Source organism: Lissotriton vulgaris, chromosome 11 (assembly GCF_964263255.1).
Source record: "Lissotriton vulgaris chromosome 11, aLisVul1.2, whole genome shotgun sequence".
Taxonomy (NCBI): Eukaryota; Metazoa; Chordata; class Amphibia; order Caudata; family Salamandridae; genus Lissotriton; species Lissotriton vulgaris.
This window is the reverse complement of record NC_141699.1, coordinates 111,124,062-111,268,240: the sequence shown is the minus strand read 5'-3', so window position 1 is coordinate 111,268,240 and position 144,179 is coordinate 111,124,062. Positions and strand designations below refer to the sequence as shown.

The 144,179-nt window shown below is 47.1% G+C and overlaps 1 protein-coding gene across 1 annotated transcript; it reads left to right on the top strand.

Annotated features, from left to right (window-relative positions):
* The first annotated feature begins 58,713 nt into the window (after nucleotides 1-58,713).
* Nucleotides 58,714-110,484, top strand: DRG1 (developmentally regulated GTP binding protein 1). Its single transcript, XM_086942828.1, has 9 exons — nucleotides 58,714-58,867; nucleotides 60,325-60,448; nucleotides 75,117-75,292; nucleotides 83,610-83,679; nucleotides 86,825-86,994; nucleotides 97,013-97,143; nucleotides 100,859-101,026; nucleotides 106,787-106,909; nucleotides 109,741-110,484. Exons 1-9 carry the CDS (start codon nucleotides 58,826-58,828, stop codon nucleotides 109,838-109,840), a joined length of 1,104 nt encoding a protein of 367 aa, XP_086798954.1. The 5' UTR covers nucleotides 58,714-58,825; the 3' UTR covers nucleotides 109,841-110,484.
* The last annotated feature ends 33,695 nt before the right edge of the window (nucleotides 110,485-144,179 follow it).

Here is a 144,179-nt window from a genome sequence, read left to right as displayed (position 1 = left end):
GAAGCTACACTGGCTCCCGGTGAGGAGTAGAGTCGAGTACAAGGCCCTCTGCACTTGTCACAGGATCTTGAATGGCAGGGCACCTCGACCACTGCGGAGACTGATTGAAGCCTACGAACCTGCTCGAGCGCTCAGATCCGCGGGTGGGGGACTGTTGAGGATCCCCAAGGTGAAGAAAGCTCGCATGGGAGGTAGATCCTTTAGGTATTTAGCGGCAAACTACTGGAACAAACTCCCAGTGGATTTGCGCCTGGAACCTGAAGAAACGAGGTTTCGAGCGAAATTAAAAACCCACCTCTATGTTAGATAATGGCCTGCCTGGTAGCTGTTTTTCCCTGTTTGCCGCCTCTCCCACTTTTCAGCGCGGGGACACGCCGGTGCGCGTAACTCAGCGCTTTATAAATGCCCCTATTATTATTATTATAAGTAAGGTGTGTATAACTGTATAGTTGAGGAAATGGAGGTGTGATTGATTTTTTGCATGACTGACTAGGTGTGTGAGTAACTCCATGGATGAGTGACAGTCTGTGAGTGTCTGTTTACACTGATTGTATCTAAGGTTATATTAGAATCTGAAGAGGTTCATCGTATTATCACATGAATTATATCATCAGTGATGTGATGAGTAATGTCAAATGAGATGTCATCAGTGATGTCATCGGTGATGTCATCAGTGATGTCATTTGAGATGTCATCTGTGATGTCATCAGTGATGTCACTGACCATGTCATGAATGATGTAATATGTGACATCATCAGCAGTGGATTGCGGGTGCGCGATATATAGTTAGTGCAACTAACTATATATGCGAATTTCAATGGTTTTGTGTGAGTAAAATAAGGTTTTGTAAATGCTAATCCCTAACTATATATGGTCTATAACCTATGGTTTTTCAGTGAATTTTCAAGGTTTTGTAAATGCTAATTCCTAACTATATATGGTCTATAACCTATGGTTTTTTCAGTGAATTTCAATGGTTTTTTAATAGCAAATATCAAAAGCAGAGGAGATGGTGTGCACTTCTCCGATGAGGGGAATAGAATATTCCTCCTGAATTTAAAACTGTGCATTGGAACCTACTTGTAGGTACCTAAATTAGCCACAGAACCCAATAGCTCTTTTCAGAGCTACCCTACCTCTGATCATTCAAAACGTTTATCTTTTTCTAACTTTTTTCACTATTTTTCATCAAAGTACGCTTCCCGGTTCGCTTACCGGTGCGCGTACCGGGCGCTCCCCCACAAAATTTTTCAATTTTTTTTTGCCTATATGAGCGTCCTTGCCCCCCTCAGAAAACCTAGAGGGTCACAAAGTGTCTACCGTGCCCCCTTCTACCCATTCCGAACATTGTTTCCCCTCCATCTTGTGTCTCAATTCTACCGATACACAAAATGGAGGACTCCCGTAACGCTGCCGGTTCGCGTACCGGTGCGCGCACCGGTGAGCGCTCGCTAAAAAAAGGTGGGAAAGTAATTTACAGAAAAACCACTGGAGACACTTTCATCAAATATAGAATAGGCCCTACTACATAGCAGTCCCTACCATTTACCCAAATTTGATGGAATTCCATTGAGAAAATTATGCTGTTGGACTGACTAAATATCCTGAGGTAAATTACATGACAGAAACACATATGAAGTGTTAGAATTGACAACCAATTAAAATGTTACTTTCATTTTCTACTATTATTTCATGACATTTGATTGGTTATGTACCTGAATATATATAAAGAAAGAGAGAGAAACACAGCCATTTTGACTACTACTTCCTGAAGTACATTTCAAGAGCATTTTGACTGTGAACTTTAACTTCTTTTTCAAAGGTAAGATATAATTTTAAAAATTTGAAAGGAGAACTATGTTATGCACTTTAAATTAAATAAGGAAAACGTTTTCAGATAGTTACATACTGTCCCTCTATAAGAGTTAGTCATTGAGAAAGACTTAATTATTTAAATTATTGATTGAGTTAGGCTTCTGTGGTATAATTATGAATTTACTTAGGCTTCATCACAGGCACTTTTTAATAGTTTTACTTCCTGCCTGAAACCATGCACTGCCCAAAGATTACTTCACTGTTAAAAACTCACAAGCACCTGTGTGAACTTAAACCCAACAGTGCCCTATCTCCACTGATATTTTTTTATGCAATTTACAGCAAGAAAATGGAAGCACAACAGAAAGAAAATAATATTTCCTTTCAAATTAAGATTGAAAACAATCCAAAGGAAGAAAATGAAGAAATTGACTTTTTGGATGACACATTAGACGAAGAATTAATTAAATGTGCTGAAGAATGTGAATGTGAATCTTGGAATGAAAAGGAGGACATTCCTGATGATTTAATGCTACAAATTCTCTTAGATTATGAAAAATCAGAACAATAAATTTAAATTTTAAAAGTTAAAATTGTTTGAGACATTATTCTTTTTAATATGAAAATTATTTAATAGTACCCAAAAAGATAAAATATAAACTGATACTTAAAATATACTGTGCAACTTTTTTGTGTTACATAGTAAGTTTGCTCATAGTTACTTCCTTTCTCCCACTATATTATCTCCAATGTGTATACATCTCTTTATCATCTCCTGCCTCCATGCTCTTTCTGCTTTCCTCACAGACTATGCTATGAATTCCATATACCACAATAACTTCTGAAACAACATGCAAGATATCTCTAAAGAAAATGGTGTATATTTATTTTTAGACTCTGCATTGGTACCTACATGTTGGTACTTAAATAAAAAATTTTTTTTTAAAAATACAACAAAAAGAACAATCAATAAACATACAATATTTGAACATTCTTTCATTCTTTTTTCCGTATATTACGCTCCCCGGACCGCTTCCCAGTGCGCGTACCGGGCGCTCCCCCCCCCCCCCGAGAAAAAAAACGATAATAAAATTATTATTTTTTGCCCCGCGGGGCCCTTTTAAAGCTCCCTCATCAAACCTAAGGGGTCAGGGAGGATGTACTCTGCCCCCTTATGCTCATTTCCCACTTTGTTTTTTCCACCTCTTGTGTCTCGATCCTACCGAGACACAAGATGGCGGCCACTCCGGACTGTTTAGAATGTTGACAGTCACCAGGGAGCCAATCCGCTTCTCCTTGCGAAGTTCCGTTACGCGTCAGGTACTCGAACCGGGGCGCTAACCGGGACGCTGTCACAGATATATCTGTTTTTTCAAATGTTAATTTCTCAAAATCCACTGGAGCACATATATTGAGACATAGCAAAGGCACGTCGGGCAAACCAAATCTACAATTTTGCCAAGTTTCGTATAAATCCATTCAGCCGTTCGAGCTAAAAGTGATTCCAACCGCCCTATGGAAAAATGAATGGGAAAAACGCGTTTTGGGACCCCCCTTTTTTCTCGCCCACCCCTAGATGAAACCCCCCCAAATTTTCAGGGGCTGCTCAGAAACAAAATGTGCCATTTTCCTGAAAATTTTGGCCAATTCCGTCCACAAACGCCAAAGTTATTCGACATAGAATTTTCAGAAATCCCATAGGAAAAAAATCCTAACTATATATACCTACTGGCGACCGCCAGTAGGTAATATAGATATAGGTATACTATATTTCCAGACATGTGGTGTCAGTTTGGAGGGCCAGCCAGGGGTGGCATAATACATGCTTCCGCCCCTGGTAGGCCTTGGATGCACCTATGCCCTGTGTCCCTATGGTACACTATACAGGGGCTCACAAAGGCGACCCAATACCCAATCTGGTAGGTACCTAAAGTACATGGGAACAGTTTAGAGAGAGAACAGCTAGGCTGTGGTCCTGATTAGCAGGGCCACAGCCAGACTAAAGTCGAAAAACCAGAGAATCACAGCAAAAAGTGGGGGTAACCATAGGAAGCAGACCCTACTCTCCTACACCCCCCCCCCCCCACCCCCCAACGCAGGGACATTAAACTAACCTTGACCAGTTGAGTCTTTGTGTTCTAAGTGGAAATATCTGGAGAGTTCATCTGCATTGGCATGGTTACTCCCAGTTCTATGTTCCACTGTAAAGTCCATCCCCTGTAGGGAAATTGACCACCTGAGCAGCCTTCATCTGTTTTAGCCACAAGAGGGGCTTATGGTCTGTCTGAACTTTGAAGTGAGTACCAAACAAGTATGGCCTCAGCTTCTTCAGTGCCCAAACCACAGAAAGGCCTCCCTCTCAATAGCTGACCAACGTTTCTCTCTAGGGGTCAGACTTCTGCTAATTAAAGCTACTGGCTGGTATTGACCATCTTTATTCAATTGTGATAGCACAGCCCCTACCCCAACTCAGAAGCATCTGTTTGAACAATGAATTATTTGGAGTAGTCTGGACTTTGCAGAATTGGTGCAGTGCACATGGCCTGCTTCAGGTCACCAAATGCCTTTTGACAGCTGACTGTCCACTGAACTTACCTAGGCATTTTCTTGGAAGTTAAGTCATTAAGCGATGTCACAATGGAACCACACCCCTTGACAAATTTCCTGTAGTACCCAGTCAGGCCCAAGAAAGCTCTGACCTGAGTCTGGGTGGTTGGAACAGTCCAGTCCATTATGGTCTAAATTTTGCTCTGCAATGGTTGAACCTGGCCTCCACCCACAAGGTGGCCAAGGTATACAACCCAACGCTGCCCTACCTGGCACTTGGTAGCCTTGATAGTTAGGCCTGCCTTTTGCAGGGCCTCCAAAACATTTTTCAGGTGGATCAGGTGATCTTCCCAGGTGGAGCTAAAGACAGCAATATCATCTAGATAAGCTGCACTGTAGTTATCCAGGCCTGAGAGGACTTGTTTCACCAACCTTTGAAATGTGGCAGATGCATTTTTCAGACCAAAGGGCATTACCATAAATTGATAATATCCAGTAGAGGTTGAAAATGCTGTCTTTGACTTTGCATCCTCAGCTAGTCTGATCTGCCAGTAGCCGGCTGTCAGGTCAAATGTGCTCAGAAATTTGGCAGATGCCAACCTGTCTATGAGCTCATCTGCCCTGGGTATTGGATGGGTATCTGTCCTAGTGACAGCATTTAGACCTCTGTAGTCCACAAAAAACCTCATCTCTCTCTCTTACCATCTTGGGTGTGAGGTTTAGGCACAAGGACTACTGGACTGGCCCAAGGGCTCTCTGAGGGTTCAATGACTCCCAATTCCAACATTTTCTGGACATCTGTCCCGAAAAAGTCCCTGACATGATCAGGTTGCCTGTAAATCTTACTTTTAACAGGCAGGATGTCCCCAGTGTCCACTTCATGAGTGCACCAAGTAGTTTGACTTGGAGTCAGTGAAAACATATGTCTGTAGGTATGCAGAACCTGTCTGCAGTCATTTTGCTGTTGATCAGTGAGGCTGCCTGCCAAGGCTACACCATCAACTGAACCATCATCGGGGTTCTGAGAGATCAGGTCTGGGAGAGGGTCACTCGCTTCCTCCTGTCTTTCATCAGTAGCTATGAGCAAGCCCATGTCTGCCCTGTCAACATATGGTTTCAGTCTGTTGACTTGAAGCACCCTGTGGGGGCTCCTGGGAGTTCCAAGATCAACCAAATAGGTGACTTCTCCCTTCTGTTCAACAATAGTGTGGGGTCCACTCCACTTGTCCTGGAGAGCTGCCGGGGCCACAGGCTCCAACAGCCACACTTTCCGTCCTGGCTGGTAAACAGTCAGTACAGCCTTTTGGTCATGCCAGGCCTTTTTCAATTCCTGGCTAGCCTCAAGGTTTTTGGATGCCTTTTTCATTTACTCTGCCATCCGGAAGCGGAGACCAAGTACATAGTCCACAATGCCTTGCTTTGGGAGTTTGAGAGGTAACTTCCATCCTTCCTTCACCAGATAAAGAGGTCCTCTTACAGGATGCCCAAACAAAAGTTCAAAAGGGCTGTAGCCAACCCCCTTTTGTGGAACCTCTCTGTAGACAAATAAAAGGCAGGGCAGCAGGATGTCCCATCTCCTCCTGAGCTTTTCAGGGAGACCCTGAATCATGCCCTTTAAGGTCTTGTTGAATCTTTCAACTAGACTATTGCATTGTGGGTGATAGGGTGTGGTGAACTTATAGTTCACTCCACATTCCTTCCACATTGCAGTAAGATAACTAGACATGAAGCATGCCCCTCTGTCTGATACAACCTCCTTAGGGAAACCCACTCTTGAGAAAACTCCCAAAAGGGCTCTTACCACAACAGGTGCTGTAGTGGTCCTAAGGGGAATAACGTCTGGGTATCTGGGGGCATGATCCACTACCACCAGAATAAACCTGTGCCCAGAGGTTGTTTGGGTATCCATTGGTCCAACAATGTCAATCCCTACTCATTCAAAGGGAACCCCCCACCACAGGTAGTGGTATAAGGGGGGCCTTTGTAGTGCCACCTGATTTGCCACCGGCTTGGCAGGTGACACAGGAGCGACAAAACTCCTTGGTGTCTTCTGACATGTGGGGCCAGTGAAAGTGAGGGACAAGCCTGTCACAAGTCTTGTTCTGGCCAAGATGTCCTGCAAGGGGAATATCATGGGCTAGTGTCAATAGGAAGCCCCTGAATGCCAAAGGTATGACCAACCTCCTGGAAGCTCCCGACTTGGGGTCTCTAGCCTCTGAATACAGGAGCCCTTCATCCCAGTAAACCTTATGGGTTCTACTAGCATTCCCTGCAGCCTCAGCAGCAGCTTGCGGTCTGAGGGGTTCAAGAGAAGGGCAGGCCAACTGCGCCTGCCTCAGATCTGCCCTGGAAGGTCCCCCTGTCCCAAGAAACTCAACCTGATCAGGCTCAAGCTCTTCTAGGACAGTTCCTTCTTCAGGCTCACAATCAGCTTCCTCAGAAGGCTGATCCTCTTCCTGAGGCAAGGGGGAAAGCACTGCCTTAACCCTACAGCTTCTCCTCCTGGTAGGCAACTGGTCAATTATTCCAGAATCCAGTGCCTGTTCAGTGTTGCAATTTTTGACCTGTGACCTAGTCACAGCAAGCACATGTGCTGAGATGCCTAACATTTCTGCATGTGTCCTATATTCCACTTCAGACCAGGCTGAGGTCTCTAGGTCATTGCCAAGCAAACATTCTACAGGGAGGTCTGAGCTAACAACAACCTTCTTAAGGCAGTTACCCCTCCCCAGGAGAAATTAACAACTGCCTTACTGTGTGTGGTAGTGACATTGCTAGCATTAGTCACTAGGTAATTCTCACCTAGTATGATCCGTCCAGGATCCACAAAGCTGGGCGTCACCATTGTGACACTAGCACATGTGTCTATGTAGGCCTGTGCCACTTTGTCATCAATTAAAGGAGTTTGTCTGTACTTGCCCAAGCTATTGGGACTCACAGTAGAGGACATAGCTATGTCCCCATCACAGATCAAAACAGCTTGAGTTGGTATTCTGACTAGGCCATAATCCATCTCAGTTCACAGGGTTAACCCTACTACACCCTTCTGTTGAGAACCAACACTTGGAGCTGAACTAGGGGAACAATTGCCTTAAGGGCAATGGTGGCTGGAGCTTTCTCCTTTTTGGCACAATCACTGGTCCAGTGAGTATTTACTTTACAAATCTTGCACCAAGGTTTCTTTGGACCTTCTTTCTTTTTGGATTGTTGGGAACCCCCACCATTAGAAGCTTTTTGGGGACCTTGAGAAGACTTCTGGTCTTTTGCTTTCTCCCCACCCTTTTGGCCTTGATTCTTCTGGTCACCACCTTGGTTCTGTACCATCTGCTTCACCCTGGTTCTGACCCATTTGTCTGCCCTCTTACCCAATTCTTGTGCAGAGGTCAAATGAGAGTCAACCAGGTGTTGATGCAATAACTGGTTCTGACAATTATTAAGAACCTGTTCTCTCATTATAAGGTCATACAATCCTGTATAGTCACTTACTTTATTGCCCAGTAGCCAGCCTTCCAGAGCCTTAGTAGCACAATCTACAAAATCTGTCCAGTCCTGAGTCTGTGCCTTCTGGTTGTCTCTGAACAGCAACCTGTACTGCTCAGTGGTTAGGCCAAACCCATCTATCAGAGCACTCTTCAGGACATTGTAGTTGTCAGCATCCTCTACTCTAACAGTGAGGAGCTTGTCTCTTCCTTTGTCTGCAAAGGAGAGCCACAAACTTGCTGCCCACTGACTTTGGGGTACCTGCTGTACTTTACAGGCCCTCTCCAAAGCAGTTATCCACTTGTGGATGCCATCCCCAATCTGATAGGGAGGGACAATGTTGTTCAGGTTTCTATGATCATGAGATATTTCCCTACCACTAGGGTTGTTGCTGCCACCAGCTGGCTCTAGCCCACACAATTTCTTCTCTTTTTCAAGAGCCAGGGTCTCTTTGGCAAGGGCAATTTCTTGCCTCTTGATCCTAAGCTTGACTTCTTTCATTCTAGCTTTGTGCTCTCTTCTCTGAGGGGAAGTCATTCTCCTTTGAGCAGAGGCAGATGACCCTACTGATGAGTCAGAATGTTCAGATTCATCTGAAAGAGATCTGTGTCTTCTGTGCTCACCATTAGGCCTATGTGGAGGGATAGAGGGAGGCCTTCTTAGGCCCTCTCCACCCTCAGGTAGTCCTGTGTTTTCCAGGTTAGGTTCATCAACCTCATCCTGGTCTGCATCCTCATCTTCATCCTCCTCCTGGTGGGGAATCCCACTAGGATCCTCTTCTGATGAAGGATGGCCCCCCTCCATGCTACCATGTGCCTCTGGGTTTGATGCTTTTTCTAAGTCATCTGCCACTAAAAGATTTACCAGGTGCTGGTTAGTTGGACTCTGTCCGTGTCTTAATTTTGTGACAACACACAAGCTTCTCAAATCTTGAAAAGTGAAAGTGTCATACTTAGTTGTCTGCACATGGCTGACATCTGGCAGAGAGGCTCTACCTCCTGCCCTTAAATACATGACTAGTGTGGTGTGGTGTGTGCACCTACCTACACTACTTGTTTTCCTACTAGAACCTTTCTAGAAGTTGTAGTCACGGTGTGCTAAGCCCTTACCACCTACAACTGCTAAGTTCAGTAGAACTTATGTATTATAAGACTTGATTCATATGTACCTACAGGTACCTTGATGTGATTTTTCAAATGATATTCTCAAGAATATTCGGTAAAACAATGCAAGCTCTTATCCCATCCGCTGCACACCAATGTGAGAAGTTAGCCTGGCATATGATCTCCACTAGTTCTAGTGGGCACCTTGCACCAGTCTAATCGACCCTTATTGATGGTGGTTGTAAAGTCAACCTTATAGAAAACTATCCTAGTGGTAGCATGGACCAGCAGTCATCAGGCTAAGACTTCAGAGAGCGCATTAAGCAAGTTGTTTAACCAATTATAATCCCTTGAGTACCAAATTAAAGCACACCACACAAGGTAGATATCAAATATATATGTATTTATTATAAACACAACCCCTCTGCACTCTGTATGAGGTCAGAGGTAAAAGTACAATACAAGTTACTTATTTAGCATACGATAAGTTGCACAGTATACGTTTTGCCCTATGGACCTCACAAACCATATACTAAAATAGTGGTATAATAACCACGTCTGGAATAGAAAACAGGCCTGGGGCCTGTGGAATCGCTGGGGCTACTCTATACAACCAAAGGTTAGGAAGTAGGAGGCCCACGGGAGACGCGTGCAGTGTCTAAACACAGCCTGGGTTACTATCGACTTTCTATGGGAAACGAACAAGTTACAATTTTACAATTTAAGGATACTTCCAAACGGACTACGATGGAACCCTTTTAGACTTAGACACTAGGAGGGCCAATACCCTCGAGACTACCAAAGTACTTGTGTCTTTTGGTGTCGGGTTTCGTCGTCGATTACAATGGAGATCTGCAAAGAAGTGCTGCAGGCGACCAGAGGAAAAGTGTCCGGGTGGATCCAAGGGTGGATCGAAGATCTGAAGAACCTGAAAGCAGAAGGGACAGAGTCTGGGTCACTTGCCTGTGACTAGGATGGCGATGGAAAGCAGCCAGCCAATGTCGGGTGATTTCAGGAGAAAAGGTGAAGTTTGTCTCTTCAGCCAAGTGGTCCAGGAGGCGTCGACGGCAACTAAGAGCTGGATTCGAGTTGTCCCACGAAGGATCTAGTTGACTGCGGTGTCGGTATCCCGATTGGACCCAACAAGCCTTGGCAAACGCAATTCACGCAGGATGTCGAGATTGGCTTCGGTGCAGACCAGCAAGGTCTGTGGAATGTGGAACTTCTCCTTTGCAGGGAAATTGGAGCAAGCCTGGAGCAACCAGGAAAGCTAGATTCAAAGGAAAGTCTTTGGGGGGCTCACTAGCCCACGGGCAAGGAACCGTGAAGATGCGTCGAGCTGAAATGCAAAAGAGGGGCCCACAGGACACTCGTGGAGTGTAGTCCTCTGAGCTTCGGTGCAAATGGTGCTCGGGTCTGGGGCTTTAAACACCCCAATGCACAACTTCGAGATACCTTGTGAAGTGAGTGCAGCTTGCAAAATGCAGGATGTCCAGGAGTTCCGGTCCCACGTCTCTCGTGTCCCCCACGGGTCCCAGCTTTGCTGTGAGCGAAGGTCGGGGTCAGAGATGTCTGGAAGTCCATGTCCTGTGTTGCAGATTCTTCGGGATCCGGCGGGAGCCTCAAAAATGCACCGGCTAAGTTGCTGTTGGTGCCTGTTTGAACAGGGTGGTCACTCCTTGACGACAAGGGAGATGTCTTCCATTTTCCAGTTGAAATGGAATGTCGAAGGTCCAGGATATATGTTGCAGAGTTTTGTCCAGGGTAATCTAAAGTCCTAGGGACTGGGTTCTTATACTACGTTTAGGGGCTGGACTACATTTAAGGTCCCTCCTATGGGTGGACCTGGCAAGGGGGTGGTTACACCCCTTTCACTTTGTCCAGTTTCGTGCCAGAGCTGGGGCTGAGTGCCCCAGCAACTGGTTTGGACTGGACTATGCATGGAGCACCTCGTGTGCCCCAGGCAGTGTCTGAAAAGCATTCACTGAATGCTACCCTCCCTGCCCCAATACACTAAAGCCTGTCTGGGAAGGTGCTGGCACCTCCCTGGACAGGAAACCTATTATCCAAGCCTCCCCTGCCGGAGTTTCGTCCAGCAGCAGGAGGGCAGACTCGTGTCTTTGGCAGCAGCATCCATTTTGTGATGCTGGGGCTCTGTTTAAACTTTAACCCTGTTTAACAGTAACTACATGTCTTCTCTCTCTAGAAGAGTGGAATGCTACACCCGCTGCCAGGACTGGCGGGGGAGGGGGAGGTAGTATTCCAAAGTGTTTGACACCTTACACAACATGTTTTGATAAAGCCAAACCAAAGTTAGCATTAACCGCGAGGATTATAATGCACTTAAGAGTATATGGTATGGCTATATCATAGAACAGCTATAAGGAGATGGTTCCGAAAGCTGCAAAGGGGCTCAGCTCATGCTAGGGCACCCTCTCACATAAAACCATGCACTCTGCCTCCAGGATTGTTGTGGCCTGCCATAGGAGTGGCTTACAGGTTCTTATATATATATTTATATATATATATATATATATATATATATATATATATATATATATATATATATATATATATATATATATATATATATATATATATATATATATATATATATGAAGAAAATGTTCCTGCTCTCGTCAATGGGTGACGGGAACACCAGGTGCAGACCTCCGAACCTCGTAATAGCAGCAAAAAGGATTCTTACAAAAGCAGATCCAAAACCTCAAATAGGTGACAGAGTAGAGATTTTATTTGCATTTTAAGGACAAATGCCCATCCGTATATATATATACATATATATATATATATATATATATATATATATATATATATATATATATATATATATATATATATATATATATATATATATATATATATATATATATATATATATATATATAAGTAAGGGGTGATTACACCACCTTACCCAGGTTGCAATTGCAGACCTGTGGTGTCAGTTTGGAGGGCCAGCCAGGGGTGGCATAATACATGCTGCAGCCCCTGGTAGGCCTTGGATGCACCTATGCCCTGGGTACCTATGGTACACTATACAGGGGCTCACAAAGGTGACCCAATACCCAATCTGGTATGTACCTAAAGTACAAGGTAACAATTTAGAGAGAGAACAGCTAGGCTGTGGTCCTGATTAGCAGTGCCACAGCCAGACTAAAGTCGAAAAACCAGAGAATCACAGCAAAAAGTGGGGGTAACCATAGGAAGCAGACCCTACTCTCCTACAGTGCTTATAAGCGAACTATAACTAGACGAAACGAGCACAGCAATTTGTTCAATCGGAGCTCCATGCAATTTCAAAGTGCAAGTGCAGAAAAGAGTACATATTAGAAATTAAAGCTACACATTACTTTTTTTAGACATTACAATTTCAGGCCGTTTTTCTCTCTAAATGTACCCACTGAAAATAAATATCTACTGACACTAAAAACGATTTTCTGTATGGTACCAGTTTTTAGAATTCTAAACGCTTCAGACGAAGACCTAGGGCCAGATTTAGGTAAGTATATTTTACCGATTCATAAATACCGAATTTTACCAATTCGGTATTTATGAATCGGTAAAATAGAAGGGGGGAGATGTAGATAGAATCGGTAATTGAATTACCGATTCTTACAGAATCGGTATTTACCGAATCGGTAAATACCGATTCGGTATTGCCCATTGGATCCTATGGGCATTGCAGCCCATAGTAATCAATGGCCATTACCGAATCGGTATTTACCGATTCAGTAAATACCGAATGTTGCAAGGGTGCAGGGGGTGTCACTTTGACACCCTCTAGCACCCCGAATTCAGGCATGTGTGACATGTGGCACACAGACATGCCCTAAGGGCATGTCTGTCTGTCACATGCCATAGGTGTGCATGCACACATGTGCATGCACACCTGGAATCGGTATTTTACCACCCAATAGGATTGGGTGGTAAAATACCGATCCGGTAAGGCCTGTGGGACTCAGAAGAGTCCCACCTACATCTCAAAATTACCGAATCGGTAATAATACCGATTCGGTATTTTACCGATTCAGTAAATTTACCGAATCGGTAAAATAGGCCACCTACATCTAGAATAGCCATTTACTGGTCGGTAACGGCCGAATCGTCCGTTACCGGTCGGTAAATGTCGACCTACATCTGGCCCCTAGTTCCCAGGTTTCGACAAATGGTAGGCTCAATACTTTAAAACTTTTTGGAACATAAGCTAGCCAGGGAATAGAAGCATCCTTGTCCAACTTGATGAAATCTAAAATAATGTCTCAGTTCATGCTGGCCTCAGTATTGGCCCAAACACTGACCCAGAGTAGAAGAGCCAACTTAGCTTTATCAGATATATGCTGTAGGTTTAGCTCTGAGTGAATAATTACATTGAGAGCTAAGGGCCATAGCCAGTACGGGAATGTAGTAGGATGTGTTTCTTCTCTGCTCCGGATCCCTGTGGGCCCTTCATGCACCGCTGACGCGACGGGACCTGACTCCCTTGGCCACCCTGCTTGTCGCAGCTTCCCGAATCGATCATCCCTGGGGCTGGGTGACAGGCCAGCAAACCTGTAATGGTGGCATGGCTGAGGAAGATTGCAGGCTCTGAGGCCAAATAATGCTTTGCCAGGATGCTATTGGTCAGGGTGTGGCTCTGTTAAGAAGACCAGGCCAGGCTCGGGCTGTGCGGCGTTCCATCATCTGCACCCACCAGGCGCTGCAACGAGATGTGGGGACCTGGTGAGCCCGGAACAGCTGTGATGTCAGGGGCCCCCAGCTATGTCAGCCACCAAAGGACTCACCGGTCTGTGAACCGCACCTGGGATGAGACACCCCAGACGCTTAGGAGACCCATACCGCGACTGCTGCCAGCAGAACTCCCGCGCACAGGGAGAGATGGAGTTGGCACGAGGGGGTGATGGCCGACTAGAAGCCGGAGACAGTAGACTCCTCCTGCGGGTCCTGCAGAGTGATCCAGAGGGGGCTGCCCACTTGGGTATTCACTGAATGTCCTTCAAAAAGATCTAGATGTCATCCTTCTCCAGGAGACGCGCCTCATGAAGTAGAATAGCCACCGCATATCCCATCCGAAATATCCCCATCGCTTCAGGAGCCATGCTCCAACCAAGACATTGGGGGTGGACCATCCTGTGCAAGGCAGGAGTTTGCACCTCGGTTGTAAAGGTTGTAAAAGACATAGAAGGGCGTTTTTAAAGCAGCATGTTTTACGGGGCTCCCTTTCCCTCACCTTGCTTAACCTATATGCCCCCAATCAAGCACAGGACCTATACATTAGCAAACTCCTTCACGACCAATAGGCAGAGATGGTGGGGGATGTCATGGTGGGAGGTGACTTTAACCTTGTATGGGACCCGTGATTAGATCAGAGCACAGCATCATACCAGAGCACAGATGCAATGTCCATCCAACTCAACCACGGTTTGGTAGATTTGGGGTTAGTCGATGCTTGGCGTTACTGACCCTCGGACGTACAAGGCTACTTATTTTATTCTCACGTACCCTCTTCCTGTTTCCGCAATGACTACGTCTTCCTCACACAGTCCCTCCTCCATGACCTCGACGTAATGGCCACTACGACATCTCCATCTCAGGTCATGCACATGTTGAACATGTGAGGTCCAGTGGTTTGGGGACCCGTGGAAACCCCGTACACTGGTGCTTTCCCAGAGAACCAGTAGACACAGCGGAGATCCGGAAGGGGATTGTAGACTACTTTGATCTTAACGCCCTCCCAGACACTCTGCTCCATATACTTTCGGATGGGCTCAAGTCCACAATGAAGGTGGTGGTCTTAATTTCTCTCCATTTCTAGAGCGAGGAAGGCGAGGCTGGCAGAGACAAATCTAGAGGCCGAGATTTAAACTATAGAGAGACTAGACCAGATGACTCCCTCCAGATGCAACAAACAATAGTCCCCATACTGAGAGGACAGCTGAGAGCACACAGGACCAATAAAGTAGAGCACTCCCTTCTGGCCTTCAAACAGAGATACTACAAGGGGGGAATATGGTTGTCTCCCTACTAGAATGTAGACTACGTCACAAACAGGTTAAGGCTCATATCACTAAGATCCAGATGGGCGATGTGACCTGGGCAACTACAGAAAATCCAAATAGCAGGCCTTTCACGACTATTATCAAGCCTTGAACGCGCGAGATGTAATCCCTCAGGAGGTGATAGATAATTATCTACCAGACTGGGATCCCATCGATTACCACTATGGTGACACCCCTATTTCTGCCCCAGAGCTCCACAGAGCCCCTGTGAAATGCAAGGCCCGGACAGGCTCCCTGTTGCAGTTTACAGCGTATTACTCCCTAATCTACAGGACCATTTGTTGTCACTGTTCAACTCCTTTACTCAGAACACGGGGGGTCACACCCACATTGGTGGCTGCTGATATCTCCCTCATTCCCAAACCAGTTAAAGTCCACATGCTATGTTCCTTCTATCGCTCCATAGTTCTTCTGAACACTGACACCAATATCTTCATGAAAATCTTGGCCAATAAACTGGACCAATACCTACCCAGTCTCATAGATCATTGGAACAGTGCCAAAGAATACATTTAAAGGACAAAAGAACTACTGGAGAACCATAACAATATACTAATACAGACAATCTTCAGATTCAGCATGAGGCCTCCTTGAAGGATATATATGTCAGCAGACCACAGTGTACCATTTCCATGCATATTCTTGCTGCATCCTTTCACAGCTAACAGGTGGCACAATCATGCCTGGAACTTATGGCTACCATCCTTCACTAACAAGAGAATGCACTGCATCAGTTCCTGCCTCAGGGCAATGGTGAATGTTGGAATCTATACCGCTCATAATACCATAATGTGAGGTAAAAGCATGCGTGGTAAAGGTCATGTTAGAAATGGGGGTCTCTAATTGGCAAGGGTTTGCACCTTTGTCCAAGTAGGGACCCTTTCTTCTAGTCAAGATAAAGGAGTTACACTCCTAAAATAACCCCTGCTCACCCCATTGGTAGCTTGGCACGAGCAGTCAGGCTTATCTTAGAGGCAGTGTGTAAAGCATTTGCACATCAGAATCAGAAAATCTTTATTCGGTTATTTACACAAAACAACCATAAAAGCACAATTTGATAAAAACATCATTAAAACCAAATATCTAAAAACCACCTATCCAGAAATATAAAACACAGTTAATCTAGTGCAAGGTTTACAACAATTCTAGGCATTTAAACCTCCATACTGTTTCTAAATTTTAGGGCTAATTTTAAAAAGCTGATTACAAATAAAGTGCATTCGTGATTTAGCAGCTGTAAATAACAAAGTGCAGGTCTAACCTGGGTGAAATTCAATTTTTTGAGAAGAGGCTTAAGGTAAACCCTCCGAGGTATATCATAAAAAGGACAAATAAATAAGAAGTGCACCAAGTCCTGCGGAGACACACGGTCGCAGCCGCAGGACGGTAACACTTGGCCTTGGTGGCTACCTTTTGGAACAGCTAGCAGTAAATGGAAAAGGTCCAAACGGAACCTAATTAACAAAAAACGGTCAAAGCTCGACATTGGCCAAGACAAATAAGGTTCCAGGCTGAATGTGGATTGTAAAACAACATATTTTTGAACACTGCTTTTATTTAGTTCCGCCTCCTCACGCTGTAGATTCTGCGAAAGGGAAAAGGTATTCTTCACAAACTCTACATCAGCTACAGTAATAGAGTCAGGGGATGAGAAGAGTTCAGGGCACCCCAATGCGAGGAAGCAGTTTTTCAGGTATTTTAGCCACTGGATTTTTAACATATTATCCCATGATAAAGCTTCTCTCAAGAGCTGGTGGTTTAACGATAGATCCTTATTAAGCCAGCATTTCAACCAGCATATTAAAGGCCGTAATGCTAAGATATCACTTAAATAGGGAGAACCTAGTGCTTCGTGTACTATAAAATTGGCAGTTCCCCTGGGGACCCCCAGCAGCTGTTTCAGGAAATTATTTTCAGCTACCACCAGATCATTAACAGCTGTATGCCCCATAGCTCGCTTCCATAACAGCCTATCGCCACGCTCTTAGCCTGGTAGATTTTTAACAGCGCGGCAATTGGCTGTTTGCCCATTTTCCTCGCAAAGTTAAAAATGGCCGCATTATCCCGGGTTATCTCCCCCTTTTTCCTCTGTACGGGGGGTCCCCATTTCAGCTGATTATCGAACAGAACACCCAGGTATGAAAAGGTTTTAGTTGTAGGAATCTTCTCCCCGTTACATAAAATGAAAACGTCTTGTTATATCCTTTGCCTACATTCATTACAAAGGATTTTGAGTTGTTAATGGCAAGATCCCGGGATTTCTTAAAGCTGAAAAAGGTGTCAATCAGCGATTGGAGCCCTTTTGCAGTCCTAGCCAACAAAACGGCGGCGTCCGCATAAAGTAGGACAGGTAACCCTTTGCGCCCAACATAAGGAAAATCGGCGCCTGTATTTTAAAGATTGTTCTCCAAATTGTTAATATATAAATTAAAAAGAAACGGGGCCAAGATACAGCCCTGTCTTACACCCCGGTGTACTCCAAATTCCCTGGTTACCTTCAAGTCCTGGGAATATCGTACATTGGCCCGGGTGTCCTGGTGTAAATCCGCCAAAAAGTTAACAAGGTTCTGTTCCACCCCCATGTTTCCCATAGCCTCCCATAACTTGGCCCGGTTGACACAGTCGAAGGCTGAGGAAAGGTCCATAAAGGCCATATGAATTGTGCCCTGACGTGCCAATGTATATTTTCCCAAGACCATGTACAGGTTGAGGCACTGTGAGATGGTGGAGTGACCTGGTCTAAAGCCATACTGAATAAGGGAAATTATGTTGTTTTCATCAGCCCAGGCTGTTAACCTGTTCAAGATTACACCTCCCACTACTTTGACCACCCAGTCAATTAAAGATATTGGCCTGTAGCAGGACGTGCTGTTACTGTCCCCTTTTTTAAAAACTGGGACTATCGTGGATACCCCCCAAGACTTTGGGCATCCGTGATCAGCAACTGCGTTAAATACAGCAGAAAGAACAGGCGCCCACAATGATACCCTTGATTTAAAAAGGTCCGGGGGCAGGCCATCAGGCCCGGGTGCCTTATTCATGGATAGGCCCATAATACCCTTCTCCACCTCACAAATAGAAAAGCACAGGGGGTTATCTCCTGAATCACCTTTTTTATGTTCTGGCTGTGGCATATCGCTACTAAAATGGGAGACCCACTCTTCTTCTAATATATGGGTGCCTACAGAGGAATCGCCTGGGGATTCAAACAAAGGTTTGTTTATAACTCCCCAAAATTTTGCACTGTTTCCAAGTGTTTTGGGATCTAACAGATTTTCCCGAGTGGAAGCTTTCACTTCTGCTTTACGTATAGCCAAAGCCTTTTTATGGCTAAGGCGAGCTGCCCTAATACTTAGCGGATCCCTCGGTATGGCATTTGCACATAACCAACAGTAATACAGTGTAAGCACTACAAAAGGACACAACATCAGTTTAGAAAATTATCCAATATTTTTATATACTTAAGACAAGACCAAAAACGATAAAAATCCACAATACAAATCTTCAGTTATCAAAACAACCTTGAAAAACAATTCCTTGAAGTCGATAGCTCCCTCTGGGGCTATCACGGCGTCGTGAACAAACAAATCCAATCAGTTCCGGCTGACCGCGGCATCGCGGGCCAGTAAAGGTGTCGGGAAGAACCCCAAAACAGTATCTTTAGAAATGCAGGGCATCTGCGACCTCTCGTTGAGCTTCCCAAAGCACGGCGTCCGCACGGATCGGTTCTAGAGGTCTGTGTAGGAGTCGTCCGGCCCTTGAAGTCACATGCATTGTAGATCGAACTCCTCGTGGTTGAAGTCAGGAGCGCTGGCATCGGTAAGCGTCAGGTGCTGCTGTGCAAAGTGCAGCGGTGCGGTGTGCGATGCTCTCAGGTCATGGTGCGAGCAGCAGCTCGGTGGTGGCATCAGATGGCGTTGTCGGTGAGACCAAGGTTACGGTGCAAAGTGATACGGTGCTCATCGCGGTGCTGGCAGGTCACGGTGCAAGCAGCAACGTCGTCATTGCTGAAGCTCTGTTGTCAGCTGACAAACTGGAATCAATGGTGCCGGTCAGTAGGCCAAGGCTGCATTTCGGGATGAGGGCGGTGCGTGTATAACTTCACAAGCGGAGCCCTTGAACCATGGTACATGCAGCGGTGTTGATTTCGGCATGGAGCAGCGTCGTCGGGGATGCCAAAGCGGCGTCGTGAAGTGAAGCGATGCGGAGTGCAGTGCCCACAGATGACGGTGCGAGTAGCGGCTCAGTAGCGGCATCAGCAGGTGGCGGCGGTGAGACCAGGGTTGCAGTGCTGCATTGTGGCGGTGCCTTCAGGACAAGGAGGCGGCAGCGGCATCGTTGGCGGCGCCGGGTTGCTTTTTCTTCTGTTGCAGCACAAACACACAGTCCCCAGTGCTGAGGGCAGAAGAACTTGAAGTCTTTGCTTTTCCTGAGACTTCTTGAACAGGGGGGCAAGCTCTACCTCAAGCCCTTGGTGACAGAAGCAACCACTGCAGGCCAACACAGCAAAGCACTCAGCAAAGTGATACTACCTCCTCACAGCTTCTCCAGTTTTTCTTCTTGACAGTCTTCTTGGTCCAAAAGAGTTCTAAAATTCTGGGGTCTGGGCCTCAATATTTATACCACCAAATCCTTTGTATTCTGAAGGCAGAGAGTATCTGTACCCAGTCCCAAACCAGTTCTGTCCTCAATGGTGCAGCTTCCTGGCAGGAGGTGGAGACAGCATTGTCCAAGGCAGACGGGCCTATTCAGGTACAAGGGAAATCTCCTCCCACCACTCTAAATGCAGACTAGGCCTATTTAGGTGCTGGTGACAACTCCTCCCACTACTCTGAATGCAGCCCAGGTCTATTCAGCCCAGCCCTGACTCACTCAGGAAAGACAGGACACACATCAACCCCTCGGTGGCTGTCTGAGAAAGTGCACCTCCCCAACTCCTGTCACTCTAAAGCCAGGCAGTCAATACACATCCTAGCAGAGGCACACAGAATGGCAAAGCAAAAAAAAGACCTACTTTCTAAAAGTGGTAGTTTCCAGTACAGAATGTAAAAATCACCTTTACTAAAAGATGCATCTTTAGATTCTGAGTTCAGGCATACTAAACTTTATTTTTCTATCTAGTTCCTAGGGCTAGTTATGTTTATAAGATGTTATAAACAAACTCCCCATTCTATCCTATGGGAACAGGTAGCCTTGCATTAGTGAAAAAACAAATTAGCAGTAGTTCACTATCAGGATAGGCAACACACACACAAGGACATGTCCTACCTTTCACATACACTGCACCCTGCCCACAGGGGTACCTTGTGCCTACCATGGGGTGACTGACATGTAAGAAAAAGGAAGGTTAGGGCCTGGCCAGTGGGTACACTTGCCAAGTCGACATGGCAGTCCCAGACAGCACACAGGCTCTGCAATGGCAGGCGAGAGTTATATTTACAGGCTGTTTATGTGGGTGGCACAATCCAGTGCTGCAACCCACTAAGAATATTTGATTTACAGGCCCTGGTACACTCAGTGCACTTTACTAGGGACTGACAGGTAAATCAAATATGCCAATCATGGAAACGCCAATCCATAACACAGTTTACAAGAGGAGCACTTGCACTTTACCACTGATCAGCAGTGAGAAAAGTGCGCAGAAACACTAAGCCAGTCAAAATTGGGAGGCCAGAAAGCAAAAACTCAGGGGAAACATGCCAAAAGATGCCAAGTCTAACACATGTCCCCTCCAGTTGAAAGTAGGGAGAACTACCCAACCTCCTGGGACTTCTCTTCACTAAGGCGGAAGAACCTGGAGAGACCATCTACATTGGCGTGTTCTGTGCCAGGGCGGTGTTCCACTCTAAAGTCCATTCAATGTAGGGAGAGGAACTACCTCAGCAGTTTTGGATTATCACCCCTCATTTGCATCAACCATCTGAGGGGCCTGTGGTCTGTCTGAACCCGGAAGTGAGTCCCAAACAGGTAGGGCCTCAGTTTCCTCAGTGCACAGACCACAGCGATAGCTTCCCTTTCTATGGCACTCCACCTCTGTTCCCTGGGGAGAAGTCTCCTGCTAACGAAGACTACAGGCTGGTCTAAGCACTCTCCGTTAAGTTGTGAGAGCACCACTCCCACACCATGCTCTGAAGCATCAGTCTGCCCGACAAAGTCCTTGGGGAAGTCTGGTGCCTTGAGCACAGGCGCCGTACATATGGCAGCCTTCTGGGCATCAAAAGCTGTCTAGCAGGACTCAGTCCAGATCAACTTATTGGGCTGCTTCTTAGAAGCCAGCTCTGTTAAGGGGGCAACAATAGTGCCATAGCCCTTAACAAACCTCCTGTAGTAACAGGTGAGACCAAAAAAGGCTCTCACCTCTGTCTGGGTCTTGGGGGCCCCCAGTTAGAATGTTGTCAATCTTTGGCTGTAGAGGCACCACCTGGCCGCTTCCTACCTGGTGTCCCAAGTACACCACAGAACCGTGCCTGATCTGGTACTTACTGGCCTTGATCATGAGGCCCGCCCTCAGCAGAGCCCTCAACACTTCCCGGAGGTGCTGCAAGTGTTCTTCCCAGCTGGAACTGAACACTGCAATGTCATCCAGGTAGGCAGCACTGAAATCCTCCAGTCCAGCCAACAACTGGTTGACCAACCTCTGAAAAGTGGAAACATCATTCTCCAAGGCAGACAGGGCCTATTCAGGTGCAAAATAAATCCCTTCCCACCACTCTAAATGCAGACTGGGCCTATTCAGGTGCTAGTGACAACTCCTCCCACTACTCTGAATGCAGCCCAGGTCTATTCAGCGCAGCCTGACTCATTCAGGAAAGACAGGACACACATCAACCCCCAGTGGCTGTCTGAGAGAAGGCACTTCCCCAACTCCTGTCACTCCAAAGCCAAACAGTCAATGCACATCCTAGCAGAGGCACACAGGATGGCTAAGCAAGAAAATACATACTTTCTAGAAGTGGTATTTTGAAACACAGAATCTAAAAATCACCTTTACTAAAAGATGCATCTTTAGATTCTGAGTTCAGGCATACTAAACATCATTTTTCTACCAGGGCCAGCTATGTTTATAAGATGTTATAAACAAACTCCCCATTCGGTCCTATGGGAACAGGTAGCCTGGCAATAGTGAAAAACGAAATTGGCAGTAACTCACTATCAGGACATACCACACACACCAGGGCATGTCCTACCTTTCACATACACTGCACCCTGCCCACTGGGGTACATTGGGCCGACCCTAGGGGTGGCTGACATGTAAGAAAAGGGTACGTTATGGCCTGGCAAGTGGGTAAATTTGCCAAGTCGACATGGCAGTCCCAGACTGCACACAGGCTCTGCAATGGAAGGCCAGGGCTACATTTACAGGCTTTGTGCCAACTTGCAAGATAAATGACATTTCTTATACAGTATTTTAGCTGTACAGCAAGAAGCAGTGTCGTAAGAAAGAACAAAACAATACAATAAAAACTTCCCCACCCTCCCTCGCTCTCTCCCAACACTCTTTTGAATCTATTACTCTATTCATCACAATTCTACACAAACCTATGATTCTGCCCCAGAACAACTAGTGTCAGATAGATCAGAGAGCTGCAAAACTCACAGTTATTTATGGCATGTCAATTCCTGAAATTATTGAGACAAAAGAGAGAGATAGGGTTTCCAAAGGTTCCGATATGATGCTCCACTGTTGTTAGAGGTGAGTGTAATGTTCTCCATCCAGGGGACATAGCACAGGCGATGGAACCACCCCAGCTGAGTCGGTGTGTGTGCTGCCCCCTCGTGTAAAAAGTATATTTTGTAAGGCAGCCCCCAAGGCGGTCCTGATTTGCCAACCTTGCATGGATTTCAGGGGGTTGGTGAGCAAGTTGGGTAAACCCAATTAGATATAGGAAGGGAATCTGTGAGTTGAGTGTCTAGGTAACAATCTATGCTGTCTAATGTTTGTGTCCAGTAATCTTGGATCCGCGGAAATTCCCAGAGCAAATATACCAGGGTCCCCACCTCCCTGCAACTCCAGCAACCCGAACTGTTGGTTGGATCGATCTTGTGTAGCCGCTCTGGGGTGCGATACCACTATCTTGTAATCTTAGTGAGTGTTTCGTGAGAGCTGTATGACGGGCGGTGTGACAGGCCCTGTAGTATATATTCTCCCATTCTTTGTGTGTTAACTGTCTCCCTATTTCTTTCTCCCATCCTGTTTGGTTGATCTTGTGTGTATGTTTCGTGGGCTGAAGCTTTATTGAGATCAGACCTTTGTCAGAGCTTTTTGTTATCAACCACTACTCGTAGTCGGTAAAATGTCTCTGCTCATTAGCTTTATTGTCTGGGTTTAGGAACCAATATCGGAGTTGTAAATACTGTAAGCGTTCTGTCTCAGGGAGCTCAAAGTCTACTCGCAATTGTGTACACTGGATTCTTCCTTTGTGATCAATCATATGCCCAATAGAGCAACATTTTGTCTGAAACCATTTGGTAAATGCTCCAAGATGATTCCCAGGTGTGAAGTCCGGGTTATCAAACAGGGGTGTTAGCGGCTAGGGGAAGGATGGAAGTCCGCTGCAGATGCTGCATCAGTCCCAGACATCCATGGTTGTCTTACTGATAGGTGAGAGGTATAAGCTCTGGGGCCTATGTATTTTCTTTAGAAAAGGGATCTTCCTTAGCGAAGTTCCAGCTACTGCCCGGTCTTAGAAAAGCCAGGGTTGTTCTGATTCGTCCTTTATCCACTCAGCTAAGTATCATAGCTGGGCGGCCTGGAAATAGAGTTGGAGGCTTGGAAGGGCCAAGCACCCAGTGTTTTATGGGGAGATAACTCTGTTCTATCTGCATTTGTGACTTCTTCCTTGCCCACACAAAGCGGTGTAATTCGGTTTGTAGTTTATTAATTGTCTCTGTCGGGGGTGTTAAGGGAAGTGTTTGGAATAGGTAGAGGATTTCGGGTAGAATGGTCATTTTGATGGCTGCGATTCTCCCGAGTCATGAGATCGGGGAGCGTCCCTATCGCCCCAGTTCTTATTTAATGTGTTTGTATAAAGATCGGTAGTTGATTATGGATGTCTTATTTAGGGAGGTGCCAGGCGTATCCCCTGGTATGGCACTGCTTCTTTCGCACACTGTATGGGGAAATGCGTTGCAAGATCGGTGACCATCTCTGGGGGTAGAGCAAGGCTAAGATCTTGTGATTTATTTGGCAATATTATTCAGAAGCCTGATATTAGTCTGGATGGCTCAATCTCGGAGACAAAGGCTGGCAAAGATGTAGCCAGTTTGTCTAGTGTCGCTAGCACGTCATATAGGCTAATCTTATGTTGTTCTCCACCGAAGAAGGTGCCACACAAGAAGGTGTCCACAATCTCCGGGCTATTTCGTACTCTCTCGGTGAATGGCTCCATAAATAAGGTAAACAGTAGTGGGGACAGCGGGCATCACTGGCGGTTCTCTCTATTACCAGGAAATGGGCTGGATATGTGTCAGTTCACCCTCAGCCACGCCGAGGGGAGGTGATGGCAGTTTAATATCCAGGTGTGGAATCTCTCAGGTACCCCAAAGTGAGTTAGCACTTGTTCTAGGAAGGGCCAATTAACTCTTTCAAAGGCCTTTTTGGCGTCTATAGCTACGAGCATGTATTTGTTCGATATACGAGTAGCCTTCTCTATGATGTGTAATACCCGTTTTGTGTTCTAACTCGCAATGAAGCCCATTTAATCCGGCTATATGATGTATGGCATTTGTAGGCCCAATCTGTGGCCAGTATACTAGTGAAGAGTTTAAAGTCCACATTTAAGAGAGATATTGGGCGGTCGAGCTGCACATCTGTTTATCTTTCCCCAGTTTGGGAATGACTGATATCGTGGCAGTAAGCATCGAGGGGGGATCTTTTCGGCGGCCAAGAAGGTATTGTATAATCGTGTCAGGATGGGTGCCATTTTCGTGCGGAACATCTTATAGAAAAAGGGCAAAAAGCCATCGGGGACCTGGGGATTTGACTTGCTTTTGCCTGGAGACTGCTGCAATTATTTCCTCTATTCTAATGTCATATTCCAGTCCTTCCGCCTGATCTGCTATGAGAGATGAGGTGCGGGATCCCTTTAGATATGTGGATCTCGCTTACAGATCTAACTGTTGACTAGCGTATAAGACTGCGTAGAAATATCTAAATGATTCCGTGATTGTGGCATCCTCTGTGATGTTCGTGCCAGTGGGGTCCCGGAATGAGTGTGCCCCTGTATTTTTTTGTCTCGTCCTCAGCCTATTTGCTAACAAGTGACCTCCTTTATCCCCCCTACATAAAAGGTTTGTCTCAACAGAAGCACTGCGTATTCCACTCTGTCCTGATCTATACTTGTTGACTGCGCTCGCGCAGCTTTTATCTGTCTCCATATCCTTGAAGCCCTGTGCGTTGATGGATGCTCTCTAGTTCTTTCACTCGTGTTGTCAAGTGGTCCCTCTTCTCCTTATGCGCCTAATTATCTGCCGCTGAAATGGCAATGAATTCCCCCAGATGACTGCTTTCAGTGCCTTCCATAGTGTGGCAGTTGAGACCTCAGGGGTGCCGTTCAGTGCTAGATAGTCCATGATGGACTGCCCTATCTGTAGCACCACCTCTGGATGCAGCAATAATGTGTCACGTAGCGGGCAGGATCATGTAGGCTGTTGTGTGTGAGGGATGTTGAGTGTCAAAAGGAGGGCGAAGTGATCCAACAGAGTTGCCAGGAGCATTTCTGCATCTAATGTGAGGTTCAGGATTTCCTTCGTACCTAAGAAAAGGTCCAATGGGGCGTAAGTTTTCGTGTGCACGTGCGAGGTAGAAGTATTCAAGAGTCTGCTGGTGAAATGTCCTCCAGATGTCTTGGTGACCCATATTTCTGAGCTTCCGATGTCCCTCCCGTTATGGGTCCCCGTCTGCCCATATCTGGATGTGGACCTATCTAGGTCATTGTTGAGTACCAAGTTAAAGTCCCTGCCTATAAGGACCCGTCTATCTTGGGCCGTTAGTGCTTCTGCTAGTGCTGTTTGTAAGAATGCCTCCTGTCCTTTGTTCGAGGCATAGATAGAAGCCACCACAAAGGACAAGAACCAACAGACACTTGAATTGCGAGCAGGTGACCTTTCATCTCCACTACTTAAGCCCTCTGGAGCCTTTAAAGTTATGTGATACAAGGAGCGCCACCCCTGCTGTCTTGGTGCAAGTGGACAAGAAATATTGGTGTGGAAATATGCGTGACCGAAGTCTATGGTAATGTTGTGGTAAGAGGTGTGACTCCTGGAGAAGGCAGAGGTCTGCAGCTGTGTTTTCCAAATATGACAATACAGCTCTAAGTTTGATAGGATTGTTAAGCCCCTTGACAGTTAGGGTTATGACTTTTACCGGTCTACCCATTGAGATCATTACAAAGAGGCTGTGTGTGAGGTGTCCAGTCCCTCTCTGCGTTTCTGGTCCCCATATGTATGTGCATTTCTGAGTGTTGAAGATTAGAGTGTGAGTTCCATAAAACAAAATCCCACAACATTGAAACAACATGCATGAAAATAAGAACTTGAATACAAAAGATAGCAAACTTCAGTCTGTAGGTTGGAAGTCCATTATGAGGTGTATGTGCGGCCTTACTCCCCGCTCCCCCACCCGGCCACCCGGCCACCACCAGTAGCTTAGTGAGCTAGGAAGTCTTCTGCTTAAGAAGAGTCCGACTTAGATAGTGCCCCGGGTAGCGTTTCCAAGACTGCCTGTTGGCCCTTAGCGATTGTGTCAGAGTCCAGTCAGGTGATTTTTTTACTTGGGTCTCGGCTCCGCCAGCGGGGGTCGACCTGTATATGTGCAGTGTGGCGACATCCTATCTTTAGGGCTGTCCATCGCCGGTCTTATGCCCAGAACCTTGCATGTTTCTTCAAAAGAGCAAAGCTGGAAGAGTCGTCCCTCCCAGTGAAAGATTAGCTGGAAAGGGTGCCCCCAGGTATAGACCATCCCTATGCTCTGCAGATGTGAAGTCACTGGTCGGAAGGTGCATCTCTTCTGCAAGGTGGACGTGGCCAGGTCTTGGTATAGCATCAGTGATTGATCTCAGATGGTGATGGGGTGTTTCTCCGGGGCTCGGCCTAGAATGTCCTTTTTTAGCTGGAAGTCATGCAGGCATACTAAGATATCCGCCGGTGGAGCATTTTCCACTTATGGGGACCAACTCTTTGTGAGCAATCCATTTTGATCTTGAGGGCTGGTGGAGTGTCTAAGATGAAGTGAAATATGTCTGTAAGAAAGCCCCTGAGATTTATGCCTTCTGATTTGGCTTGCACTCCCATGATACAGATGTTGATTACGCCAGGATCTATATTCGAGGTCTTCAGCATGGGCTTATACATCTCATTGCTAAGCCATAGGATTTCTTGCTGCAGTGCCTCAACGTCTTCTGTCTGGCTGTTGCCTTGGTCTTCCAGGGTGAGGACTCAGTCCCCCAGTGTGTCCATTTCTCTAATGAGTTCTCTGATGTTACTGGAAAGGTTTTTCTTTACTTTCTGCATATCCTCTCGGAAGGCAGTGAATAAGCACTCAAGGAATGCCCGGGTCACCGGTTCCCCTGCTCCTTTCTCCTCCGGACCCTGATGCGTGGATTGTTGCAGGGGCCGATCCCCAGATGGCTCCTGGATAGTCTAGAGAGCATTACTTTCAGTGTACGATCTTTTTTAGTTCAGGTAGCTGCCATCTTGTAGGGTGCAGTGGAGGACTCTTAAATATCCAGAAGCGGGGACGACTAGCACCCTCTTCGGTACCAGTGCAGGCGTGCCCACCGAGTCCGCTATATTTGTAACTTCCCCCTCTGACTGCAGGCCCCTTTCAGCCTCTGTGGCCCGGTGTGGAGTTAGGTCCCAGTTTAGTTAGCACGGGTGGAAGCCTCCAGGCACCCAGCGGTGGGAACGTTGTCCAGTCCCTTCCCTGCGTGCTGCAAATCCTTCTCTGTGTTTGGGGCAAGGGGGGCGGGTCACATGCAGAGAAGGGCGAAGGCCGAGCCACCAACCGATTTCCAGGCTCACCTTCCCCATCAGGATTACCCTGAGCATTCTGCTAGGATCGTAGTAACCCGCTTCTCCTCTTTTTTCCCTGTCTCTCCTGAAATGCGCCTCGCTCCCCCTTTCCGAAACACTTCACTGACTCTCACCTTTCCATATTTACCAGGTGGGTCAGGCTTGAATTAGCCACAAAGTGTCTTGGCTTCCCATCTTTACCAGTGCTATGCGGGCCTCAAACTCCCATTGGACCTCTACCTGGCCTAGGGCCCCACTGGGCCGCTCCTTTACTCTGTCTCTGTCCCTCCAGGCGGCAGAGGCCTCGTAAGCCTTTTGTGCAGTTGGAGGCCGACCAAGTGAGCCAGTGAGGTCCTGCCCCTGTTCTTCTCTCATTCGCCTTCTGTCGGCTCACTAATAGCTGCCCCGGGGGACCCCCCTGGTTGTCGGGTTATCTAGCTGAGTCTCTGCTCACCTCGGTAGGGGCACTTCGGCTCTGGCAAGCTCGGGCCGGCATCCACCCTCAAAGCCGATCCCATCCACTCAGGTGGTAAACAACCTTTACAACGCAACTTTTACCACACAGTGCCTTTACGACGCAACTTTTACAACGTAAACCATTACAACGCATTGCGCTGGGGGGCGCTCTAGGATAGGGAATAGGTTTAATTTACTATCCAACACCTTCCCTACTATCCACGGGGACTGGAGTTGGAATAGTAAATTAAACTATTCACTATCCAGCGCCCCAAAGCACTATGCGTTGTAAAGGCATGCGTTGTAAAAACCGCGTTGTAAAGGCATGCGTGGTAAAAGCATGTGTTGTAACGTCATACATCCCACCCTCAGCCTTCCTAACCCTAATTTAGTGTGGCAGAAGACTTTTGTCATCTTCAAAATGTCCAAAGTGGGTAGGGCTGGCTCAGGGTCCTTTTCCCATTGGTTAGGGTGTGCCCAGAAGTCACTCCCACCCACTAACTTCTGCCAGGCATAAACGTGGCACGTCCAGACACACACTCCAGAACACTTGCAAGACCTGCAGAAGATCAGAAGAGCACAGGACCTGCTGTCTGTGACAAGAGAAGAGTCCTGAAGGACTAGACCTGCTCCCTCTTGTGCCTAGTGCAAAGAAGTGGATTCTGAGGGTCACAAGGCTGACCTCCTGTTCAAATTGCAGGGTTTCAACAAGCTGCAAGAGACCTTTTCCTGGGCATACCCAGCTAACTAGTGACAACTGAACCTGGACTGAAGCTTGCCATTAGCCTGTGTGTGACACCCTGTGCGTCTCTAAGTGCCTCCCTTGAGATCCTGGCTGCTTCAACGAGTACTTTTATGGTTAAATAGGACTTAACAGACTAAATCACAATGCCAGGATTGTAAAATCTTTAACTAGGATCAAATTAGGTGGTGTATTCGATCCGCACTCCGTTGCAGTCAGTCTCAAAATGCACCTAATTCCTGGTCTACCACGACCAATGACTGCCATTGGAGCTTTGTGCTTCTTGGTACAATTTCTACTCAAAATGTTTAAAAATCATATCTTCGGGTCCCCTTTTTGGATTCTTGTAATTTTTGTGTCATTTTGTTTATTAAAATTTACTCTATTTTCCGAATTCAGTTTTGAATTTTTATTGTCTTGCATTGTGATATTTTTATAGTTTTGGTACTGCATAAACATTGACCTAAATTAAGCCTGTTTGCTCTGTGGCAAAGCTACCAAGGGGTTAAGATCAGGTGAATATAGTGATTTGGAAGTTCACCCTGACTAGGGTTGTGATTAATTCTTGAGGTGGGTACCCACCTCAAATAATAATCCATGGAAATGGGGAAGTCTGCTTCTCCACAGCCACACTTGGGCAGTCCTAACCTGAGGCTATTCCCTGTTCCCCAGTCCCTGTCTTCATGGTTTTGTGTCAATATCCCCTTGTGCCTTCATCTTACATCACCTATATCTGGGTCTCTCTGCACCCACATCTATCTTTTGCTGCACTCATGTTTTTTGTTTCCCATTGCTCTTGCGCCTTCCACCATCTGGGTCTCTGTCTCCCATCGCCTATGCCTGCATCTTCCAACACTTACTGCCTGAACCCATTCTGTCTTACTGCACCCACATCTGTTTCTTCTTCTTTGAAGACTTCTGAGACTGTGCCTGTAAATTCATGTGTGCCTGTCTCCCTCACCTGTGTCTGTGCCACCATCTTTTTGTGTCTGTACTAATTCTCCCAGGATTTTGTGTTCCTTAGTTATTGTCTGTCAAGTATATTCTCTCTGTTTCCTAGCTTTTTCTCCTGTATTCCTATCTGTTTACTCTTCAACCTTGTTTCTCTGTTTTCTTACCTTTCCCTGTATCTGAATCCGTCTCTCATTCCCAATAGTTTGAACGAATGTGCTCTTTCTACCAGTGCTCTACCTTACTTGCAATGTTGTCTATTTGGTATGCTTAGAATAAAAGTTGCATTTTTATTTTTGTATTTATTTTCATTAGGTCTCGCCTAGCTATCACGTAAGCGATGCTATGCGAGATATTTAGTAAGGGGCTCCTAAAGTCTGCAGGCGGATCGGGTACAGTGCAAGTGCGGCGGGCGTGCAGACCATTTGTCAGCCTGCGTGATCCCTTTCGCGGCCGCTTTGATGTTCTCAGTGAGCCGCTCGGCCACTAAGAACATCAAAGCGGCAGCGAAAGTGATCACCATTAGCCATCTGAAGGATTCTGTAAGTCGCAGAACCAATCGCCTTAATTATCTTTACATTCTAGTCCTTCGAGGTGTGTTGCTCTTTCTCTGCACACGTGTTTCTTCCGGCACCGTAATGTGCTTGCCCTTATGTGCTTTTCCCCTACTTTGTTTTCTTGCCTGTATGCTTCTCCTCCAAGCTCTACATTGCGCTCCGTCCTACATTTGCTGCCCTGTTCATAATACCTTTAGCCAATTGCTTCCGCCCACGCACTGTTTTTTTTCGCGTAAAAAAATAAATTACAAAAAAAAACACTTTAGCTTCTTTTTTCTTTACCAATACAACTGGGATTAGTTGCAGAAAAAAACACGACTGTCATGCTGTCAGCACACGCATGGACGGTGGTTCAGTCACTACTGGTAAATATTTGAGTGCGTAGATTTTTACCGCTTCCAACATGCAAAAGAAGCAGCATGACGCGAGGGGCCATCTTGTAGCTAAAACATTTCATTTGTTTTTACAAACCGCACACCGTGCTTTCGTTTAACACTGCGACTGCTTTTAAAAAAAACATATTTTATTTTACCCAGAACTCATACTGCACTTTATTTATAACACAGGCGCACACTTTCAACAGAAGCGTGGGTGAACAAACGTATTGAGCCGCGCCGCCTTTCTTTTGTTTAGCATGGTGCAGCACGTTCATTGAATCTGTTTTTGCACCCCCCCGCTTCGCATTATAAGCCCCCCTCTATCCTCTCAGCACAACGGAGACTTTCTCACTCAAACGACAACGCTTCCTCATTCCTCCTCGCGCAGCCATTCCCTGCTCTGCCGACCTCCTCCCTCTCTCCCAACACCCCTATGCATAGGTCCCACGAGCGCATACAAGTACAGGCTTCACAGCAGCATTTCTATTTTTAAAAATGTAGCATTGTAGGCATTTCCATCCTCAACCATGCTCTGCCCGACCTCCTCCCTCGCTCCCAACACCCCCATGCACAGGTCCCATGGGCGCCTACAACGTACGGGCTTCGCAGCTGCAGCATATGTATTTTCAAAAGAATAGCGTGTTTAGGCATTTGCAGTTTCTTCCTCATTCCTCCTCCCGCAGCTATTCCCTGCTCTGCCCGTACTCCTCCCTCTCTGCCAACACCCCTATGCATAGATCCCACGAGCGCATACAAGTACAGGCTTCACAGCAGCATTTCTATTTTTAAAAATGTAGCATGTGTAGGCATTTCCATCCTCAGCCATGCTCTGCCCGACCTCGTCCCTCGCTCCCAACACCCCCATGCACAGGTCCCATGGGTGCCTACAAGGTACGGGCTTCGCAGCTGCAGCATATGTATTTTCAAAACAATAGCGTGTTTAGACATTTGCAGTTTGTAAATGTTCAGTCACTACTGGTAAATATTTGAGTGTGTAGATTTTTACAGCTTCCAACATCCAAAAGAAGCGGCATGACGCGAGGGGCCATCTTGTAGCTAAAACATTTATTTGTTTTTCAAACCGCACACCGTCCTTTTCTTTAACACTGCGACTGCTTTAAAAAAAAAACATTTTATTTTACCCAGAACTCATACCGCGCTTTATTTATAACACAGTTGCACACTTTCAACAGAAGCGTGGGTAAACAAACTTATTGAGCAGCGCCGCCTTTCTTTTGTTTTGCGTGGTGCAGCACGTTCATTGTAACTGTTTTTGCGCCCCCCGCTTCGCATTATAAGCCCGCCCCATCCTCTGAGCACAAACGGAGCCTTTCTCAATCAAACGGCAACACTTCCTCATTCCTCCCGCAGCCATACCCTGGTCTGCCCGACCTCCTCTCTCTCTTCCAACACCCCTATGCATGACAACCACACACAAACACACCCACACACACAACAACACACACACAACCACACACACAACCACACATACAACCACACACAACCACACACACAACCACACACACACAACCACACACACACACAACCACACCGTCAGTGCACACTTTCACCATACACAGACACCATCAGTCATCAGTGCACGCTTTCACAGGGCACAAACACCACTAGCCGTCGGTGCACGCTTTCACCGGGCACAAACACCATCAGCCGTCTGTGCACGCTTCCACCAGGCACAGACCACCAGCCATCAGTGCACGCTTTCACCAGGCACACACACACCACCAGCTTCAGTGCACGCTTTCACCAGGCACACACACACCACCAGCCATCAGTGCACGCTTGGCACACACCACCAGCCGTCAAAGCACACTTTCCCCAAGCACACACACCATCAGCCGTCAGTGCACGCTTCCACCAGGCACACACACCACCAGCCGGCAGTGCACGCTTCCACTAGGCACACACACCACCAGACATCAGTGCATAATTTCTACAGGCACACACACCACCAGCCATCAGTGCACACATCAATTGTTAACGCATCCACAATTAACTATTGTAGCAATCACAGTATGGCGCCCTTTACTTTTAAACAGAGTGTGGAAATCGCACTCGAGTTTTTGATATTGGTAAGATAAAAATTGATTATAAGGTCGGTGGTGCCATCAAGGTAAACCCTCCTGGGCTGAGGGTGTATGAATTAACAATTGCGCTGTTTCCCTTAGGAATAACGTCTCCTCGATTCACTCTGTTAGGAACTTTACAAGTTTTTCAATAAAAGTCAATATCTTTCATTGTGAATTCTTGTCTTTATTTCATATATATGATATCCATGATTCATATCATTGTCTTCATAATATGTTGAACATTGTCTTTAGATCTGCCCAATGCATTTCGGGCACCAGCCCTTCATCAGGGGACTTAGTCTCTGAAAGCAACCAAGTATAGCACATTTTCAATAAGACATATTTACGAAACAGTCACATGAATTTAAATCGCATTCATATACGAATCAAAATGGTGTCGGGTGAACATGGTATTGGCACAAAAAATAGCGAACTAGTGGCAATGGGTCTGGAATAGTGATACTAGAATGTTACTATAGTGGCGTGAACCGTGTGTGTGTGTGCCCGAATAAAAAGGTCCGTGGCTGAGATAAACAAAGAAGAAAAGTACATGCACACAGGAAAGTGTGTGTCTGATATATGAAGTGACGAGTGGTATCGTGCCGCAGTATATTAAAGTGCCAAAAGGAAATGAGCAGTGATCCGACGATCGTACGAGCATGCATAAATAATGTTTGTGCACGTCAACACGGCGATTCCGAGCCTGACCTGTATCCGGAGAGTAAAATTCCACTATCGGTAATTACGGTACCAGGCGTCTGCCTGCAAGAGTACATAAAATGGCAACGTTAGTTAAGTAGTAATAACTGCTTAGCTCGAGGTTCATCAAAGCTGACGGTCGTGCGTGCGCTTACCCGAGAAATGGTTCTGGAGTTCCCAGTCTTCGGTGATCAAGATTGCTGAGTGTGAGGGTCCATCTTTCAAACATCGGTTATTTAAGCATACGGTGTTCCGATAGGGAGAATGTGTGTCATGTGACTCTGTATGTGTAACTCAAACGCGGATAGGTGAATAGTGTGTCACGTGATTTGGCACTAGAAAGTGAAACGCGAAAACATACTGTGTGTATAAAACTTTATTCAATCTACACAGGATGTGTATTAACGTGCGTGAGGTGAATGGTGAATACCAAGGGTGGTATTCACCAAATAGTTTAAAAAATAATAATGATAATACAAAAAAGACAGTTAAGGTGAAAAATGGTTGTAAGTGGTGAAGGACTGTAACTGAAGAAATCCAAATGCAAGTATACGCAAATACACGTTTGTTTGATTGTTTGCATTATAAGCTTTTCAATATCACATTCTCACCCTGGAATGTAAATGGAACATAACGCATACATGCGGAAACATCTGGAATATCGTGTCATTTAACCAAGGTCTAGTAACAACGATGGGACTGATAAGTCCGCAAGACACAACCATACTGCGAATCACAGACCAGGGGCCACATGCAGTCCTCGCTACTCATAGACATAGCAAATCGCTCGCAGCTGACAATCACAGCACCAACTGTTCCTACAAACACGAACCATAATGCAGAGAACTCGACACTACTATCACACAGCTCCCCCTAGCATTGTATCCACTGAAAAGTGCAGTGGGAATACACACTTAACAAGCACAGCAACGCTCGGGTAGGCCGAGCTTCATTAAGTTTACTATATGCTAATCGTATTGCCTCATTATCAGCCCTCTGCAATGTAATATGTGACTAATGTTTCTAAATGTATCACCGCAATACGTGACTGTAATGAAAGATTGAGGAGATGGTTCGTATAAGTTTATTGCTGAGAGCATTGTAATGTACAGTGATGATATGTTGTAAGAAATAAAACCAATAAAATATATTTTTTTTAAAAATGCAAGTATACGCAAATGGTGAACAAAAGAAATAACTTTATAATCAATAGAAACAATCCTGAAATGTAATGCAATAATTAAAGATAACAACTGAATTCCAAACATTCCTTTAGTCCTTTCGGCTGTACCGATGATAAACGGCGTATCCAGAATAATTCTTGTCTTAGGAGGTATTGGGAATAATCACGTCCAGGTAAATCCAGTACCATTTCCAAAATGCTAAATCGTAACTGGCTTGGATTGTGGTTCAACATGTTGAAATGAGTGGCCACTGTGGATTTTGATGTTTTTAATCTAATGTTGCTTTTGTGCTCCACAATTCGAGTTTTTATCTTCCTGGCAGTCTTGCTAACATATACCAGTCCACATGAACATTTCAACATGTACACTAGATTGTTACTGTCGCACGTTCCTGTTACGTTGAGTTTGATTTTGGTACCTTGAGAAGGATGTGTGATTTCATTTCCTTTAATGATGGTGTTGCAATTGCCACAATTGTGACAAGGAAGTGTTGCTTTAAATTCCGCTTTTGATGTGATGATCCTGGAGTTTAACAATTCCTTAATGTTTTTAGTGCGCTCATAAGCAAATCTGGGCAAGTAGAGGCCAGTGTTTTAAAATGACTTTTTTAATGCGGTGACTTCTTGTGGAATAATCTATGAATAGCAGGGGAAACCCATTAAACCAAACGGTACCTGGGTAAAGAAGACTAAATTAATATGAAATTGGTACCTTGGTTCTCGGTATATATTCTGAATTGAAATAAGGAATAAAGAAAAAGTATTCCCTATTTAGTATTTATATTACTATGGCCACACTTTATCTATTTTTACCTTTTACAATCTCCGAGACAGGAGATTGTAAAAGGTAAAAATAGATAAAGTGTGGCCATAGTAATATAAATACTAAATAGGGAATACTTTTTCTTTATTCCTTATTTCAATTCAGAATATATACCGAGAACCAAGGTACCAATTTCTTGTGGAATAAGGCACTTCTTCACTAATGTCATTGGAACACCTGACTAAGAAGAAACACCGAATCAAGATGTGCTCATGGGCTTAAGGAATCCAAGTATATATCAACCTCCAATCAGCCATAAAGTTCTAGACGCATTTGAGAAAGTGGACATGGGCACTGGATACAACAGAAAAGGTACATCTGAGGTAGCACATGAGAGGGCACAATGCAGCATCCTAACAGCAACAGGGCAGTGTTCGTAACAGAGCAGGTACATCAGAGGCAGCACATGAGAGGGGATAAGTGCATCAACAGTTCATGGCACACCGCAGGGACACCAGTGGCAGCACATGAGAGGGGCTAAGTGCATCAACAGTCCATGGCAAGGCACAGAGCAGGTACATCAGAGGCAGCACATGAGAGGGGTTAAGTGCATCAACAGTCCATGGCAAGGCACAGAGCAGGTACATCAGAGGCAGCACATGAGAGGGGCTAAGTGCATCAACAGTCCATGGCAAGGCACAGAGCAGGTACATCAGAGGCGGCACATGAGAGGGCACAATGCAGCATCCTAACAGCAACAGGGCAGTGTTCGTAACAGAGCAGGTATATCAGAGGCAGCACATGAGAGGGGTTAAGTGCATCAACAGTCCATGGCAAGGCACAGAGCAGGTACATCAGAGGCAGCACATGAGAGGGCACAATGCAGCATCCTAACAGCAACAGGGCAGTGTTCGTAACAGAGCAGGTACATCAGAGGCAGCACATGAGAGGGGTTAAGCGCATCAACAGTCCATGGCACACAGCAGGACACCAGTGGCAGCACATGAGAGGGGCTAAGTGCATCAACAGTCCATAGCAAGGCACAGAGCAGGTACATCAGATTCAGCACATGAGAGGGGTTAAGTGCATCAACAGTCCATGGCAAGGCACAGAGCAGGTATATCAGAGGCAGCATATGAGAGGGGTTAAGTGCATCAACAGTCCAATGCAAGACACAGAGCAGGTACATCAGAGGCAGCACATGAGAGGGCACAATCCAGCATCCTAAAGCAACAGGGCAGTGTTCGTAACAGAGCAGGTACATCAGAGGCAGCACATGAGAGGGGTTAAGGGCATCAATAGTCAATGGCAAGGCACAGAGCAGGTACATCAGAGGCAGCACATGAGAGGGGTTAAGTGCATCAACAGTACATGGCACACAGCAGGGACACCAGTGGCAGCACATGAGAGGGCACAATGCAGCATCCTAACAGCAACAGGGCAGTGTTCATAACAGAGCAAGTACATCTGAGGCAGCACAAGTACGTGAGTCAAGCGCCCGTCCCATGGACATTAATAATGCAAGGGTGGTTACAATGGACTATCTACACACCAAGTACAATGACATGTGAGTGATGGGAACTACACCTCACAGCACAGAATCTGGTGGACAGCTCGACCTAGCAGCCTCGGACACAGTGGCAGGATCTGATACCGGATTGGGAGACACAGCCATAGCTCTAGTGACTGACACATGAGCCATAGACCCAGACACAGTACCAGCACCAGATACAGGAGTGTGAGACACAACCACAGCTCTAGTGACTGACACATGAGCCATAGACCCAGACACACTGCCAGCACCAGAAACAGGAGTGTGAGACACAGCCACAGCTCTAGTGACTGACACATGAGGCATAGACCCAGACACACTAACAGCACCAGAAACAGGAGTGTGGGACACAGCCACATATTTAGTAACTGGCACATGAGCCATAGACCCAGACACACTGCCAGCACCAGATACAGGAGTGTGAGACACAGCCACAGCTCTAGTGACTGACACATGAGCCATAGACCCAGACACACTGCCAGGACATGACCGTGCACAGTGACCAACAAATACCATGCCAGCATCTGAGACATGAGAGTGCCGGACACACACATTGGTAGTACCTGAAACAGGAGAGGGCACAACTGACACAGTGCTACTACATGAGGCATGACAGCGAACAACAGACACAGTGCCACTATCTGACACATGAGAGTGAACTGCTGCTGACCCACTAGGACGACTGAAATGATGAGCCACAGGGCTGTATGTGCCAGGAGGCAGGGTGGCTCTGGGAGCTGGGGACAGCATCATGTGTAATGGGTGATGCAACAACAGTGTACTCCTTCCTCTGCTTCTGCGGGGTGTGGATGGGAGTAGAGGTATGGGTGGACTCCACCGCTGACACATGTGTTTTACGTTCCTTCTCCAACATCAGCCTCAGGGCATGCAGGGGTGATGTATGCCTGTCCTTGATGGAGCTCGAGTCCATGGGAGAACCCTTGGCCCTGGGAGGTGCCTTGCCCGTGGGATGTGTCCTGTCTCTGGAATGTGCCTGATCCGTGGGCGGTGCCCTGTCCCTGGGAGTTGGCTTTTCCTTTGTAGTGTCCCTGTCCATTGTAGTGTCCCTTTCCTTTGCAGTGTCCTTGTCCTTGGGAGTGTCCCTGACCTTGGGAGGTGCCCTTTCCTTTGCAGTGTCCCTGTCCTTTGGAGTGTCCCTGGCCTTGGAAGGTGCCCTTTCCTTTGCAGTGTCCCTGTCCTTGGGAGTGTCCCTGGCCTTGGAAGGGGCCCTTTCCTTTGCAGTGTCCTTGTCCTTGGGAGTGTCCCTGGCCTTGGGAGGTGCCCTTTCCTTTGCAGTGTCCTTGTCCTTGGGAGTGTCCCTGGCCTTGGGAGGTGCCCTTTCCTTTGCAGTGCCCTTTTCCTTGGGAGTGTCCCTGGCCTTGGGAGGTGCCCTTTCCTTTGCAGTGTCCTTGTCCTTGGTAGGTGCCCTTGCCTTGGGAGTACCTTTGGAGGGGGATGCCTGTGTTACATGTGAATCCCTGTCCCCCAACACCCCTTGAGTATCCTGTGTGTCAACTCCAGGGTAGCTGATGTTGTGGTCTGTGAAAGATTTCCCTGTCCTAGGGGATGGTGTCTGTGCCCTCCGTGCCCTGCCTTGCTGCCTGTGGCTGTTTCTAGTGCAATATCCCGAAAATGAGGCCTGCTCAGAAATGTCACTCTCCGCTGAGACATCAAGTGGTGTGGATAGGGGAATAGAAGTACAACCCTGTCCCTGCGACTTTTGAATGGCTGCAGACACTGTGTTGGATAACGACTAAACTGTTCTGTGGAGACCAGCAACATCCCCTTGCATCCCCTCCATGAATGCTACCACCTGCCCCAACTTCCTATCGTGGTCTAGGAATGCATTTATCATGTTGGTCTGCCCTACACACAGCTGTCGCAGCAGATCAACCGCCTCAGCACAAAGGGCACTTTGTGTCACAGGGGCAGGGGCCGCGGGGCCTGCACCGAAGGCCACTCTGCTCCCCCTACTCTGGAGAGCACGAGCAGTACTTGTTGTAGTTGGTGGCAGTGTTGGCCCTGTGTGCTGTGTACCGACTGAAGGTGTAGATTGCCCACTCCCTGTGTCTACCAACAGTGCTGACTCACCAACACCGTCTGAAGATGAGGACGATGGTGTCTCTACATGTGAGTCCTCAGGGACAGTCCCGTCCCCCTCTCCGGGGCTGCTCTCTTCAGTCTCAGTGTGCATGTGTGTGATCTCGGATTCTGATGCATTGCCACCACTGAGCTCTGTCGTTTGTGGGCCAGTGCCCTCGGCCACAGCTGAAAGAGAGAGAAAAGAGGTATACCTAAGTGCCACACTCATGTACTGTAAATTGCAAAACCAAAACATCCTTGACTGCTGACCAACATGTATCACCCATCCTGCACAAGAACCACCCCTACCAGACATCCTCATGTCAAAGAACCGGGGGTGCCTGTGAAACATGTACGTCAAACAAACAGGGCAAGTGCATGCAGAACACCACACATGTGTTGCCATGAGACCACAGAACTCAAGGGCATGTCCTGGGACGCTGCACTACAATGCAACCGGTATGTCCACCTGGCTGACATGGATGCCAACGCTCACTCCGATAATGGCACCAACATGCTATTGCAACACAACATACACACCACGGATGTCACTACTGCATCTGAGCATCAATACATGCATGCACTCACAAGTCACAAACACATTCAGTGTGCTTACCGCTAGTTTGCTGCTGATCCCCTCTCAACCGGGCGGACAGGTCAGGATGCGTCACTGCAATGATACGGAGCATCAGACGGGTCATGGTGCGTCGTGCAAGCTGGGATGATAGTGGAATCTGCCCCAGTGTCATCTCCTCCACATTCTTGCTGAGCCTGGAGATGTCGTTCCAGCGCTTGTGGCAGTGTGTGTGTGTCGTCTATTGCAAACCCCCACTGCCCGTACATCACGTGATATGGTCCTCCACACGGCCTTGCGACGGTGCAGCTTGACCTATCATGATGGGAGACAAAAGGGGAAAGTCAGTGGACATTTGGCCATTCACACAGATAGGAGCAACACGTATCCTTCAGCAGCCATGCACAGTACAGCACATGTGAAGGTCCCACAGCACACCGCCAAGATTGCAGAAGCCAGGAGTCAGTGACCACCTCATGCACACCAACATGTCCCCCACTGCACTTACCACCTGTCCGGGGGCACCGTAGAGCCGTTCATAGTGGCGGAGCACACCGTCCACAAGGACATCCAACTCCGCTGTGGTGAAGGGACGAGACCGGATCTCTTGCACTCTCGGCATGGCAAGGTCCAGGACTGTGGCACAACAGCAGCAGTTGGTGGATTGCTCAGCAGCAGCAGGTAGAGGTGATGGGTGTAGGCAGCAGTTGGTGGATTGCTCAGCAGCAGCAGGTAGAGGTGATGGGTGCAGGCAGCAGTTGGTGGATTGCTCAGCAGCAGCAGGTAGAGGTGATGGGTGCAGGCAGCAGTGGCTGGAAGCAGTGGATGTGTGCTGCAGAGATTCACACATATATATGGCCCTGAGCTGATATCAGTGGCACATGTCTGCAGCAATTGGTTTTCCTGGGCTGCCTCTTTCAAAAAGTGCCAATGACTGGCCCTGCTGTGGCGGTGCACGGCTTCCGCTATTTTTGAATTCGCTTACGCGCCCGGCGTTACCTGTTTCCATTGGCTACATGTGCAAGGACCGTCACGGTCACATACCGGCAACCGCATGTGCGCGCTACCGTGATGGTGCATCACTTGAAATTCAACACTCACTGGCGTCGCAATGGCGGAGCATGTATTCCGCGGGGCGGGGCAGGCTGACACATACATTTGAATGTGCAAGTGGGAATGGCAGTTGGTACCCCCTCTTTCAGTCACATTGCAGCACCCACCGCAGACCGCCGTGCCTGGCCGCTCAAACACCGCCGGGCCTGGCCGCTCACCCACCTCCGGGTGCAGGCAGTGGGTGACCGCGGGGTGCGGGCGGTGCGTGATCGCTGGGTGCAGGCGGTGGGTGACCGTCGGGTGTAGGCGGTGGGTTACCGCCCTGTGTAGTGATATCAGCCTGGCATGGTTGTCCCTGGCGCGTACCCACCGCCGGGTGCGGGCGGTGCGTGACCGCTGGGTGCGGGCAGTGGGTGCCCGCCCTGTGTAGTGAATCAGCCTGGCATGGTTGCCCCTGGCCGCTCACCCACCGCCCGCACCCGGCGGTCACACACCGCCTGCACCCGGCGGTCATGCACCGCCTGCACCCCTTGGCTCATCCACCGCCTGCACCCAATGGTCATGCACCGCCCGCACCCGGCGGTGGGTGAGCGGCCAGGGTCAACCATGCCAGGCTGATATCACTACACAGGGCGGTCACCCACCGCCTGCATTCGGCGGTGGGTGAGTGGCCAGGGGCAACCATGCCAGGCTGATATCACTACACAGGGCCGTCACCCACTGCCTGCACCTGGCGGTCACCCACCGCCTGCACTTGGCGGTGGGTGAGCGGCCAGGCCCGGCGGTGGGTGAGCGGCCAGGCCAGGCGGTCTGCTGTGTGTCTTGCTATGTGACTGTTAGGGAGGATACCAACTGGCATTTCAACTTGTACATTCAAATATATGTGTTAGCCTGCCCCGCCCACGCGGAATGTGTGCTCTGCCATTGCGATGCCTGTGAGTGATGATTTTCAAATGATGCACCGTAGCGGTAGTGCGCACATGCGGTTTGCGGGGGTTGACCGTGATGGTCCTTGTCAAGGCAGCAAATATTATGCACTATTGCAGTATCAAGGATCACCTTATGTGTTGGGGGAAGGTGTACCTTGATGGCGTGTGTACACACACTGCAGGTCTCCGCACACATGTAATGTTCATAGTTGTACATGTGTGTCAGGATATGTCCGGAATGCGTCAGGAAGCATTATGTAATGTCAATGGCCAGTGTACACGTGTATCAGTTATGTCTATTGCTTACATGTGTGGCCATACTATTGACCTTGCCAGTGGTGAATATAGGCCAGTGATGTGAGCCCAAGTTGCGTCAGATGTGTATGGCTATGTGTTGACGTCTTGGTTTTGCGGTCACACATCTACACAGTACATCAAGGCTTTGTACCCACATCCAGAAGCTCTCGTGAGTATGTGGTTTGTGTGTGCAAGTAGCATTGATGGGGGTATACATGCATACTGTGTATGCGTCTGTGTGTCGCCTGTTGTATGCCCATGCCTGTCATGTGAGGGTGCAGAGCATTGTAGGTGGGGTCATGGGTGCATGATGACAAGGAGGGTGTGGTCCATGTTCGTGTTGTGTGTGCACGTCCATGTGTGTCTGTGGGGACGCTTGTCCACACTTGGGCAATCAGTCATGTTATGTTGGCTGTTCTTTCAACATGTGTGCACGTAACATGCGACATTTTTGCACACCGGATGTTGTTTGTGGGTGTACATTGTGTGTGTAGTCAGCTGTAGTGCCTTATATTTCGGTCACGTCACACCTACAATTAGTGTCTGCAACATGTATAATTTGTATTGTGTTGGTCAAGATGTGATGGTGTGGCACAGCTGTGCGTTGTTTGTCAATTGACATCTGCTCCCATCTACTCCCACACAGGAGGGCTCCAAATGTGCATCGACCATACACTGTGCTGGAGGACATGGTTGAAGAGGAGGTAATCCGCAAATTCTGGCTGGACAGACGGAGGTTGCAGGACCTTGTAGCCCAATTGTCACCTCATCTGCAGCCACGCAGGCCATATCCAGGAGCAATTACACCCACAGCAAAGGTGATGGCGGCACTTCACTTCTTCGCAACTGGCACTTTCCAGTACACAGTTGGTCATGCCGGGGGGATGTCCCAATCCATGTTCAGCATGGTACTGCGGAATGTGCTGGATGCCATGATGCGTTACAAGGATGATTACATCCATTTCCCACGTCCGGCAGAGCTGGCTGCAGTGAAGGGTGACTTCTATGCCCTGGGCCAGATCCCACACGTAGTGGGTGCCATTGATGGGACACATATTGGTCTGATTCCACCCCAGGCATGTGAAGCCGTCTATCGTAATAGGAAGCACTACCATTCTATAAATGTGCAAGTGGTGTGCCTGGCTGACAACATCATCTCCCATGTGTGTGTAACATTTCCTGGGTCCGCATATGACTCCCGCATCCTGCGGAGCAGCATTGTCCCCCAAGAGATGGCTAATTTGCGTCAAGAATGTGCGTGGCTTGTAGGTGAGTGTGCTGTGATGACTACTGTGTTGTATGTCTGCCATGCTGTTCCCACCAATCCTGGTAATAATGTATGTGTCTGGCATCCCCCCACCTAGGCGACTCTGCGTACCCAAACCAACCGTGGCTGCTGAGCCCCCTATGGAATCCAACTACCCCAGGAGAAATGCGCTACAATGAGGCCCATGGGAGGACACGTCGGGTGGTGGAACGTATATTTGGACTGCTGAAGTCTAGGTTTCGCTGCCTGGATAGAACCGGAGGGGCCCTACAATACTCACCAGGAAAAGTATGCAAAATCAAGATTGCCTGCTGCATGCTCCACAACCTGGCCTTACGCAACAATATTGCACTGATCATGGACCCTGCAGACCAACAGGTTGCTCCGCCTCCCATACCACCCATGTCCAGTGATGAGGAGAGTGGGGAGGAAGAAGGGGTGGACCAGAGGCGTCAACTCATTACTTGCTACTTTCCTTGAATGTGAGTAACTACCTCTTGTGCTGGTGTTCAAAGCATGATGTATGTTCGCTGGTGATGTGTGGATGTGGTGTGTGGATGCTGCCTGTTCTGGTATGTTCTGTTCGCAAATGGGTGTGGGAGATGGTGTACGTCCAATGCTCCCTGATGTGTGTCCTGTGATCCGCTTAATTTGTGATGAGTGTGGTTTGTGGGATGTTGCTGTACGGTGTGGTATGATGGGTGTGATTCAGTTTCCTGACCTGTGCTTGTTGTTCTCTCATTATCCCTAGGTCACTCCCACAGAGACATGATTCTCAAGAACATTGATACCTGCACCTGGTAATGACAAGTACTAAGACAAACCTGTGATTGAAACATGGATGTAACACAGCATTGAGTGTTTACGTGGTGTTTATTTACAGGGTGCGTCTTACTGTTTGTGCATATTTACAAATAGGTGTTGGTGGGGAAGTGAGAGTTGAAGGTCATGTCAGATGAAAACACCGTGGGGACACCACATTGTGTGATGTACACCTAGTCCAACAGACGTGTGCCAATGCTTGGCATTGTGGGGCAAGATAGTTCGCAGAGTGAATGCCAGGCTCAAGGAAGGGTGAAGTCAGTGGTGCCCCTCTTTGAGCAGGTGGATGGTGCATTGCCACTGCTCTCAGCTGGATCCAGCCTCGGACGGCCCGCCGTCTTGGAGCCGGAGCGGTGCCAGCTGTGGGGGCAGGTTGTTCTGGGACCACCTCCCTGTCAGTGGCCTCAGGTGATGGTGGCGGTGGTGTTAATGCCCTGTCCCGCTGGTCACTTGGGGGAGGGGGAGGTGGTGTTGGTGCCCTGTCCCGCTGGCCAATATGGGGAGGGGGAGGTGGTGTGGTTCGGGATAACCACTCCCTCCAAAGAGCTGTTTGCTGCCCCATGATGTCAACAATTTGTCCCAATTGGGTGTCCACGGAACGCAACAGCTGGCAGGTGTCTAGCGAGTCTTGGTGTGCCCGATCGGCCTGTGCCTGCGACCGCTTGTAGGAGGCTTCCACTCTGGCAATGGCATCCAGGGTCTCTGTCCCAGGATGGGCTGGGTGTTGTTCCCAACCTCGCCTTGCAGCTGCACTCCTGTTTGTGACCTGTGGCGTCACCTGTGTCCTCACCCGTCCACTCTCCCTGCTAGCCTGAGATGTCGATGGCCCATCATGTGACGATGGGTCAGGCAGGGTGGCACAGGCAGGAGTGGTGGTGGTGGTGGTGTTAGCTGCACAGCTCACAATGGCAGGTGTTGGTGTTGTGACACTGGCCAAGGTGGTGGAGGCAGGGATGTCCTGGTAGTCTGATGGCCCTGGAAGTGTGCTTGGCCAGCATCATCCTCTGCACCCGAGGTGTCCATGGATTCTTCTCCTGAGAGTCCTGTCTGTGTGGGGGGCGACTAGTGCTGGCGGTTGCTGGTTTCACCTGTCTAGTTTCGATCACCTGAGGGACAAGAAATTAACTATCAATGCTGTGGACATGACAGGTTTGTTGTTGTTACATTACACATTACTATACAATCAGGACATGGTTGTTGGTGTCATCATGTTGGTGTGGTAGACAGTAATGGGCATTATGGTGTTGTGGAGGTGGGGAAACAATACTTGTATACATGTGGTCCGGTCCTGCTATTGGATGGTGCCCCTGTGAAGATGGCTACCTACCTGTAGGTTTGAGGGAGGAGATGCACTGGTCAGCAAATGGTGGCCGGACTCCATCTTGCTCTGGGATGGGACATGGGGGCCTGTTGGGAGTTGTAGTGCTGGACCAACCCCCCCACCCACCCCACCCTCCCTGTAGACATGGGGACCTGTTGGGAGTTGTAGTGCTGGACCAGCCCCCCCACTCACCCCCACCCTCCCTGTAGACATGGGGGCCTGTTGCGAGTTGTAGTGCTGGACCAGCCCCCCCACCCTCACCCTCCCTGTAGACATTGGGGCCTGTTGGGAGTTGTAGTACTGAACCAGCCCCCCACCCAACCCCACCCTCCCTGTAGACATGGGGGCCTGTTGGGAGTTGTAGTGCTGAACCAGCCCCCCCACCCAACCCCACCCTCCCTATAGATATGGGGGCCTGTTGGGAGTTGTAGTGCTGGATCAACCCCCCCCCCCCTAACCTACCACCCACCCTGTACACACAGGGCCTGTTGGGAGTTGTAGTGCTGGACCAAATCCCCCACCCACCCCCACCCTCCCTGTAGATATGGGGGCCTGTTGGGCGTTGTAGTGCTGGACCAGCCCCCCCCCCACCCACCCCCACTCTCCCTGCAGACATGGGGGCGTTGGGAGTTGTAGTGCTGAACCAGCCCCTCCACCCAACCCCACCCTCCCTGTAGACATGGGGACCTGTTGGAAGTTGTAGTGCTGGACCACCCCCCAATTCCCCCACCCACCCCCACCCTCCCTGAAGACATGGGGGCATGTTGGGAGTTGTAGTGCTGGACCAGCCCCCCACCCCCACCCACCACCACCCCCCCTGCAGACATGGGGGCCTGTTGGGAGTTGTAGTGCTGGACCAAAATCTGGTGTTGCGATTACCCATAGCTGGAGAGCTAGTGTAAGGAAATACCGCTGCAGCACTACATCTCCCAGAATGCCCCGGGGCCTGGCGAATCTGTCCACGCCCTCTGAGAGCGTATAAAAACACTCTTGTCCCATCACCGGATGCTTGTCAATCCTTCCGGTTTTATCGATCGTGTTTGGAACTAGCTATTCGAGAATCGAGGGTGCGCGGACGCTTGCCTTCCCGCTGAGGACGCCAAAAGCCGAGGGTACACGGACGCTTGCCTTCCCGCTTTGGACGCCAAAGAAACCTTGTTGTAATTCAGTAAGTAGAATTCAGGTACATACAGTTAGCACGGCCGTGCTATTAGAGTATAGTTTTCTACTTTATCTTCGGATCACCCCTGAGCTTAGTTGTGATATTCAGATACTAAAAACATCCATCCCACCAGTAGTGATTCCAACTACGCGGTGGTCTTTTCAGAAACTTGTTTTTTCCTGTGGATCTAGCTGTGAATTAACAGCAACCCATTCGCTTGAACTCGAGTCTTTGATAACCCAGACTTCAGGATATTCCAAGCGGTGGTTATTCGTAAGTGAACACTTGGTTATATGTCTAAATGTAACATTTATAGTCTCTGCCCATTTGTAGTGCTAACAAGTGTTCTTGTGTCTCCAGACAATTGTTGTGCCTTGAAGTCATCCGAAGTCTCAGACCAGACCTTGAGGGGTGTCTTCGCAACAACCTTCCCCGATCAACTATCCTTCCCCTTACCTGGAGGACTACCTGTCTCCGGTGTGTATGTCACACGGGGAGGGTCAGTGCTATCGGGTATAGGGAAGACTATCATCTCGCCGTGGTCCCCACTAGCTGGACACTTCAGGTTAGTGGCTTGTGTATTCTTCATTGGGATTACTTGTCCGCTGCTAACCGCGACAGCTGGTGAGTTCCGTAAGGATTGCGGGGTTATCCTAATCGTGCGGCCGGACCCTCCGCAGGTCGTGCGGCGGTTGGCCCTGTTTCCGCGGTGTATGCGTCCGCGGCGGAGGGAATTTATGTGGTACCGTCCGCTTGCGGCGGTCTTTCATGTGATCCGTCCGCCGTGGTCGGTGTTTGATGTGATCCGTTCACCGCGGTTGGTGTTTGCTGTCAGTTATATCCTAATTGCTACCGCGGATTATCCACGGAGCGGTCAGGAGTATTTTTCCCGCGACCATGTCGGACGGAACACGTTTCCGTCCGCCATCCTAATCGACCCCTAAGTTTGTGTTTGGACAAGAGGAACCAGATATTGATAATGCACCACAATGTTATGTGCAGAAATCAATTTCTGCTTCCCTGTGTCCCTGAACACAAGAGTCAAATAACTTTTTTCCTGTTTTCCTCCCTCTGTTTCTTTGGGTGATTTTTCTCACACTTGTCAGTCTGTCCACCCTGGCCCATCAGTCATTCCGATGTCAGCACTTAAACACCAGCTACTCAAGTCTAAGGCAGACACCTTAGAAAGAATTAGAAATACACATCCCTAGACACATTTTCTATTCAACCTCACAGTATACAGGAGGCCATCAGTCAGATGGAACTCCTGAAGAGATGGGAGAGTTGGATTCAGATGATCCAAAGGAAGATATAGACAGATCCCGGAGCCCTTTGAAAAATAACAAAAGGCAAGATGATGTAGATGTTTGGAAGGGACCTTCAGATCAATCCATTACCCATCATCCATTCTGAAAGACACGTTTGATCTGGAAGACAGCATTCATCCTAGTTCCTCAGATAGGACACCATCAGTCAAGACTGCAGGATATATGAACCACAAGAAGGGTAAGCCGATGGAGGACTGTGCCTCTTACAGACCAATCTCGTTGCTAATCGTTAAGACAAAGGTCTTAGCGAAAGTGCTGGCCAATCGAGTCCAGCACAATTGTGGATACTCTTGTGGTACCCGATCAATCAGGCTTTATGCCATATAGGGCAGCACGACACACAACCTACGGAGGCTGGTCGGATGCCTAGCAAGGGGTGAATAGATATGGAAACCAGCAATCCTACTGTTGCTTGATGCCGAAAAGGTGTTTGACTCCCTAGAATGGCCCTCCTTGATGGCCGTACTGGGCAGAACAAAATTAGATATTTTTATCATGGGTGAAATGGCTTTGCACTGACCCAGTAGCAAGAGTTAAGGGGAACAGGAATTCTCGGGTGAATTCATGTTGGGTAGAGGCACTCAACAGTGATCCCCATTATCCCCCTTACTTTTCGCACTGGGAACTGAACCCCTGGCAGAATGGATGCATAATGATGCACCATTGAGGGGTCTAAGATAGGATCCGGGGTGGGAAGATATTGTGTTGCTTTCCGCGGATGACATCTTGCTTTATTTGATGGACCTGGTCCAGTCTGTCCCAAGAGCATTGTAGATCATGGATATATTCGGGTCCTATTCAGGACTGCTTATCAACTGGCAAAAATCTGTAGCATTCCCGCTGTTCGATCAGGCCCATGGGTGTGTATGGGACTTTCCATTCAGATGGGAGCCAAAGAGTTTCTAGTATTTGGGGTTACTTGTAAAAAAAGACCCCTTCATTTTCTTGTGGGAAAACTTGACCAGATTCCTTGAGGAGTACCGAGGGGACGCAGGAGATTGGAGGAGTCTGCTGCTCTCCCTAATGAGAAGAGCACGCCTCTACAAAATGATTTGCCTCCTGAAATTTCTATACATATTGCAGTACACATCCTTTGGGATCCCAGAGCGTTTCTGTTGCTCTTTAGATGAAGTGACATGTGGGTTGCTATGGCAGGGAGGTGTGCCGAGGATAACTATGGCCACTATGAGCCTTTAAAGGGCAGAAAGGCCCTCCCACACCTTGGGCTCTATTGCTGGGCAACATGACTGCAAGTGATAAATGACTGGGCCTTCTTGCTGCTGGTGGACAGTCAGGCAAGCGATCGAGCCAGAATATCTGATATCTGATGTCTATATGGGCAGACGGGACTGAAGCCACTGCCCACACTGACAGCAAAAGTGATTACTATATGGCACTGGGCAACCAAAAAGATGGGCCGGACAGGGAAGTTGACTTTGGAAACCCTGAAAGGACTGTGAGATATAGAGGACACGAAAAATGGGACTTGTTGGGTATTTCGAAGGTGGGGGATGTGAGGTGGGACTAGTGGCAGAGGAAGGGGGGTACGGTCGGTGTGGGCCACCCCCGGTTGTCATCACTGAGGGGGGTGAAAACATGGCAAAAAGATGTTTTTTTTTAATAAAAATAAAAATTTTGGGCTCACAACACTTAAAAAAAAAAGAATAATATTTAAAACGAGTTTAATAACCTCGTCTGACAATTAATTAACCTCAACAAGTCAAATACGTGTTGAAACTTTTTAGTTCAGTCAACAAACGGATCGAAACGCGGCTGAACTCGACGCTGTGTAGTGGAGAGCATATGGATAAGGAACGGGAGGGGTGTTTCTTTCTGCCGAATTCTGTCTCTGCAGTTTGTACTTGAGCAAGACATAAACAGCGGGTGACTTATCATCACTCAACCCACAACCAATCCTATCCGCTGCCTTGCCGGTCTGTCACCCCACGTCATTCTGTTGAGTTAGTTGTGCATTATTACTGAAGTGCTATAAGTGCTGTGCTGAATTCATTTTTGTTAAATTTTTTAGTTCCTTGATTCATTGTGATCATCCTCTTCTGACTGATATTAAGTTTGGTAAGTAACGTAAACGTTATGATGCATGCTATTTGTTTGTATTTGTACGTTGTGTGGCTCACTGGTTAGAGGCAGCAGACCCGAGAGCAGAGGACGGCCCAGGACCAGGGTTCGATTCCCGGCGCGGCTGGTTTCTGGACCAGGGTCAGCGGACTCGATAATTCTCTCGCCTCGGTGCCCACTCTGATCAGCGATCACACTCGGCAACTCTGGGCATATTAGCTTGCCTCATCTTCACTAACGGCCCCACCGACCGCCGGGGATGCCTGGTCTCACCCTGGAGATACCCATTAAGGGACCATCTCTCAGGGAAGCCAGGAAGGGTTTCGCAGCGGTCGAAGCGCCTTGGGACCCTACGGGTAAGTAGTGCGCTATATAAATGCCTATACAGTTACAGTTACAGTTACAGTTACGTTAAGCCGGAGGTTACAAGAAATTTTCCGTACTGGGTACCACCTGACCTTGCTACGCCACTGGGTGTATGACCGGATTAAACAGTTTACGGAGCTGCAAGTGCAGTACAAATTGTCAGGGAGTCAGTATCTCCAATGCCAGCAACTAACGCACTTGCTGTGACAACACGCTGCCCTTGTGAATGTGGCGCCAGATGAGTCACTGCTTAAAAACAGGGGGCTAGGATCCCCATTTACTCAATATGCTTTGTCCCAGATTTACTCCACACTTCTGCACTGCTGCCTCCCTCAGATGGATAGCCTTAGAGACAAATAGGAACGGTATCTAGGCAGACTGGAGGATGATGGCTTGGGCAGGGCACGCAGTTAACCGAGGGAGATGGCCATGTGGGCAGGGTTCCAGCTACTTCAGCTGAAGCCGCTGCTTAGGGTGTATATGACAAGGATCTGGCTGTACTGTATGGGAAAGTCCAACAATGATCTCTGCTTACAAGGCTGCCAGCAGCGGGGTACCCTGATCCACGCGCAATGGGGGTGCCCCAAGATGCCGGGTATTTTAGGAGGTGTGGGCTGCCAGATGTCAGAAGTTGTGCATATTACCTCAGAAATTATGCTACAACTGGTGGCCATGGGCATTTGGGAGGAAAAACACTGGACCGTTACAGACTATTATTCTGCTATGTTGCTCTAATGGTTGCTCGGAGAGATGTGATCAGATTTTGAGGGTGAGACAGGATCCCATCCCTGATGGCCTGGGAAGCAAATTTAATTTGATGCATGAGGGTTGAAAAATTGGTATACCAGGCACGGGGTGCCCACAGAAGTTTAACAAGTATGGAGCCCCTGGGTTACCACACGGGATATGAACTTGTGAGCATAGGACCGGGGCATTGCTAATGCCTGGCATGAAGTGAGGGAATTCACCCTGGGGGAAGCAGGCAGTTGATGAGTGGGTAACAAGAGCTGAGAACCAGTGGGAGGCCAATGTGTGAGGGCTGCCGCTGTGGGCGTTGTGATACTTCTGTATTTAATCTGGTATGCCTTGTTCACCTGGTGACTAGTGATCATTGTTAAATGTGGTGCTAGGTTTTAAAGTTTGAGACTTAACACCCACTGGTGTCATATAGCACACTGATTTGAGTGAAAGTTGGTTCATAAATTCTATGTCAGGACCGGAGGCTCCGATTATGCTTCTCTTTCTTTACTCTTCATTGTTCAACAACCAAACATATGAAACTTTTTAAAACACTACATTTCCAATGACCAACTCATAGACACATGATCAACCATATAGTCCCAGCTCTATATAGCCCTCTTGCAGCAATACAGCTTCTTCTTTCTTTGCTGCTGTGCAGCCAGTTCAGTGCATTCCTCTAATATTGGGCATTGGATTTATTACTGTTGTCCGGCATTATCTAATGTGATTTTATTTTGCATGTGGCGTGGTTTCTCCTGTGTATACCACTTCTGTTATACTGTGTATACCATTCCTGTTTTACAGTAGTTCTTTTTCTTTGGTCATATGACCACTGATTGCGTTGCACGCCGCTTGTACGCTGTGCTGATTATGGGCTATGTGTGGGTAAAACAAGAGTGTTTTTCCTCCCGGCAGGGCAGTGTGCCACCCCTGCCTTTGTAGCTGTGTGAAGAAGGGGAGCAAGGATACGTGACTGTTGCACGTTCCTTTCTATGCAAATGATCAGGCAGCCCATGCGCGTCAGCCATATTGCCTCATTCTAGCGTTAGTGGGCAGTTTGTGAATGCAGTGAGGTGAGTTCAATTTCTTTTGCCTCCAAGCTTCGTTTTTGGCTCCCCGTGTACACCTTGGGGGGTTAGCTCTCTCTCACAGGGTTGGAAAATTCTCATAGGCTCTGCCTAGAGTTTGGTAGCAGATTCTCCCTCCACATTTTAAGTGTTTTAAAACCACACCACACGTGGTTAAACTTTACCTACAGTTGGGGTGCAATCAGATTACTCCCCTGAGTTGCTCGTGATTGGTGGATTGGCCATATCCTCCTCCTGCCCTTTGGTCCTATCCCCTACTGAGGCTCTTATATCTCTGCTGGGCAGAAATTTAAGGACGTCTGAGTACTATGAGGATAATATGGAGGGCAATTATTATGATGACCCTGATGGGTCTTTGGAGCAGGATCTTGTAAACGCGCTTGAACCTGGGGTACAGCTGTTACAACTAAAAGAAGTGTCTGGGGTAACAGGGACATGAACACTGACACAAAGCAAAACATCTCCATTATAGCCAATTTATCAGTAGAGATTACTGGAGAACAGAAGTTACTGACATTATTTTACAAGCTCACAAGATGGTGGAGTTTATGAGAGAATTCATAGGGCATCACAGAAGCAGAATTGTGGATGGAGAAGGTTAGAACTACACGTCCCATGAATCGTTGTAGAAGTCAGATGCTCTATAACCTTTTGTAATGAATGTCTCACAATAATCCGGTAAGCTATAAAAATAGCTTAACATTCTTAGTCTCCCTCCCAAACTAAGAGGTCCTAACAGACTGATGCTTACCATTGTATCCACTAGTGTTGTTGTGGACCCCTCAGTGGTTGTTTCTTCCTTTTCCACTGCAGGAGGTGTAGAAGGTTTCCTGCTGGCCACCCAGCCAGCCGTTGTTCCATCTGGCATGGGCTCTGTTAGGGCCTTGATAGGATTGGCGGCCGGAAGAGTGGCCCTTGCCTCTTCCGGCCCTGCCAAAAACTTTCTGAGGGAAGCCCTTTTTCATTGATGCCTTGGCCTTGTCAAGTGCAGAAAACGTTGACACAAACTTCCCTGGCTCCTTGACAAAGGGGTCACCGAAGAGTGAGCCCTGGGCTATGGGACCTGCCTCTGAGGGAGAGAGTTCCCCCAACCTAGGGTCTATCTTCAGAAAGAGGCAACAACAATGTTCTGCTGAGAGGGCGCAGTTGGCATTGCCAAGAAGGCAGACCACCCTCTGCGCCCAAACCGCTACATCATCCATAGGTATACCCTGACTGTTTTGCTCATTTGGCGAGCGCTATGAACTTTGTCAAAGGCCCTACCACGCCCAGGAGCTTGTCCTGGCAAGCTCTCCAGGTTCTGTCATATCCCCCTCTTGGGGTCCCTCAAATATTTGCTGTATAAGGTGCACAGCTTGGGCTCTATCACTGGGGTTGCTGTAACCTTGTCGGCAAATGATGGTCGGGGATTCCGCCCTGAGGCGGGCCCTCACCTCCTTGCTTAGTGGCTGGCTAATCTTGTTACCCACGTACTCTGCCACCTTCCTGTCAGGGACCCACTACGCAGAACGCTGTATATGAATTGAATATGTCTGGAGGGGCACCGTCCCCCTCACAAGAGTCAGAGTTGGATGAGTGCGGGACGGGTGCCAAAACCTGCCTGAGTCCTGGGTCTCATTAGAGGAACCCTCTTTGTCCTCAATATTACTTTCCCCCATGTCGGGGAACCCCTCTTCGGAGTCGAAGTCTGTTCCGACATCGTTGCTGGATACCTCAGGTATGTCCTCCTGTTGGTAGGGTGCTTCCTTGAGCATGCACGTGCTCTTATAAAAGACTTCCATCAGTCACCTAAAACCCTCAAAGGCCCCGTGTCACGTTTGGCAGCTTTATGTGGGGGAACCGGGTGACCCCACTAGGCCCACCCCCTCCCCCCGTCTCCCAGTTTCCCCATGCCTTTGAGGACCAGGGCAGAGAGTTTAACAACAATCTCCTGAAGGGAGGCCAGCGTATGGGAAATGGCATTGGAGAGGAGATTGTGTACCCCTGCAGGAATGTGCCATTGGAGGGGCCATTCCAGTTTATGGAGGGTAAGAGCACGAAAAAATAAGTCCAGAGATTTAATGAGGGCAGGCCCCTTGCCGGTGCTCTTAAAACTTCCTGACCAGACAGTCACAAACAGCACCAAAAATAACCTGTTAAAAGGAAGGAAGCACGGTAAGTGAAAAAATATGTATATTTCTTTTGAGCCAAGCCCTTCATTTGTACCACAATGTGGTGTCAGGCGAGGGTTGGGAGGGAAGCAAGCACAAGCAGGAGGGCGCTCAATTCCCCCAAGTGCAACGCGACCACCGGAGCACTCCTAGCTGCTCTGTCGTGCGATCATAATGCGCTGGAAGCGCGAAAGTACTCCACCTAGCGCACCCATGCGGGTTAAAAAAAGAAGGTGTGCTTGGGCCAAAAGCCTACCGCACTAGTTATGAAGCGGAATGAAGCACTCGCAGAGCATGTCCCACACCTACAAAGTTAATCGTAAATGCACACAATCGTCAAACAATCCCTAAATCTACCCAACTAAGTCAGGAAGAAGGAAAGAAGGGACTAAACTGACGAGGCAGCAGTGAAGAAAGAGGACTACAACATCACCAGTATTATATAGACTATCGGACTGTTATGTGATTGGACTATTGGTGGCCTTGGTTACTCCTAGTGTTCATGGGAGTTGTAGTTTCAGTGTTGTGTTTAGGTCTCGCCTACGCAGAGCGCATGCTTTAGCCATCGTTCTGCTCTTTTTCGAAGCACATACTCGTGCTTGTGGAGGCACCCACCTTACGGGAGCTAGCAGGAATGCGCCACAAGCACGAGTCTGTGCTTCTAAAAAGAGCAGACTGTGCGCGCACGCACACATGCATGCACCACTCCGGGACCAGCAAACACATGATTGCAGTCTCTCTCTCTCCTCTTGCTTTCTCGCTCTCTCTTTCTCTCTCTCTCCCGCTCTCTCTCTCTCTCTCCCCCTCTCTCTTTATCTCACTCTTTCCCTTTCTCTCGGGGCCCCACGCACTACAGAGGCTATTGTTATGTCACATGCAAGCATTTCCAAATGGATCTGCTGCAAATCCTACACAACACAACTCAAAATCCGGAACGGGAATCGCAACGGAACCCAGCGCGAGAGCAGGGTCAGCTTTTAGTTTCTTTTAGAGGCATTCTACTCTGTTTTGCCACAAGCAATGCACGCCCTCGCATTTAAAGTTGCTTATGCGTGTTTGCATTGCACCAGGGTTGCAGAGCAGCCTTCTGTCCCCGTAAGGTGCCATCGTTACCGTCTCACTGTTTATTTTTGCTGGCTCATGTGTGTCTTTTTTTCTGCCTGGTTCTGTTGCTCTACGAGGGGCTTTTCCCCCCAGTCCTCCTCATCTCAAGAGGCCCTAACCTCTCACAGGCACCCGGCTTGCTGCCTTCAAGCCTGTCCCTGCAGCTCGGCGTCCTGTCAGTCAGTGTTTCTTTCGTCCCGTGTTTGCTCTGCAGCCATGCCTCCCAGGACCGCCGCCGCTCTCTGTTTCCAACACCAGATGGGAACCTATTCTCATGCAGCCCGGTTGGGAGGGCGAATCCCTTGCCTCGGTTTGTGTTCTTGCGCCTCCTGCTTGCAGCCTTCTCAGGCTGCCTGTGCTGCGATCACCTCTCTCCTCGATGCTGTGTATCCCAGCCCCTCTCCTTGCGCTCCTGTACCCAGAAAAACAACTGTAACTTCCACACTTGTGCCATCCGATGTCCAGTCACTTCAATCAATCAATCACAACATTTATAAAGCGCGCTACATACCCGTGAGGGTCTCAAGGTGCTGGGGGGGAGGGGTGGGGTGCTGCTACTGGTCGAAGAGCCAGGTCTTGAGAAGTCGTCTGAAGGCTAGCAGGTTCTGGGTCTTACGTAGGTTTGTAGGGAGGGTGTTCCAGGTTTTGGCGGCGAGGTAGGAGAAAGATCTGCCGCCGGCGGTGGTTTTCTGGGTGCGTGGGACTGTGCGAGGGCGAGGTCGGCAGAGCGGAGGTTGCGGGCGGGGTGTAGAAGCTGAGTCGGTCGTTGAGATATGCTGGTCCGGTGTTGTGTAGGGCTTTGTGTGCGTGGATGAGAAGTTTGAAGGTGATCCTCTTGCTGACGGGGACCCAGTGCAGGCCTCTCAGGTGGGGGGTGATGTGGTTGCGTCTGGGGACGTCGAGGATCAGTCGTGCCGAGGCATTCTAGATGCGTTGTAGCCGTCTCTGGAGCTTGGTTGTTGTTCCTGCGTAGAGGGCATTCCCGTAGTCCAGTCTGCTGGTGACAAGGGCCTGGGTGACGGTTTTTCTCGTGTCGGAGGGGATCCATTTGAAGATTCTGCGGAGCATCCGGAGGGTGTTGAAGCAGGACACGGAGATGGCGTTGACTTGCTTGGTAATGGAGAGGGCGAGGTTGAGGATGACCCCCAGGTTGCGTGCGTGGTCGGTGGGTTCTGGGGCTGTTCCTAGCGAAGTGGGCCACCAGGAGTTGTCCCAGGCTGATGGGGTTGGGCCGAGGATGAGGACCTCCGTCTTGTCTGAGTTTAGCTTCAGCCTGCTGTCCTTCATCCATTCGGCGACGGCCTTCATTCCTTTGTGGAGGTTGGCTTTGGCGGTGTGGGTGTCTTCGGTGAGGGATATGTTCAGCTGGGTGTCGTTGGCGTAGGAGATGATGTTGAGGCTGTGTTGTCGTGCGACGCTTGCGAGCGGTGCCATGTAGATGTTGAACAGCGTCAGGCTTAGGGAGATCTCGGTGGTCTGGGATCAGAAGGGAGGGAGGTGGACGCTCTGGGTTCTGCCGGAGAGGAAGGATGTGGTCCAGGCCAGGGCCTTCTCCTGGATTCCGGCGTCGTGGAGGCGTGTTGCTAGGGTGCGGTGGCAGACCGTGTCAAAGGCTGCGGATAAGTCCAGGAGGATGAGCGCGGCTGTTTCTCCTTTGTCCATCAGGATCCTGATGTCGTCAGTGGCGGCGGTGAGTTTGCTACAGATGAATACCCTGTTTCCTTAGTTTGGAAGTTTGTGTATTTCTTTGCATTCTAACACTTGCATGCAGTCTCCCACACAGGCGCTCCTGCCTCACTGCATGCACTCGGCGATCTTGCTTCACAGGTCAGCCCTTATAACCCCTGTTTTGCCCACTTCCCTGGTCTTGTTTACCATGTTTTTGGTTGCCTTTTATTAGCCCCTACCAGAACCCCCGCACCACGTGCTCCTGCACGCACAGCTCATTACTACATTACTTATAAGTGTTTAGCCATGCAACAGTTGATGTTGTTGCACCAAGGATGTTGTGCTGCATAACTAAATACTTATAAGGTCCCAAAAGTGAGACCTATTGGCTATGCCAATGCTTGTTTTACTTTATCTTTGAACATCGCTAGAATATATTTGAGATAAGGCTCAGGAAAAGTGAAAAACAGAGAAAAAGATCTCAAATCCTCAAACTGTGGCGGCTGGTGACTTTTCAAAGAGTTGAGGCATAAAAGTTCAGGGTGAGTTTATTTATTTATTTAATGCGATTTTATAAAGGGTGAACATTACCCGAAGGTGTCAGAGCGCTTTACAAAAGAACCAGTTGCATTACATAAGGACTTTGGTTTACATGAGTTACATAAGAGATACAAACTGAAATAAAATAGCAAAGATACAAGTTGAGTGAAAGGAGGAAAAAACTGTAAAGTCACTCAAGGAAGTGATACAAACAGATACACTCTAAAATCACATAGGAGAGGTAGTAAGTACAAAGGTCTACTACATATACTAGTGGTTAGAGTTATATAAATATACAAATAGCAAATTCATTTAGGATTACATTATAACAGCGATTACAGAGTTACAAGCCCGACTGGTATAAGATGCATACATGCCAACATTTTAGAAGAAGAAAGTGGGTTTTTTAAAAAAAATAATCGAGAGAATGTATTTATATATTGACTTCTATTGAGGCCTGAATCAAAAACAATACCCAGCCCATCCATTCCCCACCCACACTGGCGTCCCAAGCCTGCCAAGACAAAGCATTAGAACTTTAGAATTAAAAAAATTCCTTGTTCAATTGATGGAATTACGCCAGCCATTTGCACAGCCAGGAGACAAGTTAGCTGTCTAGCTGTTCTTTAGGCATATGTGTGGGGTTCAACGTAGTTTGTTCCTATTGGCTCTGTTTGAGAGGCGGGATCAATTTGCCACTGTGCTGCGCGTGACGGAAGCACGCATGCAAATCATTAGCTTAGTTCTGCCAGTGGTTCACGCTAACGCGCCTGCGTGTTTCAGTCTTTTTTCCAGCCGCTCACCGGCTTCTGGGCTCGTTCTTTCCGGACTGCCTCGGGCCTCCCTGAACCGGCACCATGAGCGGGACCCTGGCGAAGATAGCGGAGATAGAGGCCGAGGTACCTGTGGGGCGGGGGAGTAGGACAGGCTCAGTGAGCGGCTCGGGAGGGGACTGAAAAGCAATGAAGAGTCTGGGAGGGAGACTCAGGGGGACAGGCAAGAGAGACATGCTTGTGAGCTGGAACAGCCCCTCAGCCACGGTGGGGGTATAGAACACTGCGACGAGATGGAGACAAGGTAATCGTTGTGGGGGAACACATTTAGGGAGGCATGAAAGTAGATGCGATCAGCAAAAGTCAAGTAACTGACGATCAGTGTGCAAAGAAAAGTAAGGACCTGCTTACTGTTGGGAACTTTTGCATCTCACTTTCCCTTTTGCTAGGTTAGAGTTCAATAACTCCGCCAGAGTGTGGGTTTACTGAGCGAGATCTATGCCAGGAAGGTGAAGGGAGAGCGAGTTAATGCAGAGTCCCTGAGAGGGATACCCGGACTATCCCTGAGTTTGTGAAAATATAGGTCTCAAGTGATGCACTTAGGATATGGGGTGAGGTATCCGGACTGAGGAGATGGGAGAGCATCTTTCAGTGAGGGAGGACGAGCCCTCAGTGTTAGAGTCGTTGAAGGACGGTTCCCTGGAGGTGTGTGTGTATATATGCTAAGAAGGATGCCTCGTTATAACATGCCGTGTGCAGTGTTCTATTGTTGGATCCAGTGAGATAGTTGAAGCCTCCATGTATGTGGACCCTTCCATAGGAAGGGCCCTTGAGAGCTAGAGGTGTAAAGATAGTGTTCACTGAGGAGGTGTAGACCAGATATTCGGGAAATGGCCTCCAGGAAAAGAAGAGAGGCCCACAGTGAGGCAAACCAAACAGGAAGGAGAGTGGCAGTATTGGACTAAATGGGAGATGCCAGGTTTAAAGATTAGATCTTGGGGTGGTCCTAGAACATATTTTGGCATATAGCTTTCAGATAGGCCACACTGGCAAGTTTGCTGTGGGTGGTAGGAGTGGAGTGATATTTTACCATGGAACAAAATATTTTACTCGCTTGAGGGGGTGAGAAGCCACTTCGATGAGCAATACTTTGAGGTGACTGAGCAAAGGAATGTGCCCTTTCTCCTCAATATATGCGTGCACATTACGCGAAACAGTGAATGGGCGAACAGCTCAAAAGAAATAAAAAATTCTGGACTACAGATTCCAGGAGCAGACTCCAGGGGCATGATGCGTGAGATATTGATGGAAATATTGATGATTTAATACAGAGGTTGTAGGAAAAAAACTACTAGTATTGAACTGTTAAGAAATATACAGCTTATTTGTTTGGACCTATCTTCTCACGTCTGCTGTTTTACAGCTTTCATAAGTGGTCCTCCCTTTCTTATGTAGCAGAATGCTCACCATAGTGTTTGCTATTTCCCTAGGTTCCTGTAGAATTCAATTCCACCCTTTCACCCTGCTTGTGCCAGCCAAACATTTAATTTGTAATTTCAATATTTGCCATTGACTGTTTGCAGATGGCCCGTACACAGAAGAACAAGGCCACAGCTCACCACCTGGGGCTGTTGAAAGCTCGCCTGGCCAAACTTCGCAGGGAGCTAATAACTCCAAAAGGAGGTGGTGGAGGAGGGCCAGGAGAAGGTTTGTTATTTTAATTTTTTTACTGGGTTTGTAAAGCGCTGACTGGTGACCAATTATCACTTTATGCTAAATAAAAGTGTTAACTGCAGATAAAAGTTGATTCAAAATCTCTATCCTGTCTAGAACTGCAGTTGAAGTTGTGTTTTTTTTTTGCGTCCTGATATTTTAGCTTCAGAGTTCGGTGGGGGTCAGACTGTACTCAGGAGCCATGGATGGGTGAAAAGGCTTGTTTGAAGAGACTTTGTTAGTTTTTTTTAATTTACCAGACTAGTTTGATTCCTTGGATGTGGACACAGTGCATTCCAGAGATGAGCTACTATGATGAAGATTGACATCTTCCTATGGGGTTTTCAGTTCAGTCTGGACTGAAGAACAATATTTACTTGGATATATTTCTGTGATTAGGAGTATAGCTTTTTTTCAATACCCTAAATGTTTTTTAGCAAATAGTCTGCATTCGGTCACAGCAGCTAGTTATGATCATGTTGCCAATTATATTACACAGCACAATTAACATGCTGAGCATGAAAATGAACTATACAGACTTCAAAGGTTTAGGAAGCTGGAAACTATATTTTTATGTCTGCTTTTATTCTCTCCAGACCCAACTAGTATTAGGATCTTGTTTCTCCTTATTATTATCATATACTTCATTCTTTCCTAATTTGGTGTGCAGTTGTATCAAGGTAATGTGGGTAGAGAATGCCTAGGTCAGAGGGTTCATTTTTGTGCTGGGTGTACATTCCAGATATCGATCATCACACTATCCAGGGAGGTGGAGGGGTGGAGTTAAGCATGTGGCAGTTTGTCATATGAGTCATTCATGGAGGTTTATTGCGTTTTTAAGAGCCAGTGTGAGTAGGAGCTTGTCCAGCTGATCGTTTTCGTGTGACCCACCTAATTTGTGGTGTTATGGCTGTATTCTTAGCCTGTGCAGTTTCTGATAATGCTTTAATTCTGGTTTCTGACACTGGTGCCACTATCTACTGCCAAGACCTAGCTTAGTGACTTTTCACAATGATCGTGGCCAGGCCGCAAATCGTATTTTCTGTTTTCTTCTTTTCAGGTCTCGCCTAGGCAGCTCATGCATGCTGTTTCTTTGAGACATGCTGTATCTACAATATGGGTTTCAAGCACCACCCCTCTTTTTCATTGGTTCCTCTTACTGTCCTTTGTAATTTCCAGCTTTTTATTAGTGAAATGGCTTACTAGTCCCTCCTTTTGGCTTTTGCTACCTCCCATACGGGCTGCCCCAGTTACATGTGCTCTTACTCTTCATGGCATTTACGATAGTTTAGGAGCACTTTTTTTATTTATTAAAAAAACATTTTTTTTTTTTTAACTCTTCACAGCTAGTTTGCGAACCACGAAAACAACCAGTTCCCGAGCACAATGGAACTATCGCGTTTTATAGCTTTAAGTTGAAAAAACACACACGTCTCACCCCCCGGGGATCAACAGCTGCCGTACGGTGGAAACTTCATGTGACCCACAGCCTCCCTGCAACACGCAGACACCTCCACTCAGGCACCAATGCAGCGAGTAATCTGCATTTTATTGTCTGCTGGGTAGGAGCAAGGTTGACCGCCCTGCACAGTCTCACTCTGCTTTCCCCTGCAGGTGCAGGATGCCTTCACGGCAATGGCAACCGGAGGCCAGGGTGTGCCATCCACCTCGCGTGGGGTCATCTATTGCACTTCGGGCTCACATCGATTATTCAGAGACTCCACTGACTGTTGCAGCATTTCCCTGATGTCAGTGTTGTATTGCCTCAAATCAGTCGCAGTCCAAGGCCATACCACAGGGCCACAAGGGACAACCGCAGTAGTTGTACAAGCTGCAAAGTGCTGTTTGGCTCGTTTTTTTCCCTGGGGGGTCGGCGTCAGATCCCCGCCATTTGAGGCAGGCGTATTGAGGGCCAGAATGTGGCTCCGACGCGGCTGTCTTGTTTTAGGCATTGGCTAGCAGGCTGCGCAGGATCTCCACGGCACCAAGATGGGCACTGCCTCCCAGCAAAGGAGGCTTCACAGCTGTCTGCTCCTTTAGGAGGCCTCTCGCTTAGGGACGATTAGTATCCAGGTTGAGACCAGATCATTCGTGTCTAGGTGGGAGAGCTATTGATGCCTCTCACTGTAGTGTCGTACTGCCCTATCTTAGGAAACATTGTCACTCTTAGCCACTGGTATGCTAGAGCGAACATGCTGAGATCAGGGAGCATAACCTTAACCACATCGCTGCGGCGACTATTCCACCGCAGCGCTAAGTGGGCTGGGCGCCCGCGCGGCGGCCGCTTGCTGGTGACAGAACCGCTCCGTCACCAGCCGCGGTTGGACTGTGCTTGTGTCGGATCGGTTCCATCATGGCCCCGCCCGCTCAATAGAACGCGCCGCGCAGGCGCGAAATCAGCGCCGCGCAGGCGCGGCGGCAGGGCCATGACGGAACCGCTCCGTCATCAGCACAGCCCAACCGTAGCTGATGACGGAGCGGTTCCGTCATCAGCGTTGAACTGGTTAACAAAGGCCACAGCTGTTTGGTATGATGAAAAGGTAAACTTTTGTGTCTTCTGTTAGCCTAAAAGGGGCAATGTTTCTTAGAGTGTTGATCCAATGTAATTACTTCAAGCTGCTTGTTATTCTTGGCTTCTATAAGACGTCACGTCAGTGTCGATTCTGGGGTTACTTTTACCAGAACTTGTTTAGTATTTTGAGGCACATTTCAGTAATTGAATGCCAGGAAGTGTATGCTTGTGTCGAGCTCTGTTGCACTGAGAGAGAACATTAACGCTGGTGCAATCCCTTTTCCCAAAATAATGGCTCCCTTGTGTCTGTCGCCCCTTCTACCAAGAGCATATAAGCATTCAGAATTCTCCTAATGGGTGCATGCTTAGGTTTACATGCAAGAGGCTTAAAGCCTGCCCATAGCTTGGCTGTATCATCACTGGCATTTCCTTTTTTCTCATTTGTTAGCGCGAAGGATTCTCATGCTGTTCTCTTTGCTCCTTCCCTCTGCTCCTTCCCCGAAGTCCTCCCGCTGGTTATGTATATTTTGCCATCTCAGCCATGAGTTTTTATGCTCTCCATGTTGCACTCTCACCTCTGTGCTTTTAGCCCCCGCCCAAACGTGATATCTCTCACCTGCGTCTGTCCCAGCACAGAATGTTTTGTAATTAGTGCTTTTGTACATAAAAAAAAAAGATTCAAACAGTAGCAGTGAAGGAGTAAGCACTGCAGGCCTCCAAGGAGTTTAAAACACACTGCCCGACATACCTGGCAGCTAAGCTTTTTTTGTACCACAGCCCACTCGCAAGCATTGTAAACGGGGAAAGCAAGGTGCCCTAGCACTGAATCGCCTGCACATACCATGGAAACATACCACAAGGTCCATATTCATGGCAGGCATGCATTGCAATCAAAAACACGGGGAGAATGAGGATTGGGCTAGGTTCACCCTTCTATGTCTTCAAAGTGTAGCAAAAAGGATCTGTGGATGACGGTTCAAAAGAACCTAGCCAAGGACATACAGGTGGTTGACCAATAGGGTGGAAACCAACTTCTGTTAGCCGAAAAGAAACATTTCTTTTCTTGAGTACCCTCACTCACTCAGGGTCGCCCCTGGGTTACGTGCTTCATCATTGGGGCCATCCCAAGCATCTACTGCTTGGGGCGTGCTGCGACTTGCGGAGTTAAGTAGGAGCACTTATTTTGTGAGGATATGTGTAGTGCAGTGTAGGGAAGTGATATTTAAAAATTGACCTAACTAGTGAGCCAATGTTTTATTCCTGCTCCCAGTTGGCAAGGATAAAAAGAGGTTAATAAAAGGGAAAAATAACGTATGTAATTATAATGCCTAGTATTGTGTCGACATTTTTCGAGTTATCTCCTAAACCTCTTCTTCAGGACAACAAAGGGACCAGCCCCTTGTGTACCACTCCGTGCAGAACCTATAGTTAAGTGAAAATAAAGATAATAAATGCACACCTATTGTGTAAGCATTTCGAAAAAATACGTACGGTTGATTCTGAACACGTATTTATTTTATGGCCAAATTGCACCTCATGGTCTGTCTGGGTGGAGGGGCCTGTAGAACCTGTGCTCAGCAACCCTCCGTCAATACGACATACTCGTTCCCAGGGAATTGACAGAGGGTTGCTGAGCACAGGTTCTATGTATGTAGTGAGGATACTCGCTGTAGTGACAGCCCCCGGGAGTTCGCACGGGTGTCACCTCAGGGGGTTGTGCCCGTATTTCACCGTCTGGCTGACACGTCCAGCGGGGAACCAGGTAACAGAGGAGGTCCCACAGGAAATGCCTTCCTTTGAGCATCCAGTTGGGGATGTCACGCAGGGGATTTCACTGCGCATAGAAAGTCAGGGTAGGCCAGTGCCGACCGTAGGGGGTGTATGGGTCATGTATGGTCTATCCAAGCCATGGGGGAGAAAGCAGGTATGCTAGGCTGACTGACTTCAAGCTGCCACGTTCCCTTATGCAGGTGTAAAGTTTAATGGCGTTTAGAGTAGGGCAGCCGGGTCGCTCTAGGCAGTCCTAAGGCGCAGTGTCAATGATAGTGCATAGCCTGGCCCGCCACGAGGCAATGTGGGGAAAGAAGGGGTCAGCTGCTCCCAGCTCCTGGTCCCGTGTAGCGACGTAGTCTATGGTGGGAGGCAGAGAAAACATTGCCATATGCCGCCCGTGATTTAGTGTCCTGCCGAGCTCTGCAGCCACGGGGTCACCTGCCGAACCTCTGGAAATGTCCGGCTTGCTTTTTGCCCACTGGTGTGATCTCCTGTGTGCATGCCATTGAGAATGGTAGAAAACCATAATAATGTTATGGCTAAACAGGCTCATTTCTTTTCGTTAGACCCAAAGGATTCTTCTGCAGTTGTATGGAATAGCAGAATTGTATTTAGCAGTGCTCGTTCTGACTAGATCAGGCCAGGCATGCCATTTGGCATGTTTATTTTGTATCAGTGATTTATATAAATCGTGTGCTGTATTTTTTTCTATCTTGTACATTGCAGAACATCTCCATGTTATCCTGCAGACATATCCTGCTCCTCTGTTGCGGCCTCTTGGACTCTGTGGTACGGCCATTGGAGTAGGGGGCAGGGGTGGAGCCGGGGTCGCTGTATTTCCGTTGCAGCTCCCTTCTGCTAAACCATTCATTAACTTTCCAGAAGCTTATGAGGTAAACGGCTGGGTGAGACCCTCTTGGTCACACATGGTGTCAGTTTCATTTTGCAACACTTTTTCTGTCGGCCTGTTAATTCATACATGCATTTAAGAATTATCAGGCTGAAAAAAACAAATGTTGCAAAATGAAACAGACTCGCTTTGTAACCAAGTGTGTCTCAGCCAGACGGTCTGCCTCTGGAATGTTTTTAAGGCAGCTCTGATCACGGTGTGCAGAGCCCGGAACTTGAAAACTAATTATCTGTTGAGTTCAGTTTTCTCAGTTAACAAAAAGAAAATTTCGGCGATAAAAGTAACAATATACGATCTCACATGCAGGCTTTAATCAAATCTGTTAGAAATATCTTCAATTACACAGCACACTGTCTTTTCTTAACCTCTTTAGAGGTTCCTTTCCACACTGACCAGTTTGCCTCCCTTTTTTCTACCAATAACATCCTAACACAATCATACTAGTGGTAAATGTAAACCTCTTATATCTTTAATTTTGATGACTTGGAAGGCCCATTTGTTTGATTTTACATTGCTCTCATATCCTTCGTTTCCATTTGTCATGGCATGCATTCGTCACGCCTTTCCTTGTGTATGGCCCTCCTCTAGAGCATGGACTAACAGTACTTGTGTCCATCCAATGCTTCTATTTTTGGAGCTACTTTTAAATTATGTTTAAGCACTACATAAGAGTGCTTGTGTCTTCACTCGCTCCTTTCCCTTCCTACCTGCCACCATTCGTGCTGCTTTGTTTTCCATCGCACCCCATCCCTGTTGTTGCTTTTCTGTCTCGCCCTCTTCTGTCCCATCTGCTTTTATTTTGCCACCCTTTAATTGTGTTTGAGCCCTGCATACGTACTTGCTACTTTCGGTATTCTGTGTTACTCCCTCAGGCCCCCCACACCATCCTTCTCAATCACTTTTTTTGTCTTCCCTTCGCACAGGGGAGGAGATGCAATGGCTTTCAGACAGAACATGCATGCAGTAAAACAAAAATCAAACGGAACAGTATATAAAGCCCTAATCTGATTTTTAGGTCTCGCCTGAGCCAGCGCATGTGATGCCCTGCGAGATATTTAGTAAGTGGCTTTTAAAAGTGCTGCCACACGCTTTTCCTGGCCCAGCGCTCGCGGTACACACGCGAGCAGTCGCCAGCTTTCAGTGCCCGATCATGCTCCATCTCTCTTTCCTTTATGGCTTTCCTTTGCCGGGCGCACCACTCGCAGGCTCACCTCCTGCTCCCCCTCTCAGTTAACAGCCCCTCCCCTGCCACAGAGTGCGTCTTGCAGTCGCACCTCTTGTTTTTAAAAAAAAATGTATTTATTTTTTACAGGTACGAGCTGTCATGGCTCATTAAGTGCTTTTGCGTGCACCACTCACGTTGAACAAAACAAAACCGCACTCTCATTTGCTTGTGCCTCGGAGCCCTGACAACCGTATTCACAGCCACATGTGAACTTGAATTGACTAGGCTTCATAGAGCTGTCCCGCAGAAGTAACTCCAGGCGATTTGATGTCAGTGAAATTCAATACCTTTTATATAAGCGCTACATAAAGTACATTCCATTGGCGCACTATTAAAGTAAACACTGCATAAACAGAATCAAACAAGTCGTACATTCCTGTCAGCTCCAATCTGCCAGAAGGGCGTGCTATGCTTTTAAGATACGTGCCTGTGGCGTGCCTGGGAAGCCCAGAATGGAAGCACCTTGAACTCGTTCGGCGCATGGTGAGGCGCTCACACAGCAACAGGCAAGGCAGGGTTCTAGATCTTAATTTAGGCGCGCATGGGGCATCGCAAAGCACAGCAAACCACCGCATAAACAAAGTTAATCTGCTTGAGTTACCCCCCCCCCCCCCCCCCCCCCCCCCCCAACTCCCTGACAAAAAGGAAAACTCCCACTTATTATTGTGGCAGGCTCTTGTGGGCTTGGCTGTCTCACTGCTTCTTTGTTATGCGGAGTCTGTTCTTATGTTGTGATGCTTTTCTTCAAAGTGTTTTACAAAAATTTTCCTGGAGCAGCTTACTGATATTGAGTCCCAGCGTCCCTCAGCCTTTGCTTGTGTTTTTTTTCAAAGACTCACCTCCTGCTCCCCCTCTCAGTTAACAGCCCCTCCCCCCCCCCACAGATAGTATTTTTTAGCTTCACGGGGTGCGCGCTGCAGTCTAATCTCCTGTTTTATTGTGGCAGGCTCCTGTGGGCTTGGCTGTCTCACTGCTTCTTTGTTATGCGGAGTCCATTCTTATGTTGTGGTGCTTTTCTTCAAAGTGTTTTACTGTATTTTCATGGAGCAGTTTACCGATGTTGAGTTCCAGCGTCCCTCAGCCTTCGCTCGTGTTTTTTTCAAAGATCTTCACACTTGAGTGAACAAGCACGCATTGGAATTTTTGATGGGCAAGCCAACCTGCTGCCTTATTAACCCAGATCCTCCGCTGATGTGACATTCTGCCACTTCCCTGGCCTCAGTTTGTATTGCAGTGCAGGCAGAATCCAAAGGTTCTCACTAAGTATTAGTATTCTGTGTTTGTTGTACACAAAATCAGCCTTGATGCAAGTATTTTTGACTTCAAAGCTGCATTGCTTTTTTGAAAATGCTAGTTTGCTTGCGTAAACAGCAGTTACATTAGCCTGTTCTAGTATGCGGAGCGTAACTTCATTTTGAATGCCAGTTTTGCCATTAACAATTCAGTTTTGGTGGATAGCTTGAGGTGGCCTTTTGCCTACAGGGCTGATTTTGATTCCCGAATTTAATGCATTGTTTTTCTTTGTGTGTGGCCAGATTTAAGCGCAGCTGCAAATAACTTGTTTTGAGACTTGGTAACATAGTATAAAATTATATAATGTAAGAATAATAGGAGCAGTTTGACGAAAAATAATACAGTAGGTAGAAATGTGTGTGTAATCTATGCATTTACAGTTTAATGTCTGGTCATCTTTTTCTCTTGTGAAAATGTTAGTTGGTAACACAACATAGGAGGTAGTACGGATCTTTTTACATGTTCTCTCTCTCTCTCATCCAGAGCGATCCTTGACAACAGCTGCAAGCTCAGTACCGGGGCTTTAGGTGTCTCGGCAGATATAAGCTCAAGACATCACCGTATCGGGCCCACTGATGTAAATATAGTCGTCATGGTCTGATGCAGGATAGCCATAGAGAACTAGCACACCTGGCTCACTTTCTACATGTTACTCTACAGTGTAACAGTCTCCTTTCAGTGATCATGGCTTTTGTACAGACGCTCTTGCCGTAACACCATAGAGTTTCATGACCCCTAAGAGGCACCAAGAAAATGTTGAGGTTGGCATCATTTAGTAATCAGGAAAAGATGCAACCTGAGTAAGGTGAGTTACAGAAGTAAGAAGTTTTAGGTTTGTAATTACATCTTCAACAGTGGGAAAAGTAATCAAAAGGGAGATTTCATCAAAGTGCAGTAGCTCGATTTTGTTTGTAATAGAAACCTGGTTTTCAAATGACACCAAACCGATGTGCGTTTTTTTGAATAATATTTGAGACACAGAAAGTCCGCAAAGGTGTAGCGGAAAGCCTTTAGCAACCAACTGCTGCACTCACCTGCCTGGTAATATTGTATGTGAAGCGATAATCCATAGCTGTATAATCCTCAGGCCCACGCCGTCTCACACGCAAAACGTGTTGTTGATCCAGCAAAAACCTGGTCCTAAAGTCTGATTTGCTGATCGCTTAAAAGCACAGTTAACATACATGATGATGATGATAAATACAAACCCAAAAATTCTGGTAAAGAGTATCTGTTCTGAGCAGCCTGACCATCCTGCTATCTAGAAGTTTATTTCCAATTGAACAGAGGTACATCCATCTTTGTTCAAAAATATCCAATTAAACCACTCTTGGCAAACTGTTTGTTTCATTCTAGATTTAAAAAAGCATTGGCATAGCCAATAGGTCAAGCCTTTGGGACCTTATAAGTGTTTAACCATGCAACAGTTAATGTTGCACCAAAGATATTGTGCTGCATAACTAAATACTTATAGGGGCCCAAAAGCGAGACCTATTGGCTATGCGAATGCTAGTTTTTTTTTTTTTTTGTGAGTGGTTTTGAAAACTAGGGTCCACTACCTATCCACTCTGCACGGTCAACGTTCAAACATGTTGCTGGTGTGGTGAAAAGACAAATAAAAAGGAGGAAGCATCTTAAACTGGTTATTAGAGCCCATGGCATTATGGGCATGTAAATGAATAGTTGGGCAGCTTTCTAGACGTTTCAGTTACGAACTAGTAAGAAATTCAGCTGATTTGCAGTGAAACAGAATTTTTCAATATTGCAGTTTTTCACCTTAAGCAACTCAACTTTTATGCAGAGACAAAAAATGACACAAAATTAAGGTTTAATTAACAAAATACCTACATTTAAAACCGCTGCCATGCATTTGCAACTGGATATTTGGGTTTTTCTATGTGTACTTGCAATTGGATAAATGTATCTGTGCTTGTAGTCTTTTTTTTCTTATCTTTTAAAAATTTTTTTTTAACAAATTGGCTACACAGCTGCGATGATGGAGAGAAAAGTGCACTTCATAGCAGTATGCTCCCACTACTTCATCGCACTACTGCTTCCCCATCTTCATGGCTCTGCTTCTCTCATTTCCTCCAAGTGCTACTGCTCCACTTCTTCATCGCATGAAACTCCGACCCCCCCCCCTCCTTAGTCTGCCCCAATCTACCACATCTACTCTACCCCATTCCAGTCTACCCCACTTACTCCAGTCTACCCCAATGTATACTCACCCAACCGATCCCATTCCAGTCGACCAAATCTACCCCACCCTAATCTGCTACAATCTACCCACTCCAATATACCCCACCATAATCTACCATGCTACAATCTACCTCAATCTGCTCTACTCCAGACTAGCCCACCTATCCCACTCCAATCTATAATACTGCAATTTACCCCACCCATCCTACCCCAATCTACTCAAACACCAGTTTGCCACAATCTACCCTACCCAATCTTTCCTGTCCCATTCTACGTGGTCTCCATCTACCTCACTCAGCCTACCTCAATCTACCCCACTCGATATACCCCATCTATCCCACTCCAGTCTACCCCACTCCAATGTACCCCAAACTACCCCACTTTAATCTACCCCACTCCAGTTTACCCTAATCTACCCCTTCCAATCTTCCCCAGTCTACCCCACTCCAATCTACTCCAACCTAGCCCACTCCCAACTACTTATCTACCCCACCCCAACATACCCTACTCACTTTACACCAACCTACCCCCTCCAATCCACCAACCTCCAATCTACCTCACTCCTAACTATCACACGCCAGTCTACCCCAATCTGTGCCACTCTAATCTACCATACCCCAATCTGCCCTACCTAGCCTAACAGTTTACCTCCTCCCAATGTACCTTGCCCCAATCAATACCAACCTGCCCCAAACCTCCTCACCCTAATCAGACCCAACCTACTCCTTCCGCCCCAGTCTGCCACGCACCTATACCAAAACATCCACATACAGGGATAGTATATGTGGGTGGCTTAAGTGTGATTCATCTAATGTTTTCCCCTCCTACATCTGTTCCTTTAACCAAGGCAACAAGCATTGGCAAAGCTACGAGATCTCGCCTGTTGGATATATTGGCTTTGCTAATGTTTTTTTACATATGCTGGGCGGCATAGCTAAAAAGGAGAGGAAAGAAAGCTTATGTAGCAGCCACATTATTTTGTAGGTGGTAGAAGCAACTTGGAGGGCAGAAACAACACAGAACTGGGTAAGATTTGGGTGAGTGCAACAAGGAGCGCAGTGAGAAGTAAAGCACGCAGGTGGGAGAGCGATTCAGATCTGTGGTTGAGAAGAAGCACACAGGTGAGAAAGCAACACATGTGGCAAAGGCACCTGGAGGCAAGTGCAAGGAGCGGGGGGGGGGAACACACATGCGATAGAGAACACAGCATGATGTTGAGTCCATGAGGGGCTGGAAAACACATGCAGCCTTATGGAGTGCATATACAAAAAGTAGAGCCTGAATATAAAGTGTAGGAAGGCCATTAATAATGTGGCCATGCTCCAGGGGAGAAACAAACGCAAGAAGACAAGCCGCCCAGGCTAACAAAAAGCAGGGAAATCAGTCACAATGAAGCCAACCATGGGTAATCAATGGGAGGTCTTAAGTCCACTGTAAGCTGACTGTTGGTCATTTTACAAGCTGACAGCTTGCACTGTCTGGTAGGTGAGACCTTAAACACCGTGGAGATTATGGGCATTACTGCCCCATTCCTCTCTGCACTCACAGGAGTTAAGGATATAATGTGCTGCTTTGCATACTGGCTTTGGCATCCTATCGCCTCAAGTCCGCTGTGAGAAAATGAGGTGTATTATATGGTGTGGTTGTGCAACCTCACCTTTTAATACACTTACCAACCCCATTAGGGCCCCTAGGTTTTGTCTGTCGAGCCCTCAGCTCAAATCTGGGTAGGTGTGACACTGAGCAGCAAGGCTTACACATTTAATCGGCACCAAAACAATTGAAGAATAAATCGACATGGCACTCAAGAAATGTGACACCAATTTATAAAAATAGACTGCATTTATAAAAGAATTTAGGCACTAGAAAGAAAAATATCTACCGCAGGGTTCCAGAGATGTGGATTTTAGAGTTAATAAATTAAAGCATTTTCAATTAACCTTTGACAAGCCTTTGCAAATGCAACGAATTTGACACACACACTTTCTTTTAAAGTGTTTAAGTGTCAATGCAGTCATGTGGGAGTGCTATGGGTGACCAGCTCCAGCAGCAACCTAGTCAGGGGGATTAGCAAGGTCCTTAGAAACAGTTACCTCCACAGAAGAAGTAGTTCTGTAGCAGTTCCAGGTACTTTATTCTTGTTCCAAAGGCTTCCTATGGAGTGGTCATCATGGAAGGGATGAAGGATGCTGAAGATGCTCCACGGATGCTATGGATGGGACTGGGGTTCCTGCGGGGATTCCTCGGTCCACGAAGATGGTGAAGGGGCCCTGGTTGCAGGGTTGATGCCCAAATGAGGTCCTCTCCAGCCAGGCGGAAGTCTCGTCGCCACTGTACTACCAGTCCCCTAATGTTGCAGTCACAGGCCAATCTTTCATTGATTGCCACCTCGCCTTCTCAGAGTCCCAGCAACTCTGACAGCACTCCCTGGATCAGGGAATTCAGATGCAACTTTTGTGCGTCGGAACCTGGTCCTTGGTGCTGCAATGCGGCGATAGCAGCTTGAAGACTTTGTGCTGCCAATTTGCCCCATCGGGCTACTTCAGCTGTGAACAAGAGGGCAGTCGGCTTGCCCTTGGAGTCTCTTGGCTTGACTGGGTTCTGGAGACAACTTCTCCTTGAGCAGGACACAGCAGGCTCAGTTCCTCTCTTCGTTAGCCAGCAGGTTCAGTCTTTCTTTGCTGGTCCCTTTATGCAGTCCTTCTGAGGTTCTTCCCAGTCAGTTGAGATCTGAGGCCTGGGTGCCAGGGGTTCCCTCTTTATGCTCGGAGAATGCCATTGGGCAGTATGTGTTTGGTAGCCAATGGGCTACCAGGATCCCTCCCACCTGTTGATCACTTCCTGCTGTGTGGCATCTGGCTATCCCAGGATGCACCATTCTGACCACTCTGAAGATGGTGAGACCCCTCTCTCGGTGTTCAGACTTCACTAGCCTACCTCTGGGGGTTGCTGCCTCAAGGTTACCTGCCCCTGGGAAAAACTGCTTGCCAACTGGTCTCCCCTCTCCCCACGGCAGCCAGTCTGCCTAAACAATTGAGCAGCCCTCATCCCTGGTGTGACACATTTGCCTTTCACTGCAGCTTCTCTTTTGAATCCTAGCTTTTGAGGCTAAAACGCAAGTGGCTTCCTGCAGAAGTAAGGTAACACCTGTGCTTAGTTTGAGCCAGTAGTTTCAGTTTGTCAACTCCTGTGCTTGTGACAGTCCGGCACAAGGTGGCACTGTCTGGCTAATGTGGAGACGATCACAACGGCAGTTAATTATTAATTCAATATACATTAGAAATCACTATTCCGCGAGGGCCCATCCATTCTTATAGCTTTGGGGGCCTAGAATAGTCTGAATTGTCACACTTGTAGGAGTGTGATGGTTAGTAGTTGTGTTGGTACTATAATTGGCAGCATGGCAGTACCAATGGGTGGTGCAAGTTGCAGTGGCCTCCAGATGAGCGCCCTGGCACATGTATATAACTGAGGCATGACTTACACAGATGTACAGAGGAAGTAGTGGCTTTGCCATTGCTTTTAATTGCTAATTTGGGCTTGCAGTGCATGACTTGGGGACTCATTTTACTTGGGGGGGGGGGGCTGCACAACCACTGCTGCAAGCGCTGGGGTACTCCTCTTACTGAAATGCCCAGGGTACCATATCCTAGGGGTCTACAAGTAAGTTAGCAATTTCCATGTGGGTAAAGCCAATTTAACATACACTTAAGGGTCAGGGCACCGAGGTCTGATTAGCAGGTCTCAGTGCATTCTCAGCCGAAAAACCAGCAGCATCAGTCAAAAAACATGGGGGGTAACTATTAAAAAAAAAGCCATATCCCTGTAAACTGGTAAGACCCCCCCCCCCCACCTCTCCACTGGCCTCGTGAAAATCAACTTGCCAACTCGCTATGGCGAATGAAATTTTGTTAGGGTGACCTATAATTCGGGCCTGCTCCCCCGTTCTGGTGAACTGACAAAGAACAGGTTCTCTTCACTCAAAAATTGAAGGAGCGCTAAAGATGCCTTTAAATCTTTTATCTTCTCACATCTGCTCTGTGTATAGATACAGCTGGGTCGAGTAGATTATTCAAGTTACTAGACCTGCAGGTCTAGTAAATCTTTAATGATTTTTTGAGGCCTGCAGTCAGGAGTGTTAAAGGCTTTTCTCCATGTCTGTGACAGCTACGGCTTCCATTGTATTGCATGTACAGGTTTATAAAGAACGTGAAACAAACTTTGTTTGTTCAGGAATTTTTATAAAACACGGTTCCGTCATGAGCGTCGGTTGAGCTGTGCTCATGACGGAACCGTTCCGTCATGAGCCAATAGGCTCATTAGAACCTTCAGCACAGCGCGAAAATTCGCGCCGCGCTGAAGGGGTTAAAGAGCAATGTGTTTGTAGCGTAAAGAACTGCAGGCATTTCATTAGGATTTGTGAAAGCACTTGGTGCAGAAAGGGTCCAAGAATGTAGATGGTTGACAGTTGCAGGTACTGCAGAGCTTCAAATTTGATAGTTTACTTTGGTGCTGGGATGGCGACTGACTTGTTAGCGCCTGTGTTGGTAGTTATTTGTGATTGTGACATTGATGCATCCCGAACAGTGGTTAAAGCAGGCATGTTTTTGTTCATAATTTAGAAATGTAGTAAGTAATGTGCTTTTTGCCTTAATTTTTGTAATCTGAGGTCATCTGTGATAAGAATTTGTTGGAAACCGCATTCACAGGCCCTTTTGTGTCCTTAAACATGATTTGAACTTTCTTCCAGGCTTTGATGTTGCAAAGACCGGAGATGCAAGAATTGGATTTGTGGGTTTCCCATCTGTGGGGAAGTCCACTCTGTTGAGTAACTTGGCTGGAGTGTACTCGGAAGTTGCAGCATATGAGTTCACCACTCTGACAACAGTGCCTGGTGTTGTGCGATACAAAGGAGCCAAGATACAGGTAAGAGTGTTTGCTAAACAGATGTTGCAACATCTGTTTGCTTGCTGCTAGGTACATGGTTTTCCCTGTTCGTAGCTTGAAGACACTTAATGCTTCTTGCAGTATGGAACCAGCAACTATGCCAAAGCAGTTTAAAGATGTATCTATTAGTTGAGCTGCAATTAGAGGGTTGATTTTGTTACGAAAAGCAACTAACTTCAAGTAGTGTGCTCTCTTTGTTAAGCTCTTCCTTATTTTCAGTTTGTAAGAGAGGATCACTAGCGTTGGGTGTAGGTGAAGCTTTTGGTCAGAGTTGTCCTTGTTTATTCAAGTTATGAATGATGCTAGCCAAACTAAGTCGCCATTCTTATGTACAGAGTATTGTAAACATTGAGCTTCTTTGGTGTGGCTTTGTGTAATTGCCATTCAAATAACATTAGGTGAAGCAGGTCTATGGAAAGCTTAGAGTAGTCTGGGGAAGATCTCCTCCACCCCCTTTAGGCATTGGAATTGGCTCAGTAATCTGTCATTCCTGACTGTGGTTCTGAACCATAAAGCAGTTGGATTTCGTTGACTTGGCAGTTTGTGGAGAAGATCCATGACAAGGCCTTTTTCAAAGGGAGAGACTTGCTTTAAAAAAAATATTATATAGAAGTTGTAGGTCCATGGTGAACCTATGTGCTACAATGGGCTGAGCAATAACTGGAAGTGTGCAACCATCATGACAAAAGTCCTTGAAACTATCACATCTATATCTGTATGACCCAGAATTAAACAAATGCATGTGTCCAGTCATCTACTTTCTCATCTTTAAATCATGAGTGGCATCCTGATTTTGAGGGTGCTTCCTCTGAGGGTCTAGAAGAAATCACATGGATGATTATTCAAAACTTGGTGGAGGTGGAACTTATTTGCACTTCAAGAATCTTATGAGTGGGTTAGGAAAAAGTTGCTGCCACTGCCAATGTAAGATGATCCCGAAACCTGCCCATTGGTACAGCAATGATTAATTTTCTGTTCCAAAATTCCCCGAAACGTTCCCATAGGAGCACGGCACTGAACCTCAGACGAGTACATGGAGCGCTAGCGCGGGCCCCCCTATTGACGGAACCAGCAGTCATTCTATCGTTAGACGCCAGGATGGCGTTCGACTTGGTGGAGTGGCCGTACCACTTCGCAGTCCTGGCACACATGGGCTTCGGCCCTAAATTTATCGCATGGATAAAACTTCTATACACAGAACCTGTTGCTCATGTGGCGCCCAATGGACACATTTCACGAGAAATACCGTTGGCCAGAGGAACGAGACAGGGTTGCCCGCTCTCCCCCTTGCTGTTTGCGTTAGTCCTGGAGCCGTTAGCAACTGTCATTAGAGGCACCCCATTACTGAAAGGGGTGAGTTGGGGGGAGCACTGGGAAGACAGAGTTTCCCTCTACGCTGATGACATGTTAATATACCATTTCCGACCCAGCCGCTGGCATCCCTATATTACTAGAATTATGCAATACACATGGTATCAACTCTGGCTACACCATAAACTGGTCGAAATCGGTCATTTATGAACTGAAGGGTCCTCGGCCACATCTACCCAGCGACTGCCCGTTGACAATTGCAGACTCCTCATTTAAATACTTGGGAATCTACGTCGCCTGAGACGCCTCTATCCATTATACTCAAAACATGTTACCTCCACTCACTCGCTTACAGGCAGATGCAAGGTACTTGAAAAATTTACTATTGACACTTTTAGGTAGAGCGGCTCTGTTTAAAATGAAAGCGCTTCCATGTCTTCTGTATGTACTGGTGAATAAACCAACCCTAGTTCCACCCTCATATTTTAAAAAGGTGAAGGCAGTAATTTCAGGTTTGCTGTGGGGAGAACGCCCGGCTCGGGTGGCACATATAAAACTCAACCGTGGATGGTATGACGGTGGGATAGCTCTGCCGAATATACAGCTGTACTACTGGGCATCCCAACTCAAGGTGATAAACCAATGGATCCACGCACCACAAGAAAACCCAGCTTATTTGGCAGACAGGGCACAGCTAGGCACACACAGTCTGTTGGCACCACTATATAATAAAAGTCTAATGGCAAAACTGATGGGCCCGACGAAACATACGATAATACTCTGGCATAAGGCGCAGACTAGACTGAAGTGGGGGGGATGTAATAACTAAACTTACACCTTTGTGGTACACTAAATCACTGGGATGCCTGAGACATAGTAAGGGATTCACCCAATGGGACAATATAGGAATCTCCACAGTGGGAGACTTATGGACGAATACTGGCATGATCCACTTCTCACACTTACAACAACAGTATGATCTAGGCCCTACTGAGACCTATAGGTATATACAGATAAGACATGCATTAATGGCAGCCATTGAGCCGGGGACAAAGGTCCCCGAATCCTCACAGTTGGAGGACCGCCTACTCACTGATTTTATGCAAACGGGGGCCACATCACTCACTTATCGAAAGCTGCTGAACAACCTACATGATCCACTAACTAAACTATGAGACAAATGGGAGGAGGAGTTGGGGGAAATGGACGGAACGGACTGAAATGCCGCATTGGCATCCCCGCGGGAGGCAGGTGTGTCGGCCCGCTTCCGGTTGGTACAATTTAAAATACTACACAGAGTGTATTACACCAGAACTACCCTATACAGAATACATAGGACTGATCATCCAAACTGTTTGAGAGGCTGTGGAGAAGAAGGGACACTGTTGCACACACTCTGGGGTTGCCTGATCATTAGTGAATACTGGAAACGCATTATGAGGACCATTTCTCAAACGCTAGAAGTATCACACACCGGACCCGAGGGTCTGTTTGTTGAATATATGGGGAAAGACTGATTTAACGCGACCGGGACAGCAGTGGGTAGTGATAGGAACGATGGTGGCCAAGCGTGATATAGCGCAGAAATGGGGGTTAGCGGACACACCGACGTCAGCACAATGGTGCAAACACATGGATAGGTTGATGGTAACCGAGCGAGCGATTTATAAGATAAGAGCCAACCCTCGCAAATGGAACAGGATATGGTTACCTTGGAATAAATATAGGGGTGACCTGTGTGAGCCTTTACCGGAAGAGGAAGAAGACAGCTCTGAGGAAGAGGATGAGTTGGGGGATTGATACATACCCGTTGACGGAATGGTGGGAGGGGTCTAGGCGTACGAGGGGGGGGATATTTTAAGAAGTTCACAAGACCGGAATAGAATAGTGAATCGGGAAAACCCACTGATATGAACAATTAACCGTATATGGATACCTTGTTATATTGTTTATTATTCCTAATGAGTCTGTGGTTTTGTTCAGAAAAAATTAAAAAGTAAGACAACTGATTTCTTTACCTATTGATGGAATGTCTCGAACACAATATTCATGAATGCTGCCGGACCGGAAGGTTGTCGGCTAAATAGCTGTGTATTACAAACACCGAAATGATTAAGGCGTGGCAACTGATATCTGAACACGCGAATGATGTATTGTGTATTTGACAACTGCCAATAAAGTCTTACAAAAAAAAAGTTCCCCGAAACGCGTTGGGTCTTGACAAATCAACTTGAATAAATCACCTCATCAAACCCTTGTGGCCACGGCGTGCTGTTTTTCTATCCAGGAGGCATCGCATTTGGAGGTGTGTGTGTGTGTGTATATATATATATATATATATATATATATATATATATATATATTGTGCTTAGGAGATGGTGATCTCCCTCGTTATCTGTGACTTCTGATGAATTTATTAAGTGTGGAGGCTGCAGCGATCCAAGGAGTCAGGATGCTCATTACGGTTATAGAGTCCAGTTTTCATTACTTATATTGTGTTTTTTGTCTACTAAGTGAAAGAATGGTATTTCTTACTGGTGTCACATAAATCAGTACATTTGTAGAGCGGGGCTGCTTGTCACCCATGAGGGTCTAAGGATTAATTATAATGGCGCAGGACATACTTTTAAATAGTTTTGTGAGTTTGGTGCACAAGTCATTAGTAGAACCCTGATGGGGAACCAGAAGTGAGCTCATAATAAGGAGCCTGATGATCTCCCTAATGTGAATAAGGGTCCTATCAGCCCTCTCAAAAAGTACCTTAGTGGACATTTGCCCACCTCCAGGCGCTTGAGTGCAGTTACTTGTGGTACTAATGACCCCACTCCTTCATCCCAAACAGTCAAGACATCCAGATTAATGGCTGAAATGAATGCCATCCAGCCATGTATTGTGGAATCTCCAGAGGGCCCCTCGGGCGGAGACGCATCCCCCACTGCACCCAGTAGATGAGCCACACCCCTGGGGTCCTGCTCCTACCTACGGGTGTACTTCACCATATTTCTTCATGGTGAGACAAAGCCAGGAGACACCGACTCCCTACATTCCTGTCCTCCAGTATCACTAACACTTTTCAAGCCGATGGGGTTAGTTGTCTTCAACTGTCCCTCAAAAGCAGTGACCAATGGGTGGAGCAAGTTCCATACAGGTGGGCAGATATTCGCCTATGGGTTTGATACCTTGTTCGAGGGCAGAAAGGATCACAGTGCGCAGTCCGAGACAGGGGTGTCCCAGCCTCGTGCTGCGGCAGTCTCTCAGGGCGAGGGTCCACAAGTGTCTCAGGTAGGCCCGTAGTCTGCCCAACCCTTGCATAGTCCACTGTTCAACTCACCGCCAGCCCACACTCCTCTTCCAGCTCAGGAACGTGTCCCAAATAGGGACCTCGCCAGACCTCAGCCAGTGCCCCCCAGGTCCAATCTCACCAGCACAGCCAGTAGTTAGTCTTGTGGTAGCACTTTTTTCCGGAGCCTCCGGTGGGGCGATTATCTTTTCTGGTTGTTCTCCTGGGTCTGTTAACAAGGCCCCTGAGCAGGGCCATCGGCCAGTCCGAGGCAGCCCACACCCTCATTCACTGTGCTAACTGCTCCTAGGCTCAGGAGGCAATAGTTATTATGCCCGGGGAAGGCTGGAGGGGGAGTTGTAACACCACCTTTCGCAACCTGAGAAATTCAGCAGCCCCTTGCATCAATCGCCTCCAGATTCTATGGTCCATGGCACGCTATATTTCTCACTGCAGCATTCTCAGCTAGACTGTACCTCGTGGTCTGGGACATATGTCCTCGCCCAGCTGGGCCTCTCAAGGGCTGCTGCTCCCATCCTGTGGAAGCAGCGACAGTGCCACCAGCTGCAGCAGCGGTCCAGTTTTGTTCTAGCCCCACTTGCTGCAGCCGTGTCTCCTCCCTTCTTTCTGCAGTTAGAGCGGAGCGGCTGCCACCATCTTAACTTCTGCGGATGTTTGCGCTCCTCATCCACATCTTGTAGTATTATAGCCTCAGCTTCGCGGTGCGCCACTCCAACTGGTAACTCTGCTTTGGTTGGATAGCACAGAAGGGATGGTATGGGCCCTCGAGCTGGTCTCAGGACATCGGGATGGCCGAGAGGAGCACCGAGCAGCGCTGCTCACTCCATCGGCGTCAGGCCATGCCCCCCAGGACTAACTGGTTTATGATGTATTAAATAGGCATGTCTTCATCTTTTACCTAAATTAAAGCTGGGAAGGGGCAGTCCTGATGGATATCGGTATTTCATTCCAGATCCTGGATGACTAGTTGGGGAACCATCTGTTTCTTTGGTGTGTGTATTTTTTTTTACACACTTCTTTGTCTCCAATATGATCATGTCACGGCTGTGGATATGCTGAAACACCAGAGATGCTAAACCTTTTCCCCACACAGGCGGGGGTGAAGGTCCTGATAGCATTGTAAATGAAGCAGGTGGCTTTGAAGATAGAACTCCAGTCTCTCCTTACTGTGGCAGACTATCAGGATAGTGTTACATAATCCTAGTTTTTCGGGTACTGGCTTAGCAGTGCTGAGGAGTGTAGGCATCCTTTAAGAGGGCCAGTGTAGAGCCTGAGAGGCCAGGGTGCAGAATATTTTCACCATTCAATTGCATGAGTAGGATTGTCTGAACAGCAGTCCTGAAGTCTCTTTCGGGCGAGCAATGCCTTGAATTTCTTTAGTAGGGGTAGCTGGTACCATGCCCTCTTTTTCTTATTGGCCATATGTATCTTGAGGAAGGTTGTTGTCCAGGGTTAATCTAAGTGATTTGGCATGGAATTGAAGTTTGGGTTTAAAGCTATTAAGGTTTATTTCATTGAGCCAGGTCTGTACTATGTATTGCTTGTTCTTGGCGAGGCTGAGCTTTCAGGTAGGTGCTGGAAATCCAGTTCTGGATGAGGTGTGAGCAGTGTTTGAAATGTTGCATGTGTGGAGCAGAGGAGACTTTGAAATGCAATAGTCCATTGTCCGCAAATTGGTTAATACTGATGACATTATTGGTGAGTGGGGCTGAAGGAGGCTCAATGTAGAGGTTGAACATTGGTTGGGAACAGTATGGCACTGTGGGGGACTATGCACCTGATTGGGTTCTGGAGGTCCTCATGTGAATGAATTGGTGTCATTTGGAAAGATATGATGAGAACTATTGAAGTGCATTGTCAGTGAATCCCATTCAAAACTTTAGGGTGTGGGCGAGGATAGGATAGTCGACTGTGTTGAAGGTAGCTGAGATATCCATCAATATCCGGAAATTGGGGTCGTTGTCATTTCTGTTTGAGGGTGTCGTCAATGATGTGTATGGTAGTTGTATCTGCTGTAGCATGGTCTAAAACAAGTTTGGTAGTTGTGGAGAAGATGGATGGTTTTGATGAGCTGTACGAGTTAAGTATAGACTGCTTTTTCGATCTTGAAGATGACGGGTCGGTGAGCGATGGGTGACGTCATCGGGGTGTAGTGCAGGTTAGTTCAGGAGTGCAGGATCTGGCCTGTAGTTACAGCTTCTAAGAAGATACCGTGAGTGAGTGAGGCGTAAGCAATTATGAGTAGGGGGAGTGTGCTTCTCTGGAGAGAGCTTTAATGAAGGATGATTGTAAGACCTTCTGTACGTAGGAGGTGGGCTTTGAGGATATTAAGTTATATGGGCGCAATGGAGGGTTGAAGGATGACCATTGTAGGATGCTATGAGAAGGGATGGGTCCAAGAGGAGAAGCCGGCTTGGTGGTGGTGATGGGCTGTAGCTCTTCTGTATTTTTTCACTCAAGGTATTGTTGATGGAATTGCACTTGTTTGCAGAGTGAGGGAAAGGCGTGTCAGCCAATCGGTTGATGCATTGCTTGATGGTCTTGAAAAGAATTGCGCTTTTGTTGGCAGCTTTATTGATGGGGTAGTTATAGTGCTTTTCGTGATGTCGTCTTTGTGTTTTGGAGTGAGGGCATTCGGTTTCTGTTTTCTTTTCTATTTCTTTTTTTTCTGTCGGCGTAAAAAGCATTTGTTGCCAGCGAGGTCTTTGGAGTACCAGGGTGATGAAGATTTTAGCTTACACTTGTGTGTTTTGGTTGGAGAGTGTTTTTCCAGAAAAATGTTTTTAGTCCTTTAGAAAGATCTAAATGTCAGAAATAGTGGCATGGCTTTAAAGGATTTGATGATTTGGTGTTCACTTCTCCGTTGATCTTGGTTTGTTGGTTCGACTTTGAGCAGGGAGATAGGTATGTCAAGGTAGTTCTTCCAGTGCAAGGATGTGGGTTGTTTGCATCGGATTGTTTAAAGTTGAGAAGACTTGGCACAGCATGTGGCCGTAGTAATTTATTTCCCAACGTTGCTTTATCTGGGAGGGTTAAGTCACGCAGTTGGTTTGTGTAGGCATGTTCGATAGATGAGGTAGTGAGGAAATAAGAGAACTAGCCAATTTGGATTTTGTTCTGGTCAGAAGACATATAAATGAGATGGCAAGTGGCAGACTGCGTTTGAGTGGCAAGTGGCATGAGTAGCTCCATTATGTCTATTTCTCACTTGCTTACTAGTGTGCTCGTGGATGACCGGAAGGACTCCTCTTAAGTTTGTGGTCCACACGATGGGTGCTGTGGCCTCTGGGAGCAAGGAATTCTAGGATGTGCCACAACTGGGAGTTGAACCAGTTCAAATATGTATATACTACAGGCTCAAGAAGTGGGGCATGATATAGTTAAGATGTGTAGCACATGTGGTCCAAGTTAAATTGGAATCCAGCAGCCATCAAAAATTGCAAGCGGGACTGGATGTGCTTACTGGCTTGGCTATCTGCCTTGCACAGCTGTTTGCGACCTGGTCATTTGTTGGTGCATGCTTCCCAGACGTTGAGGTGGATTTCTGCTTAGTGCATGCTTCGATAAGGTGGTGATAAAGGTTTGGCCCAAGATTATTTATTTTTTCATGCTTGTTTGCCATTGTTGTGAGACTTTTTTATTGCCCTGCCTGAATTTTCCCAATTTTCTTCCCAATGTATCCAGCTTCTTGATCTGCCAGGGATCATTGAAGGTGCAAAAGATGGAAAAGGCAGAGGCAGACAAGTCATTGCTGGTGAGAAGAGTTTCCATTCATTTAATACTAACCTTAAGCTTTAGATGTAGCATCCTCCTCACTGAACATGGATGCTATTTATACCTATACTATCACATACAGTTCATGTAACAATAGTGATAGCAAGCCACTTTCAAGATTTAAGATTTTAGGCATGTTGAGTGTCATGTGGAGATGTCAGTTATGCATAAACTGTCAGTAAAGTTATTTCGTCAGTGTATCAACTTCATCAGGTGCCCCTTTAGAAACTGAACTGTTATGATGGTGGCAAATAAAAAAGAATATACAATGTTATGAGAGGCTGCCACAAACTGAAGTCATTAAGGGTCAAATGGTGAGTCTATACCAGGCCTTAACCTGAAGGGAATTCACTGTCTTGCTCTGAGCTAAGACTCAACCCAGAATAACTTGGGAACACTGTGAACCCATCTGCTACTTTTCACACAGGAAGACCTAGTATTTAAAGATGCAGGCTCTCCTTGAAAATTCCCAGTTTCAGCTATCCAAAGAACTGGTACAGTGTAAGTGAATGTATGTTTGATAGTCTGAAATCTAATGGGAGATTGTTTATCACTTTGAAAATGCCACCACTGTACATTAAAAGGATATTGTATGTTCTTGCTGAGTTTTATGGTCATCTAAAGGAATGAGTTCCTGGGCACACAGGACTCAGACCTACTGAATGCTTATGATATATCTCAGGGGGCGCTTTATCACATTGACAAATTTCAGTTCCTAGAGTAGACATCTAGGTTTAATTTGGGCACCAAGCCCATTCTAGATGATAAATTCACAGTTTGTCCCACGCAACTTTGATTCTTTTGGCTTCAAGCAACCAGTCAGTGGCCCAGTACACAATGCAGGTAATGCTTGGGCCTTAACTCTTCTGAAAATATGCCAGCCCTTGCGGCTGCTCTCTAAGCACGGATTTAGTTGGGTTGCTTCCTAATAGGTATTGAAATACCCAGGAAGCATTTCTCTGTTTCTATCCTGGACTGACTCAAAGTGCACATGAGATTCCAAGCTATAAAACTCTAAGTGCCCCACCAACAAAGGAAGCCAATGTCTATTTTCTCTTTTCTAGCCTGCACACTAACATCACCAATACTCTTAATTGTGGCGCCCCCTCTCCATTTGGCAGGCCTAATGTATTGAAAAACGAAAATATCAATATTTGAGAAGGCTTCTGGGCAGATGTAATTCAGTGCCCAATCTACCCTAGATCATGACTTCATTGACAGTGTTACTTCATGATCACCTATTAGGTTGGTCAGACCTGAGGAAAACGGAAATCTCCAATCTTGCTTAAGCAACTGCATGTGTAGTACTCCAAACCCCCCCCTCCCCCTGAGGCACTAGGACATTCCATAGTTACTCCTGTACTAAAGAAATGTCTGGAACCCCCACCTAAATGTTGCCTGTCACAAACCTTCCTTTGCCAGCAAAATCACCCAGGGAATTTTCTCCGAAACCTTAAAGAATTTAAGGCATACCAACTACTTTATAACTGCCAATAAAGGGTGCAGGTCAGCTGCGGTTACTTTGGCTATTACAAGAGAAGGCCCTTTAGCACATGTTGATGGGCAAACTTTTCTCGATCTAGCCACAGCCTACCATACGGTGGTGGACCATGAGGTCTCCTAGTCTTACTCCTAAGTGGGTTTAAGGAATCGGTCTTTAAAGTTATTTTGTTCATTTCTAACCAGTCTTCTTTGATCGTCCTTGTTCTCAATAAAGACTAACACTTCCTGGGTACTCCAGGATGACTCCTTGCCCTCTCAACTATTCAACATCCTCAAGTTAGCTGGTGGATCTGCTCTGAAAACCACTTCAATTCCAAATGTATGCTGAGGATACTATAATACACCAGAGGATGGGAAATGTCCCTAGTCGTTACAACATAACAGAAACGTGATTCCATTTGAGTCGCCCTCAGGTGTCCCAAGCAGTCCAAATACCTTTGGTTCTTCTCTCACTTAAGCATTTCTCCTTAAAATCATTGCTTGGTAGGTAGTACTAAACCACAGTTCATGATGCTCTGATAGATTCCTCTAGTTGGGGGCATGTCACTGATAGGGCTACAGAGCAGTGGCCCTGTCCTGCATGTATTATTTTATTAAGGTGTATGCAGGTATCCCACAAAAGGACCTATGGCTGTGCTGACCGATACAACATTGGGGTTCAGTGCTTTGCCTTTTCCTAATGATCGTGAATCCTTTAACTCCTGCCATGAGGGCACCTACATGGATCCCAGTGGAGCGGAGAGTCAAGTGCAAGATTGTTTGCTTGACCTTCAAATCACGTGGGGCCCGAGCACATGGCGGATTCAGAAAGAAGGTTCATCCCTTCCCACTACTACATGTCCAAGATCAGTGTACCAACTAAATTAAAGAGAAACCAGTGGGCAAGAAAACATCAAGATGTTTGGAGTCTGGACCATACCATTAGATTATCTAAAATCCTGATGTCCCCTGCCACCTATGCGTAGTAGTTCTAGCCCTATATGGAAACATCCCTGTTCAAAGAAGCCTTTCGGATATGTCTGGGGACCCTCTACTTGGCAGATACCCCCAACCCCACCTTTTTTTTTTTTTTTTGGTCTGTCCGGTACATGACACCAACCACACAGGTTGGGGATATAAATCGCTTCTAACAGCATGTGCTGAATACAATCTAGGTTTACTGAGTACAAAGTGCCTGCAAGTCAACATGTAAACACTATTATTTAATTAAATTAAATAATACATTGGGAAATCGTTCTTGGCCACTGAAGTTATACAATGGACATCTTTTTCACTTGCCTTTTGTTGGTGGCCTCTTGCACTTAGAAGCAGTTGATGTTCTGCTCTCTTGGGTGTTGAGGTACCAACTAGCCTATGCACATTCAGTAATTGAATCAAAGTGAGAATTTTTCAATGCAGCTCAAATCTAGCCTAGCATTTTCTAGACTCGGGGTCACTCCACCTCAGATTTTCTTGGTCAAAATAGTGTTTGGGGGATTTGAGATTCAGACATGTGACTTAAATATTAGTGTTTGTCGGGCATCGGTGTATGATTTTTCAGGCGAGGTATTGGTGTTCTGTTGGCTTTTTTCATTGCTCCCTCCTCATCCCCTAAATCGGTTAATTCCTGTTTCTTTCCACAGTTGCCCGCACGTGCAACCTGATTCTCATTGTACTGGATGTACTAAAGCCACTGGGACACAAGAAGATAATTGAGAATGAACTAGAGGGTTTTGGAATACGTCTGAACAAGCAACCTCCAAACATTGGTTTCAAGAAGAAGGACAAAGGAGGCGTCAACCTCACCGCCACTGTAAGTTTGAGAGAAGGGGGCTTGAAATGACTGTTAAGATCAAGAGTTAATGATAGACTAATGTACAGCACAGAACGTGCTCCAAATGGTGATAATATAGAACTCTATATATCTACATAACATTTACTCAGGATGCAAGGATGGCAAAATATGCAGGCATACACAGTAAGACCTGGGGGCAATACCTGCTTACAAAAAGAAGAGTTGAGAAACATAGAATCACAGTGGGGTTGGCATTACTGTCTTAAATAGTTGGAAGATTGTAATCTGTCTACAGTCCTGAAGCAATCATAGTCCAAGTTCTGTATGTGTGACAAGATGGTAATGCAAACAAATCCAAGGTGTAGAAACTGGGACCACCAGCTCTCCGGGGGGGGTAGCATGGCTCGGGCAGGAAGGCAGCCAGGGGCTTGCGTGTAAAGCAGCTACTTAACACACTCATCCAATGTAACCTGCAGTGGGCGCAATAATGGAGACCACACCATTGGTTGTATTTGTAAATCAAGATCTTTTATATAGATTTTAGATTAGAGCAAATCATGCAGTAGCAAATCATTAGCATTGCATTAAAGTACCACATTAAAACCTCTGATGAACGCTTTCCAAATTGCACTACCTGGAAAGTGATAAAACATTTCATCAAGTACTTTCAGTACAACAGAAGACTTCAAAGAACACAGCCTGTCGCGACAGGCTACTCAGCAGGCAAAAAGGTAATTTCATAGATCCTAAATTAACCTGTAGGAAACAAACACAAGCCTTTCGTCTTGTGAATACTGAGGGTTTTGCGACCCAGAATCAGATCAGAATACCAGTAGAATGAATCAATAAGTATCACAGTTTGATCCCCTCAGGAACTGTAGAAGCCCACCCCTGCAAGAAATTCAGTACAGGGAAAAGGTCATCCCCTTATAGCAGGCATGAAGACAGTTAAGTAAGCATAAACCAAACAGGTGGCGTAGACTGCCACTAAACATCAACCACCAATAGAGCGTCAGAGTTTAATCCTTTCAGGATTCCTTGAAGCCCGCCCCTGCAAGGGAATTCAAGACACAGTACAAATCCCCACTTCAATTATCAGGCTTGTAAATATGGTATAAACAGAGGCCCTACAGGCCGGATGCTGGCAATATAGCAATTCAACATAGGGGTAAGTGTCTGTCCCCCAAGCCTCCAAACTCTCGAGGCACATTAGGTGGGGGCCAACGGGGCCCAGTCTTAGTTCACCCCGGGGGAGGGGCGACCTCGGGCCTCAACCGGCCTACCGCCCTCCTCCCCGGGGGTTACCTGGCGTGTGGGGCAAAGCGGAGGGGGCTCTGAGAATCCTTCGCCCCCTCCGCGGTGAGCTTGGGCCTTACCGGGTGCCGGGCCTCGAATGCAGAGGCTTGTTCCCGGCAGCCAATGGCTGCGCAACTTGGGCGGGGGCACGGCCGATGACGCTGCGGCGCTCCCCCGTCACGTGATGCAGGCCCGGGAAGGCTTTAGGCCTGGTGCGGCCTGGTGGATTCGATGCGGCGGCCCTCTCCTGGCATATGGGGGCCGCCGAGGGGGTAATCACGGCGCTGGGCACAGCGCGGAGGCAGGCGGCCACAGGACAGGCCGGAGGCGCCTCGGAGGTGTTGCGTGGGCGGCGCCGATGCTGCAATGGTGACACGGTCTCCTCAGGCGCCTCGGGGGCTAGACGCAGCGCTTGACACCGAAGCAGGTGAGCGCGTGGGGGCAACTGCGGCGCCTCACAGGGCAGGATGATTCTTGAGGAGAAAAGCGCCTCAGGATCACAGCGCTTGAACCACGGGGGCACAGTTAGCTCAGGGCAGGCAGTCTTAAATACAGCGCTGGACAGGGGGAGCAGAATTTAGCTCTTTCCACACAGTTTAGTAAGGACAGCAGAGCAGTTCAGTCAGGGGAGACAGGTAGGGCGCGGTGGGCCCAGTTGGAAGGCAGGGGATGCGCAGGGCAGCACAGTCCAGTACCTGGTCGATTCCCCCAGCAGTCTCTGGTCAAATGGTCATAGCAACTAGTCTTCTTGGTGCTTGGAGGGTTCTGTGCCCTTGGATGCTGGTTACTTGAAGTTGCTGAGGGGGGGGGGGGGTTTGAGTTGAAGGTTTGATGAGTTTTTCCTCAGTCACTGCAGATGGATCCTAGGGTTCCCTACCACTGGGCCAGATCAGGGTGCTAGCTTAGGACACCTCACCCAGATTAAGAGGCAGCACCTAAATCCTGTCACTCCCAGTAGCATAGGTTCCTAACTAGGCCCTCCCGCCTAAAACTCCTGCGTGGGTTCCCCAGGTCAGTGATGCCCCAACTGACTAGAAAAAGTTCCCTCCCTTGCTTAAGTATGCCCAGGTCAGGTGACCACTCTCTAAGGCGGGAAAACCTAACTCCGCCTTTCTTCTGGAAGGTTCCAGGAGCTTCCCCACTCTACCTATGGACAGGGGCTGGGTGGCTGGTATTGCAACATTGTATGGGGATCCAGCCTGCTCCTGGCAGCTAGGGTGCTACACTAAAAGACCACGCTGCAGTAGCAGGGGCCAGTGGCAGCCATGTTTGAAGTAGAGAGTACCTGCACCCTTACACAGATTAGCTATGAAAAGGTGCCCGAAGACCTATGGGCCAACAAAAAGGAGGTGGGAAAAATGAGGCAAGGGCAAAAAATCACAGGGAAAGACCACCCTAGGGCTGACAGGTCTAACACAAGGGTCATACCAAAGGTTATATCTGGGTTGCAATGTCATTTTGTTCTATCCATCTGCCAGACTTTTTCCAACATACAGAGACACAGGCAGAACAGTAGCTATACACATTAGATGCAAGACCAGCAAATATGTATTATCTTGAAAGAACAATTGTTTTGCCCATACGAACCGGGGCAAACTGGTCCCTAAAATTATTGTAAGATGGATAACAATAAAGCAGAGACCACAGGCACACTGGACAAGAAAAAAGGGAGCAGCACTGGCCTTCCCAGGAAGGGTGGCGCTGAAAGATATTTGTGCTGCAGCCACATGGTCTTCTGAACACACTTTCACAAAACACTGTTGTGTGGACATCCAAGCCAACAAGGAGGCACCAGTGAGCTAAAGAGTACTAAAAAATGTTTGAAAACAATTGCTACAGAGAACCCAGCCAACCCATGAAACGGAATACCACTATATAATCCATGCACAGCTTGTGAATCCAGAAAAGATGCACACAGCAAAGCAAAATAGTTATTTTACTAGTAGGGATAGTTTTTTAGCTTGAATTTTTCTGGATTCACATGCGACCTATCCGCCTCTACCAAGGGAGGTGTATATGCTAACCAATACAAAAAACCCCACAAAAGCTGAGGAAATGAACAGATTAAATTCTCCAAGAAGGGCAAAATAAGAATCTGGCAATGGCAACTATGTCGACGCTTCTGGGGCGTAGGTCTGACATCTCTCAAGGATGACATAGTACCAAGTGGTTGGAGAATCAACCACGCCCATGCAAAAAAAGACTATTCTACACCCAACCTCTAGATGGCAGAATAATGTGCAGCATGTGAATCTAGAAGATACTTCAAACTGAAAAACTATTTTCTTCTATCTGATCAGGCCTTGAGAAATATACTCTCCCACTTACTAAGGCAAGTCATTTAATCAGTGTGAGATGTTTTTTTAAATTATTTATTTATTTTATTTATTGCATTTCTAGAGCGCACTATCACCTGACAGGCATCCTGGCACTAGTAACTCTGCATGACAAACCTCTGTTAGACCTTACTGTAGCCCCCTAAAGCTTAGGCAATAGCCATGATTCTAAATTCCTTCTAAATGGAAGGTCGCTGATATGTCTCAGCTCAAGAGGTAAGGTATTACAGAGCTTTGCAGCAGCAACCCCAAAGGATCTACCACGTGCTCTAACTTTTTTAAATCTGGGGATTTTTTTCAGTTTTTCCCCAGATGAGCGCAAAGTTCGGGTAGAAACGTACCACTCGAATTTGCGTTGAAGAGCGGTAGGACCCATTCCGTGCAGGGCCTTAAATGCTAAGCAAAGTGATTTAAACTTGATTCTTTGTTTCACAGGGAGCCGGTGCAGCTCCGCCAGGGCCAATGAAGCGGAGGACCTTCTAGACCAGCCTAATACTAATTTAGCTGCGGTTGACTGTAACCTTTGCAACCTGTCTAGTAGAGACTTTGGAGATTCAAGGAGCAGGGCATTACAGTAATCAACTCTGCTCCGTGCTATCAATGAACATGCCAAGGGGGGAAGCAACGGAAAGATCTTACGTAAAGAACGAATGATGGCCAGGCAGCAACCTACAACTTTTGTGGCATGCGCCTGGAAAGTAAGATTACAATCGAATGTCACACCCAGGTTGTGAACTGTCTTAACAGGCTGAACAAAATTAGGGGAATCAGAGGGCCAAAAATTAATAGGCAGCCCGGAAGGAATCCTTCCCATGGCACAGTTTGAAGGCCTACTTGCCCAGCCTGGTGAGAGTGTTTGAGCTGGTAAAGAACAGGTGTTCTGTTCAACTGAATGAGCAATAAACTGGTCTTTAAATCTTGTTTTTATCTTGTTCGATTTTTTGCACGTTCAAGGATAGGTCAAATGTCTACTTATGTCTTCTAACAAATTGCTGCTTATTTTACCCGGGAGACTGGTGTTTACTTTTCTTTCTCTGGCAGCAGAGTTAGTAATTTTTTTAAGTGAACTGTCTGTCAATCATGCTCGGCACACAGTATTTAAATAGCTTGTAAATGAAATAGCTTATAAATTAATTGTACACATATTTAAAAATATACTTCATTAGTTAGGGAAACACTTTTTTGAAATTCTGAACTGTGCTAGAAACAAATTTTAATAGGATATATAAAAACCTAAATACTTTGAGGCTGTGCAAAATGTGCTGAAACCCAATTTTCACAGATTGATATTGTTTTTATTATTAAAACTGCATGCTGGTGGGAAAGTTTGTGGCCGTTTCAATGGAAAAGTCCTTCTATACTTCAATGTTATCACATCATGTTATACAAATATTTAATAAAAACTAGTTTTAAAATCTAAACTGAACAACATTCAAGTGACAACCCTCCCCCCTGCCCCCCTGATGACAATGCTATTAGTGAAGTAAGGAGCAAGTGTCTGGGATCATGTGGGCAATATTTTGAATATACATGGTGCCAAGGTGTAGTATATTAAATCACCCAAAAGAGCTTTTGTACAGCAGACGTGCTGAACTTACAAATTTAATCGTGCCACCCTTCCTGTGTTCTCCTACGGTCTATAGGTTGATTTCAATGTGTTCCACTCTAGTGAACTAGTTAAGGCTTTATTCCAGTTTTTTGTCAGACAACTCCGACTTTGTCATGTCTTCGCAAAATGTCTTGTCTGATGGTGCTTCCACTCTCTCAAACCATGTGGAGGCTCGAATCTGATGTCACTAGTTGGCAATGTAGCGAGTGATCTGGTAGTAATATGCCCAAGTAGTAGGTGTCTGAACATCCCTCCGCTGATTCTTTCACATAAATACATAATTAGTCCTAGTGTAGGAGATGTATGAGGGTGAACAGAATGGTGAATTCTTTGTCTTGTGGATGTTGTTCCTTCTATGTATTGGCTAGATCCATCGTTTCTATTAAGTCTTTAAGACATGCTGTCGATCTAGTAGTCTTTCCCATCCTGGCTGGTTGTCTACATGGGTTTCCAGATATTGAATTGTTGAAGTCGCCCACCTATACTATTGGGGTGTTTACCCCGGCATTCAGCTTTCTTTATCTGGCTTGACAGACCAGCTGTCGCCAGACAAAATTGTGTGAGGCTCACTAAAGAAGGGGTTTGGCTCCGCTTTCGATTTGAGAGCCAGGAGTAAATGTTTTTATTGGGCAGGGGTTGTGTGCTTCCACAAAAAGAAGTGGTTGTCTTCCGCACAACTGTGATAATTTTGTTTAATTATCCTGCTGCCTTAATGTGAAATTTCATGGTAGCACACATGACATTAGAATGCTATTAAAGTGTTGTAAGTAGCTGGATAATTTACATTGTTTTTCTCCAGCAGCATCACAGATCAGAGGATGGCATTCATTAACCTACAAGTGTTTTAGGGTCTGGCTTGTCAGTGCAACTATCACCTGACTGCCCCCAATATTTTCTCTAGTTCTTTGCTTCTACTTAAATACAGATCTATTCTGATGCTATTTACTTGTAATGGCTCACATAACCGGACAATATTCCTTTAAAGCTAGATCTATTGGTATTGTAAGTGTTTTTTGTAGTATGTTTGAGCAGACACCCGGATATGTATCGGGCAGAGACGTACTAGCCTATATTTGCCTTATTTATGTCAGCACAAGCGACATTAACATGGGTGGTCAGGAAAATACCCTTTATCACCCTCCCCTTGAATTGGGGGGGATGATTGTCTCTCCTCTCCATTTCTTAGCCAGGTTGGCATGTTCTGTCTTGTTAGCTGTGTCTCCTGAAAGAAAGCTATTCCCACCAATTCCTGCTTTAGGTATGCAATGTCTTAATGTATTTTCTCATCCTTTTTAAAGCCTGCACATTTCACATTTTTACTGTGCCTGCTATTTGTCTCGAAGCACAAGTTCATTATTTGTCAGCTTATGTTTGACAACTGTCTCACTACCCATATTGCGTGTGTGTATATTACCAACATGCATGATGTAGTATGTGCGCGTTTTGTATTGAGGAGTACATCTTGTATTTCTGGTTTCCTTAACTCACCCTAAGAACAGTCACTTGGTCAATGTTCTTGGTATGGTAGTTCTAGCTCCATAAACAGGCATGTTCCCTCCCATTCCACATCCTACCATCCTGTACAACTTCTATCTTTTCAAAACGTAAACCTTTTATTTTACCTGGTAATAAAAAAAAATTCACTCGTCTCATAGGTGACAGATTGTTAGCAGGAGACGGTGCGCCTCATAACATGGGAAGTTCGGTGGGGGTTTTCTCTACCTACTGGAGTCGGGCTTTCTGTTTGAAATTCGGCAGATTATGCAGCAGATAGAAAATTGTGGCAAGTACGGCAAATCCATAATTATGCGGAAAAAGCTGCAGCCGCATAATACTGCATGGCACTGCCATACACCAATGCCCTTCTCTCCTGTTTGGGTCCAAAGTCCCATGTGGGAGGTAGGCCCCTCCTAATGTGTTGGTCCCTGCAGGAACTCACATGGCCTGTGTTTTTTTTTTGCTCCGATTTAGTGCTCACTTTCTGACTCCTAGTGACTTTGCCCCGATTCCTGCAGCTGGACCCCCTGGGATCACCCTCCAGTGCCTGGTTCAGCTTCCTCCGCAGGCACGGCCTAGACACATACTTAATTACTAAATGGTGATATTGCTCCTATTTCCTGAATGTGTACTTGCAATCTTATGTCTTGTGAATGGAATTTTCGCCACTGCACTTAGTAGAAAGGAGTGTAAACATTAATGTTACAGTAGTTTGGGGGGAGGGGGTTAAGCCATCTTTATTGCGGTAAATGCTTACTTTCTTTGCTCAGTTTTGGGTTCTGTGCTTGTCTGATCTTCTCCATATGGGTGTAGCCTCCAGATATTGAGCCTAGATAGAATTAAAGGAATTGGAGGCTAAGATTGTATAGTTCGAGGGGAGGAGCCAAGCAGGCATTCGAAATGGCCGCATAGTCGCTCGGCTCCGTGAGCCCTTGCGCCCCACACCTATATCCTGACATTTATCCTGAGCCACGAAGGCGTACTTTAATAGGAGAAGGAGAACGAGCACTTACCGTCTGCTTCTGAGGCTCCTGCGTGCGGCAGGCCCTGAGATCTGTCCCCGACTGCTCTGCGGCCCACGTGGTGATGAGACCGGGGCGTTGCCTTGGACGTGCATCCAGCCGCGACTGCAACAACGGCCGTTGGTGGTGGTGAGGAGCCGGTCGGAGGGTGCCGTTGACTTGAAGGGCCGCTGATGGCGGTGACAGCCCGGTCCACTTGGCGGTGACCCTTGAGGGGCAGTGTGGCGAAACAGGATCGTTGGGGGCGCATGACTCCTGCCCCCTCCCCAAACTCTTTGCCTGGGCATAACCAAGGATTGCCCCCGATATAGGCGTGCGGCTCCCGGGGTGCGGCAGGGATTTTAGCCTTTTGGTGACTCTCCTTCGGGGAGCCCGCCGCATAGTTTTGAGCCCCGGTTGTGCATCCGGTGGCGCCCCGCATTGGGGCCCGGTCCCTGAGTGAGGTGGAGAGGGACGGGGCCAAATTGACTAAGATGGCGGCTGGTACCCTCCTCTACGGTCCATGCCCAGGTCGGACGGTTGTCACACGGATGGGGCCGGGATGCTTACAGCGAACGCAGGAGCCTACATCCAAGGACGTGTTGGCTGCCCTAACGATTCTGCACGAGACCCTGATTTGTCATGCTCGGGACCTGGGTAGAAGAATGGCCGCCATTGCTGTCTCGCCGTCTCTAGCGGCCACAGTCGGAACCCAAGGGAGTGCCGGCGTACTCGCAGCTATGGCCACAGAGGGATTCCCAGCTCCGCCTAGGTACCGGGAGCTGCCGGAGGACCCGGTTCCTGTGACTGCTTGGGCCGACATGGTTCTACACGTGGGTGTCCCTTCGGGACACACATTCAATCGGCGGCTGGGGATGGAACACTATCTTCCTTATTGGATTGTCCCAGCAATATCATGGCGCTTGCCGGACTGTGTGACTCTCCTTTCCTGGATGGTACTATTGTGTGTGAACTCTGGGAAGTCCCCAGGATCAACGTCGACATTACCGGATCTCCGCTGTCTATACTCGGGTGGGTTTGGATTGTTGCACTTTCCTATGGCCATGCTCCGACCTGACCCGCCCAGATCGTTTGGACCTTCCAGGCTGTTCTGTAAACCGATTGACAAGTGGAATTCTGGCAGTACCATTGCCAGACAGGGTCAGGGATGATGTGGTTCAGAGTCTATTGGCTTTATTGTTGACTGACGGTGCAGTGGGTATGTCTGACTGGGATTTCATCGCGGTTGTGGCCTGGACTTGATGTGCTTTATTACTATTCTACTTCGTTTCTGGGATTTTCCTGGGTGTAGGGGTGAAGGGCGGGGACGGGCGGCAAGACCGAGGGCCCTCCTCCACTTATAATTTTTCTCTTTTTCTCTCTTTCTATATTTCGGGTCTCCAATAGGGCGACAGGCACGCGGCTGGGGGGTAGGCCATGGCCTTCTGCGGGTGTGCAGGGTGGGGGGTTAGGGGGGTTCGTGTTTGTTCGGTATTTCTTTCTATGGCCCTTTAGTCTTTCTTCTCTTTTTAGTGTCGTCGCCGTTCATGGTCTCTACAGTATGTTTAGTTTTGAGGGGTGGGGTTTAGACTCGCTACGTGCCGGGGTTGTGCCTGCATTTCTCCTGCTCTGTGTGTCTTACCCCCGATATTTCCTTCATATCTGTACTGTTTGTAGATATCCTGATTCGAGCGCAGTATTGTAGGACCGTGTGCGACCTGTGCGGCACCTTTTTTTTAGTTCCTTATTTGAAAATGAACCTCTCAAATCCTGATTTCAAGTTTGTACGTCTGATTACAAGATCTGTCCTGGTATTTTTATGTCCCCGGATTTCGAACTGCTATAATTTTCCATATTGCTTGCTGTATTCTTGCTCTGCTTAGCGGCCGGCCGGGATGGTTGTAGGCCCATACTTGTAAATGCTTGTACTACTAATAAAGGTTAAAAAAAAAAAAAGATTGTATAGTTCAACAACCAAATATGTTTTTACAAGATGATCCAGTTGATCAGCTTCTCACCACAAACATTTCTTTAGCATACGGTTTTTGGTTATGCGAATAATAACGCAAACCATTACCAGTGATTTAAGCCTCTTCTTCAGGGCTGAAATGTTCTACAGGTGTTAATTGTTGATTTTTAAGAAAATCCTCCATCCATGTTCAAGAATGATGCGAGTGTGGTTGGTAAGCACTTTTTGTACGATGCATAGCAGGACTCCATCATCCCCCGTGCCTCCCCCACCCGCAGTAGCTGTAAATTTGGTAACCTTTTCGATTTTTTTTTTTTTAAACCCACAGTGTACTCAGTCAGAGTTGGATAATGAGACTGTGAAGAGCATTCTAGCAGAGTATAAAATTCATAATGCTGATGTTACCCTCCGGAGTGATGCCACTGCTGATGACCTCATAGATGTGGTTGAAGGGAACAGGTATGTAGAGTGTTACCCCAGGTTGCACTGTATAGAAAAGCAACAAATAAAAGTGCTCCAAAACTTAGATGGAAAAAGTAAAATTATGAAACTAAACTCTTTGCATGATTACTACTTAGAAATGTACATTGGAACAGTATTTAATTTTTTTTTAATTGTAATTTGTGCGAAAAATAATTAAGAAATATTTACCATTGAGTTCTCTTTTAATTAAAGAGTAACAATTCGAAATCTTTTGTGTATGTTCTCAGTTGCAAATTCCACAAATGTCTTGTACCCTAATGTAAGGTTCTGTAGTTTCCCTATAATTTGTGTGAAATAGTTTCCAAACCATTTAATCTGTGTTTGGACTTCACCCATGAGTGAGTCTCACTAGTTCCATTCTTTAAGCTCTGTTAAAATGGATTGAGCGTGTTAAATGCTAGTGTCAATCTTAAAGATAAAGGTCTACTTATGTTAGAGGGTCCGTGCTGGTTGCATGTGAAAACGCATACACGCGTGTGGACTGAGCTAGTGAGGCTATCTTCTAACTCAGCCTGGTATTTGTGCACTGGTAGCCTGTTGCAGAGGAGGCCCTTCATACATCAGTGATGACCTGGGCAGCCTTTCAGTATGAGTTGTATGAACGCACAAATTAGGTACACTTATCAGTGAAAGGAGACTGCAATCAAACAAAGCTGTGGAGGTATATTTATTTAAGCTTAAGCCGGAGACACACAAAGCTGTTGGTTATCAAGTATCCTCTGCCACACTGAGCTGGCACAATCTTTATATACTGCTTGTACTACATTGACATACATTGAAATGGCTAAATCAGATGTGTGGGCAGACAGTGGTGTTTCGTAAGTTTGTCTTATACAATATCAAACCAGAATCTTAGCAGCTCATGAGTACATTCTCATAGTGTGAGGACAGGTGTGGTTTCAAAATGAGCAGTTATTTTTCTTATCTACGTGCTCCTTCAGTTCTTGAAAACAAAGGGGAACCTTAACCAAGTCAAGCAGTTCTCTGACTTTCACCCGGCCTATGTGCCAAAGCCAGAGTTTGTACAGCAGCATGGCTCATGAAATCATGGAGAAGACACTATATGGAGAACAGTTGTTCAATAAAATGTGTCCATCTGTAATGCAGCTGGTGCTCATGTAAAGCGCTCTGATACCTTCGGGAAAAGTTCGCGCTATATTAAATTCTGAAAAAAAGGGGAAAAAAGAAAAAATCATATTTATGCGCCCACAGTGGGCATTCAGAGGACGTACATCTGTAGCGATGTACTGAAAAGGGTATGTGCTTTATAGTATTGTACACTATGTATGATATGTACACCAAACAGTAGTTTAGCCATAGTTTGGCCTTAAGACTACACTGACGACCAGTACTGTGGTAATGCAAAGCTGGCATTGATTTCTACATATTTACACTTTCTGGTGTTATTTTTCTGTGGCTGTGCTTCAAATTAGATTCTGGCATTTGTATCATCCAGCTGGGGCAAGTTGATTATGGCTGATGGCGGATTAACATTCGTTCCCCTGCCCACCCCCAATCAATTATAATGTCCATTTAACAGTCATTATGCTGATTCTTGGGAGAGTTAACATTCCTGGCTCACAACACTGTCTTGTTTCGGAGTCCAGTGGGTGTTAACTGCTGACCACTTAACAGGGATTACCTAGCAGGGATAGGGCAGGAACAGTAAGCAGATCAAAGGTCAGTGTTAGCACTTGCTCCTTTTGAGTTTGGGATGACAGGAAGTGATTCTCCTCTCGGCTTACCTTGACAATCATCCGGCTCCAGCTGATGAAGAAGGGAAGACCAATTTGACCTTGTCAGGGGAGTGGCCATGAAGCTTGAGACAGGCTGGACTGCTAACAGCTGGGACCTGACATGTTGAAGCAGGGAATCATGGACAATTTTACTGTAAAGCAAAAATGAAGTGCACAAGGAAGTGGTTGGTCTGTGAGTAAATACTTATGATTCAGTGTTAGATTTATTCACTCACTGACTAGTGCAAAGAATAAATCTGGTATCTGTCATCACTACCTCCTCCGAACATTCTTGGAGTTGGGAAGCTCTCACCGAAAGAAGGTCCTGCTGGAAGAAGGATCCAGACTTCTTTTGGAAGCGGACTTGCATAAGGACTCTAGGATTACGGAATCCTGCTGGTAGAGAAGCTCTGGAACAGTTCTCCAAGGTCAAGTGATTGATCTCCTGTTCACCTGTTTCAGGGATACAAAAAGCAGGACTCAAGACTTCAAGAGACTAGACCATGCAGGAGACCTGGCTCGAGAGAGACCGGTTGCCCACAAGCCTACCAAGCTTTCCCAGATGTTGGATACCAACTCTGAAGGTAAAACCGTTGACCGCGACAACCCATTTCCATCGTCTGACATTGCGCTTGGGTCCAGTACAAAAGAGTGCTTTTTAAATCTCCCTTTAGCTTGCTTTGGATTTTTATTAATTCAACACTACTTTTCATGGGGAAAATGTTGGCAAATATAATCCAAGAAAAATAGCGCATTCTTTCCCCATGGTGTTATCCCACCATACCAAGATGAGGACAGCTTATAGATTGCAAGTATCCCTTTTGCGGAATTCACTTTCTCAATTGTTGGCAGGAAGTATTCAGTTTTCAGAAAGCAACTTAAGACCTAGTTGTGTGTTACAGATTAAATGTTTCAGCCCTTTGTATATTTGGTTCCTTGTTTTGGACAGTACCCACCGCTTCTGTAGTGTTGTGTGTGTGTGTGTGACTCCCTAGTTTGCCTGCCTGCTTGTGCTTTGAAGTTATCAGTGACCTTGTTTAAAAATGGGAAAAAAAGCTGCTTAGAAATGTCTTGCGCCCTATGTTTTGAATGCAGTTTCTTTAAGCGTGTATCCACAGGAGCATTTCCCTCCTTTTTCTGATTCACTGTATGCTTGAGAAACATTTCAGTATTACCTGGACAGCGAGCAAAGGCTTTTTCTTTGATCTTGAGAATCTGCCCATGTCCGCCTTTGCGATCCCTTTGTACAGTTTACTCTTTCATGTCAGCCTGGCTGCTATGCGATCCCTTTGTACCGTTTACTCTTTCATGTCAGCCTGGCTGCTATTGGTAAATACTCTCAAAATGAATGTGCACTAGTTATTGAAGTATTTGCAGGCACTGTTTATCCCAATTACTTGGACACACAAGTTTTGGGCATGGTGTTTACAGGGATGAGGAATGGATCCCAATCCAGACTTGTCACTGGTTATAGTTAATTTGATTGATTTAACTGTATGTGTTTGTTAGGCTACCTCTCTCCCCCACCCACTGGTATATTTCCCAAACTGGTTCACTGTTATGGCACAGAACTATAGTCCCACATCCTCACCTACTCTAAGCAGTGCTTACTACGGAGGCACCACGTCCGCCTGTAATCATAGTGCTCTTAGGTAGCCAGAAAGAGATGTAACTCTCATAGAAATCCTTAAAGAAAATAGACATGTTAGAAATCTTTGTCAACAGAAGTTTGTTCTGAAGCAACTTTTCCTTTGAAATGTAGTTTTCCCTTTTTTTTTTTTTTTTTTGCAGCTTTATAGCTTTTGCAGACTAGTGTCAGTTCTTTGGATCTTCAGGTGTAACTTTTGTTGTTTAATACCCACACAATGCTGCCTTTTTTTTATCACCTTTCTTCCTCCCTTCTCCCCTTGTTTTCATAAGCTACTGATGAACTTGTTTGGTTTGTGTGTTTGCAGAGTTTACATCCCCTGTATTTATGTGCTGAATAAGATTGATCAAATCTCCCTGGAGGAGCTGGACATCATCTACAAGGTGCAGCACTGTGTGCCCATCTCTGCTCACCACCGCTGGAATTTTGATGACTTGCTGGAGAAGATATGGGACTACCTTTGTCTGGTGCGAATGTAAGTGGTACAAAGTCACTCTATGTGCACCGAATGGCAGAGGAATTTTGGCTAAGATAAATGTACATACAGCTGTATCTCCTTTTACAGACCACACATGTAAACGACTGCCAGAGTAGGGAGTCTCCAAAAAGCCCTATACCAGCGAGTACAACATGAGGATTTAGTTGTAGGTTTTTTTTTTTTGTTGGGACAAAGAAAATATTTTTTGTCTCTAGGGCATGGAACATGGATGATAGCTATGCCAACCTGGCTTCCCTTTTCATTGTGATGTTTCATCACTTTCCCTGCCGACGTTTTTCCTAAAACATTTGGAGGTTTTGGAGCTAGTGGTCAAAACCTTTGACAGATGATTAAATCTACTTGCTTAGTCTTGATTTTCTAACACTTTCAGACTATCAAAGAATGTCCCACTCTGGCTCGGTTCAGATGGTTGAGTGAAAAGACCTGGCAGCTTTGTCCAGGTTACTGAAAAACTTGATCAGATGCTGCTGTTTCGAGGCTCTTAAGTCTCAGCACGTCCTAATTATCCCATGGATGTCATCCAGCACCCTTGGCCATGATTTCTGGTGACGCTTGAAACATTGAATTAAAATGTTATTGGCCATTGGTCATCTTCCTTCATCCTGCCCAAATCATGAATCCATCAATAACTGATTTATTCATGAGTTTCAATAAAATCCCCTATGGCTCACCATCTCAGTGTTGGGAAGTTTGAAGTTATTGTAACATTTATATTACGGTTTCTACCCTCTATGGGTTGCTACACTGTGTACGGTCTATATTTTGGCCCTATGTGGAAAGTGCCCCATGTCGCGCCTGATGATGATGACCATTGAGGTGAAGATATCGTGTTATAGGACATACCCCTTAGCGGATGTATGTCAGTACAACGCGATCTTTTAGATCGCGGTACTTGACAACGCGGGCATTACAACGCAAGTCGTTACGACTTGCGTTGGAGAGCGCAGATTTTGGAATATTATAATTTTATATTCCAACACCTGTCCACGTAACATTAGGGAAGGTGTTGGAATATAAAATTACAACATTCCTTGTCCAACAGCGCAAGTCGTAGTAACGTAGTACGACTTGCGTTGTAATGTCATCGTTGTAAAGGCACTGCGGTGTAAACACTGCGTTGTAAGCTATGTTTACCCCCTTAGCAGTGTGATATATGAAGTGTGAGGGTTTACGGTTTTCTGTAACCTTTCACCTTTAAGCAGTACCGCAGGTCCCTTTATGCAGAGCAAGTTACTGGACAGTTGTCCATTCCGACATTTTTAGTTTACAGTTTGTTCCTGAGCAGACATTGCTTGGTGGGGAAGGTGGGGTGGGAAGAACTTTATTATTGTCTCATATGATTGTGTGATGTCAAGAAGCATTCCTAATATGTAGCTATTTGGGCAAAGTGTGTTGGACTACATTAGAGTCCCCTGTTGGCCAGTGTTATGTGATAGATGTCTTAAGTTATTCCATGCCTGTTTAGGTGGTGGTTGGTAGTTTTTCTGTGGACTTGAATAGTACTGGGTGATGGACATGTCTCGTAGGGTATCTGTCTTTCGTGAATATAGGATTCTCAAGCTGTTTAAGGGTGGTGTTGTGCAGCATGTTTGAACTGTTATGATATTTGCCTTAGTTGGGAACAGGAGGGTTGGTATGAATTGACATTACTATAATACTTAAACTAGACACAGGCTAAGCCTTCATAACTTACCTTGGCATAGAAAGTCTTTTATTCGTTGAGCCAACATGAGGCTTGCCCTGGGCTTGCAGTACCAAACCAGGGTCTGTGAAAAGACTAAAACGGAGAGGGACTGGCTACAGGCCAAGATCTGCGGGCTACTCCGATCCTCTGGGGTTTGCCTCCCACAGTCTAGCAATGCTACAGCTGGCATGCAGCTGTTAGTGGTGTGTGTAAAGAGAATGGCGAGCCTCAAATTACCATACAGAGAGAATCTTGATGTGATTAAAGACAACGGAGGCTAAAATTATTCAATAACCTTTTAATGCTGCCCCAATGTGCAGCGCTTCAAGGAACATCCACCACATTGTGAATAAAAACATTTCAAATACGACCGCATATAACCAGTGGCTTATTAAAACGTGAGGGGCCTCCCTGCAAGATATGCTGAAGGGGCCCCTTACACTCAGATCAGTAGGGGCTGAGGGCGCCCCCCCTCCCCTATGGGTTAGCCTGCCCCAATGCGGGGGCCTATATTATGCCCCTGCATATTGCTCCATGGTAACTAGGTATCTTCCACTTAAAGCTGTGATGAAATAAAACAACAAATCCCACTTTGCTTTGTTCTGGAAATTTCAACAAATTGCACTTGGCTTGGTTAGTGAAAATCTCGCAGCAAAGAATTCTCTAGGGAAAAATGCAAATAAATATTCATTATGTCTGTGAGGGACGCACCCAATAATTAGATTAATAATCAGCATAAGCAATATTAATGCATAACCCACAAAAACACTTACAACTTCATCATTATAAAGTAACACATGGGTGTGGTGGTTGAGCACATATCATGTCAGCCTCCCTTGTCTTTTGAAATCAAGATTTTCTCTGTATGGTAATTGGAGAATCGCCATTCTATTACAAGACTGGAGGCTACCATTATGCATGTTTTTAAACTTCCCTGAGCCACACTGCTCACATTCTCGACAGCATAAAGTAAAAGCTTGCAAAAGTGGAAGGACTCGACAAGTCTGCTGCTTTCAATATATGTGCAAGTGGGCTTCCTTCCCAGAACACTTTACTGGCCATTGCACCATGAGAACAGTGGGCGCTGAGTTTAGACAAAAATACCCCTGCTTCGGACATCACTACTCTTACCCATCTTGAAATAATAGCTGTAGATACTGCCATATAGGGTTTTCTAAAAAAAAATCAATAAATGATCCTCACCATCTGTTCTGAACTCAAGCATTTTTTGTTTGTAAACTTTCATGCAATTCACAACACACAGGTTCCTACAGTCAGTCCCTTATGGTGGTTTTAGTGGTCTTAGAAAGCACTCTTAAGAGGTAGCTGTGGAGAGCAGCCTCCAGGATTAGTCTAGAAGGAGTGTAAGCAGCTTGTTTTACGGTATAGGTTAAGTAAAAAAGAACCACACAGTCTAGTTATAAAAAAATAAGTATTTATTATTAACACTCGCTAACACAATATATTATCTCCTACCCAGAGATATAAACACAATACTTTGTCAATAGACTACATAGGTAGCACAGAATACACAGTGGTCCAAAGGGGGAGAACAAACCATATACTAAAATAGTGGAATGCGAACCACAACCTAAGTCAAGAACGGACCCAGAAGACGAAGAGCCGGGAACCCAAGGAACCAACCAAGGTTGCAGTTTAAAAGAAAGACCCTTTCCAGAAGACCCCAAAGAAATCCTGTGGAAGATGGAAGGTTGGAGAGTCACCTCACCCACGGATACCCCAGGGACCAGGATACCTACACCAGGGAAGCCAGGTGCATAGGTGTGAAATGTCAGAAACCGCCGTAGACCACAATGGAGGACTTGGGAAAAGATGCCGCTGGCGAAGAAGGTGAAAGTGTCTGATGGAACCCAAAGGTGGATTCAAGGTGAGAGGTACCTGCAAGCAGAGGGGACAGTCTATGCCACTCATGAGTGACCAGGAGGCCCAGAAGACAAATTGCCACCGATGTCTGGGATGCAGGTGAATTGAGGCTGCCCTTGAGGTGGCAGCTTAACGGTCCAGGCCACGCAGAGAACGGCAAGGAGCCGTGCACGAGCTGTCCCACGTCGGATCTCAAAAGCCAAGGGGTCAGTGTCTGTCAGGGGCACCAGCAAGCCTTCGCAATGGCAATCGATGTAGGTGAGAAAAAAATTTCAGTGTCGGGACCAGCAAGGTTCACAGGACTCACCATGAGCAGGTAAGTCAGAACAGGCCAGAGTAAACAGGGAAGCCCTCTGGAGCCAAAAAAGATCCTGAAGAGGACCTGCAGGCCAAAGGCATAGGAGCGCAAGAGGACCTCTAACAGCTCACCAAAGGATGCAGGCCCACAGTGCAAAGGATGCAATGCAGGCAAAAATCTTGGCTGCAAGAGATGCACAAGGTTGGAGCTTCTTTGAGCCAGAAGATCTCTGAAGGTGAGAGTCAACCAGCTTTGGCAGCGCAAAGTGGACATAGTGCACAGGGGTTCTGTTCCTGTTGTTCCAACGAGGGATACACACCTTCAACTCAGTGTGAAGACCGTGCAGGCCACAGGAGTTGCACAACCGCCACCTGTGTTGCTGCGCCTTTCGAAGTCCATGGGAGCCCAGGATCAGCAGACCAGTCCTTCACTCCAAGGGAGATTCCTTCGGGTTTCTTGGATGTCCACAGGCCTTGTGAAGAACCGGTATAGAGCACGGGGACAGGCGTTGAAGCAGACTTGCAGGACGACGAGACCAGGAGCAGCAGTAGTCTTCCCAGTTGCAGTCTCTGTTCCCAACGCGAAGACCAGCGAGGTTCAGAGTGCCCAGACAGATGAAGTTGAAATGGTATATGATCTGATTCTTGTCCCACGACGAATCTAGGGACCCACCCACAGGTAAGCCCTTAAGTACCCTATGGAAAGGGCTGGAACTATTCAGGGGTCCCTCCCAGAGGAATGGCTGGACAGTGGGGAGGATACTCCCATGTCCTTTGTCCAGTTTCATGCCAGAGTGGGAGCCAACGGCTGCCTGAACTGGGTTGGAATGGAGTATGGCAAGGGGGGCACCAAATGTGCCCTTCAAGCAGTCTGAGTGATGCTGGCAAGTGCCACCACCCTATCCCAATACATTAAGTTCCATCTGGGAGGTGGTCACACCTCCCTATGACAGCATACCTATTGTCCTGCCTTCCTCTGCTCAAGCTTGACTCAGCAGAAGGAGAGGAGAATCGTGTCTCTGGTCGGCAGCAGCTGTAGCTTGCTGTCCAGGTCTAGAAGACTGGTACCGGGAGCACTGAGGGCCTTCCGGAAGAGCTTGTTTGATACAAAACACAATCTGTTTCGTTACAGCATGTTTAGAGATAGTCATTGCATAATGACGCATGGCCACTCTATGTATCTTAATGGATAATGCACTTACAACCCGGGAGAATGGACTCCGAAGGTTGTAGGGGTGTCCTGCTCATGCAGGGGCACCCTCACACTTAGAACCGAGCACCCTGCCTTCAGGATTGAAAAGCCTACCTTAGGGTTGACTTTTGGGTTTTAAGTACACTGACGTCAGATATAAGAAAACATATTGCTGTTCTAGTTGGTGCTAGCACCAGCAGCCCTGTAGTCCAAATTTGAATAGTCTCCCATGGGTAGCATAACTTGTGCTTCAGCCCATGGGCAACCCCTGCTGTACCTATGCCCTGGCTACCTTAGTAACATATACCAGACATTTATCAGGAGTGTACCTAGGTACTTACCATGTCCAATTTAGGGAAGAAGCACAGAGACTGGGGTCATGATTAGCAGGATCCCAGTCAGACGAGACAGTAAAACATGGCACTAGCAAAAAGTAGGGGTGACCATGAAAGCAGATCCTACTTTCCTAAACATATGCTGTTTTGAAAGTTCTTATTTGGAATGTTTTTATTCATGATGTAGTGTATGTTCTTTAAAGGGCTGCATGTTGGGGCAGCGATTAAGTTTATTGTATAATGGTAGTCTCCGGTCTTTTATTGAAATCTTGGATCAGAGCAATAATTAACTTGCAATAAACTGTAAACTATTCTGTGAGAATGAACTTATGTCTTTGTTTCAGCTACACAAAACCCAAGGGTCAATTACCAGACTATTCTTCACCAGTGGTGTTGCCATCCGCCAGGACCACCGTGGAGGACTTTTGCTTGAAGATCCACAAAAGTCTCATGAAAGACTTTAAATAGTAAGTATTTATGTACGCACTTGTGTGGATGCGATTCTGCATTTAATGCAAAATTGTCTGCAGTGGGCCTGTGAGGGTTTGTTTGCGCATGTAAGGCTGAACCCTTGTTAGATGGGACTTGACAGAATTATTTTACTGATGTTGATTACACCTATTCTGACTTAAAAGTATGTGGTTCTTTAAATATACTTGTGCACCATTTCCAACCTCTGAGAAATTGTGCTATATTACTTTTATAAGCAATAGATTTGTTCTCGATATTTATCTACAACTTTTATTTTATTTGTAGAGTTTTATATGGTGCAAACTTGTCCCGAAGACATCAGAGCGCTTCAGTATTTGCATTGTATATATTTAAGTGGTTCACATAATTAGGGTACACATGAAAGCAAAATAGCAGTATGTAAACGAAACACAAGAAGGTTTTAGGATCGGTAGCAGATACGTTTTTGAGGTAGAAACAGTTTATAAATATAGATAATATTTTAACATTGTATAGTAACAGTACATATTTTGGTAGGAAAGACACAACAGCAGTATGTAAGCAAAAAATCATGAAGGCATTTTTGAGGTAGAAACAGTGGCCTATGGCGTGCAGTAGATTGGATGAGCGAAATAGTTCAGGGGTGTCCACAGATGGTCCCAAGCGATATAGGTAATGAGGCTTAGTCTTTAATTTTTGTGGTTGGCAGAATGGATGAGTCACACTTTAAGAGAGTGGGTTCAAATATTTGTTGAGGAGTAAGAGTTTAAATTTTGTCTTGAAGTAGGGTAAAGATTGTCGCTCAAGTCTTGAGGTAGGGCCATTCAGATTCTGGCGGTATTCCTGGAGAAGGAGCTAGTGCGCAGGTTCCCTTTCTTGAATTTAGGCAGAATCAGGAGAAGGCTGTGAACTATGTGTAGAGTGCTATTTGGTGCTGGATGTCTCTAACTGACGAGATGTTCATGTAGTTAGGTGTCATCGGTAGAAAGGTGATGTGCAATTCTAGCTTGCATCAGGTTCCCTGCAAGAGGTTCCATAAAGAGGTTCAATAGGGCAGGGGACAGGGTTTATCCTTGCGGGACACCTCATGAGTCTTGGTTGCATTCGAAATGTTATTGTTGAATTTGATTAGCTGTCTGCGCGGGTTTAGGTGAAGGCAAAAACACGATGGATTTAGGCCCAGATCTCTGTACTGGGGTGAATGTATGACAGTGTTCTGCATTCTGTCCATCAATTGTTGTTTTTGCAAACCACTGAAGGACCGTTCCATTGCCTGCCCTCTTTGAGAGGGTGTTTAGGAGAATGTCATAGTTGATGGTTTCGAAGGCGGCTGATGAATCAGGAGGACTAGGAGGCATGCCTGTTTTTCGTCCAGTGATCTGTGAAGATCTAACGTTTAATACAGCAGTTTCAGTGCTGCAGCCTTTCCTGAAACCCGACTGGAAGGTGTAATGCAAGTTGAATTTTTCAATTTGGGTTTCGAGTTGTGGAGGCACACATTTTTTCAATGGTTTTGGCGAGGAGAGGGAGGTTAGTTATGGGTCTGTAGTTATTACGGTCATTCGGTCGGCGTTTTTTTGAGGGATGGGGGTTACATGGCTGAGTTTGAGGGAAGCCGGAATGGAGTCGCTCGATAGGGATGAGTTGATGATTTTGGTCCCTTGAGGACAGATGATGTGACTGAGCTTTATTACAAGTGTCGCAGAGAAAGGGTCTGAGATTTGCGAAGACTGCTTCATGTTTGCCAATTATTTTGCTAACAAATTCTTAGTGCAGGGTAGCGGGGAGGTAGGCTCAAGAGAGAATTCAATACTGGGTACTTTTTCATAGAAAAAGTTTGCAAATTCTTCACAGCGTTTGGTTGGTTTGTTAATTGCATGTTGAGGGGAAAGTATGTTTGCTGCTTGATGGATTTTAAATAGTTTTTTGGGTCTGTTCTTGGACTGGTCCAGTTGTTCAGATAAAGAAGGATTTTTCTCTGAAGATGTTTTTTGTATTTTTGGTGTTCGGCCTGGAGGATAGAGAGATTGGCTTGACATTTTAAACTCCTCGCTAACTTCAGCCAACCTTACAAGGAAATTGCAGTAGCCATTGTCTGACCTTCTTGAAAGGGCCTTGGAACCACGTCAAGTGGGAAGAAAGGGCTACAAAACCATTGTTGACTTCTGCAATGATTGTGGTACCATGCTTCACTGAGTTTTCAGCCAGACTAAATGATTTGTGATGGCAAACTTGTAATGATAAGATGATAAACTAGGCGAACAGAGATGATTTACTAGACTGTGGCTTGTTAAACTGGTATGTTTTACTAGCTACCCATAAACACTGTGCAAAAACACGCATGTCGTTGTGGGCTTATGTGCCAATATTTTGATGGGATAGTATTCTGCCATAATTAGTCCATTTCTTAATCCACGTTGACATGCCAGATTTTCTGCTGTTTACATGCCGTATGTGTACATATATTTAATAACATAATGTGCATTTGTAAAGCGCCAGTTTGCCCAAGGGTAGCTTGCAGTTGAATAACAGATTTTTATAATCCAAGTGGGAAATGTTTACTTAACAATTGAGTCTTTTATCTGGCATCAAGATTGAACCAGTCTGCTTTGTGGTATGTTAGTATGTACTGAACGAATGTAAGCAAATTACTTTTTTTGATGAACTGTATAATGCTGCTCATAAGCTGGCTTTGGGTATGGAAGGTTGCTTCTGAAATGCAGGAGATTTTATGTTTACAGGGAGGAGGGTAATAGGAGAGACTACATAGCGGATTTAGAAATAAGTTGATGAGTTGACTTTTGTGGGATGTATGTCAATTTTGATTGAATCTCCTCTTCTCCTTCAGTGCCCTGGTGTGGGGGTCATCCGTGAAACATAACCCACAGAAGGTTGGGAAAGATCATACTATGGAAGACGAAGATGTCATTCAGATTGTGAAGAAATAAGTTTTCATCCCCTTGTTGTTTTTGCATGCCAGAGACTCTAGCAGAAGCCAGGCATGTCAAACTTGCTCAGGTGGGAAGAATGGCTTTGGCAACAAACTGTCAACATTACTTGCCATCTACTGTTGGGGACATTCTGTCATAACATCTGTATACATCAATTTCAGTAAATCTGCAAAACAAAATGTTCTTGGTTTTGTTCAATTACTCACATGTTCTAATTTAGGGATTCTTATTTTTATTTCGTGTGACACGTGCCGGAGGCTGGTGAGGCCGGGTCCGTTTTAATAGCTTTTTAGCTAATTCTCGCAAACTTTCAAAATTATACTCTGTCGTAATAAGATGTAACTTGCTGATGTTTGCTTCTTGTTTCCTGCACAGTGCTTTTGTTTTGGAACAGTTTTTTGGAAGCCCACATTGTGCTCCATTCAATGAAAGCTTGTACTCTTGTGACTGTTACCACCTTTTGTTGCCATTGATCGTAAAAGTGTCTGTGGCAAAGGGTATGGTCTAGAAAGCTAATACTGCTCAGCCAATGAAAATCTTGTTGCTGCTTTAACCTGTTGCAAATGAGTAGTTTATAAAGGAGTACAATGCATCTTCACAAATTAAAATCAAGCATATTTTCATGCGTATGTATTAACTAATCATGCTTAGCTTGTACTAATTGAAAAGAAAACGGATAGGTGCATCAGAGGGGGCATGTCAGGCAAAGCAAATGACTGTTTACACTGCAAAGGAAAATAATTGCTAGGGTGAGTTTGACAGATGGAGAACAAATCATGGGATTTGCGCTCCACATTAAACCACCACCAGTCCTCTCATTCACCACTGCTGTTGTGGTCCTCTCTACAGACTTCTATTCCAGCCACTACACTTAACTCCCCTCTTCTACCCGTGAGATCCTTCAGGTATAGCCAAAAGCGCACTGCAGCACAATTGATAACAAATATAGCCTGATCCCTAACCTGTAACGCAAGGGTGTTAGTATCCTGGAGCTGCACAGCCCTCTCAGTCTCCCTTTGGTGTGAACCAGGTGCAGCATGGACCCTCAACAGACAGTGCAGACACTTGCTGGTTTGAGTGACTTATGTAATATTGTGATGCTGCTACTACTGGCCTTTTTGGCACTTTTTCATTCATTCGCCATCAGACTCTATCCACAACAAGGCATCTGTTCATTATACCACACTTTAAAATAGAAATTCTTGTGAAAGGTCATGGTGGTCAGATCCCAAGTCCAAGGACTAGATGTAGACAAGGTGGAATATGCTCTTCTCAAAACACGAACAAAATTCTTTGTCAGGCAACACATATCTGAGGCCATTGGCTGCAAAGCTAAAAGCTGTCATGGATAGGGTTTGTGAGATCAGGGAGGAGGTGGCAGAATATAGAGGAGTTCTTTCGGGACTTGTACTAAAACCTGTATAATGGGGGCAGTCCAATGGAGGAGTGCCTAGAATGCTACCATGGCCCAAAAAATAAAAATCCAATCACTAGCTGAGGCCTTGAAAGACTTAATCGCAGTGGAGGAGTGGTCGGAACTGTACACTGATTGAAAATGGGTTAAGCCCCAGGTCCAAACAGCTGCACCTCTTCCTTTTTTAAAAATCTGTAGATCACTGGTCGCTATATTGTTTACACCTTTGGAGAGATGGGAGCGCTGGTGGAATCACGACTGGATGCTGCAATAACAGATTCCCAAGGCAGGCAAAATTCTTCCCAGTGTGGTTCATATTGCCCAATCTTCTTGTTCAGTCTAGATGCTAAACTATTTAAGGAATATTGATGACCTTATGAGGACCACTAATGCCAGATCTGGACTAATCGATTTTCATCCCAGGGTGTCAATGTGGGGAAAATATATTATGCCAATCTGTTTATTGGTTTTAGAAAACGACACAACAATTGTCAATCAATCAGCAAATTTGTAGAGCGCGCTACTCACTCGCTAGGGTCTCAATGAGCTGGGGGGAGGGGGTGTCGCTACTGCTCGAACAGCCAGGTCTTGAGTTGTTTCCTGAAGGCGAGATGATCCTGGGTCAGCCGTAGGTGGGTGGGGAATGGAGTTCCAGGTCTTGGCTGCCAGGTAGGAGAAGGATCTTCCTCCGGCGGTGGATCTACGAATTCGTGGGACGGTGGCGAGGGCAAGGCTGGTGGATCGAAGCTGGCGAGTGGGTGTGTAGAATGCGAGGCGACTGTTGTATTTGGGGCCCATGTCGTGGAGAGCCTTGTGTGCTTGGGTGAGGAGTCTGAACGTGATCCTCTTGTTGACGGGGAGCCAGTGCAGGTCTCTCAGATGTGCAGGGATGTGGCTGTGATGGGGGATGTCCAGGATGAGTCGTGCAGAGGGGTTCTGTATGCGCTGGAATCTTTTCTGGACTTTGGCTGTGGTTCCAGCGTAGAGGATGTTCCAGTAGTCTAGTCGGCTGGTGACGAGGGCCTGGGTGACCATCTTCCTGGTTTCGGTGGGGATCCACCGGAAGATCTTTCGGAGCATGCGCAGGGTGTTAAAGTAGGATGAGAAGGCGTTGACTTGCTTGGACATCGTGAGGGAGGAGTCCAGGATGAAGCCCAGGTTGCAAGCATGGTCCGTTGGCTTGGGGGTTGTACCCAGTGCAGGGGGCCACCAGGTGTCGTCCCAGGCAGAGGCAGAGGGAGATGGTCCATGGACGAGGACTTCCGTCTTCATCCATTCCGCGACGTCTCTCATACCTGCCTGGAGGCTGGCTCTGGCGTTGGTGGGATCAGCTGGGTGTCGTCAGCGTAGGAGATTATGTTCAGATTGTGTTGGCGTGCGATGGCTGCAAGGGGGCTCATGTAGACGACACGCAGCTGGTGGTGGCTATGGACGAGGGACCCGAGGTAACCAAAACCAAACTACACAACTGCTTGTCAGAAATGGCACAATGGATGCACAAGCATTTTTTTGGAACTGAATGCAGGCAAATCGGAGATCCTCCTGTTTGGGGGAGCAAAACACGTGTGGGACGCCACATGGTGGCCACCTTCACTAGGAACGGCCCCTATCCCTAAACAACATGCCAGAAATTTGGGAATCATCATGGATGACGCACTTTCCATGAAGGACCACGTTCGATCTCTCTGTGGCAAGGGTTTTGCTATACTAAAACTTCTCGCCAAAATATTCCCCTGGATACCCCTGGACTGCAGATGGTATTTCACTCAGGCCCTACTGGTCAGTCGCCTGGACTATGGCAACGCACTATTCAATGGGATGAATGAGCAGTTATTCTCCTGCTTACAGATTGATGCCGAATCTCGCTTGCCTTTATTGAGAATGAGTTTGGCCGCCTGGTTTTGCACAGAGTGCTTAAAAAAACTTCACTGGCTCCCGAAGCGCCAGAGGGCTGCCTTCAAATTACTTAGTCATGCTCATAGGACCTTACATAGAACTGGCCCCTCGATACTCCAAGGGAAGATCGAATTCTATGTACCCAGTAGGAACCTACGATCTTGCCAATCAGCCCTGGCGAAAACTAAACGCATCCATAGGGTCAGAACAGGCGGACGCTCCTTTTCCTACCTTGCAGCAAAAAGGTGGAATGAGCTCCCTTCTGACCTGAGACACACCACCAACTATCTCCAGTTCCGAAGGAAACTCAAAACGCATCTCTTCCCTGAACCGTAAATCTCTCAGCACACACCCCAACAGCTTCCCTGGTTTTCAGCGCCGTGATATCCCACGGGATGAGTGCCGCGCTTTATAAAAACCGCAAATAAAATAAATAAATGTAGACGTTGAAGAGGGTGGGGCTGAGCGAGGATCCTTGCGGAACGCCGCAGATGACTTCGGTGGCCGCGGATCGGAATAGGGGAAGGCGGACTCTCTGGGTTCTTCCGGCGAGGAACGAGATGATCCACTCCAAGGCCGTTCCTTGGATTCTGGTGTTGCTGAGGCGTTGTATCAGGGTGTGGTGATACACCGTGTCGAAGGCTGCTGTGAGGTCCAGGAGGATGAGTGCAGCTGTTTCCCCGTTGTCGAGCAGGGGCCTGATGCCATTGGTAGCTGGGATGAGGGCGGTCTCGTTGCTGTGGTTGGCTCGGAAACCGGACTGCGAGGGGTCGAGGGATCCTTTAGTCTTGAGGAAGGCGGAGAGTTTGACTGTCTTCTCGATGACTTTGGCAGGAAAAGGGATGAGCGAGATGGGGCGGAAGTTCTTGAGGTCCGTGGGGTCCGCGGTAGGTTTCTTCAAGAGGGCGCTGAGCTCTGCATGTTTCCAGCTCTCCGGGAAGGTGGCTGATGCGAAGGAGCTGTTAATGATGTCCCGGAGTTGGGATGCGATTGAGTCGGCTTTGTTGAAGATATGGTGTGGACAGGGTTCGGTGGGGGAGCCGGAGTGGATGGTGTTCATCGTGTGGGTGGTGTCTTCAGTGCTGATCGGGGTCCAGTTGCAGAGGGTGGTGGTGGGGGGGCGCTGGTTCGGTGGTTGGGTGTGTGGTCTGTGCGCCGAAGCTGTTGTGTATGTCGGCAATCTTGCGGTGAAAGAACGAGGCGAGTGGGTCACAGATCTTGCGAGGGTGTGATGTTGTTGCAGGCGCTGGGGTTGGAGAGCTCTTTAACAATGTTGAAGAGTTCCTTGCTGTTGTGGGTGTTGATATCCAGACGTTCTTTGCATGTTGTCCTTTTGGTGGTGCGGATCAGCTGGTGGTGTTTGTGGGTGGCGTTCTTGAGGGCTGTCATGTTCTCTGTCTGGTCATGGCGCCAGGCTCTCGAGGGTGCGGCAGGTTTTCTTGGAGTTTTTGATGTAGTTGGTGAACCACAAGGCTTTCTTGCTGACGGGTCTGTTGGGAGGGTTCTTCAGTGGCGCGAGGTCATCGGCGCAGTTGGTGAGCCACTGTGTGAGGTTGCGGGCTGCTTCGTTGGGGTCCCTCGTGTTGGTGGGAGGGTTCTGGCTGAAGGAGGTGGTGAGTTGGTCGGTGGTGATCTTGCTCCAGCTTCTGCGGGGAACCTGTTGCGGGTGGTTGTGAGTCGTGGTTCTCCTGAAGTTGAAGTGGACGCAGCTGTGATCTGTTCAGTGTAGTCCAGTGGAGTGGCTAAAGGAGATGTGCTTGCTGGAGGAGAAGATGGGGTCTAGCATGTGACCGGCGTAGTGGGTGGGGGTGTTCACCAGTTGTTTGAGTCCGAGGTTGGGGAGGTTGTCTAGGAGAGCGGCGGTGTTGCTGTCATTGTTGTTTTCCAGGTGGAAGTTGAGGTCTCCTAGGAGGATGTAGTCTGAGGAGGTAAGGGCGTGCTGGCTGAAGTCTGCGACTGCTTCGCTGAATTAAGTGCGTGGTCTCGGGGGTCTGTAGATGAGGGTGCCTCTAAGGGTGGTCTTGGGGTCGGTGTGTATCTGGAAGTGGAGGTGCTCAGCAGCGGTGAGGGTGTCGTCTGAGTTGGTTGTGATTCGGATGGTGTTTTTGTGGATGATTGCGATGCCTCCTCCGGTTTGGTTGACGCGGTCCCTCAGGGTGATCTTGTAGCCCTCCGGGATGGCTATGGCGATGTCAGGGGCTGATGAGGCGTTCATCCAGGTTTCTGTGAGGAAGGCTACGTCTGGTGAGGTTGTGTCGAGGAGGTTCCAGAGTTCGACAGCGTGTCTGTGGACGGAGCGGATGCTGAGCAGGATGTACTTGAGGTGATTGCTGCTGGTCCCTGGCTTGGCGGGAGCGGTGCTGGTTCGGAGGCAGGAGTATTTGCAGGCTTGGCAGGTGAAGGGTCTGTGGGTGCATTTCGGGTTGGGCTCTGTGGCAGGCGGGGTTCCGGCCGGCGTTGAGGGTGGCGGCGTCGTAAGTACGTTGCGTGGGCTGGTGTCGTCGGGGGCCAGGGGTCCGGGCGCGGTCCAGGCGCAGACGGGTGAGCCTTTGGCGCGCCCGCTGCAAAGTCGCTCTGTGGTCTGCATAAAAGCGCTGACGGGAGGGAGGAGCAGCTGGGTGGCGGGAGCGGGCGGTGAATGGGGACACAGGGGGGTCCGGGGGCGGGGCCGCAGGGAGCAGCAGTGGGAAAAAACTTGCGGCAGGAGGCAGCAGGAGCCGAGGGATAGCAGGCGGCAGCGGTGTGGGGGCGACCTAACCTGAAGTCGGGGTCAAAGGTCGCTCCACCGAGCACAGTTCATATCCCAAGAGTTACAGATGTTAAAAAGAAAACACAGCATGATCACAAGATCTCAGCATACCATATTTGTCTTGAACATTTCCCTGCTATAATAGGTCTGTCATTACGACGCTTCAGTTACAAAGCTTACATGTTTCAGGTTGTTTCAGGCTGCACCTGCAGTTTGTGCTAAAGAGCCCATAAAAGGCACATATCTTGGAAACAAAACAAACAATTAAACCATTCCGTGGTGGCTTGTCCTAATGGTTATTCAAGCAAGCGTCCGGTTAGGTTAACTGTTTTGTCATCTCTCCTCACCACTAGCGCCATGAAACATCTGGGTGACCGTGCGATTAACAAATTCAGAATAACATAACAATGATCCAACTGAGAATGGGGGAGTTACAGAGCCGACACCGCCATCCGTGCCTACAACTTTCAAGAGTCTCCCATGCCCCTCCCACCCCCCCCCCCCCCCCCCCCCACCCCCTCCTTACTACTGTTGCAGGGTAAGTCACAATTGGCATATGTAGTTAGTACATTGTTGTAATGTGATTGCCCTCTTGCTGGTTGTATTTTACTAGAAAAATGGAAATGTAAGGAGGAAAGGACAGAAAGTTAGAAAAAAAGCAAGAAAGAGGGGGATAAGGCTAGCCCCCTAGAGAGGTATACATATATTAGTTTGCTGAAATAAGTTTTGAGGGATTGACGACAGTCAAAGCGGATGCTTTTGTCCTGCTAGCAAGAAGACTACACCATTATCTACCACTAGATGGCAGTCTAAGCCAGTTGTTATGCTCGCTGCAGGTAAGTTCCACTGCAGAAGGCATTGCAAAATTGAAAATGTCTATAAAATATTTTTTCATTTATCATTGTTGAAGGCTGAAAAAATATCAAGTGAAGTAAGAATATTACATGTAGCAATACTGTGCGGAAAAAATCGAAATCTTTAAAATGAACCAAACCCACATAGCGTTCCCCAAGATCAGCAACTCAATTGGCACACATGGTCCGTACTTGCTGATATTCCTACTTATGTTTCAAGGCTCTTTCAGTCTGCTCTTTGTCACGCTGACCTTCAGGGCTAGGTTCATGCTGTATAACTACCGCAATGAAACAAAATACAGTACATTCAGTATTATCCTGAACATACGAGTATGACAACCTTAGAAGTTGTCGTAAATGTTAAATTACTTTTTAGTGCCTTAACCCTTTGCATGCTTGTGACAAAACCGTTCCGTCACAAGCCTCGGGTGAGCTGTGCTAGTGACGGAACGGTTCCGTCACGGCCCGCTCGGCGCGCCTGCGTGGCGCTGATTTCGTGCCTGCGCAGCGCGTTCCATTGAGCGGGCGCGTTCGTGACGGAACCGTTCCGTCACAAGCACAGCTCACCCGCGAGCCGTGACGGAGCGGTTCCGTCACAAGCACGGGACCGCCGCGCGACCGCCCCACCTCCTTAGCGCGACGGCGTAATAGCCGCCGCAGCGAAGGGATTAAATATCGTGCTCAATTGTATAATGCTCTCTATCCAACTCCCCATTTTTAACTGTCTTTTCCACTATCGGTTTGGTTCGCTTTCTTGCATTCTCTTGGTCTCTTTCTCTCTCGCAGGGGTGGTTTCTTTATATAGGCGTGGGGGGCTGCGCCCCTCCGATTATTTCTGTTTTCTACTTTGTTTTAGGTAGGAAGTTTGAACGTGCCCGAGGTCGCAGAGCCTGCAGACTCGACCCAGTTTCCACCTTGTGTATAGTAAAAAAAATTCTGTTTCAAAACAAACAAAAAAACATGAAAAGCCCCTCTGACCCTCGCTCTCTTGGCAAGGGTCAGCAGGCAGCGTCAGGGAACTCTTTGACACGCACGTGCAATAAAGCGCATGTGCTGTGTCGCATATTATTCAGGGCTTACCTTCCTCCAGACCTGGCCTACTTCACCTCTGAGGACTGTAGGGCCACTCCCCTCCGTGACGTGTGCACCCTCACTGATTGAATGCACCCTGGGCGCTTTAGGTTCAAACCCGGTGCTGCCCGAGGCTGTATGCCACTCAGCGAGGATGCACCTCCCAACTCGTCATAGGCTGGGGTGGGATCCAGCTTGTGACGAGTTGGGAAGAGGGAAAGAGCGTAGGAGGGAAAACCACTGTCCGTGCAACAAGTATCATTAATGATGCCTGGTCGCACATTTTAAACATCTTAGTATGCTGGTGTTCGTGTTTGTCATGCTGTTACGCTGGCCTGGTCAAGAAGATGAAAAGCCATTCCTTCGGTGAGTAATGTTGTTGGTTTTCATGTAAAGCGCTTCAATCCTTTCAAATCGATTTAGCGCTACATAAGACTAAAAAAATACTCCTCTGCAAATGCCCTGATAACTTAATTCCGTGTAGCTGGGGGCTGGCAGTGAATGGTGTTTTAAACTGGCCGATATCCATGTCAGCCTTGCATTTTATAAAGCAATGTTTGCGGTCCATGGCCTGCTGCCTGCCACAGAAAGTCTTCATTTTTTTTAATTTTTTTTATTTCAAATCGTTTTTAATGCTATATTATGGTATTGCGATAATTAATCACAAAATAAAACCCAAGAAGATTTGAGTCGAGTCGATTTACAGAGGGACGACAAAATATTCCCAGTCCGCTGTGCAGTTTGTTTTCTTGCTATGTAAAGCAGCGGCAGTTTGCTTTTTTGTGCTACAATTGTTCTCTGCAGTTGGCAGCTGGATTATCTCTGGAGATGGGGCGAGAATCACAGTGAGAGAGACAAAGGGATGGAAGTAGTTAAGGAGTGGGAGAAGTAGACTGTGGCAGCGATTGAGGCATAGGCAGTTGCCTTAAGGAAATTAATAAGCAGTAAAAAGAGAAGGGTGAGTAAGAAGTGGAGGTAAGGTGAAAAGGGATCCGAAGAAAGAACCAGAAGGGAGTTGTAGACAGATAAGGGGCAGAGAGTTGAAGTTCTGACAAGTGCAAGTAATCCAACTGGTTTTCCTTTGCAAATGAAAAATGAATACTACAAATACCAGGATACAAACAGGAAACGACAAGTAGGGGAATGTAAAGAAAACAGGAATATACCAACTGCTTACACCTCACTTGTGTCATTTGAAATCACTAAAGTGAGATCCAATGTAAAAGAGAAGGTTGGTGACAATGGTAAGTAACTGAGTGGAAAAGGCAGTGTGAAGAAGGGAGAGAAGGCTGGAGATGAAGTGGGAACAAGGAGGATGAGGGAATACAGAGGATGTACTGAAGGTCAGAAAGAAGGGAGGCAGAGGCAGGAGTCTGAAGTTTTGTCAGATCTGGTGCGAGGAGTTTAAAGGAAAAGGTTTTTGTCTTTACATTTTGGCGTTTGTAGTTTTGCATTCTAAACTTAAATTCACTTCTGAGATGGAGCAACTTGAAATTTTGAGGAAAAACGATTGGAAAAACGACTGGTAAAGGCAAGACCTAGGCAAGAGGGAGCATATTGGGCAAGGAAAATGGAGGGAACAGAGAGGCATGTTGGAGGCGAAAAGGAATGCAACTAACTAGTAGGGAGAGGCGTGGGCATATAGAGAGAGAGGATTAGAGGAAGGGAAGGAACAAAGAGCATAAAGGTCACAGAAGAGGGAAGGTGGCCCTGTCTCCTAAACCCTTTTCAATCGCACCAGCATCAATCCCATATCTCCTTTCTCTTTATATACCCCATGTCCATTTGTACCTATCTGCTAATACCAGCCACTGAGCAGTATGGCAGAGGGAGGGTTACTGCACTACACAAAGGAAACAATATGTGCACTGCCCACATGACCCAGACATGGCCCCTCACAAAGAAAGGTATTTGTGGGGATTTATGATCAATTTGTTTTAGACATTGTGCTAAAATATGCACTACTTTACTCCACTTAAAGTATACATTTATATATTCTCAGCAGAAGATTTCCCATGAACGTCTCTTGTAGCAGCCATGCTCACTTATTGCACTTCCTCGCACAGTATAATTCAGGACTTGGTCTTGCGCCTCACCAATTTCAAAGTTCACTAGCCGTCTTGTATCTTCAATACTTACCCACCTTTGTCTCTTACATTATTTCATCTCACTGCTCCTCCCCTCCATCTTTCTCTCTTTAACCCGCTGTTTTCCTTTCTCTCTCTCCACCCCTCCTATTCTCTCCTAATTACGAAATTCCATCTCTATATTTTTGATTCAGTTTCTTTGTCATTCATTCTCTATTACTCCCTCGGTCTTTCTCTCCTGCACACTAATTCTCGTACTCCCAATTTCTGTCTTTCTGTCTCTCTCATTTCAATATTTATTGGGATACTTTCCACACAAACTCTCTTGGACCGGAATCAATGGTAGAATTTGGTGCACATACTCTATGCTGTCTAACTTGAATTGTCCTGGTTGCCCCCATACAATCCAGACTGTCCTTGGGTTACAGAAGTTTATGTTCCCTTTTGGCATAGAATGAATAGCCATATGTGTGATGAGTGTACAGTGGGGGGGTTTAGCTTCCCTTGAAATTCATTCATTCGCATAGCCAATAGGTCTCGCCTTTGGGACCGTATAAGTGTTTAGCCTTGCAGCAGTTGATGCTGTTGCACCAAGGATATTGTGCTTCATAACTAAATACTTAAAAGGTCCCAAAGGCGAGACCTATTTGCTATGGCTCCAGGTGTGGTCTAATCAATAGCCGCTGGGATAAGCGAGCCCTTTGTCCCTTCCAAATAAATGTAGTTGTCATCTTTTTTTTTATCACTGAGAACATTTCTTTATCGACTGTAATCATAAGGCTCTGAAAGAGGTAAAGGAGACTGGGTAGGACATTAATCTTGATTGCATTTATTCTGCCTATCCAAGTAATAAATGAGGATCCCCATTTTTTTAAAGTCAGATTTAAGCTGTTGCAGTAAGGGGTAGTTAGCCTTATAATGGTCTGAGAGTTTGGAGGTGATTTTTGATGCCCAGGTAAGTGATTTCTTTGCATACGTATCAAAAGGGGAAGTCTCCTCGACAGTAGCCATCATTTCTTGGGGCAGTGTTAGATTGAGGAAGGAGGATTTAGACAGATTTACTATGGATCCTGGGGTCCTTTCAAAAAGGCTGAGTTCAGCCTGGATAGCTGGCAGCGAAACCAGCGGGTCGGTAATGGGTAGCAGAACATTGTACGCAAAAAGCTACATTTTATGTTCATCTGTGCCAAACTTGACATGTCTGATTCGCCCTTATCCGCGTGGCCAGCGGTTCAATACAGAGGGCGAAGAGCATAGAGGAGAGGGGGCGGCCCTCTCTCGTACCTCGCAAGATTTGAAAAGTCTGAGGCTTCTCTGTTTACGAGGACTCTGGATCCAGGGGAGTGATAATTGGCCTGCACCATTCCTATACAGGATTCGCTAAACCCAATTAGGGTGTAGTGTGCGGTTTAAGAAGGACCAGTCGAAGGCCTTCTCCACATCTTGTGAGAGAAGGGCCGCCGAGATGTTCTTTCTGCACTTTCTCGCTTAAGTGCATTATCCTGCGCAGCATTGTCATGGGTCTGTCGCCCCTTGATGAAGCTCGACTTGTCAGGGTCAATTGGAGCGGGTAGGACATTTTCTAAACCACTGGCCAGTATTTTGGAGCAGAGTGTTCGAGGCATGTGAGCTGCAGATTACACACTGTGCATAGATCGCCACCTAGTGTTGGGCCCGGATGTTTGCAGTTTGTTGTTGTCCTGAAAAGTTTCTTGGAAGTTACGAGATAGGTGACTCCTCCTTTGGACCAAATTGCGCATGGGCATCTGCTCCATCCTCAGATTTTTTTCCAGCTGTCGGGCTCTGAGTTTCCTGTGCTCCGGTTTGGAACCGAATTTCCTTTGACGCGCCATCCTCACCCGGTTTGACGGTATTGTCTCGATTGCGATCCACATCGACGCGATTCTTCAACAACTTCGAAGTCTTCGATTCCGGTCATCGATGAAGGCCTTCGGGCCTACTTAGGCCTCATCATCTGGCTCATGGAAAGGACGCCATTCAAGAAGTGTCCTCAATGTGGGTCGAAGTTTCCCCACACCGATCTACATGAGGTGTGCAACCTTTGCCTCTCACCGGAGCACGAGGCCAAAGACTTCCGCTTGTGCCTCTTTCCACTCCAAGAAGACTATTCGGGACCAACTAGCTCTAAGAACAATAGCTTGCTCGTCAGCTTCGATCCCAGACGACATCTTTGGAGAGGGCGTCAACGTGCCAGAACACCAGCATGCCGAAAAAAGCTCCAGCTCTTCTGATGCCGAAGACTACGACACAGAGGACATCACTCCAGCTCAACGGGTCGTAAGTAAGACCGTTGACCCCAACCCTTCCTCGACACCCTCAAAAAAGGCTTTGGTCACACCCTCACCTTCGGGCCCGGGTGCACACCAAGAGACTTCTTCCCACGCCCCGCCTTCGGGCCCGGAAAAGAAGCCTACTAAGTCTTCAAGCGGCTCGGTCTCGAGCCAGCCTATTCCTGGTGCCGATCCGATACCGACACCAAGGAAGAAGCCATGTTCCTCAACTACGCCGACCGTTGCTCCAACACCTAAGAACTCGGCGCCGAAGACTGGCAGCGGCTCATCCATGCCGAAACCTCACTTGGAGTAGAGTAAAAAACCACCCAAAGGCCCGACTCACTCGCTTCGGGGCCGATAAAAATTACCTGGAACCGGAAAAAAATGTTTGGGTAAAGGACATTTCAAAAGGCCACACTTCTAAACCAAAAGACTCTAGACCATTTATAGACTTGGTGCCGAAAAAACCTCCGGAACCGAACACTTTGACGCCAAAGGATCTGCCCTATACAGAAGAACTTTTTACACCAGATCCTCACCAAAAAACTCTTGTTCAAGACCCTAAGACTGGCCAACTATCTCTTAGTTCCAAGAAGAGACCACTAGAAGCGCCAGCACCTCTTCCTCCTCCTCCTCCAAAGAAGAGACATTGCAACCTCTCTATTAAGGGTCCCTTCTCCACCACCTCCCCATACTGTTCCTCCTCCTACACCTCCTCCACCACATTATTCTCCTACACCATCCACTAATCCAGATGATGATGTGGATATAGACTCTGATGACACAGGTGGAGGTGCACATGACCCAGCAGGGACCAATAGTCCCCCTCCGTCACCTAATCCTTGGGATGATTATAACACCCCTGATGTGCCTTACGTCCCACAAGATGATGTATACCCTTCCAGGCCTTCCCTACCAGAGGACACTATAGGTTTTAACCTACTAGTCCAAAGAGCTGCCCAGTACCATGGGGTTGACATGCACACTGATGCTGTGGAGGAAAATGTTCTTTTAGGCACTTTTGATAACACACAAAGGTCTACTGCCATTTTGCCAATGCTTAAAGGCGTTATTAAGCATGCAACAGAGGTTTTTAGGTCTCGTAGAGAAACCTATTGCGGTGAAACCAAAAAGTTTAACTAAAGCGGATTTCCACGAGTGCATGAGTTCTCGTGACCGCGCTTTTATCCGAGCCGCCTGCCTCCGAGAGCTTCAAATTAAAGCCATCTGTTGCTTCCCCAGCGCACTCGTCCTCACTTCTCCTCCCCCTAATTAACACACACTTCTTTCACGGCCGCGAGGCCGTGCTTCAAAGGGATCTGCTCCCCCGCCCCTAAAAGCTTCTGTCCGCAATGTTCTTTCATTCATTTTGTTTGTTGCTCTGCCAAGTTGCTCCGGCTTGCGTCACATGGCTGCATGCCCCCCAGAGTGTATGGCTCACAAACTCCTCCGCTAGTTGCAGGTTTTTCACAGCGCCCTTTTCTTGTTAGAAGCATTACTACATAGGAATGAGACACTGCTGCTTACACACACACACACACACACACACACTTTTTGCATGGTAGCCTGAGCAGGCATGTACGCACATCACTCACACTACATGTGCTGCCCCGGCACTCCCCTCCGCAGCCTCCTGCTTGCCGCTGCAGTCTCCCGCGCTCCCCTCTGCAGGTCTCCGTTCACTGATTGTGCATTCAGCTCTGACAGCCTCTGGCAGGAAGGAGGGATTTCTGATCAGACAGTGAGGTAACCTCTACCCTCCTCCTAAATTTTTCAGCTTTATCTCCCATATTCACCCCTATCATCCCTATTAAGGACTCGGTGGGGGGGATACAGAGAGATGTAAACCTTCCACTTTCTGACGTAAAGCGTCCATTTTAGCTTGTCCATATCTTTTCACCCCTAGAATCGTGCAACGGAAGTAGGGTGCATTCTGTTATTCACAAGCATGCAGGCTAGTCGTAGCTGAGCAGCACCTAACTAGGTTCTTCAACTGAAGATGGGGGTCTGAGAGGCAATGAAATGCAAGTAGGGCAAATGTGTGTTTTACGAGTGTTGTCACGAGATACGGTTCACAATAGACTGGTAGTGTTTTTTTTCTTTCTTTTTTTTTTTTTGCATTCTTAGATATCGCAAACTCGGCCCGAATGTATTGATTGGTACATTTACATGAGCACCAGTAAATTTCACAAGAACACATTAATTTTTTAGAGGCATGGGAGTTCAATTGATTTGCCCAGAATCACAGGTTTGTTAGGCCGAGACTCGAACCCCGCTCCCCACTTCCAAAGTCGGCAGCTCTGTTCCTTACACGACAGATAGGTGTACATCTTTATTTAGATACTCCGGAGTGCACTGTCGAAGCTCCAAGAACGATTCTGAGACGCATCTCCACTGCAGCGGGCACAGGGAGGCAGAAACACTGTACAACACGCACTTATTTTGCATCTGCAGGTTTTCAGAGAAAGCCCTCGAAATGAAGGCCGCTGCCTACTCTCTCTGCTCCATCCTCTCTCAGCCCCCTCCCTCTTGAACCCTCCCCCCACCGGTTCCCAGGAGACCGCAGAGTTATTTACACTCGCCCACTAATCCCAGCTCTCTCTGGAGGCCCCTGATGCCTTGCAGACCCGGCCTGACGACTGACACAGTTGCAGAGTCCTTTCCCTATCTGCTAATATCAAATTTCACCCAGTTAAAGTGATCTAGAAAGAATGTGACTTCCACGGTTGTAAATCATCCGCAGAACGAAGCAGCACAACCTCTGAGGCGGCACTAAGGAGCAAGGCGAAGATACCCCCCTTCTGTCAGCCAACTGCTTCAAAACACCCATAAAACAATTACAGCATTTCATGGCTATTTATGAATTTCTGTCTGCTGCACTTACGATATTTACTCATCGGATCAGCAAAAATGAATAGCTATGTAGGTTGTCATGGAAAGTAGCTTGAAACACATTTATTCAATTCCCACTTGATTAGGCTGCTTATTTTTTGGGGCCTTTATTGAACATTCTTGAAGTTATTAATTTTACTGGTATATTAAGTTAAATATGTTAAACAATTATTATTATAATCAGGAAATCTATAATTGTATTCTATGCATGTATGTGTACCAGCAAACCCATAAAGAAAAGTAAGGCGCAAAGGGATTCGTGGAGTATGCAGTGACATCTTCTAGTATAGTTGAAAGCAAACATTGGAAAGTAAATAAATGCGAATTCGGGTAAAAGTAAATGGTCTCAACACATAAAAGTCTCGCCATTTTATATGCAAGTCCTTTTCCCTTCGTTATGGTTTGGAAAGTTAAACAATTCCTAGCTCAGCTTGTTCGCTCTTGCGAGTCTTCTGTATGATTTTTTTTTAAGTTAGGTAAAAGGGTCCCTGAAAACGGGATTCGATGGTTCTGTTTCTTAGAGCTCCGAAAAGAAGATAATTCACGCGCCTCTTACAGAGATTGCTCACTAGAGGGAACTAAACTTCCAGCAGAAAACCGGACTTGTCTCATTGTCAGAATCTTGCATACCTTATAATCGCATGCTTTGTTTGTGTGTTCATAGAGCCCACGGCCTCTCATTAAATAACCTCACTGAGGAAAAAGAAACTGCTTTGAGATGCTCTCAATTGGGAAGCAAAATACTTGGTGAAAAAAAGAAGTTAAAAAATATAATTTGTTGTGTATGTAGATGGGTCAGGAAACCCAACCAAGACAATCTTTTTTTTATTTTTTTAGAAATGCCTTTCTGCCATAATGATTGTTTTTCAAACGAACTATGCTGGTGCACGTGTGTGTGGGCGTGCACAGACTAAAATAAAGGGAGATGGGCGATGTATGTATTTTATATTCCACATCCCTGGTCCTTGTCCCAGTCATCCCTGCATGAGGTAAATCCCAAGTCAGAGGCAGGAAAAAAACTGGACTGGTGAGAGAAGCCCGCCTACACTCAGATGGGCGCTATAAAATGATAGCATGGCGCTAGCACTTGTTGAAGTTATGGCTTGGTTGCTCCAAGCCTCCTACGTGAATGCCGTCGGAGCCATACTCCCCTTTGGGGCTTGGGCAGAAGCCTGGGAGTATCGGTGGATGAGAGGAGTCGGAGGTCTCTAGGCAACCGTGGAGGAGTGCCAGTGTTTGCCAGGGGCTTGTTGGCCTACATTGAGTAATTCGGATTGGTTGAGATTACCCATACACCAGTTTATAATAGATGTCATCCCGTTAAATAAATGGAAATACACGTATGGCCACGCTCTAACCTTTGGAGGACTTGGAGGCTTGGCTATCTGCTCCTATTAGGAGGTACTCCGTGGTGGCCAGCTTGATGGGAAGAGCTTCGATGGCAGCAGAAAATACTTTAAAAGACCCTACTGAGAAAAGGGTAGACTGTCCTTAAAAGTTGTATGCTAGGGCATAACTTCCACTCCATGTAGGGGTTAGAGGGGCTTACACTGCACAGTTTCTGATACCATACTTTACATTTCTTCTCACAGCAGTTCATGAGGGGCAAGAATTTGCTCGAGAATATGGATAAATAAGGTGATTTTGAATCTGCATTTCTTTTGATTCCGCCAGGGCTTCTGCATTAGCCTGTGGTGCTTCAGTTGCAGCCCATGAAACCTATAGCTTCAATAGCCACCCAGGTGTCGACAGCCCTGAAAATGCCAAAAGAAGGGGGTTTGTCATTTTGGAGCAGAGATGGAGGACAAGCTACCTAGAATCTTCAAAGAAAGAAAGAAAGAAAACATTCCTTTTCATTTAGGAAACTACTTCTCAAAGATGCTAGTACATCAAGACAGAGATACGTTTTTTCACCAAACCTCCAGAGGGCAGTAGGCAAGTGAGAATCTTTCCAGATTCCAGGGGAAGGCTTTTTTTTTAGGTCTCGCCTATTCTATTCCGCAGGAATAAATATGCGAGTCTATTGCCGTCAAACCAAGACTTAAATCCAAGGCTCCCCAAAAGCGGATTTCCAACAGTTCACGTGACCACAAGCACCCGCATTTCCCCACATGAAAGGCATCAGCCTCCCTCCCACAGGTTTCACCAGCGTGCGCTCGGCCGGCCTCTGCCAGTTCTCCTCCCCTAATTATTCAATTCACTTTTCACAGCCGCAGGCCGTGACTCGCATTTCTACTCCCCCCAGCCCATATAGACACCTCCTGCCTTAATGGCACACATCAAAGGCATCAGCCTCCCACAGGCTTCCCTCCCCGCCCCCCGTCTGCACTCCCCAACCAGGCTGCCATTACTTGCATGCTATTATTTTAATATAATACAAGTTGTCCGTGTGCCCCACTTTCTCACCCAGCATGTCCGTGTGTCCCACCTACTCACCAAGCTTGCCCGTGTGCCCACCTCCTCAAACAGCCTGTCCATTTGCCCTCACTTCTAACCCAGCCTGTCCGTGTGCTACAGCTCCTCATCCAACCTCAGCGCCCCTTCGTTTCCTTGACGTCTTACATAAGACTTTAGCTAAGGCAAGCCTGTCGATGTGCCCCACATTTAAATGTCCACGTGTCACTCCTCACCAGGCCTGTCCGTGTGCCTCACTTTCTCATCCAGCATGTCCGTGTGTCCCACCTCCTCACCCAGCTTGCCTGTGTGTCCACCTTCTCAACCAGCCTGTCTATTTGCCCTCACTTCAAATCAAGCCTGTCTGTGTGCTAAAGCTCCTCAACCAACCTCAGTGCAAGCTCCACCTCAGGCTGTCCGTGTACTCCAGCTCCACCTCAGCCTGCCCTTCTACTCTTGCTCCACCTCAGCCTGTCCGTTGACTCCAGCTTCACCTTAGCCTGTCCGTGTACTCCAGCTCCACCCTAGCCTGTCCGTGTACTCCAGCTCAACCCCAGCCTGTCCGTATATTCCAGCTCCACCACAGCCTGTCCGTGTACTCCAGCTACACCTTAGCCTGTCCGTGTACTCCAGCTCCACCCTAGCCTGTCCGTGTACTCCAGCTCAACCCCAGCCTGTCCGTATATTCCAGCTCCACCACAGCCTGTCCGTGTACTCCAGCTACACCTAGCCTGTCTGTGTACTCCAGCACCACCCCAGCCTGTCCGTGTACTCCAGCACCACCCCAGCCTGTCCGTGTACTCCAGCACCACCCCAGCCTGTCCGTGTACTCCAGCACCACCCCAGCCTGTCCGTGTACTCCTGCTCCACCCCAGCCTGTCCGTGTACTCCTGCTCCACCCCAGCCTGTCTGTGTACTCCTGCTCCACCCCAGCCAGCACCACCCCAGCCTGTCCGTGTACTCCAGCACCACCCCAGCCTGTCTGTGTACTCCTGCTCCACCCCAGCCTGTCCGTGTACTCCTGCTCTACCCCAGCCTGTCTGTGTACTCCTGCTCCACCCCAGCCTGTCTGTGTACTCCTGCTCCACCCCAGCCTGTCCGTGTACTCCTGCTCCACCCCAGCCTGTCTGTGTACTCCTGTCCACCCCAGCCTGTCTGTGTACTCCTGTCCACCCCAGCCTGTCTGTGTACTCCTGTCCACCCCAGCCTGTCTGTGTACTCCTGCTCCACCCCAGCCTGTCTGTGTACTCCTGCTCCACCTCAGCCTGTCCGTGTACTCCAGCTCCACCTCAGCCTGTCCGTGTACTCCAGCTCCACCTCAGCCTGTCCGTGTACTCCAGCTCCACCTCAGCCTGTCCGTGTACTCCAGCTCCACCTCAGCCTGTCCGTGTACTCCAGCTCCACCTCAGCCTGTCCATCTACTCCAGCTCCACCTCAGCCTGTCCGTGTACTCCAGCTCCACCTCAGCCTGTCCGTGTACTCCAGCTCCACCTCAGCCTGTCCGTGTACTCCAGCTCCACCCCAGCCTGTCCGTGTACTCCAGCTCCACCCCAGCCTGTCCGTGTACTCCAGCTCTACCCCAGCCTGTCCGTGTACTCCAGCTCCACCCCAGCCTGTCCGTGTACTCCAGCTCCACCCCAGCCTGTCCGTGTACTCCAGCTCCACCCCAGCCTGTCCGTGTACTCCAGCTCCACCCCAGCCTGTCTGTGTACTCCAGCTCCACCCCAGCCTGTCTGTGTACTCCAGCTCCACCCCAGCCTGTCTGTGTACTCCAGCTCCACCCCAGCCTGTCTGTGTACTCCAGCTCCACCCCAGCCTGTCTGTGTACTCCAGCTCCACCCCAGCCTGTCTGTGTACTCCAGCTCCACCCCAGCCTGTCTGTGTACTCCAGCTCCACCCCAGCATGTCCGTCTACTCCAGCTCCACCCCAGCATGTCCGTCTACTCCAGCTCCAACTCAACCTGTCCGTGTACTCCAGCTCCACCTCAGCCTGTCCGTGTACTCCAGCTCCACCTCAGCCTGTCCGTGTACTCCAGCTCCACCTCAGCCTGTCCGTGTACTCCAGCTCCACCTCAGCCTGTCCGTGTACTCCAGCTCAACCTGTCCGTGTACTCCAGCTCCACCTCAGCCTGTCCGTGTACTCCAGCTCCACCTCAGCCTGTCCGTGTACTCCAGCTCCACCTCAGCCTGTCCGTGTACTCCAACTCAGCCTGTCCGTGTACTCCAGCTCCACCACAGCCTGTCACATTATGATGAGCTGGAGTCCATTATGCAGCATTTACCAGACAAATATAAAAATAGGGCTAATTAACTCATACAAGAAGGTGAACATATTACTAATGCTTCCATTCGTTGTGCCATAGATGCTGCAGATACTGCCTCAAGGGCAATCAATACCAGTACCCTTTTACGGAGACATGCCTGGCTACATATTTCAGGTTTTAAACCGGAGGTACAAAATTCCATCCTCAATCAGCCATTTGATGAGACACATTTATTCGGCCCTAATGTTGATGTGTCTTTAGAAAAGATGAAAAAAGTCACTGACACAGCAAAATCTATGGGAACCTTGCAGCTGCAAGCTCCCAGACGTTCTTTTCGTAGCTCATCATAGAGAGGCAACACAAGAGGCTACTCCTCCGAAAGCCCCTCCACTTCCTACAAAATCCCCAGTCAATCCACATACACTAAGGGCTACCAAAGAGGGGGTTACAGGGGTAACAACAACAAAGGCAGAGGCAAAACCAACAACTCCCGCTCTGCCTCCACCCCTACCCAATGACTTTCCTCCCCTTTCCCCCCTCCCCCCCAAACATTCCATTCCTGTGGGGGGAAGACTGCAGCAATTCCTTCCTGCCTGGATCAACATCACATCAGACAGGTGGGTGCGACAAATTATTCAGTCAGGTTACTGTCTAGAACTAACATCTACCCCCCCCCCCCCCCAACATACCAACCAAACAGCGTCCAATGTGACAAGAACATCTGTCCCTGTTAAAGCAAGAAGTAATGTCTCTGCTAGAAAAAAGTGCAATAGAATCAGTTCCTCTGCACCAACAAAACAAGGGGGTTTACGCCCTATATTTTCTTATTCCAAAAAAGAACGGCTCTCTAAGGCCTATTCTAGACCTCAGACTGCTAAACATATACATACAGTCAAACCATTTTCACTGCTACTCTAGATCTCAAGGACGCATGCTTCCATATTCCCACTCACAAGTCTCACTGGAGGTATCTCAGATTTGTAATATACGGTCAGCACTATAAATTCAAAGTACTAACATTCGGAGTCACAACAGCATCAAGAGTAATCACCAAGTGCCTAGCAGTAGTGGCAGCACATTTACGGAGACAGCACATGCATGTCTTCCCGTACCTCGACTGGCTCATAAAAGCCAGCTCATACAACCAGTGTGTGGAACACTCACGCCACAATCCAACTACTCCACAACAAACCACACCAAGTCTCAACTGCAACCATCCAAAGTACAACAGTACCTCGGTGCTACAATAAACACCTCAACAGCGCTAGCTTATCCCACCCCAGTAAGCATAGCAGCATGCAAACCCTTCTCGCAAAGTTTCAGCCATAACATTAACTTCCAGCACGAGTGTTCATGCAACTCTTAGGGATGATGGCCTCTTGCATTTTCATAGTGCCCCATGCAAGACTTCAAATGCGTCCTCTACAAGAGTGCCTATCGCGTCAATGGAACCAGGCTCAAGGTCAATTAACAGACCTGGTGTTGGTCGATTGTCGGACTCATCGCAGTGGTGGAACACCAAAAACCTTTCCAAAGGGCGACCATTCCTAGAGCCAGTTCCCCAAATTGTCTTGACAGCGGACGCATCGCTCTCCGGCTGGGGAGCCCACCTGCTGCACCATTCCATGCAAGGCAGGTGGACACCACAACAAAAGTTACTCCATATCAATCACCTAGAGTTACTAGCTATATTCCTAGCACTGAAAGCTTTCCAAAAACAAGTGTCAAACAAGGCTGTGTTAGTCCGCACGGACAATATAACAGTCATGTACTACATTCAGTAAACAGGGCGGAACACACTCCCTGCAACTTTCTCGACTAGCTCAGGACATATGGCGCTGGGCTATACCTCAAAACATATTCCTTCTAGCCCAACATGTTCCAGTCGTCAGACACAACAAACCCACGAGTGGGAACCTCATATGCAAGTTCTTCAACCATTCTTTCAGATGTGGGGACAACCTCAGATAGATCTCTTTGCCACTCACGAAAACATGAAATGCCCAAGCTCCACCGCCAGATATCCACACCCATTGCCCAAAGGCAATGCGATATGGATGAACTGGTAAAACAGATTTGCGTACGCTTTTCCACCTCTACCACTCATGGTATGCAAACTACAGCAGCTTTCTCTGACCCTCATCCTGGTTGCTCCAACGTGGGCTAGACAGCCATGGTACACAACACTGCTACAACTGTCTCTGGTACCGCACCAAAAATGATACCTGTCTCCACACCTTTTAACACAGAACCATGGAGAGATCAGGCACCCGGGCCCAGCTCAGCTCAACCTAGCGATTTGGCTCCTGAGGTCTTAGAATGTAGATATCTGAACCTTCCTCCAGACTGCATGAATGTCATAAAAGAAGCTAGACGCCCTACCACTAGAGCATGCTATGCAGCCAAGTGGGAGCGCTTTGTAATATATTGTCACAACAATATTAACCCCTTAGACGTGTCTATTCAACACATCATAGGATACTTACTTCACCTCCAAAGATGTAACTTAGCCTACACGTCTATTAGACAGCATCTTGCTGCAATAGCAGCATATCTGCAAAACAGACAACATCGGTCTCTGTTCAGAGTGCCTGCTATTAAAGCCTTTATGGAAGGTCTTAAAAGAATAATTCCTCCCAGAGTGCCACCTTCACCTGTGTGGAATTTAAACATTGTTCTCACACGGCTAATGGACCTCCCTTCGAACCATTACATAAATGTGAACTACAATTTTTAACATGGAAGGTTGCGTTCCTAGTAGCTATTACTTCTCTGCGAAGAGTTAGTGAACTACAAACACTAACAATTCAAGAACCCTATTTGCAAATGCATCTTAATAAGGTTGTTCTTCGTACTAATCCAAAATTCCTGCCCAAAGTCATTTCTCCCTTTCACCTCAATCTGTGGAACTGCCTGTTTTCTTCTCACAGCCACAGACAGTACCAGAAAGAGCTCTTCATACCTTAGATGTCAAAGGAGCATTGCTATACTACATCGAGAGAACACAACCCTTTCGTAAGACAAAACAACTTTTTGTCTTTCTCACCACCGCGCAAGGGTAATCCCATTTCAAAATCTGGGATAGCTAGATGGATTGTCAAATGCATACAGATTTGTTACCACAAAGTTAAACGTACATTATCTATTCCTCCTAAAGCCCATTCTACAAGAAAAATAGGGGCTTCAATGGCATTTTTAGGGAACATTCCCCTAGATGACATCTGCAGAGCAGCTACATGGTCTACACTGCAAACATTATTGTGTAGATGTGCAAACCAAACAACAAGCTAATGTGGGCCAGGCTGTTCTCAAAACATTATTTCAAACTACTGCAACAGATAGGGGTGGTCTCTGCTAAGAGTGGGTACTGCTATACAATCTATGCACAGTGTGCAATCTAAAGCTCATATGCCTCGAAGGGAAAATGCTACTTACCAGTATGCATCTGTTCTTGGCATGTAGAGCTGCAGAGTTACACACCCCCACCCGCCTCCCCTTGTCTGTTCCAGTATTATTTTAATTAGATACAGCTTACATGGACATCCTTCCTTTTCTTGCAAAGCTCCATCATTTCCCTAATGGCGAAAAACAATCTGAGGATGGAGCCGATGCCCATGCGCAATGTGGTCCAAAGGAGGAGTCCCCTATCTCTGGTCTTTTCAGGACAACAACAAACTGCAAACATATGGGCCCAACACTAGGTGGCGATCTATGCACAGTGTGTAACTCTGCAGCTCTACATGCCAAGAACAGATGCATACTGGTAAGTAGCATTTTCCATAGCGTCCAAATTCAGGAGGGCTATGGGCCAGTTTGAGGCACACATTTTGGGATCTTTTCCTGCCTTGGGGATTATAGTGATTAAAGCTTCCCCCATGGTGGATGACACTGGTCATGTGGCCACTATTTCGTTGAAGAGGTTTTCCAGGTAGGGGGTTAACTCAGATGAAAATGTTCTATAGAACTGGGCCGAGCTGATGCTTCTTGGCAACCATCCAAGCTTTAAATCCAATACCATTAAAAGTCTAGGTATCTGGTTAAAACAAGACCTATCATTTAAAGCCCAAGCCAGGAAGACGGCGGAATCATGTTACGGCTTGCTAATAATGATACGCAAAGTGCTTCCTCTCTTACCTAGTCAAGCCAAAACCTGCTGGTCCAAGCCCTAATTCTGTCTCGGATAGATCATGGAAACGCCCTCTACCTAGGTGCCCCAAACTCAGCTGTCATGAAACTGCAGATGGTGCAGAACTCTGCCGCAAGACTGCTCATGGGGGACCCACAATCCCTGCTCAGCAAAGCCTGCACTGTGTGCTCTCCACTGGCTCCCGGTGCAAGAAAAAATCTATTTTAAAGCCCTGTGTGTTGCCCACAAGTCTCTGGAAGGGAGTGGACCACCTATCATCAAAAACTCGATCCACCCTCATAAGGCCAACAGAAGACTACACTCAGATGAGCTCCACCTAGCAGCGATACCCAGGATCAAAAAGGCCAGAAGAGGTGGACGGCTCTTTTCATACAACGCCACCAATCTCTGGAACACCCTCCCACTGGACCTTTGTAAAGAATCCAACCACCTTACATTTTGAAAACACCTAAAGACCTGGCTTTTTCCGTAGGGGTCATGCCAACTCTAGCTGCTGCTACAACGCTGGGTTGCTTCCGGGTAGCATGCGCTATATAAAAGCCTTTTCCATTTCATCTTGTTTCACCCCAACAGCATGGATTTATTCAGGGGAGAGGCACAGCGGACCATGTACTGGAGTAATCTCATTGTTCGATGCCGCCCAAGTCCTGGCAAAACCTATGGCGGGCGCCTTACTATATGCCGAGAAGGCCTTCAATAGAGCGTCAACGGACTATCTTTGGCTGACTATGGAGGCTAACAGCCTGGGGTTGTCTTTTATCAATGCAATTTGGGTAATGTATCTGAATCCCAATACACAATTACAAATAATCCTTTTTAGAGTCATATAGGCAGAAGAAAAATACTTTATATTTAGTGTTAATTTTGGGGGATTTTAATGTGCGTTCTGTCCAAAGGATTGCTATGTTTCTTTTTTTATTTTTGTTTTAATTCATCAAATACAAAAATTGCAGGAAAAAGATTACCATGAACACATTACAAATAACAAATTTCATTAAATTAGCCATATATCGGTATCATCATGAAATCATCAAAGCCGGGCAAAAAATTAATTTGGAGTACCCAGTAGCTTATTTAAATAGAGACACCCAGGTCAATACTGGCCCCAAAATCCTCCCCCCTTTAATTCTTCCCTTTTTACCCTTCCGTTAGTAAAGTGCTGGGTCTAGCCGTGCTGAGGCCACACAGCCTCAAAACCTCCATAGCAATGAAAAATTAAACCTTCTCCAGCCCCTCTGTCAATATCATCTACCCCTAATAACATAAGCTGGGGAGACTGAGAGATGTTATCTTTAAATATATCTCTAAGGAAGCCAACCAATTCCAAGTCAAGTGGCTTTATACTAGGGCAGGTGGAGAACATGTGAACCAAATCTGCATCAGATGCCTGGTGTCTAAAATAATAAGTCCCCACAGCCCCTCCCCATTTCTCAATTTTTGCTGGAGTTACATACAGATCAAAAACAGATTTATAATGTGATTGCAGATTTGCTAAACACAAATTTGACACACCAAGATCAAGTGATTTAAAGAAGCCGGAATCCGATACATCAAGCCTAGCATGCCACTTCACATTATGTTTTTCCGGGTCATCCGGGATCCTGTCCAGTAAACAGCCATATACTTGCGAGATTCAGGGACCTATGTCATTTGTTAACATTTTCATCAAGGGAATCTGGGCAAAGCCTGCAGCCCCCAGCCTTCTCCATGAAGAGTCCCTCAGCTGTAGATATTGAAAAAAAATCTCGAGGCCCAATATTTAATCTGTCCCTTACCACTTCAAAAGACGTAATATGCTCCCCTACTAACAGATCCCCAATCCTTCTGAAGCCCCCATCTATTTAAACAGTTATCCTGAAAAACTATGGGGAACTGATCATTCCTAAGCAGAGGAATATACCTACTAAATCTGCCCACCCTAAGTTTCTTCTGCACACGCCAAATTCTGAAAACGAATCCGTCTTGAACCGGGTTCTTTTAAAGTAACTCTTTTCGAATACTACAACAGACAGCCATTGGCAGTTGTCCCTATCAAAAGCTCATAAACTGAGGGAACATTGCCTACATCTACTTCCACTGCCTAGTTATTAAATAATGGGCTGTAGTATTGAAAGGCTGCTGCTAGGTTATATAACTTAAAATTGGGGAGCCCCCCTCACCTATCTCTGGGTAGGCACAGAAATGTTTTAGCCCTCCTTGTCCGACCATAATACCAGATGAACCTTGCCCCCATTCTCTCAATTGATTTGAACCAGTCGCTATGAACCTCCTGTGGAATCATACGAAAACCATACAACAGATGTGGCAATATCATTTTAACAAGATCGCATCTTCCCATTATGGAGAACTTCAAATTATCCCATCGATAAAAATCCTTCTTGATCTTTTCCATAATAGGGTTTAAATTTCAATCAACTATACATTCCACCTTAGCTATGATACTGATGCCCAAGTAGATGGCTTCCTCTACAATCCTACTAACCGAGGCGGCTGTATGTTTATTTATCAAAACCTTTGTTTTAACTTCATTTCCACACAGCGGAGAGCCCCATCTGGATCGTGGGGACTATTGCCATGTCTTTCGCATACTGGGAAATATTAGAGGGGTTCTGCCCACATTACCCTCCCATACCGGAGCAGGGGTCATGAAAAAGATGAGGAAAGTAGAGAAAACGGTATTAAGGGATAAATTTCACATTTAATGTTAGGAACCAAGAAAAATTAAATTGTCTTGTTCTTTACAACTTAATGTAAACACATATAATTATACATAATTTGATATGGACATACAAGCGTATCACAGGAAAAAGTGGCACAAGAAATTAATCTGAGGGAAAACACATCACAAATATACATATATACAACATCTATATACAACATATACAATATACGAAGAACAGCGTAGCCTAAGAAAGGCAACAGAAACCTTTCTCAAAAATATATACACTCCCACTTATGAGTCATATAGATCAAAAAGGAGATCCTATTAGCGCCTGAGAAAAAAAATCTCACACAAAACTGGCTTAATGTAGGGCGCACGAGGATAAAACAAACAACATCAAAATAAGGGGATTCCTTCAACACAGAAATGTCGACGCGGTCGCGTTTCCGCCAGTAGTCTCTTTATGGCTACATCAGGACATGGGTACTAGTAGGCAAACTATCGAAGTATACCCCACTCCCACAGGGGGCGGCCAAAAGAGGTGGAAATCCTCTCGCTAATGTCCCAGATTCTACAGGGCAGTCACAGGTATGTGGTGTCCAATAGTCCAAAACGAATGGAGTAACAGTTATATCCAAATCGTGGCGCGGCAAAATATGGCAGGGCGAAGAAATTACGCTCCTACAGCTCCTTCTAATGGAGTCACACTTGCATACACGGCCGGAATCCAAAGTCCACCGGCACCGACTCGTCAAGTTCATCAGTCTTCCGCATAGGCCAATACTTTGGTGACCCAGCCCTGAAGACTAACAGGAGGGATGTCCAGAGAGGCTTCCAGACTCCTAAGAAAGGGATCGATGTACAATGCAAATAGCAGGGGAGAAGAGGGACATCCCTGTCTCGCTCCCCTCCCGATCGAGAAGGGCTCAGATTTTGCCAGTATTGACCTGGACCTGTCCTTTGGACAGAGTGCACATTAAAATCCCCCAAAATTAACACTAAATATAAAGTATTTTTCTTCTGCCTATATGACTCTAAAAAGGATTTTAGACGTAACAAATGTTCATTCATAAAATTTCTCTAAAAAGTGCAGGAGTAATTTTGGTGCGTTTGCAGGGGGGTCATTTGAACCACTAAAAAGCTGCTGGCTCCAGAATCAAGCTTACAACGGGTACCTAAATTATTCAACTCTACCTGCCAGTGAGGGTCGTGTGGGTTCAAAGTAGCTCGTGAAACCATCCACCCCAAAGGTGTTATCAATTTCCCAGGTTTCTTGTAGGCCCACCACATTATACTCAAAATATCTACCATCCTGTATCTTCTGTATCTGTTTCTTAGCCCAGCTATATTCCAACTAAGGACCTTTAAGTGTTTAACTGTGCTGGCTACCTCGTCTTGTATAGAGTGGGGTTTGCCAATTTTTCATTTGACCTAGGTCTGTGTTAGGGGAGGGAGAAGTGGTGCGAGTCAGTCATTGCTATCCAACTGGCCCAATAGAGAAAATGTGTTTGTTTCTATACTGGTCTCAAGAGCTATCGCCTTCCCATGCCACCCCTTGTTTTGCAGGAGCTACTCTTAATGGGGACGGAGAATCCACTCTATGATGGGGATGTTCTTGGTGTTGAATTATTTTGCATGGAATCACCCTGACTGTTGCCTTAACCAACTGTCCCAGCCTGGTCGCCCTTCACCAGCAGCTCATTAGACAACCTATTCAATGACTTTCTGGCAACCCCCAGGCCTAATTTTTCCTCTGCACTCTGGATCTCTTCTGATAGGGTTCCCATGGCTGTTGTGAGATACAAGATGATTGAGGCACAATTACGAGGGACTTTTACTTTTTCCGATACAGAATTAAAAGGTACTTTGCACTTACTCATTGTCTTCCTGATGGTGCATGAAATGGGGGTGGACCGGCACTCACTGACGACCCGCACAAGACTTCCTAGCACTTTAATAGCGCTGCCGATTGCTACCAGGTGATAGCCCAGTAAGAGCTTGTGCAACTTGAAGTCCCCAGTGTTCTTGCTAGTCTCCGAGGTGGATTTCTCTTTTAATTCAAGCAAGCAGGTTACAAGAGGCAGCTTTCCACGGTGGTCCAGAAGTAAATGGGAGCAACACCCCACAGGGTCTGCGCCTCCCCTAGCGCAGCGGGACTCCCTCAAGCTTTAATAACGCTGCTGATTGCTGCCAGGTAATAGCCCAGCAAGGGGTTGTGGGACTTGGAGTCCCCAGCAGTCGCGCTCATCTTTACTTACCTTCGCTAATGCCTCAACTGTAAGAGACATGATCTAGCAGCATATTCCTTACCTTTGAACTTTCCAGCCACAGGCTGGATCCAGAAGATCTTAGCAGTACCCCTGTGCGCCAGCAGGTGGCGTTGGTTGACTGCGTGATTTCATCGGCCAGAAGTGACTGACTATGGTGTGTTAAAAAAAGACCAGCTAGGTCTAGGGGAACATCCCTGACACCTACAAACAAATCCACAGTGAGGGGAGGCTTGGTAAGGAATATGTGGCTAGATCATGTCTCTACCAGATAAGGCGTTACCGAAGTAAGTAACTTGTCCGTCTGATATAGCATCTATCTGCAGATTCCCTACCTTTGAAAAGATACCCAAGCAATTCCATCCCTGGAGGGGAGAAAATCCGGCAAAACAGAGCGATCAAACTTGCCTTGTCTGTGAACCTGGGAATCCAGGCAGTAGTGTCTGGCAAATGTGTGCAGCGAGGCCCACGTGGCTGCTTGGCAAATATCAGAAACAGGAACACCACGCTGAACAGCCGTGGTGGCCGCTTTTGCCCTAGTGGAATGGGTTCTAAGCCCTTCAGGGGGATCTTTTTTACTAAGGCGTAACAGACCGGTATCCAGAGGATAACCCAGCAGGATATAGTCCTCTTTTGGACAGCATGCCCTTTCTTTGTACCCACATACCCTATAAAGAATTGGTCATCCACCCAGAACGCTCTGGTTCGATAGAGGTAGAAGAATAACGCTCTTTTTGGGTCCAGATGATGGAGACGCACCTCTTCCTTGGAAGGGTGCAGAGGTGCATTGAAGGTGGATAGAGTAACCAACTGCCCCATATGAAAGGGTGTTAACTCCTTAGGCAGAAAAGAAGCCCTTGTGCGGAGCACCACGTTGATCGGAAAGACTAATAGGTAAGGAGGCTATTAGACTGCCTGCAGTTCACTTACCCGCCTGGCAGAGGTTATTGCCACCAAAAACTCTTTTGATGGTGAGCAACCACTGAGGGCAGTTGTGCAGTTACTCAAATGGTGCACACATCAGTAAAGTGAGAACCAGATTAAGGTCGAACTGGGGCATAATAGAAGGTGAAGGAGGAAACAAGTAGGCTAACCCCTCCAATAATCTCTGCACCAGAGGTGAAAAGAGAAGGCTGATCAGGCAGCCGAAGAAAAGAGGAAAGGGCCAAAAGAGAGCCCTTCAATGTGCCCAGAGCAGATCCCCGATGGACCAAGGAAAGTATAAACAGACGGACTTCACATAAAGGAGCAGATAGGGGGTCAATAGACAGGTCTGCACAATATTTACAAAATTTGGCAAGCATATACTGATTTTGTGGAGGAACACCTGGCTGCCAAAATAACCTCACAGACTTCGACAGGAGGTCGAAAGCTGTCAACTGTCGGCGCTCAATCTTCACGCAAGGAGGCGGAGTGCGGCCAGGTTTGGGTGGAGAACCCTCCCCTGCTTCTGCAACCGAAGATCCTCCCCAAGGGGTAGCCTGATTGGAGGATTGATTCTCATGTCTAGAAGCTCTGGATACCAAAATCTCCGTTCCCAGTCCGGAGCCAGAAGAATAACTTGTGCCCGGTCGCTCCTAATCTTCTTGAGCACTCTGGACAGGAGTGGTATGGGCGTATAGGAGGCCTGAGCTCCACTTGCTTGGAAAGCGTTGCCAAGCAATAACCGCCTTGGAAACTCCAATGTGCAAAACTGCTGACATTGGCCGCTCTCTTCACAGGCAAACCGATCTAAGGCTCTCCCCACCGCTGAAAGAGACTTTGTGCCACCTCCGGATTGACGCCATTCGTGATCCGCAAGGCATCTGTGGCTGAGCTCGTCCGCTCTGGTGTTCAGAGAACCGCCAGGTGTTGACCCACCAGGGAAATCCCCTGCTCCACCCAATTTCAGAGACGCAGGACCTCTTGACAAAGTCCACGACCCCACTCCCCCCTGTTTGTTGCAGTACCACAAGGGGGTAGTATTGTGCATGAACACTTGTATGCCCCTTCCCTTTAATGACAGCAAAAAGGCTTTCAGTGCCAGTCTGATCGCCCAAAGCTCCAATAGATGGATATGGAGCTTGGCTTCTGCCGGAGACCAGAGTCCTTTGATCTCCACCTCTCCCAGATAGCCACCCCATCCCAGAAGGGACACATCTATCACTACTATGAGATCTGGGTGTGGAAGGGAGAGGGGTCTGCCCTTGAACCAATCACGGTCTTTTAGCCGCCACTGCAGGTCTCTCTGAAATCTGAGGTTGGTGAGATTTCCTCAATACTTTGCCCATTGAAACTTCAGGTCCAACTGTAGAGCCCACACGGGCCACCGTGCATGGGTCACTAGAAGGATGCAGGAGCCCATGAAGCCCAACAGCCTCAGAGTCATTCTCACGGAATTCCAGAATAGAGGCCGAAACATCGGTATCCTTGCCTGAATACCCTGGACTCGCCATTCGGAAGGATAGGCTCAAAACTGCACCATGTCCAGAACCGCTCCAATGAAAGGGAATGTCTGAGAGGGGTCTTCTGCAACTTTGGCACGTTGATAGTAACGAATGCAGGAGGTTCGCTGTAGTCTGGAGGTAGAAGACAACTGTTTGGGACGAGCCCGCCTTCAACAACCAGTCGTCGAGATAGGGGAAGACTGAAACCCCTGGTCTCCGCAGATTGGCTGCGACCACCACCATCACCTTTATGAACACCTGAGGTGCGCTGGTTAGTCCGGCGGGGAGCACTGCAAATTGAAAGTACTCGTGGCCCACCGTAAACCGCAGGTAGAGACAATGGCCAGACAGGACATGTAGGAGAATAGGGTCTGCAATCCTATGGTCACCCCCGATTTTTGCTTTTTGCTTCACTGGTTTACGACTTTCCCTGGCTGTGGGCCTGCCAATCAGATCCACAGCCTAGCTGTTCTCTCTCTAAATTGACAAGCATGTACCTTAGGGGCATTTACCAATTGGTACTGGGCCACCTTATCAGTCCCTGTACAGCATACCTTAGGTATCCAGGGCATAGGTGTACCCAGGGCCTACCAGGGGCTGAAGCATGTATTACGCCACCCCTGGCTGGCCATCTAAACAGACACAACTGTCTGCACGACAGCTGGGGCAAGGTGGTGTAATCACCCTTTGCTTTAGATATAGTATCCCTATATCTAACCCTAAAATGAACACATATATTCCTATCAGTCACTCCTATGGCAGGCCTTATCAATCCTGAAGGCAGAGTGCTTGGAATTATGTAAGATGGTGCTCTGGCATGAGCTGAGCCCGTTAGCAGCTTGCGGAACCAAGTCCTAATAGCTGTTCCATGATAACGCTATACCATATACTCTTAAGTGCATTATGATCCTCGCGGTCAAATGCTAACTTTGGTATAGCATTATCAAAACATGTCGAGTAAGGTGTCATACGAATTGGAATACTACCCCCTCGCCAATTCTGGCGACTGGGTAGCATTCCACCCTTCTAGAGGGACACGACATGTATGTAACTGTGAACCCCGGTTAAAGTTAACTCGAGCCTCAGCATCACAAAATGGATGCTGCCACCACAGACACAAGTCTGACCTCCTGCTGCTGGGAGTCCTTCCAGCGAGGGAGGCTCGGACAAAGGGTTTCCTGCCTTGGGAGGTGCTAGCACCACCCCAGACAGGATTTTGTGTATTAGGTAGGACAGGGCTGAAAGGAATGAGACATGCCTGGGGCACACAAGGTGTCCCTGTGCTTATGCCGGTCTAAACCAGTTCCTGGGGCACTCCATCCCCAGAGCTGGCGCAAGACCGGACAAAGGAAAGGGGGTGTAACCACCCCCCTTCCTGGTCCCACCCAGAGGAGGGACCTAGTCGTAGTGCAGCCCCCTTTAGCTGAATAAAGGTAGGAGCTGGTCCCATTCCAAATTAGATTATCCTGATCAACTTCAAAAGAAGAAACTCTGGACCTCGACGTTCTGCTCCACAGAAGACAGAAGGAATCTCCCTTGTGGGCAAGGAGTGTCCACCCTGCATCTGCAGGCACCATCAGCGTACCGCGACTTCCCTTTGTCGTCTTCCTGCAAGGATCCAGACTTCAGAGCCCGACGAGACCCGGATTCCCAGACCTCTCCGACCTCTACCTACAACTCCAGCCCAGCTGAGGACCGTGGGTGCGACGAGACACGTGGGACCGGCCATCTTGAAAGAAGCAGCACTTCGCTCCAGCACGACTCCTGAGGTATCCTCATCCAAGTGCTCTGGGGACTGAGATGCCCCGACCCCGAGCAGCTCTTGCACCGAAGACCAGCCCTCCAGCATCCAGGAGATCTGCGTGGGGCCCTTCTGCTTGCCTGCTGCTCGACGCATTGTCTGGTCACTTGCCGGCTGGCTAGTGACCCTGAGACGACGAACAACGGCAACTTTGCTGCTGGTCTGGTTGCTCCAGACTGGCCCTTGCTCCCTTCCAAAAGAGGAGCACCCCGGACCCTCCTGGTCCACTCCAGACACCATTTCCACTCACCGCGTGGGTTGCCTTTGCCAAGGCCTGTTGAACCCGAATCCGGAGACGGCACCGCCGACAGCGAGAGCGTGCGTGGGACAGCTCGTGCCTCCATCCTGGTCGTCGAAGACACCGCCTGGTCCACGTGGCTGCAGAGACAAGCGCCCACCTTCACCTGATCGCGACAACGACATCTGGTTCCACTCCTGGTTCCACTCCAGTCACTGGCTAGTGACTTTGAACATTGTCCCCTCTGCTTTTAGGTTGCTCTCTTCACCAATCCACCCTTGGATTGCACCGGACATCTTCCTCCTGTTCGCCTGCAGCATCTTTCTTCAAGGCTCCATAGACTTCGACGCGGAAACCCGACACGACTTCGCACCTATGCACCCGCAGCCTGTGGGTGAGGTAACACGAGCATTTCGGTGCTCAAGGGTAGCTTGACTACCCTAGTGTCCAGTTCCATTGTCGTTTCAGTCCTATCTAGTCCGGAACGTCCGTACTCACCTTTTCTTTAAACTGTACTGTCCATAGACGTTTGTACGCATCTCGCGTGTGAGTTCACACTCTGCACACGCGCTCCGTGGGCCTCCTATTACCTACCTCAAGTTAGTATAGCGTGGTCCCAGCGATCCTACAACCTCTGGACAGCTCCATTCCTTTAATTGACTTTCACATTCCACTTACTTAGTATATGGTTTGTCGTGCCCCTAGGGCACCATTGTAAATCGTGCAACTTAAACGTATTTTTCCTAAGAGTTTGTCATGTGCTTAGCCCTCTGACCTCATAAAGAGTTCAGAGGTGTATGTTAGTTAATAAATAACTGTTTATTTTCATAACAACCTGTGTGGTGTCCTTTTCATTTGGTATTCAAAGGTTATATGTGGT

Excerpts from the sequence above, each read along its gene's own strand:
- DRG1 (XM_086942828.1), top strand. The coding sequence starts at position 58,826 with ATGAGCGGGACCCTGGCGAAGATAGCGGAGATAGAGGCCGAG. Across the intron at positions 60,449-75,116 it reads TGGAGGAGGGCCAGGAGAAG|GCTTTGATGTTGCAAAGACC; the intron begins GTTTGTTATTTT and ends ACTTTCTTCCAG. Across the intron at positions 101,027-106,786 it reads TACCTTTGTCTGGTGCGAAT|CTACACAAAACCCAAGGGTC; the intron begins GTAAGTGGTACA and ends TCTTTGTTTCAG.